The sequence below is a fragment of the Pseudophryne corroboree genome, assembly GCF_028390025.1.
Source record: "Pseudophryne corroboree isolate aPseCor3 chromosome 3 unlocalized genomic scaffold, aPseCor3.hap2 SUPER_3_unloc_71, whole genome shotgun sequence".
NCBI classification, from domain to species: domain Eukaryota; kingdom Metazoa; phylum Chordata; class Amphibia; order Anura; family Myobatrachidae; genus Pseudophryne; species Pseudophryne corroboree.
Genome location: NW_026967565.1, coordinates 454,124 through 598,302, shown reverse-complemented (window position 1 = coordinate 598,302; position 144,179 = coordinate 454,124). Strand labels below are relative to the sequence as shown.

The following is a 144,179-nucleotide window of genomic DNA, read 5'->3' as shown; positions in this document are numbered from 1 at the left end:
TGCTTTTTATGCTCACCCGGCTTCTGTCTTCCGGCTCTGTGAGGGGGACGGCGGCGCGGCTCCGGGATCGGACGACGAGGGTGAGATTCTGTGTACGATCCCTCTGGAGCTAATGGTGTCCAGTAGCCTAAGAAGCAGGACCTAGCTTCAGAGAGTAGGGCTGCTTCTCTCCCCTCAGTCCCACGATGCAGGGAGTCTGTTGCCAGCAGAGCTTCCTGAAAATAAAAAACCTAACAAAATACTTTCTTACAGCAAGCTCAGGAGAACTCACTAAACAGCACCCAGCTCCTCCGGGCACAGATTCAAACTGAGGTCTGGAGGAGGGACATAGAAGGAGGAGCCAGAGCACACCATAATCCAAATTCTTTTTTAAAGTGCCCATGTCTCCTGCGGAGCCCGTCTATTCCCCATGGTCCTTACGGAGTCCCCAGCATCCACTAGGACGTCAGAGAAAATATCAATAATGGGCATTCTGGATTCTCTTACAAATGCTGAGCTTTATGATTATGCCACGGTCCTCTTTTCAGAAACTTCCACCGAAGGCTTCTGCCGTGGACCTTCTTATTGACAGGATCCATAGACTCCCAAAGTCCAACCAGGCCCCTATCCAAGCATCGAGGGACACTCTGCTCAGGGTCCACTTTTTCACCTTAAAGAAGGCATTCTACGAGCCACTGTCTTCCTCATCCACAGCTGAGTGCCTGGATATTCTGCGCTATTTCCAGAAATTTCTCCTGCGCCGCTGGCCAAAAGGCATCTATTCCACCCAAGGAAATGTGGAATACAAATACAAATGGGGCTTTCCTACTAAGCTTATTGTAAAGCGAAACGGTGCCATCATAATGATACCTTCACCCGAGGATGGCCCTGCTATTCTGAATAAGTGGGACATTCCTGTTGACAGTCCTTCATGACACTTTACCTAAACCAATCCCGGAGGAGTTGTCTTCCGTCTACAAGTAATATGATAAAGGAGTAAGACTGTTAGAGACACTCAGAGTTTGTTTCCTACTGTAACATGTGCCAACTGGGACTAAGTTACTGGGCATGGATCTACATTTGGGCCAGATTTCTTTGTTCTTTTTATGGGTTTAAAACGTGTCCGTTTCTATTTCCTGTGCTATTTAATTGCTATATGGTATATGGTCTGATATTCTTTCTACTCTTACGTTTCGTTATACCTTTCTAGAATGTTTGGGTGTTCAGGTAAAGCATGACTGATTCATGTAACACCCTGTTGCCCTTATAACTGTGTTGGTAGAACCTACATTGGATATCAGGCCAGGCTCTTGGACTTTACCTCCTTTTGATATATTGGTTACATTGAGATTTGATATTTCTTTGTACAATTGTTACTATGATGACTAGATTTTGCCCTCTCGTATGGCTACTTGGGGTAGTCTGTGGGTTTTCCTTTTAGGTCCGACCGCCACCTTTTTCTACTTTTCTGTCACGGTTCCCTAGTGATGGAATCTCTAGCTCCTTTATGGACGCTATTTCTGTTTGTCTCCCATTTTTGTTCCCTATTTTATTTTTTCTGTTATGATAGTTTGAAGTATGCACACGTCCTACAGACTCTACTGGACTTTACACAGATGATCCTAGATGTTTCATACCATGATCTAATCTCCATCATGGTGACATTTTTAAGTCTTAATGTAAAAGGTCTTAATTCTCCTCATAAGAGACGTCTTGCAATAAAATATTTTGCTGACCAGAAGGCGGCGGTGGTAGCCATTCAGGAATCACATGTTCCGTTGCACTCTCCCCCTCAGTTTACCAATAACTACCCAACATGCTATATCTCCTGTGGTGTAGACATCTTTTCTAATAGATCCTGCCCTTTTCACCTGGACAGCAAGTGGGTGGATTACAATGGTAGATATTGGATTCTAGTTGGGAAAATTCATTATAAATATGTCCCCCTCAATTCTCTCTATGCCCCTAATGCCAGACAGCCCAAATTTCTTAAATATTTCTTTGCAAAAGCTACAAGAACTTGCACTTCTCCTTATGGGATATTTTATTCTTGCTCCAGACCCTCATCTTGATAGATCCTCCACTACTGATGAACAGACCAGTAATGCCGCCCGTTCCTTAGCTTCCTCATGCTCCCTTTATTAGATGAATTTGTCCTTTGACCTAGTGTGGACATAGTGAGTGGGAAGAATATACACAGATTTTAGGCTGGCTGATTATAATAGATATATGATCCTATTATCAGTTTTTTAGATGGAAACTGTCTAGTAAGATTTTGGGGTATAGTATTCATAAGTAGGTGAAAGGGGACAGTTGTCCAGGATAAGATAAAATAAGAATTTACTTACCGATAATTCTATTTCTCGTAGTCCGTAGTGGATGCTGGGAACTCCGTAAGGACCATAGGGGAATAGTGGCTCCGCAGGAGACTGGGCACAAAAGTAAAAGCTTTATGACTAGCTGGTGTGCACTGGCTCCTCCCCCTATGACCCTCCTCCAAGCCTCAGTTAGGATACTGTGCCCGGACGAGCGTACATAATAAGGAAGGATTTTGAATCCCGGGTAAGACTCATACCAGCCACACCAATCACACCGTACAACTTGTGATCTGAACCCAGTTAACAGTATGATAACGAAGGAGCCTCTGAAAAGATGGCTCACAACAATAATAACCCGAGTTTTGTAACAATAACTATATACAAGTATTGCAGACAATCCGCACTTGGGATGGGCGCCCAGCATCCACTACGGACTACGAGAAATAGAATTATCGGTAAGTAAATTCTTATTTTCTCTGACGTCCTAGTCGATGCTGGGAACTCCGTAAGGACCATGGTGATTATACCAAAGCTCCCAAACGGGCGGGAGAGTGCGGATGACTCTGCAGCACCGAATGAGAGAACTCCAGGTGCTCCTCAGCCAGGGTATCGAATTTGTAAAATTTTGCAAACGTGTTTGCCCCTGACCAAGTAGCTGCTCGGCAAAGTTGTAAAGCCGAGACCCCTCGGGCAGCCGCCCAAGATTAGCCCACCTTCCTTGTGGAATGGGCATTTACAGATTTTGGCTGTGGCAGGCCTGCCACAGAATGTGCAAGGTGAATTGTACTACAAATCCAACGAGCAATAGTCTGCTTAGAAGCAGGAGCACCCAGCTTGTTGGGTGCATACAGAATAAACAGCGAGTCAGATTTTCTGACTCCAGCCGTCCTGGAAACATATATTTTCAGGGCCCTGACTACGTCCAGCAACTTGGAGTCCTCCAAGTCCCTAGTAGCTGCAGGTACCACAATAGGCTGGTTCAGGTGAAACGCTGAAACCACCTTAGGGAGAAATTGAGGACGAGTCCTCAATTCTGCCCTGTCCGTATGAAAAATTAGGTAAGGGCTTTTATATGATAAAGCCGCCAATTCCGAGACACGCCTGGCTGAAGCCAGGGCTAACAGCATTGTCACTTTCCATGTGAGATATTTTAAGTCCACAGTAGTGAGTGGTTCAAACCAATGTGACTTTAGGAACCTCTCTTGCATGGAATCTTCCGAATGGAATCGCTTCGTAAGAAGCCACCATTTTTCCCAGGACTCTCGTGCACTGATGCACTGACACTTGGCCTGGTTTTAGGAGGTTCCTGACTAGCTCGGATAACTCCCTGGCCTTCTCCTCCGGGAGAAACACCTTTTTCTGGACTGTGTCCAGAATCATCCCTAGGAACAGTAGACGTGTTGTTGGAATCAGCTGCGATTTTGGAATATTTAGAATCCACCCGTGCTGACGTAGCACTACCTGAGATAGTGCAACTCCGACCTCTAACTGTTCCCTGGACCTTGCCCTTATCAGGAGATCGTCCAAGTAAGGGATAATTAAAACGCCTTTTCTTCGAAGAAGAATCATTTCGGCCATTACCTTGGTAAAGACCCGGGGTGCCGTAGACAATCCAAACGGCAGCGTCTGAAACTGATAATGACAGTTTTGTACCACAAACCTGAGGTACCCCTGGTGAGAAGGGTAGATTGGGACATGGAGATAAGCATCTTTTATGTCCAGAGACACCATATAGTCCCCTTCTTCCAGGTTCGCTATCACTGCCCTGAGTGACTCCATCTTGAATTTGAACCTTTTTATGTAAGTGTTCAATGATTTCAGATTTAAAATCGGTCTCACCGAGCCGTCCGGCTTTGGAACCACAAACAGCGTGGAATAATACCCCTTTCCTTGTTGTAGGAGGGGTACCTTGATTATCACCTGCTGGACATACAGCTTGTGAATAGCTTCCAATACTGCCTCCCTGTCGGAGGGAGACGTTGGTAGAGCAGACTTCAGGAAACGGCGAGGGGGAGACGTCTCGAATTCCAATTTGTACCCCTGTGATACTACCTGCAGTATCCAGGGATCCACTTGCGAGTGAGCCCACTGCGCTTTGAAATTTTTGAGACGGGCCCCCACCGTGCCTGAGTCCGCCTGTAAGGCCACAGCGTCATGCTGAAGACTTGGCAGAAGCGGGGGAGGGCATCTGCTCCTGGGAAGAGGCTGCCTGGTGCAGTCTTTTTCCCCTTCCTCTGCCCCGGGGCAGAAACGAGTGGCCCTTTGCCCGCTTGTTCTTATGGGAACGAAAGGACTGAGTTTGAAAAGACGGTGTCTTTTTCTGTTGAGAGGTGACCTGGGGTAAAAAGGTGGATTTTCCAGCTGTTGCCGTGGCCACCAGGTCCGATAGACCGACCCCAAATAACTCCTCCCCTTTATACGGCAATTCCAGGGTATCTATATTTTCAGTCAGGGAATCCGACCAAGCCACTCCAGCGCTGCACATCCAGGCTGAGGCGATTGCTGGTCGCAGTATAACACCAGTATGTGTGTATATACCTTTTAGGATATTTTCCAGCCTTCTATCAGCTGGTTCCTTGAGGGCGGCCGTCTCAGGAGACGGTAACGCCACTTGTTTTGATAAGCGTGTGAGCGCTTTATCTACCCTAGGGGGTGTTTCCCAACGGGCCCTAACCTCTGGCGGGAAAGGGTATAATGCCAATAATTTGTTAGAAATCAGCAGTTTTTTATCGGGGGAAACCCACGCATCATCACACACTTCATTTAATTCATCTGATTCAGGAAAAACTACGGGTAGTTTTTTCACACCCCACATAATACCCTTTTTTGTGGTACTTGTAGTATCAGAAATGTTCAACGCCTCCTTCATTGCCGTAATCATGTAACGTGTGGCCCTACTGGACATTACGTTTGTCTCCTCACCGTCGACACTGGAGTCAGTATCCGTGTCTGGGTCTGTGTCGAACATCTGAGGTAACGGGCGCTTTAGAGCCCCTGATGGTGTTTGAGACGCCTGGACAGGCACTAACTGATTTGCCGGCTGTCTCATGTCGTCAACAGTTTTTTGCAAAGTGCTGACATTGTCACGTAACTCCTTAAATACGACCATCCAGTCAGGTGTCGACTCCCTAGGGGGTGACATCACTAAAACAGGCAATTGCTCCGCCTCCACATCATTTTCCTCCTCATACATGTCGACACAATCGTACCGACACACAGCACACACACAGGGAATGCTCTGCTAGAGAACAGGACCCCACTAGCCCTTTGGGGAGACAGAGGGAGAGTTTGCCAGCACACACCAGAGCGCTATATATAAACAGGGATAACCTTATATAAGTGTTTCTCCCTTCTATAGCTGCTGTAATTGTATTATCTGACAAATAGTGCCCCCCCTCTCTTGTTGTACCCTGTTTCTGTAGTGCAGGACTGCAGGGGAGAGTCAGGGAGCCGTCCTTCCAGCGGAGCTGTGAGGGAAAATGGCGCTTGTGTGCTGAGGAGATAGGCTCCGCCCCCTTCACGGCGGCCTTTTCTCCCGCTTTTTTCAGTAAAACTGGCAGGGGTTAAATGCATCCATATAGCCCAGGAGCTATATGTGATGCATCTATTTAGCCATATAAGGTTTTCTCAGTGTTTTATTGCGTCTCAGGGCGCTCCCCCCCAGCGCCCTGCACCCTCAGTGACCAGAGTGTGAAGTGTGCTGAGAGCAATGGCGCACAGCTGCAGTGCTGTGCGCTACCTTATTTGAAGACAGGAACGTCTTCTGCCGCCGCTTTCTCCGGACCTCTTCGCTCTTCTGGCTCTGTAAGGGGGCCGGCGGCGCGGCTCCGGGACCCATCCAGGCTGTACCAGTGATCGTCCCTCTGGAGCTAATGTCCAGTAGCCAAGAAGCCCAATCCACTCTGCACGCAGGTGAGTTCGCTTCTTCTCCCCTTAGTCCCACGATGCAGTGAGCCTGTTGCCAGCAGCACTCACTGAAAATAAAAAATCCTATTTAAACTTTTACTCTAAGCAGCTCAGGAGAGCCACCTAGCATGCACCCTTCTCGTTCGGGCACAAAAATCTAACTGAGGCTTGGAGGAGGGTCATAGGGGGAGGAGCCAGTGCACACCAGCTAGTCATAAAGCTTTTACTTTTGTGCCCAGTCTCCTGCGGAGCCGCTATTCCCCTATGGTCCTTACGGAGTTCCCAGCATCCACTAGGACGTCAGAGAAATGATGTTATACTGAATGACTACTGCACCCAGCATCACAGACCCCGAATGTAATATCTGGTAAGACAATGTTAGCGTATCCTTGCAGGGTATAAAGCCTAGAGACTTACACATAGCAGGTCAGTTCCGATCTAAGCTAGGTCTGTCTGCAGCGGATATAGACTTCTATAAACCCACCTCAGTTTAATAAATTCAGACAGAGTTATTAAAGAGGGACCCTGAGGGCGACTGAACTATATTGTTTAAAATACATAATCGATGACCATCATCTGGGACAGATCATGAAACATCTGAGAGAAGAGCGGAGTATTCTAATTTGTTCTTCCTATTACTGTAACTGAGTATAACTTGTTATTTGCAGGTTCTCATTGTTGTAACTTAGAGAAATAAATGATTATCCTTTATAATATGTCCTGTGTCAGTCTCCATATTTATCACAGTGTATCCCAGAACCTGGTCACTTGAATTTTTCTACAGACAGCAATTTCATGGTCTGATCACACCCCTCTGATAGGGTCCTGGTCGCCTTTTCCCGCTACTCCTCCTTTACCACCTTGGAGATTGCAGGATTATATATTAATGGATGCTGAAGGCACTAGAATTTTGCAAGAGGCCCTGTCCTCCTCCTTAGACGTGAACGCTCCTGAAGATACTTCCATTAGGAACCATTGGTGTGCCCTTAAGGCCATGGATCAGAAGGCAGTCATCCAAGTGCCAGGGGACAGGTAATCAGCAGGGAATGTGCAGGATTCTGAATGCTGGTTCCCATACACAATCTCAATAAATGTATTATATACCTAAGGCGACGGTAGCAGTGATCGCAAAATACGCGCTATAGCGCATTTTTACGCGGTACAGGCAGTGAGGGACTCCGTTTTTAAAACTGAGCGGGTCCCGCAGGACGCGCTGTCTCTAACCGACATGTGCGTCTTGCCATCCAATCGCTGCCTCTCAGTGTCTCCTCTTCCAATAGCGGCCAACAGCGTCTCTCAGTCACCTTGAAATCTGCCCTGGAACACCATGCACGACTTGGTGAGTGTTTCCTGTTGTTTTTTTTTGTCTTGCGCGCAAAGCCTGTGATGCGGGCTCCATGCTGTAACCCCTTCTCTGCCGCATCAGGGACATGTGTTCCTCAGCAGCCAGCCGTATACTTTCCCTTGCACTGCGTGCTGGCTAGCCCGTCAGACCTTAGAAGTGGCCACTGGCTGCTGGTAATAATAGCTGTGCAGGGACAGGTCACACCTGCGGTGGGGTCATTGCTGCACGGTCGGAGAGGAACCTCCGGGATCTCTTGCTGCTGCCCTAGAGAGGATGTGTGTAGCAGGGCTGACATGGTGGGAGCAGCGGGATTTACCATCTACGTCTATGCACACACAGGGGATCTTTGCAGTGACAGGAGCAACTAGTTGCGCGCCCTGCACAAGTAAGTTTCAGACCTCTTTACTTTAAAAAACGATCACACTTTGGACCTGCTGATAATCTGTGCTCATTTCAAGGTGAACCTCTATTCCCCCCCATTGTGCCAAGACTTGGGCTGAGAAAGTGTTTCTTACTGCCTGCATTATAGCTGTGTGACCTGTGTATAAGGACCACATTATCCCCTTATCACTAAACTATGTTTGGACTTTAATAATCATAGTAATAGGCAAATTCACTGTCCAGCATATGCACACCTCCATACCCACACCATGCCTATAACGCAATCCACACCCACACAGTGCCCAGCATACACACACTCCCATACCCACACAGTGCCCATCATACACCGTGCCCAACATACATACACTCCCATACCCACACAGTGCCCATCATACACCGTGCCCAACATACATACACTCCCATGCCCACAGTGCCCAGCATACACCGTGCCCAACATACATACACTCCCATACCCACACAGTGCCCAGCATACACCGTGCCCAACATACATACACTCCCATACCCACACAGTGCCCAGCATACACCGTGCCCAACATACATACACTCCCATACCCACACAGTGCCCAGCATACACTGTGCCCAACATACATACACTCCCATACCCACACAGTGCCCAGCATACACTGTGCCCAACATACATACACTCCCATACCCACACAGTGCCCAGCATACACACACATCTCAGGGATCTCGCTGTAATGGGAGGGCATCAACAAGGACAAAAAGGAGCCGATCTTAAAAGATAATGGGGGTGAAGCACTGAATCCTGGGTACTGATGCCTCCATACCCCTAACACTGCGTACGGCACTACCTGCCCCTAACCCCCTCCTTGTCCCCAGCACTGTCCCAACTGCTATCTACTTTACCCCCATCACTGCCCCCAGTATTGCCTTCCCCCAACCCCTTTCTTTCCCCCAGTATTGCCCAAACTTCTATCTACCCTTAGCCCCAGCAGTGCCCCCCTGCCCCTAACACCCTCCATGCCTGCCATCACCCCTTAGAATATGTGGTGGGACCCGAAATTGTGGAGTAGGACCCCAATCTTTTAAAGACAGGGGTACCTGGGACCCACATTTTCTTTTGCTCTGCGCGATCACTGGGTAGCAAGACTCAGATGCTGCCAACTCAGTAACAGGAGCCGCTCATTAGCCAATTCCCTGAGGCCGGCTGTTACAGGAGCATGTGGATACATGACAGGGGCTGCGCCAGATATTTCCAAAGCATTGTATCATGTGGCATGAGGAACCCTGAGCCGGTGCCCCAACAAGCAGCCGCACCATGCCGGAAATAATAAGAATTTACTTACCGATAATTCTATTTCTCATAGTCCGTAGTGGATGCTGGGGACTCCGTCAGGACCATGGGGATTAGCGGCTCCGCAGGAGACAGGGCACAAAAATAAAAGCTTTAGGACTAGGTGGTGTGCACTGGCTCCTCCCCCTATGACCCTCCTCCAAGCCTCAGTTAGGATACTGTGCCCGGACGAGCGTACACAATAAGGAAGGATTTTGAATCCCGGGTAAGACTCATACCAGCCACACCAATCACACTGTATAACTTGTGATCTGAACCCAGTTAACAGCATGATAACAGAGGAGCCTCTGAGAAGATGGCTCACAACAATAACAACCCGATTTTTGTAACAATAACTATGTACAAGTATTGCAGACAATCCGCACTTGGGATGGGCGCCCAGCATCCACTACGGACTACGAGAAATAGAATTATCGGTAAGTAAATTCTTATTTTCTCTGACGTCCTAGTGGATGCTGGGGACTCCGTCAGGACCATGGGGATTATACCAAAGCTCCCAAACGGGCGGGAGAGTGCGGATGACTCTGCAGCACCGAATGAGAGAACTCCAGGTCCTCCTCCGCCAGGGTATCAAATTTGTAGAATTTTTCAAACGTGTTTGCCCCTGACCAAGTAGCAGCTCGGCAAAGTTGTAAAGCCGAGACCCCCTCGGGCATCCGCCCAAGATGAGCCCACCTTCCTTGTGGAATGGGCATTTACAGATTTTGGCTGTGGCATGCCTGCCACAGAATGTGCAAGCTGAATTGTACTACAAATCCAACGCGCAATCGTCTGCTTAGAAGCAGGAGCACCCAGCTTGTTGGGTGCGTACAGGATAAACAGCGATAAACAGCGAGTCAGTTTTCCTGACTCCAGCCGTCCTGGAAACATATACTTTCAGGGCCCTGACAACGTCCAGCAACTTGGAGTCCTTCAAGTCCCTAGTAGCCGCAGGCACCACAATAGGTTGGTTCAGGTGAAATGCTGACACCACCTTAGGGAGAAACTGGGGACGAGTCCGCAGTTCTGCCCTGTCCGAATGGAAAATCAGATATGGGCTTTTGTGAGACAAAGCCGCCAATTCTGACACTCGCCTGGCCGAGGCCAGGGCCAACAGCATGGTCACTTTCCATGTGAGATATTTCAAATCCACAGATTTGAGCGGTTCAAACCAATGTGATTTGAGGAATCCCAGAACTACGTTGAGATACCACGGTGCCACTGGAGGCACAAAAGGGGGTTGTATACGCAGTACACCCTTCACGAATGTCTGGACTTCAGGAACTGAAGCCAATTCTTTCTGGAAGAAAATCGACAGGGCCGAAATTTGAACCTTAATGGACCCCAATTTGAGGCCCATAGACACACCTGTTTGCAGGAAATGCAGGAATCGACCCAGTTGAAATTCCTCCGTGGGGGCCTTCCTGGCCTCACACCACGCCACATATTTTCGCCAAATGCGGTGATAATGTTGTGCGGTCACCTCCTTCCTGGCTTTGACCAGGGTAGGTATGACCTCTTCCGGAATGCCTTTTTCCCTTAGGATCCGGCGTTCAACCGCCATGCCGTCAAACGCAGCCGCAGTAAGTCTTGGAACAGACAGGGTCCTTGCTGAAGCAAGTCCCTTCTTAGCGGCAGAGGCCATGGGTCCTCTTTGAGCATCTCTTGAAGTTCCGGGTACCAAGTCCTCCTTGGCCAATCCGGAGCCACGAGTATAGTTCTTACTCCTCTCCGTCTTATAATTCTCAGTACTTTGGGTATGAGAGGAAGAGGAGGGAACACATACACTGACTGGTATACCCACGGTGTTACCAGAGCATCCACAGCTATAGCCTGAGGGTCCCTTGACCTGGCGCAATACCTGTCCAGTTTTTTGTTGAGGCGGGACGCCATCATGTCCACCTTTGGTCTTTCCCAACGGTTCACAATCATGTGGAAGACTTCTGGGTGAAGTCCCCACTCTCCCGGGTGGAGATCGTGCCTGCTGAGGAAGTCTGCTTCCCAGTTGTCCACTCCCGGAATGAACACTGCTGACAGTGCTATCACATGATTTTCCGCCCAGCGGAGAATCCTTGCAGCTTCTGCCATTGCCCTCCTGCTTCTTGTGCCGCCCTGTCTGTTTACGTGGGCGGCTGCCGTGATGTTGTCCGACTGGATCAGCACTGGCTGACCTTGAAGCAGAGGTCTTGCTAGGCATAGAGCATTGTAAATTGCCCTTAGCTCCAGTATATTTATGTGGAGAAAAGTCTCTAGACTTGACCATGTTCCCTGGAAATTTCTTCCCTGTGTGATTGCTCCCCAGCCTCTCAGGCTGGCATCCGTGGTCACCAGGATCCAATCCTGAATGCCCTCTAGTAGATGAGCACTCTGCAGCCACCACAGAAGAGACACCCTTGTCCTCGGAGACAGGGTTATCCGCTGATGCATCTGAAGATGCGATCCGGACCATTTGTCCAGCAGATCCCACTGAAAAGTTCTTGCGTGAAATCTGCCGAATGGAATCGCTTCGTAAGAAGCCACCATTTTTCCCAGGACCCTTGTGCAATGATGCACTGACACTTTTCCTGGTTTTAGGAGGTTCCTGACTAGCTCGGATAACTCCCTGGCTTTCTCCTCCGGGAGAAACACCTTTTTCTGGACTGTGTCCAGAATCATCCCTAGGAACAGCAGACGTGTCGTCGGGATCAGCTGCGATTTTGGAATATTTAGAATCCACCCGTGCTGTTGTAGCAGTACCCGAGATAATGCTACTCCGACCTCCAACTGTTCCCTGGACTTTGCCCTTATCAGGAGATCGTCCAAGTAAGGGATAATTAAGACGCCTTTTCTTCGAAGAAGAATCATCATTTCGGCCATTACCTTGGTAAAGACCCGGGGTGCCGTGGACAATCCAAATGGCAGCGTCTAAAACTGATAATGACAGTTCTGTACTACGAACCTGAGGTACCCTTGGTGAGAAGGGCAAATTGGGACATGAAGGTAAGCATCCTTGATGTCCAGGGACACCATATAGTCCCCTTCTTCCAGGTTCGCTATCACTGCTCTGAGTGACTCCATCTTGAATTTGAACCTTTGTATGTAAGTGTTCAAAGATTTCAGATTTAGAATAGGTCTCACCGAGCCGTCTGGCTTCGGTACCACAAATAGTGTGGAATAATACCCCTTTCCCTGTTGTAGGAGGGGTACTTTGATTATCACCTGCTGGGAATACAGCTTGTGAATTGCTTCCAATACTGCCTCCCTGTCGGAGGGAGACGTTGGTAAAGCAGACTTCAGGAACCTGCGAGGGGGAAACATCTCGAATTCCAATCTGTACCCCTGGGATACTACCTGTAGGATCCAGGGGTCCACTTGCGAGTGAGCCCACTGCGCGCAGAAACTCTTGAGACGACCCCCCACCGCACCTGAGTCCGCTTGTAAGGCCCCAGCGTCATGCTGAGGACTTGGCAGAAGCGGTAGAGGCCTTCTGTTCCTGGGAAGAGGCTGTCTGCTGCAGTCTTTTTCCCTTTCCTCTCCCCCGGGGCAGATAGGACTGGCCTTTTGCCCGCTTGCCCTTATGGGGACGAAAGGACTGAGGCTGAAAAGACAGTGTCTTTTTCTGCTGAGAGGTGAGTTGGGGTAAAAACGTGGATTTTCCAGCTGTTGCTGTGGCCACCAGGTACGAAAGACCGACCCCAAATAACTCCTCCCCTTTAAACGGCAATACTTCCATGTGCCGTTTGGAATCCGCATAACCTGACCACCAGGGCTTAAAGTGGTCCTGGAGAGGTGGGGGAACTCATCCCCTTTATCACCTGCGCGCCGTAGGTGCGCGCCGCAGAAGGGGGTGTGGTCTCACCAAGAAGGGGCGTGGCCACACAATAGTACCCCCAATTAAAAATCCGCTCCATTTACACCTAATTACATCACTGTTACTTTAACGTTAATGAAAAAACTGAGCCAGCCTAAAACTACACCTGCAACCTGGGAAGCATGTAACCCAATGCACAGCCAAGATGGGGGTAGGGGACCCCAGCTGGATACATACAGAGCAGTATCACTATATATACACAGGGAGGGGGTCTCACCCCCGGTACTCACAGAAAGATCCCTCTGAATCGTCCCTCTGGAGCTAATGTCCAGTAGCCAAGAAGCCCAATCCACTCTGCACGCAGGTGAGTTCGCTTCTTCTCCCCTTAGTCCCTCGATGCAGTGAGCCTGTTGCCAGCAGGTCTCACTGAAAATAAAAAAACCTAAGTCTAACTTTTACTCTAAGCAGCTCAGGAGAGCCACCTAGATTGCACCCTTCTCGTTCGGGCACAGAAATCTTAACTGAGGCTTGGAGGAGGGTCATAGGGGGAGGAGCCAGTGCACACCAGCTAGTCATAAAGCTTTTATTTTTGTGCCCTGTCTCCTGCGGAGCCGCTAATCCCCATAGTCCTGACGGAGTCCCCAGCATCCACTTAGGACGTCAGAGAAAAGTGGATTATACATAGACTGGCGTGTGCTAACAGGGACACTCCCAGGGCATGTAATACCATAGGTGGAGGTACTGCTAGCACACAGTATGGCTTCTGGTGACACACAGTGACATGATGTGAGGGGAGAGCAGGAGTATAATAGGGGCTGATGGCTCCTGATGTATGAGATATACCAGAGAGTGTGGGGAGGAGACTGGTCAGATCTCTGGGCTGGTGACACACAGTGACATGATGTGAGGGGGAGAGCAGGAGTATAATAGGGGCTGATGGCTCCTGATGTATGAGATACACCAGAGAGTGTGGGGGGAGACTGGTCAGATCTCTGGGCTGGTAACACACAGTGACATGATGTGAGGGGAGAGCAGGAGTATAATAGGTGCTGATGTCTCCTCATGTATGAGATACACCAGAGAGTGTGGGGAGGAGACTGGTCAGATCTCTGGGCTGGTAACACACAGTGACATGATGTGAGGGGGAGAGCAGGAGTATAATAGGGGCTGATGGCTCCTGATGTATGAAATACACCAGAGAGTGTGGGGAGGAGACTGGTCAGATCTCTGGGCTGGTGACACACAGTGACATGATGTGAGGGGAGAGCAGGAGTATAATAGGTGCTGATGTCTCCTCATGTATGAGATACACCAGAGAGTGTGGGGAGGAGACTGGTCAGATCTCTGGGCTGGTAACACACAGTGACATGTTGTGAGGGGAGAGCAGGAGTATATTAGGGGCTGATGGCTACTGATGTATGAGATACACCAGAGAGTGTGGGGAGGAGACTGGTCAGATCTCTGGGCTGGTAACACACAGTGTCATGATGTGAGGGGGAGAGCAGGAGTATAATAGGGGCTGATGGCTCCTGATGTATGAGATACACCAGAGAGTGTGGGGGGAGACTGGTCAGATCTCTGGGCTGGTAACACACAGTGACATGATGTGAGGGGGAGAGCAGGAGTATAATAGGTGCTGATGTCTCCTCATGTATGAGATACACCAGAGAGTGTGGGGAGGAGACTGGTCAGATCTCTGGGCTGGTAACACACAGTGACATGATGTGAGGGGAGAGCAGGAGTATAATAGGGGCCGATGGCTGCTGATGTATGAGATACACCAGAGAGTGTGGGGAGAAGACTGGTCAGATCTCTGGGCTGGTAACACACAGTGACATGATGTGAGGGGAGAGCAGGAGTATAATAGGGGCTGATGTCTCCTGATGTATGATATACACCAGAGTGTGGGGAGGAGACTGGTCAGATCTCTGGGCTGGTAACACACAGTGACATGATGTGAGGGGGAGAGCAGGAGTATAATAGAGGCTGATGGCTCCTGATGTATGAGATACACCAGAGTGTGTGGGGAGGAGACTGGTCAGATCTCTGGGCTGGTAACACACAGTGACATGATGTGAGGGGAGAGCAGGAGTATAATAGAGGCGATGGCTCCAGACTCCCCCACTAGGAAAAAACTAATTCCTCATTAGTTTGTACTGACAGAGGAGGGTGTAGTATAAGAGATTGCTGTAGTGACTGAGAAAGGAGAATATGTGACTCTTTACTGTAATAAGTGTTTATTACTCACCTGTGCTGATATCTGTAGGGATCTCCTCCTCCTTACACTGCTGATCTCCCCTCACATACGTCTCTTCTTCTCCCTCCATATCTTCTGCCTTTATATCAGTCACATACGTCTCTTCTTCTCCCTCTATATCTTCTGCCTTCATATCAGTCACATACGTCTCTTCTTCTCCCTCTATATCTTCTGCCTTCATATCAGTCACATACGTCTCTTCTTCTCCCTCTATATCTTCTGCCTTTATATCAGTCACATACGTCTCTTCTCCCTCTATATCTTCTGCCTTTATATCAGTCACATACGTCTCTTCATCTCCCGCTATATCTTCTGCCTTTATATCAGTCACATACGTCTCTTCTTCTCCCTCTGTATCTTTGACTTTGATATTATTTAATTGGGCTTCACCCTATGTAAACCATCAATAAAAGATTGTAAAATTGATGATTTCCGTAATAGATTAAACAATCCAAATATAATGGCACACACAGCTGCTCTACACATTATATAGTGACAGTCAATTTGGGTGAGACCCTAAATCCCACCTACCTGATCCTCCTGTGGGATCCTGTGATTCTCCTCTGTACAATCCTGGGAATACAGAGGACGGGGACATCTCTCTGGGGTATCTCTGATACTGGGCCCATCTGTAGGAGACACACAGTGACTGAGTACACTGTATATATGTGATTATCAGGTGATGTGTGTATATAGGAGCCCCCATACCTGCTCTCCCCTGTACAATACATGACAGTCTCCTCTTACCCAGTGATGTGAGGGGCCGGTGATTCTCCATCATCACGTCCTTGTACAGACCGCTGTGTTCCTCTATATACTCCCCCTTCTGCATGGAGATATAGACAGTGACATCTTGACACCTTATAGGAACCTGACACAAACAGTGATACAGTCATCACCACACACATCCCCTGGTGTTACTGTATAATGCTCCATTCCCAGCAGTCACCTCTCCAGTCATCAACCAGACACATCCCCTGGTGTTACTGTATAATGTCCCATTCCCAGCAGTCACCTCTCCAGTCATCACCCAGACACGTCCCCTGGTGTTACTGTATAATGTCCCATTCCCAGCAGTCACCTCTCCAGACATCACCCAGACACATCCCCTGGTGTTACTGTATAATGTCCCATTCCCAGCAGTCACCTCTCCAGTCATCACCCAGACACATCCCCTGGTGTTACTGTATAATGTCCCATTCCCAGCAGTCACCTCTCCAGTCATCACCCAGACACGTCCCCTGGTGTTACTGTATAATGTCCCATTCCCAGCAGTCACCTCTCCAGTCATCATCCAAACACGTCCCCTGGTGTTACTGTATAATGTCCCATTCCCAGCAGTCACCTCTCCAGTCATCACCCAGACACGTCCCCCGGTGTTACTGTATAATGTCCCATTCCCAGCAATCACCTCTCCAGTCATCACCCAGACACGTCCCCCGGTGTTACTGTATAATGTCCCATTCCCAGCAGTCACCTCTCCAGTCATCACCCAGACACGTCCCCCGGTGTTACTGTATAATATCCCATTCCCAGCAGTCACCTCTCCAGTCATCACCCAGACACGTCCCCCGGTGTTACTGTATAATGTCCCATTCCCAGCAGTTACCTCTCCAGTCATCACCCAGACACGTCCCCCGGTGTTACTGTATAATGTCCCATTCCCAGCAGTCACCTCTCCAGTCATCATCCAGACACGTCCCCTGGTGTTACTGTATAATGTCCCCTTCCCAGCAGTCACCTCTCCAGTCATCACCCAGACGGGATCCGGACTGAAAGTCGACAGTAACTAGGTCGACAATGTCTAGGTCGACCACTATTGGTCGACAGTAACTAGGTCGACAGGGTCAAAAGGTCGACAGGGTCAAAAGGTCGACAGGGTCTAGGTCGACAGGTCAAAAGGTCGACATGAGTTTTTCACAATTTTTTTCTTTTTTTGAACCTTTTCATACTTAACGATCCACGTGGACTACGATTGGAACGGTAATCTGTGCCGAGCGAAGCGGTAGCGGAGTGAAGGCACCATGCCCGAAGCATGGCGAGCGAAGCGAGCCATGCGAGGGGACGCGGTGCACTAATTGGGGTTCCCGGTCACTCTACGAAGAAAACGACACCAAAATAACATTAAAAACTCATGTCGACCTTTTGACCTGTCGACCTAGAACATGTCGACCTTTTGACCCTGTCGACCTAGTTACTGTCGACCAATAGTGGTCGACCTAGACATTGTCGACCTAGTTACTGTCGACTTTCCATACCACACCCACCCAGACACGTCCCCCGGTGTTACTGTATAATGTCCCCTTCCCAGCAGTCACCTCTCCAGTCATCACCCAGACACGTCCCCCGGTGTTACTGTATAATGTCCCATTCCCAGCAGTCACCTCTCCAGTCATCACCCAGACACGTCCCCCGGTGTTACTGTATAATGTCCCATTCCCAGCAGTCACCTCTCCAGTCATCACCCAGACACGTCCCCCGGTGTTACTGTATAATGTCCCATTCCCAGCAGTCACCTCTCCAGTCATCACCCAAACACGTCCCCCGGTGTTACTGTATAATGTCCCATTCCCAGCAGTCACCTCTCCAGTCATCATCCAAACCCGCCCCCCGGTGTTACTGTATAATGTCCCATTCCCAGCAGTCACCTCTCCAGTCATCACCCAGACACGTCCCCCGGTGTTACTGTATAATGTCCCATTCCCAGCAATCACCTCTCCAGTCATCACCCAGACACGTCCCCCGGTGTTACTGTATAATGTCCCATTCCCAGCAGTCACCTCTCCAGTCATCACCCAGACACGTCCCCCGGTGTTACTGTATAATGTCCCCTTCCCAGCAGTCACCTCTCCAGTCATCACCCAGACACGTCCCCCGGTGTTACTGTATAATGTCCCCTTCCCAGCAGTCACCTCTCCAGTCATCACCCAGACACGTCCCCCGGTGTTAGTGTATAATGTCCCATTCCCAGCAGTCACCTCTCCAGTCATCACCCAGACACGTCCCCCGGTGTTACTGTATAATGTCTCATTCCCAGCAGTCACCTCTCCAGTCATCACCCAGACACGTCCCCCGGTGTTACTGTATAATGTCCCATTCCCAGCAGTCACCTCTCCAGTCATCACCCAGACACGTCCCCCGGTGTTACTGTATAATGTCCCATTCCCAGCAGTCACTTCTCCAGTCATCACCCAGACACGTCCCCCGGTGTTACTGTATAATGTCCCATTCCCAGCAGTCACCTCTCCAGTCATCACCCAGACACGTCCCCCGGTGTTACTGTATAATGTCCCATTCCCAGCAGTCACCTCTCCAGTCATCACCCAAACACGTCCCCCGGTGTTACTGTATAATGTCCCATTCCCAGCAGTCACCTCTCCAGTCATCACCCAGACACAGCCCCCGGTGTTACTGTATAATGTCCCATTCCCAGCAGTCACCTCTCCAGTCGTCCCCCGGTGTTACTGTATAATGACCCATTCCCAGCAGTCACCTCTCCAGTCATCACCCAGACACGTCCCCTGGTGTTACTGTATAATGTCCCATTCCCAGCAGTCACCTCTCCAGTCATCACCCAGACACATCCCCTGGTGTTACTGTATAATGCCCCATTCCCGGCAGTCACATCTCCAGTCATCACTCAGACACATCCCCTGGTGTTACTGTATAATGTCCCATTCCCAGCAGTCACCTCTCCAGTCATCACCCAGACACACCCCCTGGTGTTACTGTATAATGTCCCAATCCCAGCAGTCACCTCTCCAGTCATCACCCAGACACATCCCCTGGTGTTACTGTATAATGCCCCATTCCCAGCAGTCACCTCTCCAGTCATCACCCAGACACATCCCCTGGTGTTACTGTATAATGCCCCATTCCCAGCAGTCACCTCTCCAGTCATCACCCAGACACATCCCCTGGTGTTACTGTATAATGTCCCATTACCAGCAGTCACCTCTCCAGTTATCACCCAGACACATCCCCTGGTGTTACTGAATAATGCCCCATTCCCTGCAGTCACCTCTCCAGTCATCACCCACACACGTCCCCTGGTGTTACTGTATAATGTCCCATTCCCAGCAGTCACCTCTCCAGTCATCACGCAGACACATCCCCATGTGTTACTGTATAATTCCCCATTCCCAGCAGTCACCTCTCCAGTCATCACCCAGACACGTCCCCTGGTGTTACTGTATAATGCCCCATTCCCAGCAGTCACCTCTCCAGTCATCACCCAGACACATCCCCTGGTGTTACTATATAATGTCCCATTCCCAGCAGTCATGTCTCCAGTCATCACCCAGACACGTCCCCTGGTGTTACTGTATAATGCCCCATTCCCAGCAGTCACCTCTCCAGTCATCACCCAGACACGTCCCCTGGTGTTACTGTATAATGTCCCATTCCCAGCAGTCACCTCTCCAGTCATCACCCAGACACGTCCCCTGGTGTTACTGTATAATGTCCCAGTCCCAGCAGTCACCTCTCCAGTCATCACCCAGACACATCCCCTGGTGTTACTATATAATGTCCCATTCCCAGCAGTCATGTCTCCAGTCATCACCCAGACACGTCCCCTGGTGTTAATGTATAATGCCCCATTCCCAGCAGTCACCTCTCAAATCATCACCCAGACACGTCCCCTGGTGTTACTGTATAATGTCCCATTCCCAGCAGTCACCTCTCCAGTCATCACCCAGACACGTCCCCTGGTGTTACTGTATAATGTCCCATTCCCAGCAGTCACCTCTCCAGTCATCACCCAGACACATCCCCTGGTGTTACTGTATAATGCCCCATTCCCAGCAGTCACCTCTCCAGTCATCACCCAGACACATCCCCTGGTGTTACTGTATAATGTCCCATTCCAAGCAGTCACCTCTTCAGTCAGCAGCTGAATGATCTTGTTGGTGAGTTCAAGGATCTTCTCGTCACTATGTCTCTCATGTGTCAGTGAGTGAGGTGGAGGCACCGTGATTGGGCTCCGGGTCCTTCTCAGTCCTCCTGACACAAGAGGATGGCTGCTGGGTGTCTCACGCTCACAGGATGTCTTCTTCACAACTGTTTAATACTGCGAAATGGGGGAGACACTATCACTGTAAATACTACCACATCCCCTCAGCTCCCAGTCATGTCCCTGTCCTATTACTATAAATATAAGTGATTTCACTGTGACACTCCCAGATCATCTCACCTCCTCAGTCATGTTCCTGTATTAATATTATAGATATAAGTGATGTCACTGTGATGCTCTCAGATCCCCTCACCTCCCCAGTCATTTCCCTATATTATTACTATAGATATAACTCATGTAACTGTGACGCTCCCAGAGCCCCTCTCCTCCCCAGACATGTCCCTGTATTATTACTATAGATATAAGTGATGTCACTGTGACATTCCCAGATCCCCTCACCTCCCCAGACATGTCCCTGTATTATTACTATAGATATAAGTTGTTACTGTGACACTCCCAGATCCCCTCACCTCCCCAGTCATGTCCCTGTATTATTACTATAGATATAAGTGATGTCACTGTGATGCTCCCAGATTCCCTCTCCTCCCCAGACATGTCCCTGTATTTTTACTATAGATATAAGTGATGTCACTGTGACATTCCCAGATCCTCTCACCTCCCCAGACATGTCCCTGTATTATTACTATAGATATAAGTGATGTCACTGTGACATTCCCAGATCCCGTCACCTCCCCAGTCATGTCCCTGTATTATTACTATTCAGTGGTGGAAATGGGGCGGTATACGGCGGTATGGTATACCCCGCCACTTCTTCCACTGACCCGGAAATGGGCCCATGAAAGTGCCACAGGAGGCGAGGGAAGTGGCCATCCTGCTGCACATGGTGCTCCCCGTCCCTGCGTGGCAGCCGGCGGCTGTGTAGAGCACTGTAGTAGCTTACAGCCGCTCACCGACGCCAGCCGCCCACCACCAGCCTCCTGGTGCCAGCCACTAGCCGCCCGACGTCGCCAGCAGCCCACCGCTCACTGCTGCCCGCAACAAATAAAGGTAATGTTCCCCTGCTGTCACCTCTCTCCCAGCTGTCACTGTCGTCACTCTCCCTGTCGTCACTGTCCCTGTCATCACTGTCGTCACTCTCCCTGTCGTCACTCTCCCTGTCATCACTGTCTCTCTCCCTGTCGTCACTCTGGCTGTCCCTGCTGTCACTCTGGCTATCCCTGCTGTCACAATTTCGGCTCATTCAGTGTGCTACAATGTGAATGTCGGCTCATTCAGTGTACTACAATGTGAATGTCAGCTCATTCAGTGTGCTACAATGTGAATTTCTGCTCATTCAGTGTGCTATAAGGTGAAAGGGGCACCAGTACTAGATAGTATAAGGCAGAGAATGCTAAAGCTGTATCAGGGCATGCTGGGATGTGTAGTTTCTCAACAGCTGGAGGGCCGCAGTTTGGACATGCTATGAAAACACAGGCTGCTCCCCCTGCATACTGTGTCAACACAGGCAGCTCCCCCTGTATATTATGTCAACACAGGCCGCTCCTCCTGTATACTATGACAACACAGGCTGTTCTCCCTGTATACTATGTCAACACAGGCCGCTCTCCCTTTATACTATGACAGCACAGGATGCTACCCCTGTATATTATGACAACACAGGCCACTCCTCCTGTCTATTATGACAATAAATGCTACTCCCCCTGTATATTATGTCAACACAGGCCGCTCCTCCTGTATACTATGACAACACAGGCTGTTCCCCCTGTATACTATGTCAACACAGGCCGCTACCCCTGTATACTATGACAGCACAGGATGCTACCCCTGTATATTATGACAACACAGGCAGCTCCCCCTGCATATTATGACAACCCCTGTATATTATGACAACACAGGCTGTTCCTCCTGTATACTATGTCAACACAGGCCGCTCCTCCTGTGTACTATGACATCACAGGATGCTACCCCTGTATATTATGACAACACAGGCAGCTCCCCCTGCATATTATGACAACACAGGTCACTGCCCCTGTATACTATGACAGCACAGGATGCTACCCCTGTATATTATGACAACACAGGCCGCTACTCCTGTATACTATGACAGCACAGGATGCTACCCCTTTATATTATGACAACACAGGCCACTCCTTCTGTATAGAAAGACAATACATGCCGCTCACCCTATATAATAATAGTAACAAGACACCACAGGCACCTCCCCCTGTTTAAAAGGGCAACATAGCTCGCTCCCCTTGTAGAGTAGGACAACACATAGCGCTCCCCTGTATAGTATAATGCCATTATATGTATAGAATAGCGGTAACGGCGGGGTCTGCGCCACCTGTATTATGGTAACACCGTGGTCTGCGCCTCCTGTATTACGGTAACGGCGGGGTCTGCACCCCCTGTATTACGGTAACGGCGGGGTCTGCGCCACCTGTATTACGGTAAAGGCGGGGTCTGCGCCACATGTATTACGGTAACGGCGGGGTCTGCGCCACCTGTATTACAGTAATAGGCCACTAGAGTGTCAGCCACCTGTACAGGGATAATGCAGCACCAGAGGCTGCTCCAGCTGCACTATAACAAGGCACCAGAGGCTGCTCCCCCTGTAGTACAGAACCTGACACCAGAGCTGCTCAGCCTATAGAATAATAATAATAATATCATTACCTGCTGCCAGACACAGCAATGGCTGCTCTCTGCTCCTGCTGCCTTGTGGGAATGATAGAAGGAAGGCGGAGCTCAGACCAGGGGAAAATGGCCGCCGCTCCTGACGTCACCTACTCGGTAGATGCTAGAATCAAGTGGGCTAAGGGACCTTTTCCGTAAGGGGGAGGAGTTACGACGCAAGGGGGAGGAGCTAGGCCAGCGGGATAGTTCCTCTACTGTCCACGCCACCAACTATTACCTTTAGTAATTAGGTGGTGAGCGAAGCGGAGCGGAGCGAGCCACCGTGCCCGAAGCGTGGCGAGCGAAGCGAGCCCGCTAGGGTACTTTTCGGGTACCCTGTTCGCCCGTAGCTCCTCCCCCTGGTGACGTAGCTCCTCCCCTCAATACGTCACAAGGTCCCTTCAGCCCCTCCGATATAGAACCAACCATAGACACAACCAGCACACCCTGGACGGAGCGGACCGTGTACCGGAAGTAGGCGGAGCGGAATATCCGAGTCATCGTCAGCAGAGCGCATGGGATTATGGGTAGTGACTATAACGGGAACTCAGCAACCACGAACAGCCCCGCCCACTCACTGCCCATAGGCCGCAACGTCTCGTCACTAAGAAACCCTACCTGCCCCGCCCACTATTGCGTCCATAACCTATCACACCCAGTCCCGCCCTCTCTCCTTCTCATAGGCCGCAGATACCATTCACTCTGCAACATTCCCTGCCCGGCCAATCTCCCGCCCATTGGCCGCCGTATCCTATCACTCTCCCGTTAATAGGCTGCAGCCCAGAAATCGTCACTGAAGGGGCATACACAGCGCTCCCTGGCATAGAATCCTCCCTCTGAATAGATGCTGTGTGCATGGGAGGTGGGTGGGGGGGGGATTTTAGTGACAGAGGCCCATGGGGGGGAACGTTGTGATAATTAATTTCATATATGTCCTCGGTGCAGGAGGCAGGCGGCCATTTTCTTGTAGACCAGTCCGGCAGCAGCAATAGGTTCCCTGGCCGAGTAGTGACGGTTGGTTCTATATCGGAGGGGCTGAAGGGACCTTGTGACGTATTGAGGGGAGGAGCTACGTCACCAGGGGGAGGAGCTACGGGCGAACAGGGTACCCGAAAAGTACCCTAGCGGGCTCGCTTCGCTCGCCACGCTTCGGGCACGGTGGCTCGCTCCGCTCCGCTTCGCTCACCACCTAATTACTCCTCCCCCTTACGGAAAAGGTCCCTTAGCCCACTTGATTCTAGCATCTACCTTGTGGGTGTCTATGTTGCCTTCGTGCAAAGGATCCGGACGTGACCTCGTGCCGCCTCATCCTCCAGGTGATGTCCTCTCATCCCACCTGTCTCCTGCCCCAACCTCTCCTAATACCCCCTCTCCTGCCCCATCCTCTCCTAATACCCTCTCTCCTGCCCCCACCTCTCCTAATACCCCCTCTCCTGCCCCCATCCTCTCCTAATACCCCCACTCCTGCCCCATCCTCTCCTAATACCCCCTCTCCTGCCCCCACCTCTCCTAATACCCCCTCTCCTGCCCCCACCTCTCCTAATACCCCCTCTCCTGCCCCCATCCTCTCCTAATACCCCCTCTCCTGCCCCCATCCTCTCCTAATACACCCTCTCTCCTGCCCCCATCCTCTCCTAATACCCCCTCTCCTGCCCCCATCCTCTCCTAATACCCCCTCTCCTGCCCCATCCTCTCCTAATACCCCCTCTCCTGCCCCCAACCTCTCCTAATACCCCCTCTCCTGCCCCCATCCTCTCCTAATACCCCCTCTCCTGCCCCCATCCTCTCCTGATACCCCCTCTCCTGCCCCCAACCTCTCCTGATACCCCCTCTCCTGCCCCCATCCTCTCCTAATACCCCCTCTCCTGCCCCATCCTCTCCTAATACCCCCTCTCCTGCCCCCAACCTCTCCTAATACCCCCTCTCCTGCCCCCATCCTCTCCTAATACCCCCTCTCCTGCCCCCAACCTCTCCTGATACCCCCTCTCCTGCCCCCAACCTCTCCTGATACCCCCAACCTCTCCTGATACCCCCAACCTCTCCTGATACCCCCTCTCCTGCCCCCAACCTCTCCTGATACCCCCTCTCCTGCCCCCAACCTCTCCTGATACCTCCTCTCCTGTTCCCATCCTGTCCTAATTCCCCCTCTCCTGCCCCATCCTCTCCTAATACCCCCTCTCCTGCCCCCATCCTCTCCTAATACCCCCTCTCCTGCCCCCATCCTGTCCTAATACCCCCTCTCCTGCCCCCATCCTGTCCTAATACCCCCTCTCCTGCCCCCATCCTGTCCTAATACCCCCTCTCCTGCCCCCATCCTGTCCTAATACCCCCTCTCCTGCCCCCATCCTGTCCTAATACCCCCTCTCCTGCCCCCATCCTGTCCTAATACCCCCTCTCCTGCCTTCATCCTCTCCTAATACGGTTGATTCTATTTCGGAGTTGGAGAAGGGACCTTCTGATGTATCTAGGGGAGGAGACACGTCACCAGGGGGAGGAGCTACAGGCAAACAGGGTACCCGAAAAGTACCCTCGGTGATTACTAAAGGTAATAGTTGGTGGCGTGGATAGTAAAGGAACTATCCCACTGGCCTTGCTCCTCCCCCTTGTGTTGTGACTCCTCCCCCAGACGGAAAAGGTCCCTTAGCCCACTTGATTCTAGCATCTACCATCCTAATACCCCCTCTCCTGCCCCAACCTCTCCTAATACCCCCTCACCTGCCCTCAACCTCTCCTAATACCCCCTCACCTGCCCCCAACCTCTCCTAATACCCCCTCACCTGCCCCAACCTCTCCTAATACCCCCACACCTGCCCCCAACCTCTCCTAATACCCCCTCACCTGCCCCCAACCTCTCCTACTACCCCCTCACCTGCCCCCAACCTCTCCTAATACCCCCTCACCTGCCCCCAACCTCTCCTAATATTCCCTCTCCTGCCCCAATCTCTCCTAATATTCCCTCTCCTGCCCCCAACCTCTCCTAATATTCCCTCTCCTGCCCCCAACCTCTCCTAATATTCCCTCTCCTGCCCCCAACCTCTCCTAATATTCCCTCTCCTGCCCCCAACCTCCCCTAATATTCCCTCTCCTGCCCCCAACCTCTCCTAATATTCCCTCTCCTGCCCCCAACCTCTCCTAATATTCCCTCTCCTGCCCCCAACCTCCCCTAATATTCCCTCTCCTGCCCCCAACCTCTCCTAATATTCCCTCTCCTGCCCCCAACCTCTCCTAATATTCCCTCTCCTGCCCCCAACCTCTCCTAATACCCCTTCAACTGTTACTCTTGACATTCTAATGCCCTTATATTCTCCTAATACCCCCCGCCTGCCTCTATATTCTCCTAATACCCCCTCACCAGCTCCGATATTCTCCTAATGCCCTCTCACCTGCTGCCACCTACTTGTACCTTACCAACCACTCTCTCACCCGCCTCTCCTGCCACCCCCTGCCTCTACCCTGCCACCCTTTGCCTGTCACCCACCTCTCATGCCATCCCCTGCATGTCACCTGCCGCCCCCCCCCCCTTCCCTGGCAGTCACCTGCCGCCGCCGCCCCCCCATCACACCCGGCAGTCACCTGCCCCCCCTTCACTCCCGGCAGTCACCTGCCCCCCCTTCACTCCCGGCAGTCACCTGCCCCCCCTTCACTCCCTACAGTCACCTGCCCCCCCTTCACTCCCGGCAGTCACCTGCCGCCGCTGCCCCCCCCCCCTTCTCTGGCAGTCACCTGCCGCACCTTCCCCCCCGGCCGCCACCTGCCCCCCTGCCTCTCCCTGCTTCTCCTACCACCGTCTGTCCATAACCTGACATCTCCTTACTCTCCTACCACCCCCTGCATGGCTCCCGACTGGGGAGGGGTGCGTGACTCGTGGCTGCATGGGGTTGGGGTAGGTGACCAGTAAGCACATCAGTGAGGGTAGGATGTGTGACATCACAGTTAGGTTGTGGTAGGATGTGTGCACAGCGGAAGTGAGGGTAGTACACTCCGCGCACACACACACACGAGGTTGGGTGTACCAGTACAGTGACATTGGAGAAGTGAGAGTAGTACACTCCACGCACACACACACAAGGTTGGGTGTACCAGTACAGTGACATTGGAGAAGTGAGAGTAGTACACTCCACGCACACACACACGAGGTTGGGTGTACCAGTACAGTGACATTGGAGAAGTGAGAGTAGTACACTCCACGCACACACACACGAGGTTGGGTGTACCAGTACAGTGACATTGGAGAAGTGAGAGTAGTACACTCCACGCACACACACACACACGAGGTTGGGTGTACCAGTACAGTGACATTGGAGAAGTGAGAGTAGTACACTCCGCACATACACACACGAGGTTGGGTGTACCAGTACAGTGACGTGTGGAGAAGTGAGGGTAGTACACTCCGCACACACACACGAGGTTGGGTGTACCAGTACAGTGACGTGTGGAGAAGTGAGGGTGGTACACTCCGCACATACACACACGAGGTTGGGTGTACCAGTACAGTGACGTGTGGAGAAGTGAGGGTGGTACACTCCGCGCACACACGAGGTCGGGTGTACCAGTACAGTGACGTGTGGAGAAGTGAGGGTAGTACACTCCACACACACACACACGAGGTTGGGTGTACCAGTACAGTGACGTGTGGAGAAGTGAGGGTAGTACACTCCACACACACACACACGAGGTTGGGTGTACCAGTACAGTGACGTGTGGAGAAGTGAGGGTAGTACACTCCGCACACACACACGAGGTTGGGTGTACCAGTACAGTGACGTGTGGAGAAGTGAGGGTAGTACACTCCACACACACACACACGAGGTTGGGTGTACCAGTACAGTGACGTGTGGAGAAGTGAGGGTAGTACACTCCGCACACACACACGAGGTTGGGTGTACCAGTACAGTGACGTGTGGAGAAGTGAGGGTAGTACACTCCGCACACACACGAGGTTGGGTGTACCAGTACAGTGACGTGTGGAGAAGTGAGGGTGGTACACTCCGCACATACACACACGAGGTTGGGTGTACCAGTACAGTGACGTGTGGAGAAGTGAGGGTAGTACACTCCGCACACACACGAGGTTGGGTGTACCAGTACAGTGACGTGTGGAGAAGTGAGGGTAGTACACTCCGCACACACACACGAGGTTGGGTGTACCAGTACAGTGACGTGTGGAGAAGTGAGAGTAGTACACTCCGCACATACACACACGAGGTTGGGTGTACCAGTACAGTGACGTGTGGAGAAGTGAGGGTAGTACACACACACACACACACACACACACACACACACACACACACACACACGAGGTTGGGTGTACCAGTACAGTGACATGTGGAGAAGTGAGGGTAGTACACTCCGCACACACACACACGAGGTTGGGTGTACCAGTACAGTGACGTGTGGAGAAGTGAGGGTAGTACACTCCGCACATACACACACGAGGTTGGGTGTACCAGTACAGTGACGTGTGGAGAAGTGAGGGTGGTACACTCCGCACATACACACACGAGGTTGGGTGTACCAGTACAGTGACGTGTGGAGAAGTGAGGGTGGTACACTCCGCACATACACACACGAGGTTGGGTGTACCAGTACAGTGACGTGTGGAGAAGTGAGGGTAGTACACTCCGCACACACACGAGGTTGGGTGTACCAGTACAGTGACGTGTGGAGAAGTGAGGGTAGTACACTCCGCACACACACACGAGGTTGGGTGTACCAGTACAGTGACGTGTGGAGAAGTGAGGGTAGTACACTCCGCACACACACACACGAGGTTGGGTGTACCAGTACAGTGACGTGTGGAGAAGTGAGGGTGGTACACTCCGCACACACACACACACGAGGTTGGGTGTACCAGTACAGTGACATTGGAGAAGTGAGAGTAGTACACTCCGCACATACACACATGAGGTTGGGTGTACCAGTACAGTGACGTGCGGAGAAGTGAGGGTAGTACACTCCGCGCACACACACACACGAGGTTGGGTGTACCAGTACAGTGACGTGTGGAGAAGTGAGGGTAGTACACTCCGCTCTCACACACACACACACACACACACACACACACGGTTGGGTGTACCAGTACAGTGACGTGTGGAGAAGTGAGGGTAGTACACTCCGCACACACACGAGGTTGGGTGTACCAGTACAGTGACGTGTGGAGAAGTGAGGGTAGTACACTCCTCACACACACACGAGGACATGTGGGGAGACGGAGCTTAAATAAAACGAACAAATATAATATAATAATAATATAATTTCTCTGACGTCCTAAGTGGATGCTGGGACTCCGTAAGGACCATGGGGAATAGCGGCTCCGCAGGAGACTGGGCACAACTAAAGAAAGCTTTAGGACTACCTGGTGTACACTTGCTCCTCCCACTATGACCCTCCTCCAGACCTCTGTTAGAATCTGTGCCCGGCCAGAGCTGGTTGCACACTAGGGGCTCTCCTGCGCTCCTAGAAAAAGAGAGTTTATTTTAGGTTTTTTATTTTCAGTGAGATCTGCTACTCACTGCTACGAAGGACCTAGGGGAGAGAAGCGAACCTACCTGCTTGCAGCTAGCTTGGGCTTCTAGGTTACTGGACACCATTAGCTCCAGAGGGATCGAACACAGGGCCCGACCTCGATAGTCCGGTCCCGCAGCCGCACCGCCGTCCCCCTTACAGAGCCAGAAGCAAGAAGACGTTACTGGAAATCGGCGGCTGAAGACTTTGGTCTTCATCAAGGTAGCGCACAGCACTGCAGCTGTGCGCCATTGCTCCTCATGCACACCTCACACTCCGGTCACTGATGGGTGCAGGGCGCTGGGGGGGGCGCCCTGGGCTACAATATTGAGTACCTTTGCTGGCAAATAACACATATAGTCTCTATGACTATATTATATGTGTGTAAAATACCCCTGCCAGATATACATAGAAAAAAGCGTGAGAAGTCCGCCAAAAAGGGACGGGGCTATCTCCCTCAGCACACTGGCGCCATTTTCCCTCACAGCTCCACTGGAAGGATCGCTCCCAGGCTCTCACCTGCAGTTTCCAGACTACATAGGGTAAAAAAGGGTGGGCACTAAATTTAGGCGCAATATTGTGTATACAAGCAGCTATAGGGGAAAAATCACTCAGTTACAGTGGTAATCCCCACATTATATAGCGCTCTGGTGTGTGCTGGCATACTCTCTCTCACTGTCTCCCCAAAGCACTTTGTGGGGTCCTGTCGTCAGTCAGAGCATTCCATGTGTGTGTAGGGTGTGTCGGTACGGCTGTGTCGACATGTTTGATGAGGAGGCTTATGTGGAGGCGGAGCAGGTGCCGATAAATGTGATGTCGCCCCCTGCGGGGCCGACACCTGAGTGGATGGACTTGTGGAAGGAATTACGTGATAGTGTCGACTCCTTACATAAGAGGTTTGAAGACATAGCAGATGTGGGACAGTCGGCTTCTCAGCTCGTGCCTGCCCAGGCGTCTCAAAAGCCATCAGGGGTTCTAAAATGCCCGCTACCTCAGATGGCAGACACGGACATCGACACGGATACTGACTCCAGTGTCGACGACGATGAGACTAGTGTAACTTCCAATAGGGCCACACGTTACATGATTAAGGCAATGAAAAATGTATTTCTCTATCGTCCTAGTGGATGCTGGGGTTCCTGAAAGGACCATGGGGAATAGCGGCTCCGCAGGAGACAGGGCACAAAAAGTAAAGCTTTTAACCATGTGGTGTGTACTGGCTCCTCCCCCTATGACCCTCCTCCAAACCTCAGTTAGGTTTTTGTGCCCGGCCGAGAAGGGTGCAATCTAGGTGGCTCTCCTAAAGAGCTGCTTAGAAAAAGTTTAGCTAGGTTTTTTTATTTTACAGTGAGTCCTGCTGGCAACAGGATCACTGCAGCGAGGGACTTAGGGGAGAAGGAGTCAACTCACCTGCGTGCAGGATGGATTGGCTTCTTGGCTACTGGACATCAAGCTCCAGAGGGACGATCACAGGTACAGCCTGGATGGGTCACCGGAGCCGCGCCGCCGGCCCCCTTGCAGATGCTGAAGACAGAAGATGGTCCAGAATCGGCGGCAGAAGACTCCTCAGTCTTCTTAAGGTAGCGCACAGCACTGCAGCTGTGCGCCATTGCTCTCAGCACACTTCACACGGCAGTCACTGAGGGTGCAGGGCGCTGGGGGGGGGGGCGCCCTGGGCAGCAATGAGAAACCTTTTTTAGGCATAAAATACCTCACATATAGCCTCCGGGGGCTATATGGAGATATTTAACCCCTGCCTGAATCCATTGAAGAGCGGGAGACGAGCCCGCCGAAAAAGGGGCGGGGCCTATCTCCTCAGCACACGGTGCCATTTTCCTCTCACAGCTCCGCTGGTCAGGAAGGCTCCCAGTCTCTCCCCTGCACTGCACTACAGAAACAGGGTAAAACAAGAGAGGGGGGGCAAAATTGTGGCATTATATATATATATATATATTTAAAGCAGCTATATAGGGAGCACTTATTATAAGGCTATCCCTGTCATATATAGCGCTTTTGGTGTGTGCTGGCAAACTCTCCCTCTGTCTCCCCAAAGGGCTAGTGGGGTCCTGTCTTCGTTTAGAGCATTCCCTGTGTGTCTGCTGTGTGTCGGTACGTGTGTGTCGACATGTATGAGGACGATATTGGTGTGGAGGCGGAGCAATTGCCAAATATGGGGATGTCACCCCCTAGGGAGTCGACACCAGAATGGATGGCTTTATTTATGGAATTACGTGATAGTGTCAACACGCTGAAGCAGTCGTTTGACGACATGAGACGACCGGACAACCAATTAGTACCTGTCCAGGCGCCTCAAACATCGTCAGGGGCTGTAAAACGCCCGTTACCTCAGTCGGTCGACACAGACCCAGACACAGGCACTGATTCCAGTGGCGACGGTGACGAATCAACCGTATTTTCCAGTAGGGCCACACGGTATATGATTTTGGCAATGAAGGAGGCGTTACATATTTCTGATACTACAAGTACCACAAAACAGGGTATTATGTGGGGTGTGAAAAAACTACCTATAGTTTTTCCTGAATCAGATGAATTAAATGAGGTGTGTGATGAAGCGTGGGTTGCCCCCGATAAAAAACTGATAATTTCAAAGAAGTTATTGGCTTTATACCCTTTCCCGCCAGAGGTTAGGGCGCGCTGGGAAACACCCCCTAGGGTGGACAAGGCGCTCACACGCTTATCAAAACAAGTGGCGTTACCCTCTCCTGAGACGGCCGCACTTAAAGATCCAGCAGATAGGAGGATGGAAAATATCCAAAAAAGTATATACACACATACAGGTGTTATACTACGACCAGCTATAGCGACAGCCTGGATGTGCAGTGCTGGGGTAGCTTGGTCAGAGTCCCTGATTGAAAATATTGATACCCTGGATAGGGACAATGTTTTACTGTCTTTAGAGCAGATAAAGGATGCATTCCTTTATATGCGTGATGCACAGAGGGATATTTGCACACTGGCATGACGGGTAAGTGCTATGTCCATTTCGGCCAGAAGAAGTTTATGGACGCGACAGTGGTCAGGTGATGCGGACTCAAAACGCCATATGGAAGTTTTGCCGTATAAAGGGGAGGAGTTATTTGGTGTCGGTCTATCGGATCTGGTGGCCACGGCTACAGCCGGGAAATCCACCTTTTTACCTCAAGTCACTCCCCAACAGAAAAAGACACCGACTTTTCAGCCGCAGCCCTTTCGTTCCTTTAAGAACAAGAGAGCAAAGGGATATTCATATCTGCCACGAGGCAGAGGAAGGGGGAAGAGACTGCAACAGGCAGCTCCTTCCCAGGAACAGAAGCCCTCCCCCGCTTCTACAAAAGCCTCAGCATGACGCTGGGGTTGCTCAAGCGGACTCGGGGGCGGTGGGGGGTCGTCTCAAGTACTTCAGCGCGCAGTGGGCTCACTCGCAAGTGGATCCCTGGATCCTGCAGATAATATCTCAGGGTTACAGGTTGGAACTAGAGACGTCTCCACCTCACCGTTTCCTGAAGTCTGCTTTACCAACGTCCCCCTCCGACAGGGTGACGGTCTTGGAAGCCATTCACAAGCTGTACTCTCAGCAGGTGATAGTCAAAGTACCCCTTTTACAACAGGGAAAGGGGTATTATTCCACTCTATTTGTGGTTCCGAAGCCGGACGGCTCGGTAAGACCTATTCTAAATCTGAAATCCCTGAACCTGTACATAAAAAAGTTCAAGTTCAAGATGGAGTCACTCAGAGCGGTGATAGCGAACCTGGAAGAAGGGGACTTTATGGTATCCTTGGACATCAAGGATGCGTATCTCCACGTCCCAATTTACCCCTCACACCAGGGGTACCTCAGGTTCGTCGTACAAAACTGTCACTATCAGTTTCAGACGCTGCCGTTTGGATTATCCACGGCACCTCGGGTCTTTACCAAAGTAATGGCCGAGATGATGATTCTTCTTCGAAGAAAAGGCGTGTTAATTATCCCATACTTGGACGATCTCCTAATAAGGGCAAGGTCAAGAGAACAGCTAGAGATGGGAGTAGCACTGTCTCAAGAAGTGCTAAAACAGCACGGGTGGATTTTGAATATTCCAAAATCCCAGTTAATTCCGACAACACGTCTGCTGTTCCTAGGGATGATTCTGGACACGGTTCAGAAAAAGGTATTTTTCCTGGAGGAAAAAGCCAAGGAGTTATCCAAACTTGTCAGGAACCTCCTAAAGCCAGGAAAGGTGTCTGTACATCAATGCACAAGAGTCCTGGGAAAAATGGTGGCTTCTTACGAAGCAATTCCATTCGGCAGATTCCACGCAAGAATTTTCCAGAGGGATCTGCTCGACAAATGGTCAGGGTCGCATCTTCAGATGCACCGGCGGATAACCATGTCTCCAAGGACAAGGGTATCTCTTCTGTGGTGGTTGCAGAGCGCTCATCTATTGGAGGGCCGCAGATTCGGCATACAGGATTGGATCCTGGTGACCACAGACGCCAGCCTGAGAGGCTGGGGAGCAGTCACACAAGGAAGGAACTTCCAGGGCGTGTGGTCGAGCCTGGAGATGTCTCTTCACATAAACATTCTGGAACTAAGAGCAATCTACAATGCTCTAAGTCAGGCAGAACCTCTGCTTCAAGGAAAACCGGTGTTGATCCAGTCGGACAACATCACGGCAGTCGCCCATGTAAACAGACAGGGCGGTACAAGAAGCAGGAGTGCAATGGCAGAAGCTGCGAGGATTCTTCGCTGGGCGGAGAATCATGTGATGGCACTGTCAGCAGTGTTCATCCCGGGAGTGGACAACTGGGAAGCAGACTTCCTCAGCAGACACGACCTTCACCCGGGAGAGTGGGGACTTCATCCAGAAGTTTTCCACATGCTTGTAACCCGTTGGGAAAGACCAATGGTGGACATGATGGCGTCTCGCCTCAACAAAAAACTGGACAGGTATTGCGCCAGGTCAAGAGACCCGCAGGCAATAGCTGTGGACGCGCTGGTAACGCCTTGGGTGTACCAGTCGGTGTATGTGTTTCCTCCTCTGCCTCTCATACCAAAGGTATTGAGAATTATACGGAAAAGAGGAGTAAGAACGATACTAGTGGCTCCGGATTGGCCAAGAAGGACTTGGTACCCGGAACTTCAAGAGATGATCACGGACGATCCGTGGCCTCTACCTCTGAGAAGGGACCTGCTTCAGCAAGGTCCCTGTCTGTTTCAAGACTTACCGCGGCTGCGTTTGACGGCATGGCGGTTGAACGCCGGATCCTAAAGGGAAAAGGCATTCCGGAAGAAGTCATTCCTACTTTGATTAAAGCAAGGAAGGAAGTAACCGCGAAACATTATCACCGCATTTGGCGAAAATATGTTGCGTGGTGCGAGGATCGGAGTGCTCCGACGGAGGAATTTCAACTGGGTCGATTCCTACATTTCCTGCAATCAGGATTGTCTATGGGTCTCAAGTTGGGATCTATTAAGGTTCAAATTTCGGCCCTGTCAATATTCTTCCAAAAAGAATTGGCCTCAGTTCCTGAAGTCCAGACTTTTGTTAAGGGAGTACTGCATATACAGCCCCCTGTGGTGCCTCCGGTGGCACCGTGGGATCTAAACGTAGTTTTAGATTTCCTCAAATCCCATTGGTTTGAACCACTAAAAAAGGTGGATTTGAAATATCTCACATGGAAAGTGTCCATGCTACTAGCCCTGGCTTCAGCCAGGAGAGTGTCAGAACTGGCGGCTTTATCTTACAAAAGCCCATATCTAATTTTCCATTCGGATAGGGCAGAACTGCGGACGCGTCCGCATTTTCTCCCTAAGGTGGTATCAGCGTTTCACCTGAACCAGCCTATTGTAGTTCCTGCGGCTACAAGCGACTTGGAGGACTCCAAGTTGTTGGACGTTGTTAGAGCTTTAAAAATATACATTTCAAGGACGGCTGGAGTCAGAAAATCTGACTCGCTGTTTATACTGTATGCACCCAACAAGCTGGGTGCTCCTGCTTCTAAGCAGTCGATTGCTCGTTGGATTTGTAGCACAATTCAACTTGCACATACTGTGGCAGGCCTGCCACAGCCTAAATCTGTTAAGGCCCATTCCACAAGGAAGGTGGGCTCATCTTGGGCGGCTGCCCGAGGGGTCTCGGCATTACAACTCTGCCGAGCAGCTACGTGGTCGGGGGAGAACACGTTTGTAAAATTCTACAAATTTGATACCCTGGCAAAAGAGGACCTGGAGTTCTCTCATTCGGTGTTGCAGAGTCATCCGCACTCTCCCGCCCGTTTGGGAGCTTTGGTATAATCCCCATGGTCCTTTCAGGAACCCCAGCATCCACTAGGACGATAGAGAAAATAAGAATTTACTTACCGATAATTCTATTTCTCGGAGTCCGTAGTGGATGCTGGGCGCCCATCCCAAGTGCGGATTATCTGCAATAATTGTACATAGTTATTGTTGCCTTAATCGGGTTATTGTTGTAGGAAGCCATCTTTCAGAGGCTCCTCTGTTATCATACTGTTAACTGGGTTTTAGATCACAAGTTGTACGGTGTGATTGGTGTGGCTGGTATGAGTCTTACCCGGGATTCAAGATCCTTCCTTATTGTGTACGCTCGTCCGGGCACAGTACCTAACTGAGGCTTGGAGGAGGGTCATAGGGGGAGGAGCCAGTACACACCACATGGTTAAAAGCTTTACTTTTTGTGCCCTGTCTCCTGCGGAGCCGCTATTCCCCATGGTCCTTTCAGGAACCCCAGCATCCACTACGGACTCCGAGAAATAGAATTATCGGTAAGTAAATTCTTATTTTCACATTTCTGATATTACCCCAGGTACCACAAAAAAGGGTATTATGTTTGGTGAGAAAAAACTACCTGTAGTTTTTCCTGCATCTGAGGAATTAAATGAGGTGTGTGAAGAAGCGTGGGCTTCCCCCGAAAAGAAATTAGTAATTTCTAAACGGTTATTAGCAACGTACCCTTTCCTGCCAGAGGATAGGTCACGTTGGGAAACACCCCCTAGTGTAGATAAAGCGCTTACACTTTTGTCAAAGAAGGTGACACTACTGTCTCCGGATACGGCCGCCCTAAAGGAACCTGCTGATAGGAAGCAGGAGGCTACCCTTAAAGCTATATATACACACACGGGCATTATACTGCGACCAGCTATTGCCTCAGCATGGATGTGCAGTGCTGCAGCTGCGTGGTCAGATTCCCTGTCGGATAATATTGATTCCCTGGATAGGGACAATATTTTGCTGACGATAGAGCATATAAAAGACGCTGTCTTATACATGCATGATGCACAGAGGGATATTTGCCGGCTGGCATAAAAAATAAGCGCAATGTCCATTGCTGCCAGGAGAGGGTTATGGACTCGGCAGTGGTCAGGCGATGCCGATTCAAAAGGCACATGGAAGTTTTGCCTTATAAAGGGGTGGAGCTGTTTGGGGATGGTCTTTCAGACCTTGTTTCTAAGGGCAATGGCTGGGAAATCAACATTTCTCTGACGTCCTAGTGGATGCTGGGAACTCCGTAAGGACCATAGGGAATAGCGGGCTCCGAAGGAGGCTGGGCACTCTAGAAAGATCTTAGACTACCTGGTGTGCACTGGCTCCTCCCACTATGACCCTCCTCCAAGCCTCCAGTTAGATTTCGTGCCCGGCCGAGGTTGGATGCACACTAGGGGCTCTCCTGAGCTCTTAGAAAGTAATAGTCTTAGATTTTTTTATTTTCAGTGAGACCTGCTGGCAACAGGCTCACTGCAGCGAGGGACTAAGGGGAGAAGAAGCGAACTCGCCTGCTTGCAGCCGGATTGGGCTTCTTAGGCTACTGGACACCATTAGCTCCAGAGGGATCGACCGCATGCCCAGCCTTGATGTTCGGTCCCGGAGCCGCGCCGCCGTCCCCCTTACAGAGCCAGAAGCAAGAAGATGGTCCGGAAAATCGGCGGCATGAAGACTCAGTCTTCACCAAGGTAGCGCACAGCACTGCAGCTGTGCGCCATTGCTCCTCTCACACACTTCACACTCCGGTCACTGAGGGTGCAGGGCGCTGGGGGGGGGCACCCTGAGCAGCAATAAAAACACCTTGGCTGGCTAAAATACCTCAATATATAGCCCCAGGGGCTATATATGAGGTAAATACCCCTGCCAGAAGTCCATAAAAAGCGGGAGAATAGGCCGCGAAAAAGGGGCGGAGCCTATCTCCTCAGCACACTGGCGCCATTTTTCCCTCACAGCTCGGCTGGAAGGAAGCTCCCTGGCTCTTCCCTGCAATCTACAGTACCAGTAAGAGGGAAAAGAGGGGGGGGGCATTACATTTGGCAGTATATATAATATATTTTATTGAAAAGCAGCTATTACGGACATAACTCAGTTAGTCCCTGTGTGTGTGTGTGTGTGTGTATATATATATATATATATATATATATGTGTGTGTGTGTGTGTGTATATGTGTGTATATATATATATATATATATATATGTATGTATGTATGTGTGTGTGTGTGTATATATATATATATATATATATATATATATGTATGTATGTATGTATATGTATGTATGTGTGTATATATATATATATATATATATATATATATATATATATATATATATATAATTTCTCTGACGTCCTAGTGGATGCTGGGACTCCGTAAGGACCATGGGGATATAGCGGCTCCGCAGGAGACAGGGCACAATAATAAAAGCTTTAGGATCAGGTGGTGTGCACTGGCTCCTCCCCCTATGACCCTCCTCCAAGCCTCAGTTAGATTTTTGTGCCCGACGAGAAGGGTGCAATCTAGGTGGCTCTCCTGAGCTGCTTAGAATAAAAGTTTAAGTTAGGTTTTTTATTTTCAGTGAGTCCTGCTGGCAACAGGCTCACTGCTACGAGGGACTTAGGGGAGAGAAGTAAACTCACCTGCGTGCAGGATGGATTTGCTTCTTAGGCTACTGGACACCATTAGCTCCAGAGGGATCGAACACAGGCCCAGCCATGGAGTCCGGTCCCGGAGCCGTGCCGCCGACCCCACTTGCAGATGCCGAAGTTGAAGAGGTCCAGAAACAGGCGGCAGAAGACTTTCAGTCTTCATAAGGTAGCGCACAGCACTGCAGCTGTGCGCCATTGTTGTCAGCACACTTCACCAACTGTCACTGAGGGTGCAGGGCGCTGGGGGGGGGGGGCGCCCTGGGCAGCAATGTATAATACCTTTTTATGGCTAAAATACATCACATATAGCCCTTGAAGCTATATGGATGTATTTAACCCCTGCCAGATCTCACAAACTCCGGGAGAAGAGCCAGCCGAAAAGGAGGTGGGGCCTATTCTCCTCAGCACACGGCGCCATTTTCCTGCTCAGCTCTGCTGTGAGGAAGGCTCCCAGGCTCTCCCCTGCACTGCACTACAGAAACAGGGTTAAAACAGAGAGGGGGGGCACTTATTTGGCGATATGATTACATATATAAAAATGCTATAAGGGAAAACACTTGTATAAGGGGTTGTCCCTGTATAATTATAGCGTTTTTGGTGTGTGCTGGCAAACTCTCCCTCTGTCTCCCCAAAGGGCTAGTGGGGTCCTGTCCTCTATCAGAGCATTCCCTGTGTGTGTGCTGTGTGTCGGTACGTGTGTCGACATGTAGGAGGACGATGTTGGTGAGGAGGCGGAGCAAATTGCCTGTATTGGTGATGTCACTCTCTAGGGAGTCGACACTGGAATGGATGGCTTATTTAGGATTACGTGATAATGTCAACACGCTGCAAGGTCGGTTGACGACATGAGAGGGCCGGCAAACAAATTAGTACCTGTCCAGGCGTCTCAGACACCGTAAGGGGCTTGTAAAAACGCCCATTTACCTCAGTCGGTCGACACAGACACGGACACTGACTCCAGTGTCGACGGTGAAGAAACAAACGTATTTTCCTTTAGGGCCACACGTTACATGTTAAGGGCAATGAAGGAGGTGTTACATATTTCTGATACTACAAGTACCACAAATAAGGGTATTATGTAGGGTGTGAATAAACTACTTGTAGTTTTTCCTGAATCAGATAAATTAAATGAAGTGTGTGATGATACGTGGGTTTCCTCCGATAGAAAATTATTGGCGGTATACCTTTTCCCGCCAGAAGTTAGGGCGAGTTGGGAAACACACCTTAGGGTGGATAAGGCGCTCACACGCTTATAAAAACAAGTGGCGTTACCGTCTCCAGATACGGCAGCCCTCAAGGAGCCAGCTGATAGGAAGCTGAAAAATAGCCTAAGAAGTATATACACACATACTGGTGTTATACTACGACCAGCAATCGCCTCAGCCTGGATGTGCAGCGCTGAGGGGGCTTGGTCGGATTTCCTGACTGAAAATATTGATACCCTTGACAGGGACAAGATTTTATTGACTATAGAGCATTTTAAGGATGCATTTCTATATATGCGAGATGCGCAGAGGGATATTTGCATTCTGGTATCAAGAGTAAATGTGATGTCCATATCTGCCAGACGAAGACACGACAGTGGTCAGGTGATGCAGATTCCAGACGGCACATGGAAGTATTGCCGTATAAAGGGGCGGTCCATCGGACCTGGTGGCCATGGCAACAGCTGAAAAATCCACCTTTTGTTACCCCAAGTCACATCTCAGCAGAAAAGGACACAGTCTTTTCAGTCTCAGTCCTTTCGTCCCCATAAGGGCAGGCGGGCAAAAGGGACAGTCATATCTGCCCAGGGGTAGAGGAAAGGGAAGAAGACTGCAGCAGGCAGCCCATTCCCAGGAACAGAAGCCCTCCACAGCTTCTGCCAAGTCCGCAGCATGACGCTGGGGCCGTACAAGCGGACTCAGGTGCGGTAGGGGGTCATCCCAAGAGTTTCAGCACGCAGTGGGCTCACTCACAAGTGGACTCCTGGATCCTACACGTAGTATCCCAGGTGTACATTGGAAATTCGAGACGTCTCCCCCTCACAAGTTCCTGAAGTCTGCTTTACCAACGTCTCCCTCCGACAGGCAGGCAGTATTGGGAACAATTCACAGGCTGTATTCCCAGCAGGTGATAATCAAAGTACCCCTTCTACAACAAGGGAAGGGGTATTATTCCACACTATATTGTGGTACTGAAGCCAGATGGCTCGGTGAGATCTGAAATATTTGAACACTTACATACAAGCGTTCAAATCAAGATGGAGTCACTCAGAGCAGTGATAGCGAACCAGGAAGAAGGGGACGATATGGTGTCACTGGATATCAGGGATGCTTACCTACATGTCCAAATTTGCCCTTCTCACCAAGGGTACCTCAGGTTCGTGGTACAGAACTGTCACTATCAGTTCAGACGCTGCCGTTTGGATTGTCCACGGCACCCCGGGTCTTTACCAAGGTAATGGCCGAAATGATGATTCTTCTTAAAAGAAATATGGACGCTTTCCTGATGAGGGCAAGGTCCAGAGAACAGTTGGAGGTCGGAGTAGCACTATCTTAAGTAGTTCTACGACAGCACGAGTGGATTCTAAATATTCCAAAATCGCAGTTTTTTCCGACGACACGTCTACTGTTCCTAGGGATGATTCTGGACACAGTCCAGAAAAGGATGTTTTCTCCCGGAGAAGAAAGCCAGGGAGTTATCCGAGCTAGTCAGGAACCTCCTAAAACCAGGAAAAGTATCAGTGCATCATTGCACAAGGATCCTGTGAAAAATGGTGGTTTCTTACAAAGCGATCCCATTCGGTAGATTTCACGCAAGAACCTTTCCGTGGGATCTGCTGGAAAAATGGTCCGGATCGCATCTTCAGATGCATCAGCGAATAACCCTGTCTCCAAGGACAAGGGTGTTTCTTCTGCGGTGGTTGCAGAGTGCTCATCTATGAAAGGGCCGCAGATTCGGCATTCAGGACTGGGTCCTGGTGACCACGGATGCCAGCCTGAGTGGCTGGGGAGCAGTCACACAAGGAAAAAATTTCCAGAGAGTGTGATCAAGTCTGGAGACTTCTCTCCACATAAATATACTGGAGCTAAGGGCAATTTACAATGCTCTAAGCTTAGCAAGACCTCTGCTTCAAGGTCAGCCGGTATTGATCCAGTGGGACAACATCACGGCAGTCGCCCACGTAAACAGACAGGGCGGCACAAGAAGCAGGAGGGAAATGGCAGAAACTGCAAGGATTCTTCGCTGGGCGAAAAATCATGTGATAACACTCTCAGCAGTGTTCATTCCGGGAGTGGAAAACTGGTAAGCAGACTTCCTCAGCAGGCATGACCTCCACCCGGGAGAGTGGGGACTTCATCGGGAAGTCTTCCACATGATTGTAAACCGTTGGGAAAAACCAAAGGTGGACATGATGGCGTCCCGCCTGAACAAAAAACTAGACAGATATTGTGCCAGGTCAAGGGACCCTCAGGCAATAGCGGTGGACGCTCTGGTAACACTGTGGGTGTACCAGTCAGAGTATGTGTTCCCTCCTATGCCTCTCATACCAAAAGTACTGAGAATCATAAGAAGGAGATGAGTAAGAACGATACTCGTGGTTCCGGATTGGCCAAGAAGGACTTGGTACCCGAAACTTCAAGAGATGTTCACGGAAGACCCGTGGCCTCTACCTTTAAGAAAGGACCTGCTCCAGCAGGGGCCTTGTCTGTTCCAAGACTTACCGCGGCCGCGTTTGACGGCATGGCGGTTGAACGCCGGATCCTGAAAGGGCATTCCAGATGAAGTCATCCCTACCCTGGTCGAAGACAGGAAGGATGTAACCGCAAAACATTTTCACCGCATTTGGCGAAGATATGTTGCGTGGTGTGAGGCCAAGAAGGCCCCTACAGAGGAATTCTGGGTCGTTTCCTACATTTCCTGAAAACAGGACTGTCTATGGGCCTAAAATTAGGGTCCATTAAGGTTCAAATTTCGGCCCTGTCGAATTTCTTCCAGAAAGAACTGGCTTTAGTGCCTGACGTTCAGATGTTTGTAAAAGGGGTACTGCATATACAGCCTCCTTTTGTGCCCCAGTGGCACCTTGGGATCTCAATGTTGTTTTGAGTTTCCTAAAGTCACATTGGTTTGAACCACTCACCACTGTGGACTTAGCATCGTCACCTTCCATGTGAGATATTTTATTAGCCCTGGCTTCAGCCAGGCGTGTGTCAGATTTGGCGGCTTTATCATATATAAAGCCCTTACTTAATTTTTCATTCTGACAGGGCAGAATTGAGGACTCGTCCTCAATTTCTCCTTAAGGTGTTTTCTGTTTTTCACATGAACCAACCTATTGTGGTACCTGCGGGTACTAGGGACTTGGAGGACTCCAAGTTACTTGACGTTGTCAGGGCCCTGAAAAATATGTTTCCAGGACGGCTGGAGTCAGAAAATCTGACTCGCTGTTTAGCCTGTATGCACCCAACAAGATGGGTGCTCCTGCTTCTAAGCAGACGATTGCTCGCTGGATTTGTAATACAATTCAGTTTACACATTCTGTGGCAGGCCTGCCACAGCCAAAAATCTGTAAAAGCCCATTCCAAAAGGAAGGGGGCTCATCTTGGGCGACTGCCCGAGGGGTCTCGGCTTTACAACTTTGCAGAGCAGTTACTTGGTCAGGGGCAAACACGTTTGCTAAATTCTACAAATTTGATACCCTGGCTGAGGAGGACATGGAGTTCTCTCATTCGGTGCTGCAGGGTCATCCGCACTCTCCCGCCCGTTTGGGAGCTTTGGTATAATCCCCATGGTCCTTACGGAGTCCCAGCATCCACTAGGACGTCAGAGAAAATAAGATTTTCCTTACCGATAAATCTATTTCTCGTAGTCCGTAGTGGATGCTGGGCGCCCATCCCAAGTGCGGATTGTCTGCAATACTTGTACATAGTTATTGTTACAAAAATCGGTTTATTCTTGTTGTGAGCCGTCTTTTCAGAGGCTCCTTCGTTGTTATCATACTGTTAACTGGGTTCAGATCACAGGTTGTACGGTGTGATTGGTGTGGCTGGTATGAGTCTTACCCGGGATTCAATATCCTTCCTTATTATGCACGCTCGTCCGGGCACAGTATCCTAACTGAGGCTTGGAGGAGGGTCATAGGGGGAGGAGCCAGTGCACACCACCTGATCCTAAAGCTTTTATTATTGTGCCCTGTCTCCTGCGGAGCCGCTATATCCCCATGGTCCTTACGGAGTCCCAGCATCCACTACGGACTACGAGAAATAGATTTATCGGTAAGTAAAATCTTATTATATATATATATATATATATATATATATATATATATATATATATATATGTATATATATATATGTATATATATGTGTGTGTGTGTGTGTATATGTATATATATATATATATATATATATATATATGTGTGTGTGTGTTCACTCTAGGAGTGAACTGGGGCAGGGCGCCGGACTCAGTGGGGGCTTCGCCGCGCCCGCCCGCAATGGGGGCGTGGCCACGCAAATTAGGGGGCGTGGTCACGCCTCCGTCATTTTAGGGGGCGGTGCAGCCCACAGACGCTACTGTAGAGAGCGTCTGTGGCCGGCGACGTCACTGTTGGGGGCGTGCCCAGCACCTCCGTCGGTGCTGGGCTTCCCCCAGCCCTCTCCCAGTGCGTAAATGGATGCCGCGCGCATGCGCACGGCATCTATACACGCCGGGAGGGCAGGGAGCGGGCGGCTGTTTTAGCAGGGCGCCGCAAAAGGGCAGGGCGGGTTTTGCCTGTTAAAAAACGGGCAGGGCGCGGCGCCCTGCTAAAACAGCCTAGAGTGAACACTATATATAGAGAGAGAGAGATATATAGAGAGATATAGATATAGAGATATATATATATATATATAGAGAGAGAGAGAGATAGATATATATATATATAGAGATATATATATATATATATATATATATATATAGATATATATATATATATATATATATATATAGATATGTTAATTTTTCAATGTGCAGATGTATTTTATCTATTTGTGCTGCTCAAGATCAATTATACTGCTGTGCTATAAATTGTATGGGACACCGTTGTTAGCCACACCCCCTGACGAAGTCTTGTGACAAAACGCGTTGGGCGTGGCCAGCAGGACGAGGTACTTGGATCCAGCGTTTGAATTGTCGGCGCGTGTGGTCCGTGAATTGAGTCCGTGCGGCTAGAAGGATTTAGCGGCTGTTGGTATCCGGAGAGCGACGGGGTTTCATCGGTGTGGGTATCCGGAGTCTACACTGATGGTCGACTTCGAGCTGGTTATTTTTATACTTTGAATGTACGTGAGTGATTATGATGCCAGTAAACTACTTGTAATTTTATACTCTCCATTGCGCTCTCCATTATTCTCTTTTCCGCATGTGCTGAGGAGTACGGGTTTACTCCTAAAGGAGGATTGCTGCAGTAATACATATGGACTGACATATACTTCATAGACTTTTTTTGTTGGATTGCGCGACTTTCTGTTTAAATATATATATATATATATATATATATATATATATATATAATAAAACATACCAAAAGAGACGTGTATACTGGGTCCTAGAGTCAAAGCTATGTCGATTTCTACTTGACGTGTCCTGTAGAATATGCAATGGACAGAGGATGCCGACATAAGAGGCATATAGAATGCTGAGGATTGTGTGGAGAAGGGTTCTCGGACCTGGTCTCCACCGCTATAGCTGGTAATTCTGATGTTTTGCCTTATATTCCTGCACAGCCTAGGAAAGCAAGTCATTATCAAATGCAGCCTTCCGAACAAAGAAACAAGAAAGTCCGAGGTGCATCCTTTCTTGCCAGAAGCGGGGGCAGAGGAAAGAAGCTGCACAACACAGCTAGGTCCCAGGAACAGAAGTCCTCCCCGGCCTCTACAAAAATCCACCGCATGTCGCTGGAGCTCCACAGGCGGAGCTAGGCCCGGTGGGGGCACACTTTCGTAAGTTCAGCCACAAGTGGGTTCACTCCCTATTAGATCCCTGGGCAATAGATATTGTGTCTCCGGGATACAAGCTGGACATTGAGAAGATGTCCCCTCACTGACGGCCCTGCCGGCTTCCCCCTGCGAGAGGGAAACAGGGTTAACTGCAATTCACAAGTAGTATCTTCAACAGGTGGTGGTCAAGGTTCCCTTCCTTCAACAAGGAGGGTGTTATTATTCGACCATGTTGTAGTCACGAAACCGGAAGGTTCGGTCAGACCCATATTGAATTTAAAATCCCTGAACATATACCTGGAAAGGTTCAAGTTCAAGATGGAATCACTCAGAGCGGTCATCGCAAGCCCGGAAGGGGGGGATTTTATGGTGTCTCTGGACATAAAGGATGCATACCTTCGTGTCCCCATTTATCCACCTCATCAGGCGTACCTCAATTGCGGTACGGAATTGTCATTACCAATTTCTGACGTGGCCGGTTGGTCTCTCCAAGGCCCCGAGAATTTTCACCAAGGTAATGACGGAAATGATGGTGCTCTTGCGGACGCAAGGTGTCACTATTATCACGTTCTTGGTCGATCTCCTCATAAGAGCGAGATCAAGAGAGCAGTTGCTGAACAGCGTATCACTTTCTCTGGAAGTGTAACGGCAACACGCTGGATTCTATATATTCCAGAGTCGCAGTTGGTTCCTACAGCTCATCTGCCTCTTCTAGGCATGATCTTAGACACAGACCAGAAAAGGGTTTATCTCCCGATTATAGAGAGCTCAGGAGCTCGTGACACTGGTCAGGAATCTATTGAAACCAAAACTGGTGTCAGTGCATCACTGCACTCGAGTCCTGGGAAGGATGGTGGCATCATACGAGGCCATTCCCTTAGGCAGGTTCCATGCGAGGACCTTCCAATGGGACTTACTGGACGAGTGGTCTGGATCACATCTTCAGATGCATCGGTTAATTACCCTATCCCCCAGTGCCAGGGTGTCTCTCCTGTGGTGGCTGCAGAGTGCCCATCTTCTCGAAGGTCGCAGATTCGGCATTCAGGACTGGGTCCGGGTGACCACGGATGCAAGCCTCTGAGGGTGGGGGGCAGTCACACAAGGAAAACAATTTCCAAGGGCGGAGGTCAAGTCAGGAAACTTGCCTTCACGTAAATATCCTGGAATTAAGGGCCATATGCAATGCCCTAAGTCAAGCGGAGAACTTGCTTCGCGAAAAAACTGTGCTGATTCTGTCAGACAACATCACAGCAGTGGCTCATGTAAACCGCCAAGGTGGCACAGGGAGCATAGTGGTGATGGCGGAGGCCACTAGAATTCTTCGCTGGGCGGAGAATCACGTAAGAGCACTGTCAGCAGTGTTCATTCCGGGAGTGGACGACTGGGAAGCAGACTTCCTCAGCTGGCACGACCTCCACCCGGGAGAGTGGGGACTTCATCAAGAAGTCTTCACGCAGATTGCAAGGCAGTGGGAACTGCCACAGGTGGGCATGATGGCATCCCGCCACAACAAAACGCTACAGAGATATTGTGCCAGGTCAAGAGACTCTCAGGCGATAGCTGTAGACGCACTAGTGACACCGTGGGTGTTCCAGTCGGTTTATGTGTTTCCTCCACTTCCTCTCATACCCAAGGTGCAGAGAATCGTAAGGAAAAGAGGAGTGAGAACAATACTTATTGCTCTGGATTGGCCAAGAAGGATTTGGTATCCGGAACTGCAAGAAATGCTCACAGAGGACCCATGGCCTCTGCCTCTCAGACAGGATCTGTTGCAACAGGGGCCCTGTCTGTTCCAGGACTTACCGCGGCTGCGTTTGACGGCATGGCGGTTGAACGCCGGATCCTAGCAGAAAAAAGGCATTCCGGATGAGGTTATTCCTACGCTAATAAAGGTTAGGAAGGACGTGACGGCTAAACATTATCACCGTATAGGGCGAAAATATGTTGCTTGGTGTGAGGCCAGGAATGCTTCTACAGAGGAATTCCAGCTGGGCCGTTTCCTTCACTTTCTACAGTTGTGAGTGACTTTGGGCCTCAAATTGGAGTCCATAAAGGTCCAGATTTCGGCCCTATCTATTTTCTTTTAGAAAGAACTGGCTTCTCTTCCTGAAGTTCAGACTTTAGTAAAGGGAGTGCTGCATATTGCCTCCAGTGGCACCTTGGGATCTTAATGTGGTGTTGAGTTTCCTGAAATCACACTGGTTTGAGCCACTTAAAACCGTGGAGTTAAAATTTCTCACGTGGAAGGTGGTTATGCTGTTAGCCTTGGCTTCAGCTAGGCGTGTGTCAGAATTGGCGGCTTTATCACATAAAAGCCCCTATCTGGTTTTCCATATGGACAGGGCAGAATTGCGGACTCGTCCGAAATTGCTGCCAAAAGTAGTGTCATGTTTCATATGAACCAACCTATTGTGGTGCCTGTGACTACTCGTGACTTGAAGGATTCTGAGTTATTAGATGTAGTCAGGGCTTTGAAGGTTTATGTAGCCAGAACGGCCAGAGTCAGGAAAACTGTGTCGCTGTTTATCCTGTATGCATCCAACAAGCTGGGTGCTCCTGCTTCAAAGCAAACTATTGCTCGCTGGATCGGTAACACGATTCAGCAGGCTCATTCTGCGGCTGGATTGCCGCATCCAAAATCAGTAAAGGCCCATTCCACAAGGAAGGTGGGCTCTTCTTGGGCGGCTGCCCGAGGGGTCTCGGCATTACAGCTTTGCCGAGCAGCTACTAGGTCAGGTTCAAACACTTTTGCAAAGTTCTACAAGTTTGTTACCCTGGCTGAGGAGGACCTTGTGTTGCTCATTCGGTGCTGCAGAGTCATCCGCACTCTCCTGCCTGTTTGGTAGCTTTGGTATAATCCCCATGGTCCTTACGGAGTCCCCAGCATCCACTAAGACGTTAGGGAAAATAAGATTTTACTTACCGGTAAATCTATTTCTCGTAGTCCGTAGTGGATGCTGGGTGCCCGTCCCAAGTGCGGACTTCTTCTGCAATACTTGTATATAGTTATTGTTTATATAAGGGTTATTTTATGGTTGCATCAAGTTTATCTGATGCTCTGTTTGTTCATTCTGTTAACTGGGTAAGCTTAGCACGAGTTATACGGTGTGATTGGTGTGGCTGGTATGATTCTTATCCTGGATTCCAAAATCCTTTCCTTGTAATGTCAGCTCTTCTGGGCACAGTTTCCTTAACTGAGGTTTGGAGGAGGGGCATAGAGGGAGGAGCCAGTGCACACCAGTAGTCCTAATTCTTTCTTAGAGTGCCCAGTCTCCTGCGGAGCCCGTCTATTCCCCATGGTCCTTACGGAGTCCCCAGCATCCACTACGGACTACGAGAAATAGATTTACCGGTATGTAAAATCTTATTTTTAGATGTTGTTTGCAAACTCTAATCTGGTCTTTCTGTTTTTGTGGCTCACCAATGGTTTACATCTTGTGGTGAACCCTCTATATTCACTCTTGTGAAGTCTTCTCTTGATTGTTGACTTTGACACATAAAGGCCCTCATTCCGAGTTGTTCGCTCGCAAGCTGCTTTTAGCAGCATTGCACACACTAAGCCGCCGCCTACTGGGAGTGAATCTTAGCTTCTTAAAATTGCGAACGAAAGATTCGCAATATTGCAAAAAGACTTCTCTGTGCAGTTTCTGAGTAGCTCGAGACTTACTCTGCCAGTGCGATCAGTTCAGTGCTTGTCGTTCCTGGTTTGATGTCACAAACACACCCAGTGTTCGCCCAGACACTCCTCCGTTTCTCCAGCCACTCCCGCGTTTTTCCCAGAAACTGTAGCGTTTTTTCACACACACCCATAAAACGGCCAGTTTCCGCCCAGAAACACCCACTTCCTGTCAATCACATTACGATCACCAGAACGAAGAAATAACCTTGTAATGCCGTGAGTAAAATACCTAACTGCATAGCAAATTTACTTGGCGCAGTCGCAGTGTGAACATTGCGCATGCGCAATAAGCGGAAAATCGCTGCAATGCGAAAAAAATTACCGAGCGAACAACTCGGAATGACCACCATAGACCTATCTTCTGGAGAGTGCTCTTGATCTGGGCAACTGTTGTGATGCGGTTTTTCTTCACCAGGGAAATAATTCTGTCATCCACCACAGTTGTTTTCCGTGGTCTTCCGGGTCCCTTTGGTGTTGCTGACCTCTCCGGTGTGTTCTTTCTTGAGAATGTTCCAAACAGTTGATTTGGCCACACCTAATGTTTTTGCTATCTCTCTGATGTGTTTGTTTTGATTGTTTAGCCTAATGATGGCTTGCTTTACTGATAGTGGCAGCTCTTTGGATCAGATTAGAAATGCAAATGTCACAGCTGGAATCTACTCCTGACCTTTTACCTGCTTAATTGATGATGAAATAATGAGGGAATAGCCCACTCCTGTCCTTGAAATAGCTTTTGAGTCGATTGTCCCATTACTTTTGGTCCCTTAAAAAGTGGGAGGCACACATAGAAACCGTTGTAATTCCTACACTGTTCACCTGATTTGGATGTAAATACCCTCAAATTAAAGCGAAAAGTCTGCAGTTAAAGCACATCTTGTTTGTTTAATTTCAAATCCATTGTGATGGTGTATAGAGCCCAAAATATGAGAATTGTGTTGATGTCCCAATATTTATGGACCTGACTGTACATTCTACCACTGGGTGATATAATCAGACATCATGGCCTGGTCTACCACTGCTATGCAGATGACCTGCTTTTTACTCCATGTACTGAGAACCTAATACCAATCCTAAATTGTCTAGCTGAGCGCCAGGGGTGGATGATGCCAGTTGGCTGTGACTCAGTCTTTGTGAAACATAATAGAAGCTCACCAACAAAGGACAAGACTACAGCTTTACCAACCATCTGGATTTATGCTTTGGTGTTCAGAATTGAAAATACTGAATATGTGATGAATCTCTGTGTTGTCCTGGTATGTGGCTGACACTGACATCAGGTATCTGCCACATACAAATCCTCATTCTTCCATCTGTGGACCATAGCCAGAATCAAGCACTTGATTCCCTCAGAAGTTCATAGACTACTGCAATGCCATCTACCTGGGTCACCCAGCAACAGAATTACAGAGCTTGCAGCTAGTACAGAATACAGCAGCCAAGCTGTTACCTAACCAGCCCGTTCCTGCCGCTAACGCCCATTCTTTACTCCCTTCACCGGCTGCCTGTAAAATGACAAATCTATTTCATAATTGGCTAACTGACCTTCCCAGCCCAACATTACATGGTCCAAGGTACTAGAAGCAGCTTCTGCCTCCTTACTGCCCTGCTTGCTTGCTTCTACAGATGAAGGACTGTTACCAGCAGTACCAAGAATCTCCTGTCATTCATAAGGGTCAAACTTTTAGTTTTGCAGCCCTGACCATGGAACTCACTGCCTTGCACAGTCCAAGAGGCCTCCACTCTAGAGACCTTCACAAGCAGACTGATGACTGTTACGCTTTTCATTAATGTACTTACAGATGGGTCCTCCGTTATCTTGACTATTTCTGCACCTAGACGGAGGTTTAGTCACACCTAGGCGATAGCTTAGGTTCCTGAGTTTAATCACAGACAGGCGCGTTGAGGCATGACTGGATACTCAGCATGCAATACACATCTCCACCACTGGGTGGCTAATGCTTCACTAATCCGGTACTTTAGTTTGAATAGCAGCGGATTGATCTACAGTACAAGCTCTGGCAAATGGTCAGTGACGACTGTAATGTTAATATACAGTCCTGTACTGCATAGTGTACACACAGATGGTGACCAATGGTCAGACGGACAGAATAATAAAGAAAAATAGTTTATTCAGATGCAAACGAACATGTTAAAACACTTGTGTAAGCAGACGCAACTAATGAGAGAGCACTTGTGTATGCAGACGCACCTAATGTGTGAAAGGAATAATGTAGCAAATTGACTACAGTAAAATGCACAAAATAAGCATCCGAGTCCCCTAATGGCATAAACAAACACCAATAGGAAGGAATCGCTCTTTGCAGTACTTTTACACATGAACTTGAGAATCTTCCATGCAGTGTTGTGGGCTAGCGATGAAGGCTCCCGTCTGCCGCACTGAGAGTCCCAGGTTCGATTCCCAAAATGTCAGGTTTTTTGTGTTCCTGTGATATTCACTTTATTATTATTTTTTTCTGTGTAATCCATTGTAAAACATTCAAAGGAAGGGTGCACACAGGTTTAAATCTGCAGGAGTGACTCATTTGCTATTTAAAATACACAGCGGTAATGAGCATGTATAGACATACCAGTAAATATAAATTAGTGTATTCTGACGCAATTAACTGTTCGAGCAACACAGTACTGTACATTGTCGGCGTTAAAGAATCTGTGTTGTGAGAATCTGTGTTGTACATTATAAGCTGTTCGTGCTTATTAGTACTCTAAGAGAAAAAACTGTACAGAGATACTAAGGACAGTGATTTGGCATCCAGGAACTTAGGGAGGAGCTTTTATTTCTCTCCATTATACTTAATACTACGGGATTTGGATGCTCACATATCCCAAACATCAACAGACCATACTGTATCTGTAACTTGTTCGTTTGCATCTGTATATGCTGTACTATTTGCGTCTGTACTGTATATACTGTTATAGACTGTATGACATAATGTAGCGTAATGAGACGCACCAGTAAAGTAGTTCTTACGCTGTAGTTCAGTATTGTATTTTAATGGAGACCACACGCTTGCGAATTGGTGATTTTAAAAAGCGACATCTGGTGGATGATCTTTGGTATTACACTCAACGGTAACGCCAAACGCTTAGTGCGCCTCCCTTTACTAGGTGCGCCTCCTTGCGCCCAGGTACGCTGCATATGCCTGATCGCGACTAACGCCTCAGTCAGCCAAGATAACGGAGGACCCGTCTGTATATTTACTTCCTAAATAATACATCCCAAATGCTTAGGTCTTTTTTCTGCTGTTTATTTTGTATCTTGTGCTTTGTATAAATGTGAATGTCTAATACCATTTTCCACAATCTGTATTGCTGCACGACAATATGGCGGCCATTGGAACGTGTTTTCACTTCTAGTTTGCCTAACTTGTTGCAGACACTCATCTTGATAAGGAGTGCTGAGTGTTTTCTGATACAAGATCCTATCCATATATACCCTGTACATTACCATGTGCATTAGAGTCACCCGGGTTTCATCTGCAGTGGTTTGTTGTATATTACATCTATATGGTGCGGATACTCCTCTGTATGATCTCATAATAAAAGCTTTTGTCTGCATCTAATTATTATATTAAAGCTTTTATTTTTTATTCTGTTTTATATTCCCGTCTGAGTAATTATGCCATAATGTCTAATCTCGGAGTGGACCCCAGAAGATGTAAAGAAACCGTGTAAGTGTTCCATCATTCTGTTTCGTGTAAGCATACAGGTAAGTGATGGCACGGTGGTCACTGTCCGTCACATTCCGGTGGTATAATGGAAGTGGACTGTCTGGGCTTATTCTAGTCTACTGCAGAAATAAAAAAACTCAGCCTTTATCCTGCTTATAAAAATTACAAAGCACATAAATCAAGCTTGGTCGGACAAGAAAGAAGCCACATTAATGGTGGCACATCATATAGGCTGAGGACCCATGCTTATGGTATATATGGCATAACTCACTCTTCACCCACAAAAACCTTCCCTTCACCATTCACAATGTCCACCATTGCCCCTTCAGAAGGGACACAACTTTCCTTTGCTTGTTCCACCTCCACAGAGCCCAGGACCATCTCCATGACCATTTCATCTTTATCTGGAGGCCTGTCATCTGGGAGGTTTGTGGCCTGAGATGACCATAGAACCACCAGGTAGTGGGCAAGAAGAATCCACAGACTCCCCAGGAACTGGAGAGTCCAAAGATCCACCCCACATGAGGCAGAGAAGGGTCAACCACAGGGACTGGCTCATCTATTTCCTTCCTAAAAGCTGCTCTTTACCCAGTTTGGTACCTGTAGGATCCCACTCCAATTTCCCTTGAGAGTCCTTACCCTCATTAATCCCTTCTGAACCTACCAGATCCTTCCCCTTCCAACCACTCCTCCTTTTTAAGTTTTTCACCACCTGCTGTGTGAGTCCCATCCAACAACTCCATTCCTTGACTCATTGGTGTAGCATCCCCCCTTCTCCCCTCCACCCCCACTACACTGCAGTTAAGCTGTGAGACTTGCTGCTAGCAGTACTCACTACTCAGCACACACACTCACATTATGATGCAACAGCTGTGCCAGAGATACTGTCTGACAACCAGGACGAGACACTCCCAGAAAGGCATGTATGTATGAGTACGGAGAGAGTGGGCGCAGTGGGGCTGCATGACTGACAGCTGAGCCTGTCACGTCAGTGAGGTGGATGGGCATCCCATTCCGAGCTGGAGCAGCACACTATTTGTAAGAGCCGCAGAAGTCTGTAAATGATGGGAAATAAACATCTGGCCCATGGCTACTGTGAGGAAATGAGAGGTCTGTGACAATATAGCTATGCCTCATTTCTCATGTCAAATATGTACTTTTTATCCCCATATCCCTATACATTCAATTCATCTGCTCATTCTCCTTAACATGTCCATTACTGCTCACCCAATATTGTGTATAAATCAACCTTAATATTGTTAATATATGCAATTGTGTTACGTTATCTGTTACCCTTTGGATAATGTATTCATGTTAGACCTAGTTTTCTATTGTTTACTACCACCACAGTGGACACTCAAAGGGTGAGTCATATAAGGTACCATTGTCCCTTTTTGTTTACTCCCTATTGTCCAACAGTGAGCTGACCAGACATGGTTGCTCTCTGGCTGATGTAATCACCTTGATTAGAATATGTATTGTATTCCAATGCTGTAAGATCCTTAGAGAAGTCACTCACACCCCATGTAATATGAAGCTTCTGGGGGTATAAATAGAGCTAACCAGAGAGCTGAAAGAGATTCTATGCTCCTTGACTAAGAAGTGATGTTCTGTCAGGAGTTTGTGGTGGGCATTGTCATGTGGAATTGGATTACAGAGGTGTGTTGAGCTGTTTCTAACCCATTCTGTTCAATAAACCACTGTTGGTTTTTCATCTACCACTGTGCCTGAGTGATTTGGAACCCAGTATCTTCACAGCTACTATCGATGGCGGGTAACTACCTGGCTGTCTGCCTTTGATGGTAAAACTATATATCGGGTATAGACCATCAATGATTCCTGATCATCAATGGATGATGGCCAATCCTAGAACACCCTGAGAGACCACAGCCACCACCAGATCCACAAAGTGTACCTAGAAGCTGCCACATCTGGCACTTTGTTACCCGTCCTCAGAACTACCTTCTCCTACAGAGTCACCTCTCCACATCTAAGCTGGAACTCTGCAGGTTTCCTTCACCACCAGCTTTGATCTCCATTGCATCAGCATCCTGGCCAACCTCACACAGGTCCATGGAATCAGCATTATGATAACTTTTGACTCTTTATTTGCTGCAGCTGCTGTATAAATTCTGTGATTTCCTCCAGCTTATTAACCAGCTGCACCAGCTCCTCATTTCACGTAACTCCCAGCTGCTGCAACAGTTGTTTCTCCTGCAGGGTCCACAGGTTATCCACAGGATAACATTGGAATATGATGATGCGACAGCAGATTTGCACCAAATGGTCAAAGCTTTTGGCCTCCCAGCATGCAGTGGGCCCATCCATATATCCCCACCTCCTGGCTCAGGCAAATCAGTTTTTTGTTTGGTGTGGCAGGAGCGAGACCATGGTCAAGAGGGCTGCTGGTTTTTAGCAGCCATAAGCATTCTTATTTTATTTTTATAGTCTTTTTCTTGAGTGATCTTTCTAAAAAGCATCTTACACGCACCTTAGAAAGAGTCGCTCCAACAATTTCCCGCCGAGTTGTGACGATGCTTACCCACGTGTACAGTGCCTTTTTGGCGGGAGTCTATGTCGGATATACTAGCAAGTCCAGCAGAAGTTACCCGGCTGTGGCCGGAGCATGGGGAGAAGGTAAGGCATCGGTTCTGCTTAGAGGGGGAACATGGACACAGCTGCACTGTTTTGGAGGTGACTACCAGTCACTGATGTGGCTGCCACCTAGGGTGGTAGCTAGGCTTTCGGGATCATAGGCTAGGCCTATGATCATAGTACTAGGCCTTCGGGATCATAGGCTCCAGAGGTAGTATGAGGCCACGATCCCTGGGATTGATGTCAGCAGTGGAGAGTCAGACTCTCCCCTGGTTGCCCCTCCCCTGGTTCATGACCAGTTTCCTCCGAGTCTCCCGCCATGAACGTTTTTCTGGCTTCCGTCTGAGATGCTGTGTATCTAAAAGGACCCAGTCGCAGCATAGGCGGCTGTGTAACTGGTGCGGCAGTGTTCTCTTGGGCGTCTGTGTTCACTGTAGGTTCACGGGGCGAGTGTGTACACTATTAGCATCTGGATCCACTCAGCGTTTGCTAACGTATTGATCAGTCCTGGAAGCGGGGTGAGTCTCCCTGTATCACACTCTACTGAGCCGGGTAATACAGCACTAAGTCTCTATCTACCTTTTGAGTATGAATAGTTGAATAAGTGCCGGATGCATATGAGTCTAATAATTATTACTGTTGTTTCTTTTGCTATGCGTCTGAATACGGTTAAACTCCTATATAAGGTAATAGTTACATAATTAGTGAGGTTGAAAAGAGGCAAAATGCCCATCGGGTTCAACCTGTATTCTGTGATCAGCTGATCATATTATAATGTACCTGCTGATGTAATGCTTAGTACCAATTGACAACAATGATTCTTACCACTCCCAGTTTAATGTCACTGTGGTAAATGTTATAACCCTGGATACTCTTTCCAGTTAGAAATTTGTCTAATTGGTTTTTAAATGCATTTACAGAGTCTGCCATTACTATCTTCTCCGGCAGGAAGTACCACATTTTTATTGCCCTTACCGTGAATAACCCTTTCCTACGTTGTATATGGAATTTCTTTTTCATCCACTAGAGGTCACTGGAGTACTCTTGGGATATGGACGGCTTCCACCGGAAGAAGGCACTGAATAAATTAATTTTTGAGACTACACCTCCCCTCCATATCCTCGGGCACTTCAGTGTTTTTTCTGTGCTCGACACAGGTAGAAGGCATAGTGGAGCTATCCACGAAGTATTGGAATTTTTTTCTAAGTTTTTTTTTCTCAAGATTTCCACGTCCTTTCCCCCCTTCTAACAGGGTGGGTCATGGACAGTGGAGGCGGCTGAGAACAGCCGTGAGTGTCGGACCTCTCTGTAAAGAGCTCCCTCACTCCACCTGCAGGGCTGCCTGCAAAAAGCTGGACGGAGCTTGGATGAGAAGCCCCGTCATAGCCTTTGGTCACGGTCCAGGTATGTTAGGGGCGGTCAGCTCTTGCTGCCGCTCCAGTGTTGGGGATTGTATTGGGTACTCACCGCTGCCCGGAGCGCGTGTGCATGGGCCGCTTCACGGCTCCATGCGGCGCACTCTTACTCTCCGCTCTACCAGACCGCTGCTCCCCGGCGCCGCAGCAGCGCTGCCTGGCTACACAGACACTCTGGTGTGTGGTGGGCGGAAGCGCGTGTGCATAGGCCGCTCCAAGTCTCTATGCAGCACGCTCGCTGCTTCCGCTATCCGCCCGCAGCAGCGAGGAATTACCGTTGTCTGGGCTACAGGTACAGGCCGCTCACACGGCCCTATGCAGACTTCCACAGGCCCCGACCCGGTGCTGTACACGGAGGTCGTGGGAGTGGGGGGAGACTTTAACAGTATTTGGCAGTGATAAGCTTTAAGAAAGACTTGGTGCTTAATATGTTAATGTTCTCCTGTCTGTTCCAGGTTTTCCTATATTACATCTCGACTAAGAGTGGTACTAGGGGAATTTTGGGGTCAGTTTCTTATTGCTGACAGGCACTGCATTTGCCTGATATATACCAGGAACTTTGGTGTTATTACTGAGTCGTGCAGTCTGTCTGTGTGGAGTTTGTATTGTCTGTCTTTATAATGAGTAAGACACCAGCAAAATCTAAGAAACATTTGTCATGTCATGTCTGTAAGAGTGTGTTGCCTGATGGATCCACCACATGTACAGCATGTGTTGTTAATACAGCCATAAATACGATTTCAGAAGTAAAGCCACCATCTCAGGACCCTCCATGGGCTTTACTTGCAGATGTATTAATTGGTTTACAATCAGAGCTGGCCGCCTCTCGTGAAGAAAGAGAGGCGGCAAGAGCTGAGTTTAAAATGAGACCATTTGAGTTACCAGAGTCTCAATCTGGTCAGAGGCCCACCTTGAGTGGAAAAGATAAATTTCCTTTTCCTAATAATTCTCCAGTCCCTGGGATACTAGACCTCACTGAACAGGAGTATGAGGAGGGTGAAATAGGGCAACAGTCAGATAGTGACGATTTTGACAGCCCAGGTATTGACAATCTCATCAGAGCAGTACGTCAGTCGCTGGAGTTTACGGAAACTGAGGAGCCCCTGACGAATGATGAGGTAGTTTTTACTAAAAGACAGAGATCTCCGATGTGTTTCCCTATTTCGGAATCTCTTAATAAAATGTTACTGGAATCACGGAAAAATCCGGATAAACGGTTTTCTATTCCTCGTAGATTTAAATCGAGTTACCCGTTTCCAGAGTCCATGACAGCTACTTGGGAGAACCCACCATTGGTGGATTCATCCGTATCTAAACTTACAAGGAAGTTAACCATACCAGTACCAACGGCTACTACGCTTAAAGACCCTGCAGATCGTAAAATAGAGGCTATGCTAAGGTCCATGTATACAGCAGCTGGAGTGCTGCTGAGACCTGGGTTGGTTGGCATTTGGGTTACTAAAGCTTTAATGGTATGGATAAAGGAGCTCAGGTCGGCTCTGCAAGATGACCATCTTATGCTACTCGCGGATCAAATCTGGGAAGCTGCTGAATATCTATGTACAGCTTCTACTGACGTCTGTCAGCTTACTTTTCGCCTGTCCTCATCGCTAGTCATAGTACGACGAGCACTCTGGCTGCGTTCTTGGCAGGCGGAGACGGAGGTTAAAAAAGGTATAGAGGCATTGCCTTATGAGGGCGAGAAGCTTTTCGGTCCTGAATTGGACAAATGGATTTCTGAGGCTACTGGAGGAAAATCTGTGTTTCTTCCATCGCCTACAACTATACCTAAACGGAAATATTCTGGTCCGGCGTTCAAATCCTTTAGAACTCAGTCCTTTCGTGGGCAGGGCACAGGAGCAGTCACGCCTGGTAGAAGAGGTCGGGGACGTAGTGCCCGACAATCCAATGCACGTCGTCAAGACACTAAGACCACTAACAAACCAGTGGCATGACGGGCTCCCAGCCCATCTCGGATCTCCAATTGTGGGAGCACGCCTTCAGAGCTTTCAGGGGGCGTGGCTGCAGACGTCCACAGATGGGTGGATCCGCAAGTTAGTATTAGAGGGTTACAAAATAGAGTTCGATTATCTTCCGACAGGAAGATTTTTCACGACAGGACTGCCGGTGTCGGACGACAAGAAAGCAGTTCTGCAGGTTGCCATTCAGTCTCTGCTGAATGCTGCAGTTGTAATTCCGGTCCCCGTGCAGGAACAGGGGCAGGGTTATTACTCCAGTCTGTTTCTGGTACCAAAACCAGATGGCTCAGTCAGGCCAATATTGAACCTAAAAGGTCTCAATCATTACGTCACTTACCACAGATTCAAGATGGAATCTCTCAGGTCAGTAATTGCAGGGTTAGAGCCACAGGAATTCATGATTGCACTGGATCTCAAGGATGCGTACTTACACATTCCGATTTGGCCACCTCACCAGAGTTTCTTAAGGTTTGCGATAAGGCGAGACCATTACCAGTTTCAGGCTTTCCCGTTTGGCCTCTCATCAGCGCCTCGGGTATTCACCAAGGTAATGTCCGTGATGACAGCTCATCTCAGGTCCCTAGGGGTAATAATTGTTCCGTATTTGGACGATCTACTCATAAAGGCTCCGTCTCAACAATTGCTTCTCCAGCATGCTTTGCTAACGTACAATGTACTAGTTCAGCACGGTTGGATAGTCAGTTTAAAGAAATCACATCTAATTCCGTGTCAACGACTTCAATTCCTAGGGATGATTCTCGATACAGTAAAACAAAAGGTTTACCTGCCACAACAGAAAGTACAGGTCATTCGTCATCTGGTGCAATTAGTGCTCAAGCCACGCACAGTCTCAGTACATTTGTGCATTCGCCTTTTAGGCACAATGGTGGCGGCTTTCGAAGCACTTCAGTTCGGAAGATTTCACTCACGTCCGTTTCAACTGGAGGTGTTAGCGCAATGGTCGGGATCACATCTGCAGCTGCACCACAGGGTGAGGTTGTCACCACAAGTCAGGGTGTCTCTTCTCTGGTGGTTAAAAATACACAATCTATCTGCAGGGAGACGATTCGGCGTCGTGAATTGGATAATTCTAACAACAGACGCAAGTCTCAGAGGTTGGGGTGCTGTAGTTCAGAGTCATCGGCTCCAGGGCCTCTGGGCAGATCACGAGAGGTTGCTATCTATAAATGTCCTGGAACTCCGGGCGATTTACAATGCGCTAAGACAAGCAGTATACATGTTTCGGTTTCAGACTGTTCAGGTGCAGTCAGACAATGCGACGGCAGTCGCATACATAAACAAACAAGGAGGAACGAAAAGCCGCATGGCAATGCGGGAAGTAGCTCGGATCCTCAGATGGGCCGAATATCACCAGGTGATATTGTCGGCAGTGTTCATTCTGGGAGTGGACAACTGGGAGGCAGATTTTCTCAGTCGTCGGGATTTTCATCCAGGAGAGTGGGCATTAAATCCAGAAGTATTTCAGACGTTGATCCAGAAGTGGGGGTACCCTCAGGTGGATCTGATGGCATCCCGCCACAATCATCAGGTGTCACGATATGTGTCCAGAACAAGAGATCCAAGGGCAGTGGCGGTGGATGCTCTCACGGCCGCGTGGCCTTACAGCCTTGTGTATCTGTTTCCACCGTTTCCGCTGCTCCCGCTGTTGCTAAAACGGATCAAGAGAGGGTCCGTCACAGTCATACTAATAGCGCCTCATTGGCCTCGGAGGGCTTGGTTCTCGGATCTTCTCGGTTTACTCGCAGACGATCCGTGGCCACTCCCACTACGTCCGGACCTGTTACAACAGGGTCCGTTCCTTTACCCCGATTTAGCGCGGCTGCGTTTGACGGGGTGGCTGTTGAAAAGGCCATCTTAAGGAGAGAGGGCATTCCTGAGTCTGTTATACCAACTATGGTACGAGCTAGGAAGCCGGTTACGGCAGCTCATTATTACAGAGTCTGGCGTACTTATATAAGTTGGTGTGAAGCTCGGAAATTTCCGACATCATCTTTTAATTTATCCCGTCTTTTGTCATTTTTACAGATGGGGTTAGATGGAGGACTACGTCTTTCCACACTAAAGGGGCAGGTATCTGCGTTGTCAATTTACTTTCAAAGGAAATTGGCCTCGTTGTCGTTAATACATACGTTCCTACAGGGTGTAAAGAGGATACAGCCTCCTTTCATTCCACCTACAGCACCATGGGACTTGAATCTGGTTTTAGATTTCTTACAGTCCGATTACTTTGAACCCTTACAACAAGTGGATATTAAATTTCTCACTTGGAAAACGATTTTTCTTTTAGCCTTAGCTTCGGCTAGGCGTGTTTCAGATCTGGGTGCCTTGTCGTGCAAGTCACCGTATTTAGTTTTTCATGATGACAGAGCGGAACTTCGGACGAATCCCGCTTTTCTACCAAAGGTAGTGTCGTCTTTTCACATCAATCAACCAATAGTAGTTCCTGTGTTAACAGGAGATTCTGGAACGTTGGATGTGGTTCGCGCGTTGCGCATCTATGTATCCCGAACGTCTACTGTGCGTAAGACGGATACATTGTTTGTTCTCTCTGATGCGGCTAAGAGGGGTTGGCCAGCCTCTAAGCAGACCTTATCAAGATGGATCAAACTGACCATACGTCAGGCTTACCTTTATGCTAGGTTACAGCCACCTACTTCGGTAACAGCTCATTCCACACGTTCTGTGGGAACATCATGGGCAGCGAGTCGTGGGGCTTCTACGACACAGCTTTGCCGTGCGGCTACTTGGTCTTCAGTGCACACGTTTGTGCGCTTTTACAAGTTTGATACGTTCGCGGCATCAGCATCTAGCTTTGGCCGTTTAGTATTACAGGTGCCAAACAGCTCTCCCGCCACGGAGGAAACTTTGGTACATCCCAAGAGTACTCCAGTGACCCCTAGTGGATGAAAAAGAAAATAGGATTTTGGTACTTACCAGGTAAATCCTTTTCTTTGAATCCATAGGGGGCACTGGACGCCCACCCAGAGCAGTTTACCTGTTTTAGGAAGTTCAGTGGTTCTTATGGTAACACACTTTCACGACTGGTTTAAATTTAACAATGGTGTCAACTGTTTTGTTGTCTGTTACGTTTGTGTCAACTTTATTGTTGTCCGTGAGACTATACGTAATTCTCCTTTTGTCAATCTCTCTATCGTTCCTGTTCGGCTCAGTAAAAAACACTGAAGTGCCCGAGGATATGGAGGGGAGGTGTAGTCTCAAAAATTAATTTATTCAGTGCCTTCTTCCGGTGGAAGCCGTCCATATCCCAAGAGTACTCCAGTGCCCCCTATGGATTCAAAGAAAAGGATTTACCTGGTAAGTACCAAAATCCTATTTTTCTTTCCTCTAGCCTCAGCGAGAGCCCACGTGTCCTATACAGAGTTCTTTTAATAAACAAATCCGCTGTTAGCTCCTTGTGCTGACCCTTTACATATTTGAAGATATTAATGTCACCTCTTAGTCGCTGCGTACTCCAGAGACTCTAACCCTTTAATCAATTTAGTAGCCCGCCTTTGAACCCTTTCTAGTTCTCTTATCTTTTTTATAATATGGTGCCCAAAATTGAACACAATATTGTGTTTTTTGTCCCAAAATGCATAATTTAGCATTTTTCTATATTGAACCTCATTCCCCATTTAGACGCCCAGGCTTCAAGTTTAAATAAGTCATTTTGTAGAGACTCCACATCGCTATATGAATTAATTACCTTACACAGCTTAGAATCATCCACAAAGATTGACACTGTGCTTTCCAGGACTATTTCTAGATTGTTGATAAATATATTGAACAGTAGCGGGCCAAGTACGGACCCTTGTGGTATTCTGCTGACTACTAGTGCCCAGCTGGAGAACATCCTGATGACCGCTACTCATTGTGCTATGTTATCCAGCCAATTACCTATCCATGTACAAATAGTATATCCTAGACCAAGTTCCCTTAATTTGATGATCAGTCTCCTGTGAGGCACTGTTTCAAAGGCCTTTTCAAAATCTAAATACACGACATCCACTGCTTTTCCCTGATCTAGATTCTCGCTCACTTCCTCGTAGAAGCTAATTAAGTTAGTTTGACATGATCTGTCCCTTACAAACCCAGGCTGACTTTTGCTAATAATCTTATTAACCTGCAGATAATCCTCTATGCTATCCCTCAAGATACCTTCCAATAATTTGCCCACTATAGAGGTTAAGATAACTGGTCTATAATTACCAGGATTATTTTTAGCTCCCTTTTTAAATAAAGGCACTACCTCCGCTATGCGCCAATCCTTAGGTACCTTGCCTGATCTGATTGAACTGTGGAAAATCAAGTATAGGGGTTTTGTGTTATGCACACCAGTGCCAACAGGAATGTACTGGTGTCTGAATGGAGAGGGATGCAAAACAAATGAACTCACAGACAGACTGGGGAATATGACATTACATACACAGAAGGTGATAGAGTAAAAAAATAAACACAAAGTGAACAGAGAAGCCCAAAGGCTAAGAAACTGGGTGTCTCCCTAGTATTAGGAATGCTCAGATGGAAAGAAGCGAGATGTTGTGATTTAATATGTAGAGAACCCGAAATGCTGTTGCTAAGGGCAACAGCAAAACCCTAAAGGGTTACCAATGGGTGTGGCAGTAAACTCCTTGGTCAGAGATGGAATAATAGACACAAGGAGAGTCTCCACAATCCTAGTCCTCACTTGCAGTGCACTGGTTTAGCTTACTGCCACTAAACTGACACCTGAACACCTTGCACAGTGAGAAAGGATTTTGGCAGGCAAGTCTGAGAATACAGCCGCAAACCTGCTAGGTTCACAGAGTAGCAAAAGAACCCCAGCAGGTTAAACGACTGACTCCAGTCTTACTGCTAGGTCTGGATTGGCAGAGTGTAATACCAAATCCCAAGGCCTATTTGCAGTAAGCAACAAACAAATACAAAGTTACACAGTACTAGCTAACTTTCAGGAACTGACTAACCAACAAAGATTCAGCAGCATCTGCCTAACCTGAGAAGAGGGTTTATATAGCAGGTGCTGTCCACGCCCCACTCAGACCTCACAGACTGTAAGCACAAAAACCAGCACCGGATCCCCTGCCGTGCACAGAGCCTGTAACCACTGCACAGCAAAAGACCCGGACCGGAGTATCAGCTGTGCTCAGGTTACTCCGCTAGCACTTGTCTCCCAGTTGCCATGACGACGTGGCAGCACAGGGCAGGAGACCCTAACATCTCCAAAAGGAGAGAGTAGGAGAAATAGTCGGGTGGGGTTGCGGAAGCTTGGGTAAGGTCGGGAGCCAAGGGAAAATTTCAGGGTATAGATGAACATATAGGCCTTCCAAGGGGATCCGGTCTGACGATCAACAGTATCTAGGTCGACAATGTTTAGGTCGACAGTCACTAGGTCGACATGGATGGAAGGTCAATAGGGTTTCTAGGTCGACATGTGCTAGGTCGACAGGTCTAAAGGTCGACATGAGTTTTTCACAATTTTATTTCTTTTTTTTTAATTTTTTCATACTTAACGATCCACGTGGACTACGATTGGAACGGTAATCTGTGCCGAGCGAAGCGGTAGCAGAGCGAAGGCACCATGCCCGAAGCATGGCGAGCGAAGCAAGCCATGTGAGGGGACGTGGTGCACTGATTTGGGATCCCGGTCACTCTACGAAGAAAACGACACCCAAAAAAAATCCTCATGTCGACCTTTAGACCTGTCGACCTAGAAACCCTGCCGACCTTCCATCCATGTCGGCCTAATGACTGTCGACCTAGAGTGGTCGACCTAAACTTTGTCGACCTAGATACTGTCGATTTGATGAACCACACCCCTTCCAAGACCACCCATTGTTTAACCTCCCGACTCCTGGTCCAGTCCAAGACCCTATTTAAGAGGATTGCATGGTAATAGTTTTTAATATCTGGGAGTTGAAATCCACCTTTTTTAGGCGGGCGAGTCAGGACTGATCTACCAATTTTGGACCTCTTACGGAGCCAAATAAATTGTTGGATCAAGGATCTTACGGTCTGGAACCAGGAATCCGGGATTCGGATTGGTAAGGTCTGGAGGAGATAGAGCAATTTGGGTAATGTGGTCATCTTTACAACATTAATTCTGCCTAGCCATGAAAGATTATGGTGTTGCCATCTGCAGTAGTCATTTCTAATGGTTTGGAGAATAGGGTAGAAGTTCAGGGACAGCAGACGTGATAAATCGCTGGGAAGCTGAACTCCTAGGTACGTGATGTGACAAATGATGATACAAAGAACAAAAATCAGGGGGGACAAGGGACAGCCTTGTCTCGTTCCATTACTTAGAGTAAAGTTGTCAGAAAGAATCCCATTAACCCGCACTTGAGCCAATGACCGTGTATAGAGGGATAATATCCTGTGGAGGGCTTGTGGACCCAACCCAATGTGCTCCAGTACCGCCCTCATAAAGTCCCAATTGACTCTGTCAAAGGCCTTTTTCGGTGTCTGTAGACAGCAACACAGTAGGTGTCCTGCTATTAGAGGCCTGATGTATAAGGTTGAGGATCTTTGTCGTATTATCTTTCGCTTCATGGCCCGGGACAAAGCCCACCTGATCACTGTGAATAAGTGAGAAACTTGTTCAATCTAAGAGCCATCAATTTCGCTAAAAGTTTGATATCCACATTAAGCAAAGAAATGGGCCTGTAACTGGAACACACTGAGGGGTCCGTCCCTTGTTTAGGAATCACAGTAATTTGAGCCTCCAGGGACTGACGTGAGAAATGTGTATCAGCTGAGATGGAGTTAAAGGCCTGTAATAATCTGGGGGCGAGAGTCTCTTTAAACGTCTTATAATAAATGGCGGTAAAACCGCCCAGGCCCGGACTTTTACGTAAGGGCGTGGAGGAGATAACTTGTTCAACCTCAGTTAAGGTAAAGGGTGCTTCCAGGGAGTCACAGTCAGAGAGTGACAACTGAGGGAGCGCCACTTTAGCTAAGTATTTCCTGGATCTCAACATATTAGAAAGGGGATCGTGGGTCGGAGAGGGATCACCTAGATTATATAAGGTGTTTCAGTGCTGGTCCGGGTAAATGCAGTTTGTTTTTTTGCCAAGTACGTGGATTACAAAAATGAAGAGGACAGATGCTACACTGGATTTTGGTGAGTATAATTTTATTTTCAGGTACACCATGGATTCTACTTGGAGAAGTGGACCGAGTCTCGTGTGAACATAGGTAAGTATGTGTGTGTCGGCATGTATGTAATAAAGTTTTACTTTCACGGTGTGCCTGTACTGTTTTTATTTGGGTATTTTTTTGTAGTAGAACTACAGGTACCAGCGGGCCCGTTTCCCCCCGCATGCTGGTACTTGTGGTTCTCCAAGTACCAGCTTGCGGGGGAGGCTTGCTGGGACTTGTAGTTCTGCTACAAAAAACAATATTCTTTCTTTGTGTCAGTTGGCTATCAGCCTCCCATCCACAGCCCATGGATGGGGGGGGGGGGGGGACAGCCTCGGGCTTCACCCCTGGCCCTTGGGTGGCTGGAGGGGGGACCCCTTTATTTAAGGGGTCCCCACTCCTTCAGGGTACCCCGGCCAGGGGTGACTAGTTGGGGATTTAATGCCACGGCCGCAGGGACCTATATAAAAGTGTCCCCTGGCTGTGGCATTATCTCTCCAGCTAGTGGAGCCCGGTGCTGGTGTTAAAAATACGGGGGACCCCTACATCTTTTGTCCCCCGTATTTTTTGCACCAGGACCGGACGCAGAGCCCGGTGCTGTTTCTAAAAATATGGGGGATCCCCTGTCAATTTCCCCCCCGTATTTTTACAACCAGGACCGGTTCAAAGAGCCCGAAGCTGGTTATGCTTAGGAGGGGGGACCCCATGCATTTTTTTCTTGATTTTAACCCATTCCCACCTCTTCTCACTGAAAACCATGCTCTCTCTATTTTAGTCAGTTAAAAAAAAATATTCTTTTAAAAAATATATAAATAATACTTGTGGCTCCTAATAGACAAAGCAGGTACATAATCCCTTCTAATATAAATAGATATGCTATTAGCAATAAAAAAACACAAAAAAAAAACATGTTTTTAAATTTTTTATTAGATTCCGCCAGCAAAGTGAGGCGGAATGAAATTGACGAAATTACTGTCGAACAGCACTGTTGTCGAATCGACATTCTTCAATTGAATTTTGTCGATAAGCCGCATTTTTACCACTGCAGACATGTCGAATTTAACAACTGTCGAATTTCAAAAAGTCGAATCTGAAACGTCCGTTTTTTTGTCGAAAAGTACTGTATTGCATTGTCGAATTTAAAATACCACGTTTTTCGACATTTGCGTCAATTTGACCACAATTACATATACCTCATCATTACAGTACTGCCAGCAGGAGAACTGTAACAAATGTGTTACACCGCAGCCTGCTCTCCCTGTGTGAAGGGAAGGATTTAAGATGTATCAGCTACAATCAATGTCAGAGTATGTAGCAATTGGATAAGCACCAATGTATAAATAAATCTGCTACAGTGAGGTTCTTTTCAATCCACCTTTCAATAACAGGCTTTCTCTAACGTCCTAAGTGGATGCTGGGACTCCGTAAGGACCATGGGGAATAGCGGCTCCGCAGGAGACAGGGCACAAAATAAAAGCTTGAGATATCAGGTGGTGTGCACTGGCTCCTCCCCCTATGACTCTCCTCCAAGCCAGTTAGATTTTTGTGCCCGGCCGAGAAGGGTGCAAACTAGGTGGCTCTCCAGAGCTGCTTAGAATAAAAGTTTAGTTAGGTTTTTTTATTTTCAGTGAGTCCTGCTGGCAACAGGCTCACTGCATCGTGGGACTAAGGGGAGAAGAAGCGAACTCACCTGCGTGCAGAGTGGATTGGGCTTCTTGGCTACTGGACATTAGCTCCAGAGGGACGATCACAGGTTCAGCCTGGATGGGTCACCGGAGCCGCGCCGCTGGCCCCCTTACAGAGCCAGAAGAGACGAAGGTCCGGTGAAAGCGGCGGCAGAAGACATCCTGTCTTCAAGACTAAGGTAGCGCACAGCACCGCAGCTGTGCGCCATTGCTCTCAGCACACTTCACACTCCGGTCACTGAGGGTGCAGGGCGCTGGGGGGGAGCGCCCTGAGACGCAATATAACACATATACCTTAGCTGGCTAAAGGAATACATCACATATAGCTCCAGGGCTATATGGATGTATTTTTTCCCCTGCCATTTTACACAAAAAAGCGGGAGTTAAGGACGTCGTGAAGGGGCGGGGCCTATCTCCTCAGCACACTGGCGCCATTTTTCCCTCACAGCTCCGCTGGAAGGACGGCTCCCTGATTCTCCCCTGCAGTACTGCATCTGATTCAGGGTAAAAAAGAGAAGGGGGGGCATTTTGGCAGCAAATAACTAGATTAACAGCAGCTATAAGGGATTAACACTTATATAAGGTTATCCCTGTATATATATAGCGCTGGGTGTGTGCTGGCAGACTCTCCCTCTGTCTCTCCAAAGGGCTAAGTGGGGTCCTGTCCTCTTTCAGAGCATTCCCGGTGTGTGTGCTGTGTGTCGGTACGCGTGTGTCGACATGTATGAGGAGGAAAATGAGGTTGAGGCAGAGCAGTTGCCTGTGTTAGTGATGTCACCCCCTAGGGAGTCGACACCTGACTGGATGATTGTGTTTAAACAATTAAGTGATAATGTCAGCAATTTGCAAAAAACTGTTGACGACATGAGAAAGCCGGCAAATCAATTAGTGCCTGTTCAGGCGTCTCAGACACCCGCAGGGGCCCTAAAACGGCCGCTACCTCAGTGGGTCGACACGGATACTGATACTGAGTCTAGTGTCGACGGTGACGAGACAAACGTAATGTCCAGTAGGGCCACACGTTACATGATCACGGCAATGAATTGAACCTTTCTGACACTACAAGTACCACAAAGGCGGGTATTATGTGGGGTGTGAAAAAACTGCCAATAGTTTTTCCAGAGTCAGACGAAATAAATGAGGTGTGTGATAAAGCGTGGGTTTCCCCCGATAAAAAACAGCTAATTTCTAATAAATTATTAGCACTATACCCTTTCCCGCCAGAGGTTAGGGCGCGGTGGGAAACACCCCCTAGGGTAGATAAGGCGCTTACACGTTTATCTAAACAAGTAGCGTTACCGTCCCCTGATACGGCCACCCTCAAAGAACCAGCTGATAGGAGGCTAGAAAATATCCTAAAAAGTATATACACACATACTGGTGTTATACTGCGACCGGCAATCGCATCAGCCTGGATGTGCAGTGCGGGAGTCGCATGGGCGGATTCCCTGACTGAGAATATTGATACCCTGGATAGGGACAATATTTTGTTAACTATAGAACATTTAAAGGACGCATTGCTATATATGCGTGATGCGCAGAGGGATATTTGTACCCTGGCATCAAGAGTAAGCGCAATGTCCATCTCTGCCAGAAGAGCATTATGGACCCGACAGTGGTCAGGGGACGCAGATTCCAAACGGCACATGGAAGTATTGCCGTACAAGGGGGAGGAGTTATTTGGGGCTGGTCTAACAGACCTGGTGGCCACGGCAACGGCTGGAAAATCCACCTTTTTACCCCAGGTTACTTCACATCAGCAGAAAAAGACACAGTCTTTTCAAACTCAGTCCTTTCGTTCCCATAAGTATAAGCGAGCAAAAGGCCACTCTTTTCTGCCCAAGGGCAGAGGAAGAGGAAAGCGGCAGCATCACGCAGCCGCTTCCCAGGAGCAGAAGCCCTCCCCTGCTTCTGCCAAGTCTTCAGCATGACGCTGGGGTTTTACAAGTAGACTTAGACACGGTGGGGGCCCGTCTCAAGAATTTCAACGCGCAGTGGGCTCACTCGCAAGTGGATCCCTGGATTCTACAGGTAGTATCACAGGGGTACAAACTGGAATTCGAGGCGTTTCCTCCTCATCGTTTCCTCAAGTCTGCTTTACCAAAGTCTCCCTCCGACAGGGAGGCAGTTCTGGAAGCCATTCACAAGCTGTACTCCCAGCAGGTGATAATCAAGGTACCCCTCTTACAACAAGGGAAGGGGTATTATTCCACACTATTTGTGGTACCGAAGCCGGACGGCTCGGTGAGACCAATCTTAAATCTAAAATCTTTGAACACTTACATAAAGAAGTTCAAATTCAAGATGGAGTCACTCAGAGCGGTGATAGCAAACCTGGAAGAGGGGGACTATATGGTGTCGCTGGACATCAAAGATGCTTATCTCCACGTCCCAATATACCCTTCTCACCAAGGGTACCTCAGGTTTGTAGTACAAAACTGTCATTATCAGTTTCAGACGCTGCCGTTTGGATTGTCCACGGCGCCTCGGGTCTTTACCAAGGTAATGGCCGAAATGATGATTCTTCTACGAAGAAAAGGCATCTTAATTATCCCTTACTTGGACGATCTCCTGATAAGGGCAAGAACCAAGGAACAGTTAGAAGTCGGAGTGGCACTAACTCAGGTAGTGCTAAGACAGCACGGATGGATTCTAAATATCCCAAAATCGCAGCTGATTCCAACGACACGTCTACTGTTCTTAGGAATGATTCTGGACACAGTCCAGAAGAAGGTGTTTCTCCCGGAGGAGAAGGCCAGGGAGTTATCCGAGCTAGTCAGGAACCTCCTAAAACCAGGACAGGTCTCAGTGCATCAGTGCACGAGGGTCCTGGGAAAAATGGTGGCTTCTTACGAAGCGATTCCATTCGGAAGATTCCATGCAAGAACTTTTCAGTGGGATCTACTGGGAAAATGGTCCGGATCGCATCTTCAGATGCATCAATGGATAACCCTGTTGCCAAGGACAAGGGTGTCTCTCCTGTGGTGGCTTCAGAGGGCTCATCTACTAGAGGGCCGCAGATTTGGCATTCAGGATTGGATCCTGGTAACCACGGATGCCAGCCTGAGAGGCTGGGGAGCAGTCACACAGGGAAGGAATTTCCAGGGCTTGTGGTCAAGCATGGAAACATCTCTTCATATAAACATTCTAGAACTAAGGGCCATTTACAATGCCTTAATTCAAGCAAAACCTCTGCTTCAGGGTCAGGCGGTGTTGATCCAGTCGGACAACATCACGTCAGTCGCCCACATAAACAGACAGGGCGGCACGAGAAGCAGGGGGGCAATGGCAGAAACTGCAAGGATTCTTCGCTGGGCGGAAAATCATGTGATAGCACTGTCAGCAGTGTTCATTCCGGGAGTGGACAACTGGGAAGCAGACTTCCTCAGCAGACACGACCTTCACCCGGGAGAGTGGGGACTTCACCCAGAAGTCTTCCACCAAATTGTAAACCGTTGGGAAAAACCAAAGGTGGACATGATGGCGTCACGTCTAAACAAAAAACTGCCCCTCATACCGAAAGTATTGAGAATCATAAGAAGGAGAGGAGTAAGAACTATACTCGTGGTTCCGGATTGGCCAAGAAGGTCTTGGTACCCGGAACTTCAAGAGATGCTCACGGACGAACCGTGGCCTCTACCTCTAAGACAGGACCTGCTACTGCAGGGGCCTTGTCTGTTCCAAGACTTACCGCGGCTGCGTTTGACGGCATGGCGGTTGAACGCCGGATCCTGAAGGACAAGGGCATTCCAGAAGAAGTCATCCCTACTCTGGTAAAAGCCAGAAAGGAAGTAACCGCAAAACATTATCACCGCATTTTGCGTAAATATGTTGCGTGGTGTGAGGCCAAGAAGGCCCCTACAGAGGAATTTCAACTGGGTCGTTTCTTGCATTTCCTGCAAACAGGACTGTCTATGGGCCTAAAATTAGGGTCCATTAAGGTTCAAATTTCGGCCTTGTCGATATTCTTCCAGAAAGAACTGGCTTCAGTACCTGAAGTTCAGACATTTGTGAAAGGGGTGCTGTACATACAGCCTCCTTTTGTGCCTCCAGTGGCACCTTGGGATCTCAATGTTGTGTTGAGATTTCTAAAATCACACTGGTTTGAACCATTGTCTACGGTAGATTTAAAATATCTCACGTGGAAGGTGTCGATGCTGTTGGCCTTGGCTTCAGCTAGGCGTGTGTCAGAATTGGCGGCTTTATCATGTAAAAGCCCTTACCTAAATTTTCATTCTGACAGGGCGGAATTGAGGACTCGCCCTCAATTTCTACCTAAGGTGGTTTCTGCATTTCACATGAACCAACCTATTGTGGTACCTGCGGCTACTAGGGACTTAGAGGACTCTAAGTTACTGGACGTTGTCAGGGCCTTGAAAATATATGTTTCCAGGACGGCTGGAGTCAGGAAAACTGACTCGCTGTTTATCCTGTATGCACCCAACAAGCTGGGTGCTCCTGCTTCAAAGCAGACGATTGCTCGTTGGATTTGTAGTACAATTCAGCTTGCACATTCCGTGGCAGGATTGCCACAGCCAAAGTCAGTAAAAGCCCATTCCACAAGGAAGGTGGGCTCATCTTGGGCGGCTGCCCGAGGGGTCTCGGCTTTACAACTTTGCCGAGCAGCTACTTGGTCAGGGGCAAACACGTTTGCTAAATTCTACAAATTTGATACCCTGGCTGAGGAGGACCTGGAGTTCTCTCATTCGGTGCTGCAGAGTCATCCGCACTCTCCCGCCCGTTTGGGAGCTTTGGTATAATCCCCATGGTCCTTACGGAGTCCCAGCATCCACTTAGGACGTTAGAGAAAATAAGATTTTACTTACCGATAAATCTATTTCTCGTAGTCCGTAGTGGATGCTGGGCGCCCATCCCTAGTGCGGATTGTCTGCAATACTTGTATATAGTTATTGTTACAAAAAATTCGGGTTATTATTGTTGAGCCATCTTTTCAGAGGCTCCTTTAAATTTATCATACTGTTAACTGGGTTCAGATCACGAGTTGTACGGTGTGATTGGTGTGGCTGGTATGAGTCTTACCCGGGATTCAATATCCTTCCTTATTATGTACGCTCGTCCGGGCACAGTATCCTAACTGGCTTGGAGGAGGGTCATAGGGGGAGGAGCCAGTGCACACCACCTGATATCTCAAGCTTTTATTTTGTGCCCTGTCTCCTGCGGAGCCGCTATTCCCCATGGTCCTTACGGAGTCCCAGCATCCACTACGGACTACGAGAAATAGATTTATCGGTAAGTAAAATCTTATTTTTACATGATACGTGCTTCTACTACTTCATTTATGTTTAAACTATCTCACGATTTGAGTCATCCACAAATGAAATGATATGTTAAGAATGACTAATGAGCTGTTTATTTAAACAGTTCAGACAACCAATTAGGCTGAGAACCCCATAATGAGAAATGGTAATATACCCCAATATTAGGTGACTATAGATAACTCCTTGGCTGGATTATTCACTCAATACTGTAAAACACCATACATGAATGTGACTGTCACCCCTTGGTATATATAAAAAAAATGACCACAGGTATACCACAAGGGACTAATGATATATTATAATCCAATCCTAAGGGAAGAGATAGAACAGTAAATGTAATATTGTGACACATCCCACAATATTCTATTGAACATAGAACTGCATAGGTGGTTCTACTTGTGTCAATTCATATATTAAGTGTGGGATTGTGGGATCATTACTCAAGGGGTTTGGACTTACAGTACATTAATGCGACTAGAGGTTATATAACAATGATTACAGACATACTGTAAGGGATTTAGGACATATTGTGGGATCCGAATAACTTGTGTTGGACCTAGAATTGTATAGGTGGTATTACCTGAGATAGTTGATATACTACGATTGGGGATGATTAACATTAAAAGTTATATTTTATACAAATTAATAATTTTCTCTCTCTCTTAGTGCGCCAACACAGAGACAATCTTCTCTTTCTTACCTTTCCCTACACCATGAGCCATAATGGTTTAAGGAAAATAACATAAACATATAGTATGTTCCCCACACTGACCATGGCATATGAAGATATAATGACACTAGGAATATGTACAAAATGATGTTTTGATAAGATACTGATGAATATGTACTTGAGCAGAAGAAGAAATATATCACTTATCAATGGAGACATGCTTACCAAAAGTATCTATTTATATCTCGTGGTTATAGAGCTAAAATACTATGATTTACAATTAATTTACTATAAAAAATACCCTTACTGATATGCCTTTTGGCTTACTATATAGACTTGTGATAGACCTAGGAAGTTTTACTTTTATGGACCAGCTAAAAATATAAAGGCTACAAGCACGATTATAGGATTCATTAATGAAGAACTGAGAGACATTAGAGAAGGTGTGATTCAATATCGAGTAGCCATCGATTAGTTACTGCTCAGAGAAGGTAGCGGATGGGAACAATTTAAGGAATGTGTTTTAATATCTCTGATAATTACAATCCCATTGAACAGAAGCTTAAATTACTACAAGATTTACAGGAACACATGAACCAATCGGCTGATTGGGATCTTTTTGGATGGATGGGAGCTAGTATTTCTAAGTGGCTATATCAAGTGTTACATTATGTCATGATGATAATTTTTATAATTCTCATACTCTGTCACGATCCGGGTATCTGGATGCCATTACTTACCCTTCAGATGCCTCCTAAGGCTGGCTCAGCGTTCCAGGACCGGATCCCGCTGTTCCTGAGTTTCCACATGCAGAATGTCAGAGTGGTGATTTCATCAGCCGCGGCCTCCGCTGTGCCCGCGTGGTTAAATGTGCGCTTGTCAGTCTGGCGTCTCCTGTCTCCTGTGGCCGGCATCACCATTACTGTTTCAATTCTCACATGGATTACAAACCAAACTTCCCTCCAAGTGTCTGCATGGGCGCAGCCATCTTGGATTTTGTCATCTGAGCATTTCCACCAATCTGCTGTCTGTATTGTTGATTTGCATAATTGCCTAGCCAACCCCTACCTTGCTGCAGGTATAAGTAAGCTGTGCCTGAGCAAGGAAGGCGTCAGTGCTTTGGTTGTCTAACCTAGTTCCAGTTTGTCTCTCTCCTGTGGTTGTCTTCCAGGTTCCAGCTCCTGTCTCCAGACTTCTGCTATAGAGACCCGCACCAGCATTCCATCTGCGGTGTAGCCTGACTCTCTGATCCATTCTGGACTCACCTGTTTCCAGTTACAACAATCACCTGCTTCCAGCCCAGCTTCCAGCAGTGTACAGCTTCTCTTAAAGGGCCGGTGTCCTTTCTGCAGTTTACCACTCTCCACCGGTATTATTATTTCACCGCTCTCAAACTCCAAACTTCATTATTATTTCATCGCTCTCAAGTTCGTTTATTATTTAACTGGTTCCAGCCAGTATCCACTCCGTACCAACACAGTCTGGTTCCAGCCAGTATCCACAGCAGCCGTTTTATCTTCAGCAGCCCAGCCTTTCCTGGAACACCAGCTGGTACGATCCTGGGTTCTCTCCATTGCTACAGTCAGGCCTGGTAAGGACTTTCCAACTAGAAGATTATAAGAACTGTCTCACACTACCAGTGCCTGTGGCCCTTGCCACCCTGTAGTACCCAGGAATTGTATTTATCCTCTGTTGACTTTTATGTTTCCTTTACTGCTGCTGTGTTGCGGAGTTTGTCATAATAAACATCATTGACTTTTATCCTGGTTGTCGTGGTCACGCCTTCGGGCAGTTATTCTACATGTTACTTACATGTCTAGGGGTCTGATACAACCTCCCAGGTTCCGTTACATCTCAGCCCCTACAACTGAGGCTGCCTCCAGTCAGCTCAGGCCAGGGGCGGATTGGGATGGAAAACCAGCCCGGGAAATTTCTGGAAGCAGCCCTAATGGAGGCGGGGTCTGTTGAAGGGGTGGGGTATGTTGAAAGGGGTGGGATACTTTTCATAGAGCCTGACACAGCCGTCCTTGCATCTTTTGCTGTAGTTGGGCCTCTGACATTTATGCTAATTCTACTACATAACCCTTCCATGGTGGCATTTATCTATTCTCACTAGGGCCCTCATTCCGAGTTGTTCGCTCGCAAGCTGCTTTTAGCAGCATTGCACACGCTAAGCCGCCGCCTACTGGGAGTGAATCTTAGCTTATCAAAATTGCGAACGAACGATTCTCAATATTGCGAATAGATACTTCTTAGCAGTTTCTGAGTAGCTCCACACTTACTCGGCATCTGCGATCAGTTCAGTCCGTTTAGTTCCTGGTTTGATGTCACAAACACACCCAGCGTTCGCCCAGACACTCTTCCGTTTCTCCAGCCACTCCCGCGTTTTTCCCGGAAACTGTAGCGTTTTTTCGCACACTCCCATAGAACGGCCTGTTTCCGCCCAGAAACACCCACTTCCTGTCAATCACATTACGATCACCAGAACGAAGAAAAAAACGTGAGTAAAATACCTAACTGCATAGCAAATTTACTTGGCGCAGTCGCAGTGCGCATTAGTGGCTAATCGCTCCGTTGCGAGAAAAAAATAACGAGCAAACAACTCGGAATGACCCCATATATACAGTACTTTACTGTCCTAATCAGTGGTCATTGCTTAGTCTGGCTCAAGTTCAGAACATGGGAACCCTGGTCTATTAGTTTCACTATTCACGTGGACATCTAATGGGAACAGTAACCTGTGGCAAGCAAAGTGGAGCGAGCCGCCCCCGCCCCGAAGTATGGCAAGCGACGCAAGCCCACGGTGGTACATTTATTGTTTTGACCAGTGTAGTTATACTAATCCAAGGGATCCCATATTCTGAACTTGAATCCTTAGTTCTGCTATATTCCTTATGCTCCTACACTATATTTTTGTTACATTCTGTGGTATGCAGTTAACTCGTCGATATCCCGACTGTCACAATACCGATGCCGGGATCCCGACGGCGGGGGGCACCATACTGCCGCCAGTATACCAGTGAAGTAGATCATTCCCCTTCTATGGGTCTCCACAACACCCATAGAGGGAGAATAGAACCTGATGTGATTGAAGCTTTCCCCCGAGCCTGCAAGGGGCTTCGTTTTGCTCGACCCCCTGCCGGCATTCTACCGCTCAGGATGCCGATGTCGGGATACAGATGGTAAATCATACCGAACCGCACTGTCTCATCTGTACCTTTTATCCTCTTTCTTCTTTGTACATTCTGTCATGCCCTACACTTTACTCTTGTTCCACTTCACTTATTATATAGTCTCTCCTTTATTTTATCATAGTAATATTATTCTCATTATCTTTACTCTTCGTCCTTTACTTTCTCCAAATTTCTCTTTTTAGTTTCCTTAATTTTTTATCTGTCCACACTCTCATACTACATACTCATACTATATTATACCGCACACAGATCCCTTTCCCTCTATACTACAACACACACAAGTCCCTGTCCCTCTGTGTTAGAAAACACACAAATCCTTATCCCTTTATATTACCAAACCCAAGTACATGTCCCTATATATTACAACACACGCAAGTACCTGTCCCTCTATAGTACAACAGTCCATGTCCCTCTACATTACAACTCACGCAAGTCCCTGTCCCGCTATATTACAAGACACAAGTCCCTGTCCCTCTGTATTACAGCACACGCAAGTACTTGTCCCGCTATATTAAAACACGCAAGTCCCTGTCCTTCTATATTACAACACACGCAAGTCCCTGTCCCGCTATATTAGAACACACAAGTCCCTGTCCCTCTATATTACAACATACACATGTCCCTATCCCTCTATATTACAACTCACAAGTGCCTGTCTCTCTATATTACAACATGCAAGTCCCTGTCCCTTTATATTACAAGACACAAGTCCCTGTCCCTCTGTATTACAGCACACGCAAGTACTTGTCCCGCTATATTAAAACACGCAAGTCCCTGTCCTTCTATATTACAACACACGCAAGTCCCTGTCCCGCTATATTAGAACACACAAGTCCCTGTCCCTCTATATTACAACATACATATGTCCCTATCCCTCTATATTACAACTCACAAGTGCCTGTCTCTCTATATTACAACATGCAAGTCCCTGTCCCTTTATATTACAACACACAAGTCCCTGTCACTCTGTATTACAACTCACACAAGTACTTGTCCCTCTATATTACAACATGCAAGTCCCTGTCCCTCTATATTACAACACGCAAGTGCCTGTCTCTCTATATTACAACACGCAAGTCCCTGTTCCTCTATATTGCAACACACAAGTACCTGTCTCTCTATATTACAACACGCAAGTACCTGTCTCTCTATATTACAACACGCAAGTACCTGTCTCTCTATATTACAACACGCAAGTCCCTGTTCCTCTATATTGCAACACACAAGTACCTGTCCCTCTATATTACAACACGCAAGTACCTGTCTCTCTATATTACAACATGCAAGTACCTGTCTCTCTATATTACAACATGCAAATACTTGTCCCTCTATATTGCAACACACAAGTCCCTGTCACTTTATATTACAACCGCAAGTAAGTCCCTGTCCCTCTATATTACAACAGGCAAGTACCTGTTCCCTTTTCTTGACTCTTTACACTCTTTGAAGCCTCTTTAGTCTTTATACTTTAGTCTCATTTATTTTGTCTTCCTTTTTCTCCATAATAGTTTACTGACATATTTTTCTTCTAATCCCTGACATAGAGCCGCTGCCTCTTACTTGCCTTATTCTCTCTCTCTCTCTCTATTACATACTTTTCTTTGCCACCTCAATTTATTTTCTTTCACTCCACTTTTATTTTCATTAGTAATCCATATACCTCTCTGTCCTCTCCCTCATCACTTCTTCTACTACATCTTACTGTACTTTACCGTGCACTGAGCTACTGAACCTCTTCTGCCCCTGCAGTCGTCTGTTCAGTCAGTTCTCTGCAGCAGAGCAGTGCCGAGTGCTAGCCACGCCCCCTACATGACGTCATGCACAGTCCGGAGCTTGCTGTATGAGGAAGTGCTGCACGGACTGCAGCATCACTGGCAGTTGCTGTGCACTGTGTGCAGGGGCCCTTTCCAAGCTCTGCCTGATCGGAGCTGAGCTCCGATCGCGGCCGGAGGCCAGGTGGAGGGGTGAGTCAGCCTGCTATAGGGACAATGGGACCGGCCAACCAGGAACTGGCCCGGTGTCCCGGCGTCCCAATCCGCCCCTGGCTCAGGCCCTCAGTTGTGACAGTAAGCACTGACCTAATGAATCCAGCCGGAGACCAGGATCAAGCGACCAGGCCGATGCAAGAACTGGCAGCCCGACTTGAACATCAGGAGGCTGCACAGGGCCACATCATCCGCTGTCTCCAGGATCTCTCTACACAGCTGGGTGGGATTCAAACGACCCTCCGTGGACCTAGCACGTCCGGTGCGTCCACTACAGTGACACCAGCTGTAACCCCACCAACCTTACCCATTTCCAGTCCACATCTTCATCTTCCAACGCCAGCAAAATTTGATGGATCTCCAAGGTTCTGCAGGGGATTTCTCAATCAATGTGAAATCCACTTTGAGCTTCTACCTGGCAATTTCTTCAGTGACCGTACCAAAATTGCCTATGTCATCTCCCTTCTCAGTGGCTCAGCCCTTGACTGGGCATCACCTTTATGGGAGAAGTCTGATCCCCTGCTATCCTCCTATACTGACTTTGTAGCTACATTCAGGCGCATCTTCGACGAGCCAGGCCGGATAACATCTGCTTCATCTGAGATTCTCCGTTTACGCCAGGGAACACGTACTGTGGGACAGTATCTTATACAGTTTAAAATCCTGGCATCCGAACTGGCATGGAACGACGAGGCCCTGTATGCTGCATTCTGGCATGGCTTATCAGAACGCATCAAGGATGAGTTAGCTACCAGAGACTTGCCCTCTAAGTTGGATGAGCTAATTTCTCTTTGCACGAAGGTTGATCTACGTTTCAGAGAGAGAGCAACCGAGCGAGGAAGATCATCTACTCCTAAATCTTCTGCTCCTCCTCCTCGTCAACCATCTCCATCCAAGGATGAGCCTATGCAAATTAGTCGTTCCCGTCTATCTCCCGCTGAGCGCCGAAGACGTCTCTCTGAGTCTCTCTGTCTCTACTGTGCAGCTCCGTCGCACACTATCAATGCCTGTCCCAAACGTCCAGGAAACTCCAGATCCTAGCTCGCCAAGGAAAGGGCCGGCTAGGAGTAATGATCTCCTCTCCATCTCCTCATGACTGTAACCTCCCAGTGTCGCTCCAAATTGCTCAACGTTACAGGAACGTCATTGCCCTCCTTGATTCCAGAGCAGCTGGGAATTTCATAACCGAAGCTTATGTTAAACGGTGGTCCCTACCCACCGAGAGACTGTCCTCGTCCATCTCTTTGACTGCCGTGGATGGCAGCAAGATTTTTGACGCAGTCATTTCCTTAAGGACTCTTCCAGTTCGTCTGAGAGTGGGAGTTCTTCATTCTGAGTATATTTCTTTTTTAGTGATTCCAAGAGCCACACATCCAGTGGTTTTAGGCCTTCCATGGCTCCGTCTCCACAACCCATCAATTGACTGGACGACTACGCAAATACTGGCATGGGGTCCCTCCTGTGCTGAGACTTGTTTAGCCAAAGTTCTTCCTGTTTGTTCTTCCTTCCCCAGGTCATCTGATGTTCCGCCTCCTCCATATCAAGACTTCACGGACGTGTTCAGTAAAGCCTCTGCTGATATCCTTCCTCCTCATAGAGAATGGGACTGCCCAATCGACCTCATTCCAGGGAAGGTTCCACCGCGAGGCCGAACTTATCCGTTGTCTCTGCCTGAGACACACTCCATGGAAGAGTACATCAAAGAGAACCTGGCGAAGGGTTTCATCCGACCATCTTCTTCTCCAGCCGGCGCAGGCTTCTTCTTCGTTAAGAAGAAAGACGGTGGTCTGCGTCCGTGCATCGATTACAGAGGTCTGAACGACATTACCGTCAAGAACCGATACCCTTTACCCCTGATTACCGAGCTCTTTGATAGAGTTAGTGGTGCAACCATTTTCACAAAGCTGGACTTGAGGGGTGCCTACAATCTCATCCGAATCCGTGAGGGTGACGAGTGGAAGACCGCCTTTAACACCCGTGACGGACATTATGAGTACCTCGTCATGCCCTTCGGATTGAGCAACGCTCCAGCAGTCTTCCAGCACTTCGTGAATGAGATTTTCAGGGACATCTTGTACCGCCATGTCGTGGTTTATCTAGACGACATCCTCATCTTTGCTAATAATCTCGAAAATCATCGTTTCTGGGTAAAAGAGGTTCTTTCCCGTCTCCGTGTCAATCACCTCTATTGTAAATTGGAGAAGTGTGTGTTTGAAGTTAAAACCATTCCGTTTCTAGGTTACATTGTGTCCGGTTCCGGACTAGAGATGGATCCTGAGAAACTCCAAGCAATCCAGAATTGGCCTATACCCTTAAGCCTCAAAGGGGTCCAGAGGTTCTTAGGGTTCGCCAATTATTATAGAAAATTTATACGAGACTTTTCCACCATTGTGGCGCCTATCACTGCATTAACCAAGAAAGGTGCTAATCCGTCCAAGTGGTCCGAGGAAGCTACACAGGCCTTTCACCTTCTGAAGCAACGGTTCATCTCTGCACCAGTTCTGAAACAGCCCGACACCGACTCTCCTTTTATCTTAGAGGTAGATGCCTCCTCCGTTGGAGTAGGAGCAGTGTTATCCCAGAGGGCCAAAGATGGACATCTACATCCTTGCAGTTTCTTCTCCCGGAAGTTCTCCCCAGCTGAGCGCAACTATGCCATTGGCGATCAGGAGTTGCTAGCCATCAAGCTCGCTCTGGAGGAGTGGAGATACCTGTTAGAGGGAGCTTCCCACTCAATCACCATACTTACCGACCACAAAAATCTTTTATATCTCAAAGGCGCACAATGTCTGAATCCTCGTCAGGCCAGATGGGCACTTTTCTTCTCTAGGTTTGACTTTAAACTCCAGTTCTGTCCGGGTTCTCAGAATCGTAAGGCCGATGCCCTTTCCCGCTCATGGGAGCAAGAAAATGAGTCCGAGTCTGCAGACAAGCATCCTATTATTAATCCGTTGGCATTCTCCACGGTAGGGATGGACTCTACGCCTCCACCAGGGAAAAGTTTTGTTAAGCCAGTTCTAAGGAAGAAGCTCATGCATTGGGCCCATGCTTCCCGTTTTGCTGGACATACAGGCATTCAGAAAACCCTTGAATTTATTTCTAGGTCCTACTGGTGGCCAACTCTGAAGAAGGACGTTATGGAATTTATTGCCTCCTGCCCAAAGTGTGCCCAACACAAAGTCTCCCGCCAGTCGCCTGCGGGGCAACTGGTTCCATTATCTGTTCCCCGTCGACCTTGGACCCATTTGTCGATGGACTTTGTTTCCGATCTACCTATCTGCAACAAGTTTAATACCATCTGGGTGGTAGTTGACCGGTTCACCAAGATGGCACATTTCATCCCTCTCACCGGTCTTCCGCCAGCTTCCAAGTTGGCTCAAGTGTTTATACAAGAGATCTTCCGACTTCACGGTCTTCCTGAAGAGATCATCTCGGATCGTGGAGTACAATTTGTAGCCAAATTTTGGCGAAGTTTGTGTCAAGCCCTCCAAGTCAAGATAAAATTTTCCACGGCTTACCATCCTCAGACCAATGGTCAAACCGAGAGGGTGAATCAGGACTTGGAGGCCTTCCTCCGTATATATGTGTCTTCCTCTCAAGATGACTGGGTTCAACTCCTTCCTTGGGCCGAGTTCAGCCACAACAATCAATACCTGTCAGATTGTGTTTGGTCTGTGTCCCCGGAGGGGGCGCTAGTGGGTCAGTGGAGGTAGGAGGAAAGAAACGAGGAGGTTGTATCACGTTCTTGCGCATGAGCGCAATGGTATTTATTCAGCAGATAAGTATTAACAGAAATGCAGCAGAAATAATAATAATAATAGCAGATGGAAAAGTCAAACACTTGGAATGATAACAACAGTCTATGGCAATGGGTGATAGGTGAGTTGAGAAATCATATCCGGAATTATAACAACAGAATGAATGTCAATGAAAAGATACTGGTTTAGAAACCAGAGCCGGGTTTTTAAAACAGAGAACTAAGGCAGTGATGGAAATGGCAAACCTTTGCATAAGCAGGAGACCAACTCACAGTGCAGGTGATGAGGCACTGGCAGCAGCAAGCTGTGTCACAGGTGGAGGAAATGAACACACCTGGAGTTTAGTCTTCAACTGCAGGCTGAAGCACACAAGGTGGTGATGAGTGTGAAGCCCAATGCAGGTTGCTGGTATTGCTGAGCCTTGAAGTTCCACGGGAGCAATGCAGAATCACCAGGAGTATAAGTTCTTTAGCAGGAAACCAGGAACTCAGGAGAGACAGGAGCTGATCCTTTCATGCAGGTTGTCAGAATGACACAAAGTCCAGGATGCCTGTGAGGTGAAACTGTAGCCTCCTATATACCCCATGGTGTGCAGGGATTGGATGGAGGAAAGGAAAGTGGGTGCGGCCACGCACCGGATTGGCCGCAGCATACTAGCTTGTTTGGAGACTGTCATGGCGGCGCCCACGCCGCGGCCTAGCGGGGACGCGGCGCGCACACGCCTGCTGGCTCAGGAGTACCCCCAGGATCCAGATGATGACCCATGGCAGGGGCATAGGTGACAGGTGACCGCAGGGAGCCAGGACGGAGTCCGCAGCGGCGGACGGATGCCAGCCTGGTAAGTCGATTCCTGACAGTACCCCCTCCTTTAGGGGTGGACACCGAACACCCACGTGGTTTGGAGGGATGAGTGCTGTGGAAGACACGGACCAACCTAGGAGCATGGACATCAGATGAATACACCCAGCTTCTCTCCTCTGGGCCATAACCGAACCAATCGACCAGGTACTGGAGACGTCCATACCGGCAACGAGAGTCCAGAATCTTGTTGATCTCAAATTCCACGCCCCGCTGAGTTCGAACCTTGGGACCTGCTGGAAGAGTATTCTGAAAGCGGTTTAGGACTAGAGGTCTGAGGAGAGAAATGTGAAAGGCATTAGGAATACGAAGTGAAGGTGGTAATTTCAACTTGTAAGCCACTGGGTTGATGACACTCTCAATAGGGTAAGGACCAATAAAGCGTGGTGCGAACTTCATGGAAGGAACCCTGAGACGAAGGTTGCGGGTTGATAACCAAACCCTGTCCCCCGGTTTCAAATGGGGAACCGCACGTCTCTTACGGTCGGCATAGATCTTGTATCGACTGGAGGCTTTTTTGAGGGAAACGTGAATTCTTTTCCAAATGGAGGAAAACTGGGTCAGAGCAGTAGTGGCAGCAGGAACATCCATGTGAGGGAGTTCTTGGAATTCAGGTACTCGGGGATGTTGCCCATAGACTGCAAAGAATGGTGTCGTATCTGTAGCAGTATGGTAACGAAAGTTATGGGCAAACTCGGCCCATGGGAGCAGATTAAACCAATCATCCTGGGAGGATGTCACATATAGCCGTAGGAAAGTCTCAAGTTCTTGATTGACTCTCTCTGTCTGCCCATTCGTCTGAGGATGGTATGAAGACGAGAATTTCAATTTTATCTGCATGGCAGAACAGAGGGCCCTCCAAAACCTTGCTACAAACTGTACCCCCCGATCAGATATTATTTCGGAGGGTAACCCGTGTAAACGGAAGATCTCCTGTAGGAAGATCTGGGCAAGTTTCGGGGCAGAAGGGAGACCCTGGAGAGGAACGAAATGAGCCATCTTGGAAAATCTGTCCACTACAACCCAAATAGTGTTATGTCCCTGAGAAGGTGGAAGATCAGTGATAAAGTCCATTGATAGATGAGACCAAGGACGACTAGGGACTGATAAGGGTTGCAACTGACCTGCTGGAGACTGACGAGGAGTCTTGTGCTGCACACATTTAGGACAGGATGCCACGAAATCCTGGATGTCCACTTTCATCTTCGGCCACCAATATGACGCAGAAAGGAACTTGAATGTCTTCAGGACACCAGGATGACCAGTAAACTTGGATTGGTGAGCCCAAGCTAGCAACTTGGGACGGAGTTCTGGGGAAACAAAAGTCTTACCCGGAGGTGGAGCTGGAGAGACTTGAGAAGTAGCGAAAACCACGGGACTCAGGATGGAATGTGGCACAGAGTCAGATGTTCCCTCTTCTGATTCCATGGACCGGGATAATGCGTCGGCTTTCACATTCTGTGAACCTGGGCGGAAATGAAGCCTAAAATTAAAACGAGAGAAAAACATAGCCCACCTGGACTGGCGAGGGTTAAGGCACTGAGCTGCTTTTAGGTATAGCAGGTTCTTATGATCCGTGAAGATGTTAAACGGATGTTTGGCCCCTTCTAGGAGATATCTCCATTCCTCGAGAGCCAGTTTGATTGCCAATAACTCTTGATCTCCCACGGAGTAGTTAGCTTCTGCAGGAAGAAACTTGCGAGAGTAGAATCCACAAGGGTGGACTTTCCCATCAGATCCCTTCTGGGAGAGAACAGCTCCAACCCCAACATTAGAGGCATCTACCTCCAACTCGAACGGCCTGTTGACATCTGGCTGTTTTGAAAAAAAGGGAGTTTTTGGGAACCGCACAAGTCCTCAAATAGATTAGTAGTATAATTAGTAGCCTCTGAAAAACTGAATTATCTCGAATTGCTTCTAGATATAGCAACAAGGGGTATGGATAGTCAATCTTGGCCCCACCTGGTTGTTGCTTTCAGTGGTGCTCCACAGAGTCAATGTAAGGCAGTACAAAAAAAAGTGTTTAGAAAGTAGACTCTTTTTTGGGAGCACTCTAATTCAGAGGGTAGAAATATAATTAATTAATTGATACTGGTAAAACCATTTTTATTAGATTATACATTAAAAAATATTTTTAGGAGTATTTGCGTGAAAAATTAGAAGCTTTGCGAAAATATAAAACACATTATAATTGGTACGTGATATCCGTATCACAGTGTATCGGTTGCCGGAAATTAATGACTGTGGTTACAGAGTTCATACATCATTGCACATTAAGATTTATGTAATGTATGACCATCATTTATTCAGCAAGTATCCATTGTGGATTACAGTAGATGCTGAGAATTAAATCATAGGTCATATGAAAGTCAGGTGCCCCGTAGTATGTATATATGTAAATATATATGGGTGACACTTTCTAGGGGAGTCAATTTATTGCAGTACCAGGGTGTTCAGAGGTGGTCTCCCATCCTAGTACTAACCCGGCCTTTCACTGCTTAGCTTCCAAGGTCAGAAGAGATTGGGCATCTCCAGTGATGTATGACCGCAAATATTGTACTCTCCCTCTAAGATCACCAAAAAATGTGCAGCCACTTTGTTATAGGAGTTCCAAAGTGCCCAATGTTTTGGGTGTGGATGGCAATATAGGGGAGTAAAATTGTTGCAGTACCTGGGTGTTCAAAGGTGGTCACCCATCCTTTTACTGACCCGGCCTTTCACTGCTTAGCTTCCAAGATCGGAAGAGATTGGGCATTTCCAGTGAGGTATGACCGCAAATATTATACTCACCCTCCTCAATCATAAAAAATTATATTATAATTGTCAAAAAGTAGCAAGTTATATATACATAAGGTGCAATAAAAAATTGGGATAATATGTAGCCACCTGGCTTATTCACCCTGTAACAATCAGCCACAGGTAACAATATACACATGAGTGAAGGTCTATTGTGTGGGTATAATTTCTAAACACCACATAATGTCCACAATTAGGACTGGCCCATCACTCCATATATACATAAGGTGCAATAAAAAATTGGGATAATATGTAGCCACCTGGCTTATTCACCCTGTAACAATCAGCCACAGGTAACAGTATACACATGAGTGAAGGTCTATTGTGTGGGTATAATTTCTAAACACCACACAATGTCCACAATTAGGACTGGCCCATCACTCCAGAAAAAGCCCTAAGAACGCCATAAACGGTCGGACCACAAATAATTTTATAGGTGCAGGATATAATTATGCTGCACAGAGATGGGTTAATTTGTGGTATACCCTATTCGCACTTGACCAAGCAATAGATTAGAGGTGCCTGATGCATAGAGCCTCTAATGAATACCTGCATGTATTGTGGAAAAGCAGGCTAGAAATAGGTGCTTATTATTCGTTTGCACATGTGTTGATGTGCTTAAGCATAATATGTTCAAAGTTCTGAGCATTTGCTGCAATTAGCCATTCTTATATTTCAAAAGGAAAAGAAAACAGTCAGTGATAATTGTAGAATTGATATCAGCTTGCTATTGATGTCTATAGCTAATGAGGAATTTCCCAATTGAAGGCCTTGATACTGGAGGTATACAATCCATATGGTATTGCTAATTGGGACAATTGATCCTATGTTGTTCTTTAGCATAGTATGATGATAAGACTGATAACTAAATTGTCACTTGTGGTAGCTGCTGTTAATTCACAGAAAGGAAGGAAGAAAGAAAAGAGAAGAGTGAAAAGAGAAACTTTTTTTGTTTGCTGACAGGCTCTTGTCAGTGCAGATTGCAGTGAAAAAAGTGCAGGGTATACGATACCAGCTCCGGACTGGGTAGTGTCCCTGTTGGACCCGACTCCTGCCGTGCCCGTGCTCCTAAGGTTTCAGGGGCTGCAATGGCGTGTGGTCGAGGTCTCCTCGTTCAGAGGACGGAGCTTGCGGCCGTTTCCATGGTGATCGTTCTCGGGATTCCGGCTAGTGCGATCACGTGTGCGCATCACGTGATCGCTGTACTTCCTCCTGATGTACGTTTCGCATTCAGTGCTTGATCACATCCTGTGATCAAGCACTGAATGCGAAACGTACATCAGGAGGAAGTACAGCGATCACGTGATGCGCACACGTGATCGCACTAGCCGGAATCCCGAGAACGATCACCATGGAAACGGCCGCAAGCTCCGTCCTCTGAACGAGGAGACCTCGACCACACGCCATTGCAGCCCCTGAAACCTTAGGAGCACGGGCACGGCAGGAGTCGGGTCCAACAGGGACACTACCCAGTCCGGAGCTGGTATCGTATACCCTGCACTTTTTTCACTGCAATCTGCACTGACAAGAGCCTGTCAGCAAACAAAAAAAGTTTCTCTTTTCACTCTTCTCTTTTCTTTCTTCCTTCCTTTCTGTGAATTAACAGCAGCTACCACAAGTGACAATTTAGTTATCAGTCTTATCATCATACTATGCTAAAGAACAACATAGGATCAATTGTCCCAATTAGCAATACCATATGGATTGTATACCTCCAGTATCAAGGCCTTCAATTGGGAAATTCCTCATTAGCTATAGACATCAATAGCAAGCTGATATCAATTCTACAATTATCACTGACTGTTTTCTTTTCCTTTTGAAATATAAGAATGGCTAATTGCAGCAAATGCTCAGAACTTTGAACATATTATGCTTAAGCACATCAACACATGTGCAAACGAATAATAAGCACCTATTTCTAGCCTGCTTTTCCACAATACATGCAGGTATTCATTAGAGGCTCTATGCATCAGGCACCTCTAATCTATTGCTTGGTCAAGTGCGAATAGGGTATACCACAAATTAACCCATCTCTGTGCAGCATAATTATATCCTGCACCTATAAAATTATTTGTGGTCCGACCGTTTATGGCGTTCTTAGGGCTTTTTCTGGAGTGATGGGCCAGTCCTAATTGTGGACATTGTGTGGTGTTTAGAAATTATACCCACACAATAGACCTTCACTCATGTGTATACTGTTACCTGTGGCTGATTGTTACAGGGTGAATAAGCCAGGTGGCTACATATTATCCCAATTTTTTATTGCACCTTATGTATATATGGAGTGATGGGCCAGTCCTAATTGTGGACATTATGTGGTGTTTAGAAATTATACCCACACAATAGACCTTCACTCATGTGTATATTGTTACCTGTGGCTGATTGTTACAGGGTGAATAAGCCAGGTGGCTACATATTATCCCAATTTTTTATTGCACCTTATGTATATATAACTTGCTACTTTTTGACAATTATAATATAATTTTTTATGATTGAGGAGGGTGAGTATAATATTTGCGGTCATACCTCACTGGAAATGCCCAATCTCTTCCGATCTTGGAAGCTAAGCAGTGAAAGGCCGGGTCAGTAAAAGGATGGGTGACCACCTTTGAACACCCAGGTACTGCAACAATTTTACTCCCCTATATTGCCATCCACACCCAAAACATTGGGCACTTTGGAACTCCTATAACAAAGTGGCTGCACATTTTTTGGTGATCTTAGAGGGAGAGTACAATATTTGCGGTCATACATCACTGGAGATGCCCAATCTCTTCTGACCTTGGAAGCTAAGCAGTGAAAGGCCGGGTTAGTACTAGGATGGGAGACCACCTCTGAACACCCTGGTACTGCAATAAATTGACTCCCCTAGAAAGTGTCACCCATATATATTTACATATATACATACTACGGGGCACCTGACTTTCATATGACCTATGATTTAATTCTCAGCATCTACTGTAATCCACAATGGATACTTGCTGAATAAATGATGGTCATACATTACATAAATCTTAATGTGCAATGATGTATGAACTCTGTAACCACAGTCATTAATTTCCGGCAACCGATACACTGTGATACGGATATCACGTACCAATTATAATGTGTTTTATATTTTCGCAAAGCTTCTAATTTTTCACGCAAATACTCCTAAAAATATTTTTTAATGTATAATCTAATAAAAATGGTTTTACCAGTATCAATTAATTAATTATATTTCTACCCTCTGAATTAGAGTGCTCCCAAAAAAGAGTCTACTTTCTAAACACTTTTTTTTTGTACTGACATCTGGCTGTGACAGCACTGGAGCAGACATAAAGGCTAACTTGATCTTCCGGAAGGCTGCCAAGGCTTCTTCTGACCAGTTGGAATGATCTGCCCCTTTCCGAGTCAGGTTGGTAATAGGAGCGATGAGAGTGGAGAATCCTCGAATAAATTTTCTATAATAGTTGGCAAAACCCAGGAATCGCTGGATAGACTTGAGGGAGTTTGGAATGGACCAATTGGCAATGGCTTCCAATTTTGCCGGGTCCATCTGAAGATCCGATCCGGAAATTATATACCCCAGGAAGGGTATAGAGGGAACTTCGAAGGTGCATTTGGATAACTTCCCGTAGAGACGGTTCTCACGAAGACGTCGGAGAACTTCACAGACTTGTAGGCGATGAGATGGAAGGTCTTGAGAAAAGATAAGAATATCATCTAAGTAAACAACGAGGTACTTATACAGGACATCACGAAAAATTTCGTTCACGAAGTGTTGGAATACCGCTGGAGCATTACTCAACCCAAATGGCATTACCAGGTATTCATAATGGCCGTCACGAGTGTTGAAGGCTGTCTTCCACTCGTCACCACTCCGGATTCTGATGAGATTATAGGCACCGCGGAGATCTAACTTGGTGAAGATGCGAGCCCCCTTAACTCTATCAAACAGTTCGGTAATGAGTGGTAAAGGATAACTATTCTTGACGGTAATGTCGTTGAGACCCCGATAGTCAATGCATGGACGCAGTCCTCCATCCTTCTTTTTGACAAAGAAGAAACCTGCGCCAGCGGGTGATGATGACGGACGGATGAATCCTTTCTGAAGATTCTCTCTAATGTAGTTACTCATAGCCTCTGTTTCAGGAACAGACAAAGGATAGGTGCGCCCCCTGGGTGGCTTCTTGCCAGGAAGGAGATCAATGGGACAATCCCATTCCCTATGGGGCGGCAGGATATCAGCAGCTTTTTCGCAGAAGACGTCTGCGAAGTCTTGATAAACTGCTGGGAGACTTAGCTGTGACTTCACTTCGGTAGACTTAATGGGACACACTTGGGCTAAGCAGGAATGATGACAGTGGGAACCCCATGAGGTAAGCTGCAACGTTGTCCAGTCGAACTGTGGGTTATGTAGCTGGAGCCAAGGCATGCCCAAGACAATCTCCTGGGTGGCTTGAGGAATGACCAGGAACTTGATAATTTCTGAATGGAGAAATCCAACTCCCAGAACCACTGGGGTAGTTTGATGTGAAATGTTCCCTTTGGAGATTCTACTACCATCCACAGCAGTGATGTATACAGGACAAGAAAGTTCACAGGTAGACAGGCAAAATTTGTTTACCGCAGCTTGGGTGATAAAATTTCCTGCAGCACCGCAGTCCACTAATGCTGACGCAGACTGGAGCCCAACGGAAGTTTCTAGCGTCACTGGAATAATGAGATCTTGTTGAGAAGGAGCTTGACTGAATGATCCTAACTTGACTCCTCCCTTACAAGTCAGGATCTGGCGTTTCCCGAACGCATCGTGCAGGAGTTAATTTGATGACCCGCAGCAGCACAGTATAGGCAGAGCCTCTCTCGTATTCTTCTTGCCCGTTCCTCATGGGTTAGGCGGGACCTATTTACCTGCATAGGCTCGTCAGAAGGAGAAGGAGGCTGGAACTGTACAGGGGGTATGAACCTTACTCTGCGAGGCTCACTCCGAGCGCGTTCATTATTGCGTTCGCGGATGCGAGAGTCCAGCTTTATACACAGGGAGATCAAGTCAGACAGTTGAACAGGAATGTCACGGGTTGCCAGTTCGTCCTTGATCCGATCCGAAAGTCCGTGCCAGAAGGTTGCTACCAGAGCTTGGTTGTTCCATTGGACCTCTGCAGCCAATGTCTGGAACTGGATGACATACTGTCCCATGCTTCGGTTACCTTGACGAATTTGGATCAGGTCTGCCGAAGCTGATGTTGCACGACCAGGCTCGTCAAAGATCCGTCTAAAGGTTGACACGAAGTCAGAGTAGTTATTGATCAGGGGGTCAGCACGTTCCCACAGAGGAGACACCCAATTCAAAGCAGATCCAGAGAGTAAGGAAATGATGTAGGCAACCTTGGACCTTGGTGTAGGAAAGTTATGTGGCAATAACTCAAACTGTATTTCGCACTGGTTAAGGAACCCGCGACATAATTTAGGACTGCCATCATATTTGCTCGGCACGGGCAGGTGCAGACGTGACACTGGAGCTGATGCAGCCGACACAGAAGAACTTACAGCACTGGCAGGTGCTGGGGTAACAGTAGGTGAGAGTACACTTGGCAGGGACTGCTGCAGTGTATCCAATCGGGAGGACATCCCTTGTAGAAAGTGAAGCATCTGCTGCTGCGCAACCTCTTGACCATCCAGACGGGAGACCAGATTTTGCAAGGCCTCTGACCCCACACTCCGTCCACCATCCGAGTCCATCGATCCTGGACTTACTGTCAGATTGTGTTTGGTCTGTGTCCCCGGAGGGGGCGCTAGTGGGTCAGTGGAGGTAGGAGGAAAGAAACGGTGGAGGTTGTATCACGTTCTTGCGCATGAGCGCAATGGTATTTATTCAGCAGATAAGTATTAACAGAAATGCAGCAGAAATAATAATAATAATAGCAGATGGAAAAGTCAAACACTTGGAATGATAACAACAGTCTATGGCAATGGGTGATAGGTGAGTTGAGAAATCATATCCGGAATTATAACAACAGAATGAATGTCAATGAAAAGATACTGGTTTAGAAACCAGAGCCGGGTTTTTAAAACAGAGAACTAAGGCAGTGATGGAAATGGCAAACCTTTGCATAAGCAGGAGACCAACTCACAGTGCAGGTGATGAGGCACTGGCAGCAGCAAGCTGTGTCACAGGTGGAGGAAATGAACACACCTGGAGTTTAGTCTTCAACTGCAGGCTGAAGCACACAAGGTGGTGATGAGTGTGAAGCCCAATGCAGGTTGCTGGTATTGCTGAGCCTTGAAGTTCCACGGGAGCAATGCAGAATCACCAGGAGTATAAGTTCTTTAGCAGGAAACCAGGAACTCAGGAGAGACAGGAGCTGATCCTTTCATGCAGGTTGTCAGAATGACACAAAGTCCAGGATGCCTGTGAGGTGAAACTGTAGCCTCCTATATACCCCATGGTGTGCAGGGATTGGATGGAGGAAAGGAAAGTGGGTGCGGCCACGCACCGGATTGGCCGCAGCATACTAGCTTGTTTGGAGACTGTCATGGCGGCGCCCACGCCGCGGCCTAGCGGGGACGCGGCGCGCACACGCCTGCTGGCTCAGGAGTACCCCCAGGATCCAGATGATGACCCATGGCAGGGGCATAGGTGACAGGTGACCGCAGGGAGCCAGGACGGAGTCCGCAGCGGCGGACGGATGCCAGCCTGGTAAGTCGATTCCTGACAATACCATTCCTCATCTTCTTCTACACCATTCTTCATTAATTATGGATTCCACCCTAAAGTCCGAGAATTCCAACCGCTTCCCGCAACTTCTGTTCCAGCAGTGGATGTCACCTTACGTCAGTTTTCAAATAACTGGAGGAACGTCCGCGCAGCCCTGCTCAAAGCCTCATTCAGGTATAAGAAGTTTGCCGATAGGAAGCGTAGAGCGGTTCCTGCTCTCAAGGTGGGTGATCGTGTGTGGCTGTCCACGAAGAATTTGAGGTTGAGAGTTCCCAGCATGAAATTTGCACCTCGCTACATCGGACCCTTCAAGATTGAACAAGTCATCAATCCTGTTGCCTACAGGTTACAGTTACCATCCTTCTTGAAAATACCCAGGACATTTCATGTTTCTTTGTTGAAACCGCTGATCCTGAATCGGTTTCATTCCGCACTTCCTCCCGCTCCCAAAGTTCAGACTCAACGGGGAGTCGAGTACGAGGTGGCCAAGATTTTGGACTCACGTTTCCGTTACGGTCAGTTACAATACCTCATTGACTGGAAGGGCTATGGTCCTGAAGAACGCTCTTGGACCAATGCCTCAGACGTCCATGCTCCTGCCTTGGTCCGAAATTTCCACGCAAAGTTTCCTTTAAAGCCTAAGAAGTGTCCTGGGGCCACTCCTAAAGTCACGATCCGGGTATCTGGATGCCATTACTTACCCTTCAGATGCCTCCTAAGGCTGGCTCAGCGTTCCAGGACCGGATCCCGCTGTTCCTGAGTTTCCACATGCAGAATGTCAGAGTGGTGATTTCATCAGCCGCGGCCTCCGCTGTGCCCGCGTGGTTAAATGTGCGCTTGTCAGTCTGGCGTCTCCTGTCTCCTGTGGCCGGCGTCGCCATTACTGTTTCAATTCTCACATGGATTACAAACCAAACTTCCCTCCAAGTGTCTGCATGGGCGCAGCCATCTTGGATTTTGTCATCTGAGCATTTCCACCAATCTGCTGTCTGTATTGTTGATTTGCATAATTGCCTAGCCAACCCCTTCCTTGCTGCAGGTATAAGTAAGCTGTGCCTGAGCAAGGAAGGCGTCAGTGCTTTGGTTGTCTAACCTAGTTCCAGTTTGTCTCTCTCCTGTGGTTGTCTTCCAGGTTCCAGCTCCTGTCTCCAGACTACTGCTATAGAGACCCGCACCAGCATTCCATCTGCGGTGTAGCCTGACTCTCCGATCCATTCTGGACTCACCTGTTTCCAGTTACAACAATCACCTGCTTCCAGCCCAGCTTCCAGCAGTGTACAGTTTCTCTTAAAGGGCCGGTGTCCTTTCTGAAGTTTACCACTCTCCACCGGTATTATTATTTCACCGCTCTCAAACTCCAAACTTCATTATCAATCACCTGCTTCCAGCCCAGCTTCCAGCAGTGTACAGCTTCTCTTAAAGGGCCGGTGTCCTTTCTGCAGTTTACCACTCTCCACCGGTATTATTATTTCACCGCTCTCAAACTCCAAACTTCATTATTATTTCATCGCTCTCAAGTTCGTTTATTATTTAACTGGTTCCAGCCAGTATCCACTCCGTACCAACAACAGTCTGGTTCCAGCCAGTATCCACAGCAGCCGTTTTATCTTCAGCAGCCCAGCCTTTCCTGGAACACCAGCTGGTACGATCCTGGGTTCTCTCCATTGCTACAGTCAGGCCTGGTAAGGACTTTCCAACTAGAAGATTATAAGAACTGTCTCACACTACCAGTGCCTGTGGCCCTTGCCACCCTGTAGTACCCAGGAATTGTATTTATCCTCTGTTGACTTTTATGTTTCCTTTACTGCTGCTGTGTTGCGGAGTTTGTCATAATAAACATCATTGACTTTTATCCTGGTTGTCGTGGTCACGCCTTCGGGCAGTTATTCTACATGTTACTTACATGTCTAGGGGTCTGATACAACCTCCCAGGTTCCGTTACATCTCAGCCCCTACAACTGAGGCTGCCTCCCGTCAGCTCAGGCCCTCAGTTGTGACATACTCTATGTAAGCATCAAATGTCTGCCGGCCCTTGGTCGTCAGTGTGGCAAAATACTAACAACCCAAAGAAAGCCAAAAACTAATCTTATGGTGATGACCCCGGTTACCTACACTGCGGTAGCCCACACATGATCACACTAACAGAAATAGTAGGTGCTTACATGCTTTTGCTTCATACACACACACATAGGAAGAAGAACCTCAACCTATAGCCAGGGTAAAGAAACAACATGTTCTGTCGCGACCTCTTCCATTTCTCTTATCTATACAAGTTTTCGGGAGGGTTGAGGCTTTTCGCATCGATACTCAGTGGACTAGTGCCAGCGATTGTATCCAGAGAACGGGTTTTCCTTATTCTATCTCACATATCACACTACTCCACTCATCACCAGACAAATCATTTACACATGGTATTTGATTTATTATATGATAGTTGTTTAGAGATTAAACAAAACTGTGGAATGTTGAAGTTATATCAAATATCCTGTATTGTCTCATTAATTGTGCTCTGATTCTTGATATTCTAATGTTCCCTTAAACAGTGTCCTCTTTTAGTATAGAGTTACTATGCACAGAGTAATATTCTCCCACAACCCTTGAGCATCATTTGATTACGTGTTTATGTGGCTAGTAGCAAGGCCTTTGTGTAGATAACGAGAGCTCAATGATATTGTATGAGACTTTGTGGCAGAACAAGGACATATCATGGAATATCTGATGGACCTTCACTTCAGACAACACGTTATTATGATCAAGAATGACCTTTATGACAACGAAGCCTATCAGAGAACCTAATTGTTATATATAGGAGATTCAAGATTCATGGACAAGTCTGCCATCTTATGGATAAAACCACTCTCTTTAATTAGCTTATCTGACCATATTTGGCATTTCCCCTAATTGTTCATCAACCAATGTATCTCCATTATTCAATCTATATGTACGCCTTGTGTGTAAATAAGCTATGAATAATTGTATAATGTTATGGTGTAAATAATGTAAAGTCAGTGTTCTAAAGACACAGGCTCATTGATGAATTCTGTCTTGGTCCATGCTCCTCTGCACAGAACATTGGGAGCGGTTCCCTCTTTGATAATAAATTCTAGATGCTGAATATCATCACACCGGAGAACTCTCATTTATTATTATTATAATTCGGCTTTAATACCAGACTTGTTGTATTGGGACTGTTTGCCATCTCCTTTTCCTTTTGTTTTCCCTTGAGACGGAAAGGGCTGAAAAGCTGGAATTTTAGGCTTGAATTTGTTTGTGGAAGGAAACTTCACTTTTTTGGAGTCTGCTTCTGACTCCAAAATACTGATTAATTCTTTACCAAAAAGAATATCTCCTGTAAAAGGTAAAGACTCCAAAACCTTTTTGGATTCTGAATCAGCTTTCCATGTACGTAGCCAAACCACTCTGCGAGCGGCTACTGCTGAAGCTGATGCCTGAGAGGCAATAGTACCCATATCCAAGGCAGCTTCTTCCAAGAACATTGCAGCCTGTTTGATATGTGCTACATGAGATTTCTGCTCTCTAGATGCAATTGAAAGATCCCCTTCCAATGCATCAGTCCAGGCAGCCACTGCTTTTGCCAGCCAGGCTGAAGCCATGACTGGTCTTATGATTGCCCCAGATAGGGAAAAAATGTTTTGTTTTTTTTAAAAACCATCAACTCTCCTATCCGTGACATAATTTAATGATGTTGAAGGCAGAGGTAATGTAGATATTCCCAGTAACCGAATGACATGCATATCTACTTTGGGGGCCACCTCCCTGTTTAAACAGTCCCCAGCTGGAAGAGGATACTTGGAATTCCATTTCCTTGGAATTCTAAATTTCTTACTGAGAGTAGCCCAAGCCTCTACAATAATTTCCTCCAGCTGTTCTGACCCAGGAAACTCAGTCCTGACTGTTTTGGGACGTTTAAACTTGGATTTTAACACAGGCTCTGCTGATTATTCTAAGGATAGAATGTCTTTCATTGCATTAATTAACTCAGATATGTCCACTGAACTGAGACCTCCTTCCTCATCTTCGTATGCAGAACTGGAGTGTAATGAGTCTTCATTCTCCAATGAATCCTCATCTGAAACACGTGTAGACTGTGAAGATGTTGTTTCATGTCTATGTGCTTTACTTACCACTGGCCTTTCAGCCTCTTTTTGTTGAGAGGCTGCTGCTTCCCCTGCTGCTAAAAACCAGCAGCCCTCTTGACCATGATCTGACTCCTGCCACACCAAACAAAAAACTGATTTGCCTGAGCCAGGAGGTGGGGATATATGGACGGGCCCAGTGCATGCTGGGAGGCCAAAAGCTTTGACTGTTTGGTGCAAATCTGCTGTCGTGTCATCATATCCCAATGTTATCGTGTGGATAACCTGTGGACCCTGCAGGAGAAAAATCTGTTGCAGCAGCTGGGAGAGTTACATGAAATGAGGAGCTGGTGCAGCTGGTTAATAAGCTGGAGGAAATCACAGGAACTATACAGCAGCTGCAGCAAATAAAGAGTCAAAAGTTATCATAATGCTGCTTCCATGGACCTGTGTGAGGCTGGCCGGGATGCTAATGCAAAGGAGATCAAAGCTGGTGGTGAAGGAAACCTGCAGAGTTCCAGCTTAGATGTGGAAAGGTGGCTGTCTAGGGGAAGGTAGATCTGATGGCAGGTAACAAAGTGCCAGATGTGGCAGCTTCTAGGTACACATTGTGGATCTGGTGGTGGCTGTGGTCACTCAGGGTCTGGTCTAGGATTGGCCATCAACCATTGATGATCAGGAATCTTTGATGGTCTATACCTGATGATAACTAGATTTACCATCAAAGGAAGAGAGCCAGGTAGTTACCCGCCATCGATAGTAGCTGTGAAGATACTGGGTTCCAAATTACTCAGGCACAGTGGTAGATGAAAAACCAACAGTGGTTATTGAACAGAATGTGTTATAAACAGCTCAGCACACCTCTGTAATCCAATTCCACATGACAATTCCCACCACAAACTCCTGACAGAACATCACTTTTTAGTCAAGGAGCATAGAATCTCTTTCAGCAATCTGGTTAGCTCTACTTATACCCCCAGAAGCTTCATATTACATGGGATAAGGGTGACTTCTTTGTCTAAGGATCTTACAGCATTGGAATACAATACATATTCTAATCAAGGTGATTACATCAGCGAGAGAGCAACCATGTCTGGTCAGATCACTGTTGGACAATAGGGAGTAAACAAAAAGGTACAATGGTACCTTATATGACTCACCCTTTGAGTGTCCACTGTGGTGGTAGTAAACAATAGAAAACTAGGTCTAACATGAATACATTATCCAGATGATAGGCTGTCAGCCAGTAGCCCTGCACCGCTCCGGCTCTTACAAATAGTGTGCTGTTCCGGCTGGGAATGGGATGCCCCATCTATCTCTCTGACTATCATAATTTTTATCATATAGAACTAAAGAATACTTCGATATAGTGGGCAATATAAACTGCCAGACAACATTTGTGGTTTATGTAATCTCCTGCATTTGTGGTTGCCAATATGTCTGTAGAACAATATGCTGTCTAGGGTTTTAGAACATAGAAGATTAATTCTTAAAAAGTCAACTAAACACAGTGTACCTGGACATGTTTCCATCACTCCATGGAGGTGATTGTGGGGTTCTGTCCATACAGGGAGTTGAACATATAAAACAGACATTCCCAGGTGGGGATAGATATAACCTCCTCTGTAAGAGGGAAGCATACTGGATTTGTATGATAGATACTTTGTTCCCTCTAGGGCTCAACGAAAACATTGAGCTGAATAATATATGAATCAATATCTGTATGTTATTCTATTTTATCCTATCGCTTCCTTTTTTTTCCCTTCTTTTCTCCCCCCTTTTTTTCCCTGGCTGTTATCTTATCCTTCTATTAAGAAACCTAGTCTATACATACATATATATCCTTTGAGATATCTATGGAGTATATGATACACATGGTACTTTGTATCTATCTCTGGATTATTCTTTATCTAGTGTGATATGAGCAACAATAGACTCATATATATATATATATATATATATATATATATATATTTACCAATTTACACTGAATATGACGATGCACATGGCTAACTCAGATAGTCTCTGTCACGACTGATGATTCAGAAAAGATTTTTCTGTTTAATTATTATTATCTGTATATCTTAGGAACATCTATTTGAATATTTTCTCTCCTACTATTTTTGGTTTGGTCCGATATGCTTTCGGTGGGTTATTACTTGTTTCTTGGAGCTTTCTAATTAAATTAATGGTTATACTCCTCAGAGATTCCTTTTTATATTGAATATATGTTTTCAGAAAGTGGTGGGAATAACTTGAAACACGAAACCCCTTCAAAGGAATAGAGAGGAGAATAAATATTCAAACTATATATAAAAATAATCTCTATAAAGCAAGACGTATTTAATGTCAAATTAATAAAGCTACATATTAGGTATCTGTATGTCCATTAGAAATTCTATCTGTGTATACATATATATGGGGATTAGTGTGTTCTTTGTTTTCCCACCACTATCTACTATAAGTACTAATTTTATTGTTTAAGCTTGATATTATCTTTATAGTTCCTTTTTTTTTTTTTTTAACAAAAGAGCATCTGTATTAATTACATCATGTGGATCAACTCTATACAAATTAATCAACACCGAGCATTCACTCAGGTGTGCATATCACCACTCAAAAGCCAATTGGATACAAACGGTTTAAATACCCATTTACTTCTTCATTGGGTATTCATATCTCCTGAGAAAACTGCCGTTTGCCTGTGGCGGAGAAACGCGTTGAGTGTTGTAGCTATTGTCGGTCCATTGAAGGAGATTCATCCACTTCGTTTAACCCTGCTATAAACAATTTCATTGATCCTCACTGCTGTCACACGGGACGGAACGCTACTGCCCTCCGCTGTGCCGGGGCCCCCTGTCTGCAGACTGATTATCGGAGCTCGCTGCATCTCCCACTGGTCCATCTGTGAGGGATACCTGCAGCCGTTTGTAGCTCACACTGCACTTTGCTATTGACGGGAACCAGCGGAGATTACCAACATTGGATGAGAACACTGACCTATAAGTGAGGATATTGAACTACTTAAATTATCCACTTTCATACCGTGGGATCCCTCTGGTATATACATAAATTGTAGTACTCCTACACTCTAATATGTTAATTAATGGACCGCAGTACTGCACATATCAGCTGATTCTGCTGCATTTAAATACAATCGATCTAATGTGAGTGATTACAGCTGAATCTGTATACAGTTTATATACAATCAGAAATATTGTGGCTACATTTTATCTGGTTATTATTGGCATAACTGTTTTTATTGTGTTGAACTCTAATAAATATTAGAAATATTTTTATTTATATACCATCAGCGCTCATTTATGTCTCTATTGAAACTTAATCTATATCGTCTAAGGCATCCAGTTGCCGCATAGGAGCTGCTATCTAATCAATATATTTGGTGCTCATTTAATACATGTAACATTGCATTAGCGCCTGATTTAGCTAGGTAATTATATCTTGCATTTTGTCACCTCACTGACGTGACAGGCTCAGCTGTCAGTCATGCAGCCCCACTGCGCCCACTCTCTCCATACTCATACATACATGCCTTTCTGGGAGTGTCTCGTCCTGGGTGTCAGTGAGACAGTGTCTGTGGCACAGCTGTGTAATCATGATGTGAGTGTGTGTGCTGAGTAGTGAGTACTGCTAGCAGCAAGTCTCACCGCTTAACTGCAGTGTAGCAGTGTGGTGGGGGTGGGGAGAAGGGGGTTGCTACACCAATGAGTCAAGGAGAGGAGGAGTTGGATGGGACTCGCACAGCAGGTGGTGAAAAGCTTAAAAAGGAGGAGTGGTTGGAAGGGGAAGGAACTGGTAGGTTCAGAAGGGATTAGTGAGGGTAAGGACTCTCAAGGGAAATTGGAGTGGGATCCCACAGGTACCAAACTGGGTAAAGAGCAGCTTTTAGGAAGGAAATTGGTGAGCCAGTCCCTGTGGTTGACCCTTCTCTGCCTCATGCGGGGTGGATCCTTGGACTCTCCAGTTCCTCAGGAGGCTGTGGATTTTTCTTGCCCACTACCTGGTGGTTCTGTGGCCATCTCAGGCCATGAACCTCCCAGATGCCTGGCCTCCAGATAAACATGAAATGGTCATGGAGGTGGTCCTGGGCTCTGTGAAGGTGGAAAAAGCAAAGGAAAGTTGTGTCCCTTCTGAAGGGGCAATGGTGGACATTGTGAATGGTGAAGGGAAGGTTTTTGTGGGTAAAGGAGTTATTCCATATATAGCAGAAGCATGGGTCCTCAGCCTATATGATGTGCCAACATTAATGTGGCTTCTGTCTTGTCCGGCCAAGCTTGATTTATGGGCTTTGTAATTTTTTTAAGCAGGATAAAGGCTGAGTTTTTTTTATTTCTGCAGTAGACTAGAATAAGCCCAGACAGTCCCACTTCCATTACACCACCGGAATGTGACGGTCAGTGACCACCGTGCCATCACTTACCTGTATGCTTACACGAAACAGAATGATGGAACACTTACACGGTTTCTTTACATCTTCTGGTGTCCACTCCAAGATTAGACATTATGGCGTAATTACTCAGACGGGAATATAAAACAGAATAAAAAATAAAAGCTTTAATGTAATAATTAGATGCAAACAAAAGCTTTTATTATGAAATCATACAGGGGAGTATCCGCACCATATAGATGTAACATACAACAAACCACCGCAGATGGAACCCGGGTGACTCTAATGCACATGATAATGTACAGGGTATATATGGATAGGATCTTGTATCAGAAAACACTCAGCACTCCTTATGAGTGTCTGCAACAAGTTAGGCAAACTAGAAGTGAAAACACGTTCCAAAGGCCGCCATATTGTCGTGCAGCAATACAGATTGTACAAACTGGTATTAGACATTCACATTTACACAAAGCACAAGATACTAAATAAACAGCAGAAAAAAGACCTAAGCATTTGGGATGTATTATTTAGGAAGTAAATAGAGGTACATTAATGAAAAGCGTGAGTAACAGTCATTAGTCTGTTTGTGAAGGTCTCTAGAGTGGTGGTCTCTTGGACTGTGCAAGGCAGTGAGTTCCATGGTCAGGGCTGCAAAGCTAAACGTTCAACCCTTAAATGAATTACTGAATTACAGGAGATTCTTGGTACTGCTGGTAACAGTCTTTCATCTGTAGAAGCAAGCAGGGCAGTAAGGAGGCAGAAGCTGCTTCTAGTACCTTGGACCATGTAATGCTGGGCTGGCATCATCCACCGCTGGCGCTCAGCTAGACAACTATTTAGGATTGGTATTAGGTTCTCAGTACATGGAGCAAAAAGCAGGTCATCTGCATAGCAGTGGCAGACCAGGCCATGACGTCTGATTACATCACCCAGAGGTAGCATTTATATTTTATAAAGCATAGGAGATAGGATTCACTCTTAACGAACATTGCATGACAGTGATAATTATACTCCAGAAGATTTAAATGGTTCCGTGCTTGGGTAATGTCTAATATGTTCAACAAGAGCAGATTTATTTCTCTCACCACAGGAAAATGGCTTCTCATCTGTGTGACTCCTCTGATGTGTAACAAGATTTGATTTATATGCAAAACATTTCCCACACTCAAAACAGGAATACGGCTTCTCACCTGTATGACTTCTCTGATGTGGAACAAGATCTGATTTCCGTGCAAAACATTTCTTACACTCAGAACAGGAATACGGCTTCTCACCTGTGTGATTTCTCTGATGTGTAACAAGAGCTGATTTCCGTACAAAACATTTCCCACACTCAGAACAGGAAAATGGCCTCTCACCTGTGTGACTTCTCTGATGTGTAACAAGAGCTGATTTCTGTGCGAAACATTTCCCACACACAGAACAGGAAAATGGCTTCTCACCTGTGTGAGCATGCTGATGAATAACAAAATGTGATTTGTGTGCAAAACATTTCCCACACTCAGAACAGGAATACGGCTTCTCACCTGTGTGACTTCTCTGATGTATAACAAGAGATGATTTCCGTGCAAAACATTTCCTACACTCAGAACAGGAATATGGCTTCTCACCTATGTGACTTCTCTGATGTCTAATAAGATTTGATTTCGATGAAAACAATTTCCCACACTCAGAACATGGAAGTGGCTTCTCACCTGTGTGACTACTCTGATGTATAACAAGAAGTGATTTCTGTGGAAAACATTTCCTACACTCAGAACAGGAATATGGCTTCTCACCTGTGTGACTTCTCTGATGTGTAGCAAGAACTGATTTATGTGCGAAACATTTCCCACACTCAGAACAGGAAAATGGCCTCTCACCTGTGTGAGCATACTGATGAATAACAAAATGTGATCTCTGTGCAAAACATTTCCCACACTCAGAACAGGAATACGGCTTCTCACCTGTGTGACTTCTCTGGTGTATAACAAGAAATGATTTAGTTGCAAAACATTTCCTACACTCAGAACAGGAATATGGCTTCTCACCTGTGTGACTTCTCTCATGTCCAATAAGAGCTGATTTCTGTGCAAAACATTTCCCACACTCAGAACATGGAAATGGCTTCTCACCTGTGTGAGTTCTCTGATGTGCAACAAGACGTGATTTCCGTACAAAACATTTTCTACACTCAGAACAGGAATATGGCTTTTCACCTGTGTGACTTCTCTCATGTCCAATAAGAGCTGTTTTCTGTGTAAAACATTTCCCACACTCAGAACAGGAATATGGCTTCTCACCTGTGTGACTTCTCTCATGTCTAACAAGATTTGATTTATATGTAAAATATTTGCCACACTCAGAACATGGAAATGACCGCTCACCTGTGTGACTTCTCTGATGTGTAACAAGAGCCGATTTATATGTAAAACATTTCCCACACACAGAACATGGAAATGGCTTTTCACCTGCCTTAACTGGCTGATTGGTAATACGCTTTGTGTTCTGTGCAAAACATCTGGCATCTATAGAACAGGGAAACACTGTATCTACTCTCAGAGCTGTATCAGATGCACCAATATCAGAGTGATCAGGAGAACATTTCCCAGGATCAGAGGGATCAGCTGATAGAGCTGGATGTATAATTGGGGTAATGGGGTTAGCAGCTGGAGAATTCTGTCTACTGTCATTATCTTTTATTTCACAATCCGGGGATAACATTAGATGTCCTTCTGAGATATTCCTGCTTGTATGTCCATCTGCTGGAAATAAAATACATTAATATATAAAAGGAGTAGACAAGACCCAGGGTGTTACAGGATACAATATATAATTCTATAACTGAAATTTTTTACCTGTAATCATTGCTTTTATGATTATTAAAAAACAAAAAACGGCTAGGATGCTTAAACTGGAGCTTGATCAATACTGAACGCTCATGTGGGATTACTAGAGGTGACATGGACGCTCATGTGGGATTACTAGAGGATACACGGATGCTCATGTGGGATTACTAGAAGTGAAATGGACGCTCGTGTGGGATTATTAGAGGTGACATGGATGCTCATGTGGGATTACTAGAGGTGACATGGATGCTCGTGTGAGATTACTAGAGGTGACACGGATGCTCGTGTGGGATTACTAGAGGTGACACGGACGCTCGTGTGGGATTACTAGAGGTGATATGGACACTCGTGTGAGATTACTAGAGCTGACATGGACACTCGTGTGGGATTACTAGAGGTGATATAGATGCTTGTGTGAAATTACTAGGGGTGACACAGACGCTCATGTGGGATTACTAGAGGTGACATGGACACTCATGTGGGATTACTAGAGGTGACATGGACACTCATGTGGGATTACTAGAGGTGACATGGATGCTCATGTGGGATTACTAGAGGTGACATGGACGCTCAGGTGGGATTACTAGAGGTGACATGGGCTTTGCAATAATAAAACAGCAAAGAAGAGAAAGTGCTGTCCTGTTTGTTTATTAAGTGAAGTATGTAAGATAAATCAGTGATATATAAAACACAAAGGTTATTGTATAAAGGTGAATAAAGTAATAAAAAAACAAGTGGTTTTTGTAGTTAAACATCGGCATGTATATTATATTGGGGGATAATTGATTCAGTGCTGGTAATCCTGGTCAGTAAGAATATATTAATATATTACACCCATACGAGGATGGGATAAATTCCACATTTAATAATATTGTGGCAGAGTTTCGTCCAGCGGTAATCTCAATGTAACATCACACTGTATGTATAAACACTTTATGGGGGGGGGGGATTCAGTTCATCGCAAAAAATCTCTATCCAATTAGCCGCAAAAAGTTATTGGTGATAATTCTCCATAGGTTTTTTTAATTTGCGCACAAATGTCTGCGCACTGAGCAGTTGTGCGGTGTTAGGAGGAACTCATTTATAAAGGCTTTTTAGATGTTTCCTACTGTATTGTCTTACTGACCTATAGTTTCTTACTGTATTGTCTTACTGACCTATAGTTTCCTACTGTATTGTCTTACTGACCTATAGTTTCCTACTGTATTGTCTTTCTGACCTATAGTTTCCTACTGTATTGTTTTACTGACCTATAGTTTCCTACTGTATTGTGTTACTGGCCTATAGTTTCTTACTGTATTGTCTTACTGACCTATAGTTTCCTACTGTATTATCTTACTGATCTATAGTTTCCTACTGTATTGTCTTAATAACCTATAGTTTCTTCTGTATTGTCTTACTGACCTATAGTTTATTTCTGTATTGTCTTACTGACCTTGTTTCCTACTGAATTGTCTTACTGACCTATAGTTTCCTACTGTATTATCTTACTGATCTATAGTTTCCTACTGTATTGTCTTAATAACCTATAGTTTCTTCTGTATTGTCTTACTGACCTATAGTTTATTTCTGTATTGTCTTACTGACCTTGTTTCCTACTGAATTGTCTTACTGACCTATAGTTTTATTTTCTATTACATAGTAACATAGTATCTAAGGTTGAAAAAACAAGATTTGAATTACCTACCGGTAAATCCTTTTCTCGTAGTCCGTATAGAATGCTGGGGTCCATATTAGTACCATGGGGTATAGACGGGTCCACCAGGAGCCATTGGCACTTTAAGAGTTTAATAGTGTGGGCTGGCTCCTCCCTCTATACCCCTCCTACCAGACTCAGTCTAGAAACTGTGCCCGAGGAGACGACATACTTCGAGAGAAGGAAATACACAGATAATGGTGAGATTCATACCAGCTCACAGAACAGGCAAATCCGGCCAACATGCCGGAAAACTCAGCAACAACTGAAACAGTAAATAACGCAGAACTTACCTAGGAACCAGGCAGTACTGAACTAGAAAACCAAAGCAGGAAAACAAAGCGCTGGGCGGGCGCCCAGCATCCTCTACGGATTACGAGAAAAGGATTTACCGGTAGGTAATTAAAATCCTATTTTCTCTTACGTCCTAGAGGATGCTGGGGTCCATATTAGTACCATGGGGATGTACCAAAGCTCCCAGATCGGGAGGGAGAGCATGGAGGGTCATGCAAAACTGCTTGACCAAACTTGAGGTCATCATAGGCCAAGGTATCGAATTGTAAAACTTAGCAAACGTGTTTGACCCAGACCAAGTAGCTGCTCGGCAAAGCTGTATAGCCGAGACACCCCGGGCAGCCGTCCAGGAAGAGCCCACCTTACGAGTAGAGTGGACCTTTATATTTTGGACACTGCAATCCTGCCGTAGAATATGCATGCTGGATGGTGAACCTGATACAGCGTGAAATCGACTGCTTAGAAGTAGGACACCCAATTTTCTTGGGATCATAGAGGACAGAGAGTCAGTTTTCCTATGACTAGCCATCCTCCTCACATAAATCTTCAAAGCCCTCACAACATCCAAGGCCTTTGAAGCAATTGAGGTGTCAGTAGCCACTGTCACCACAATAGGTTGGTTGATATGAAAAGCTGATACAACCTTAGGCAGGAACTGCGGACGAGTCTTGAGTTCCGCCCTATCTTAATGGAAGATCAGATAGAGACTTTTACAGGACAAAGCCCCCAATTTCGACAAGCATCAAGCAGAAGCTACGGCCAACAAAGTGACCGCCTTCCATGTGAGAAACTTGATTTCAGCCTCCTGTAGAGGCTCAAACCAATCAGATTGCAGGAACTGTAATACCACATCAAGATCCCAGGGTGCCATTGGCGCCACAAAGGGAGGCTGGATGTGCAGAACCCCTTTCAAAAAGGTCTGAACCTCAGGGAGGACAGCCAATTGCTTTTGAAAGAAAATGGATAAAGCCGAGATATGAACCTTGATGGAGCCCAATCTCAGGCCCATATCTACACCTGCTTGCAGGAAAAGGAGCAAACGTCCTAGTTAAAACTCCACCACAGGAAATTTCTTGGATTCACACAAAGACACATTTTTTCCAAATTCGATGGTAATGTTTAGATGTTACCCCTTCCTAGCATGTATCATAGTAGGAATCACCTCACTCGGGATACCCTTCCCAGCTAAGATCTGGCGCTCAACCGCCATGCCGTCAAACGTAGTAAGTCTTGATAAGCGAACGGCACCTGCAGCAGCAGATCCTCCCGAAGAGGTAAGGGCCGTGGATCTTCCAGCAGAAGCTCCAGCAGATCCGCGTACCAAGCCCTCCTTGGCCAGTCCGGAGCAATGAGGATTGCCAGAACCTTTGTTCTTCTTACAAGTTGAAGAACTCTTGGAATCAGAGGAAGTGGAGGGAACACATACACTGACGTGAACACCCACGGTGTTACCAGTGCGTCCACCGCCACTGCCTGCGGGTCTCTCGACCTGGAACAGTACCTCTGCAGCTTCTTGTTGAGGCGGGAGGCCATTATGTCTATGTGAGGAACCACCCACCAACTGGTTACCTCCTCGAACACCTCCGGGTGGAGGCCCCACTCTCCTGGATGGAGATTGTGTCTGCTAAGGAAGTCTGCTTCCCAGTTGTCTACTCCCGGAATGAAGATTGCTGACATCACCACTGCATGCCTTTCTGCCCAGAGGAGGATTCTTGACACCTCTGACATTGCAGCCCTGCTCTTCGTTCTGCCTTTTCAGTTTATGTAGACCACTGTGGTCACGTTGTCCGACTGAACCTGAACAACTCGAGCCTGTAGGTGTGCTGCTTGAAGAAGGCCATTGTACGCAGCCCTTAGCTCCAGGATGTTTATTGGGAGAAGGAATTCTTGATACGACCACCTTCCTTGGAAGGTTTCTCCCTGAGCGAATGCTCCCCAACCTCTTAGACTTGTATCCGTGGTTAGAAGGATCCAGTCCTGAACCCTGAACCTTCAGCCTTCCAGAAGGTGTGGTAGTTGTAGCCACCACAGGAGCAAAATCCTGGCTCTTGGTGACAGACGTATCCTCTGGTGCATATGTAGGTGAGATCCCGACCACTGGTCCAAGAGATCCAGCTGAAAGGATCGAGCATGAAACCTTCCGTACTGCAGAGCCTCGTAGGAGGCAACCATCTTCCCCAGAAGGTGGATGCACTGATGAACCGATACCCGGGAAGGCTCCAAGACATCCTGGACTATTGTTTGAATCACCAATGCTTTCTCCACCGGTAGAAACCCCCTCTGCACCTCCGTGTCGAGGATCATTCCCAGGAAAGCCTCCTTGTTGGCTCCAGATGAGACTTTAGAAGGTTCAGGATCCAACCGTGCTCCTTGATTAGTTGTGTCGTGAGAGCAATGGATCTTAACAACTTCTCCCTGGATGACGCCTTGATCAGGAGATCGTCCAGATACGGAATTATGTTCACCCCCTACTTGCGGAGCAGAACCATCATCTCTGCCATCACCTTGGTGAAGACCCTCGGTTGAAACTGATAGTGATCGTCTAACAGTCCAAACCTGAGATAAGCCTGATGCGGCGCCCAAATGGGAATGTGGAGGTACGCATCCTTGATGTTCAGGGACACCAGGAATTCCCCCTTCGTCATTCCTGAGATGACAGCTCTCAGAGACTCCATCTTGAACTTGAACTCCCTGAGATAAGCGTCCAAAGACTTTAAGTTCAGAATTTGCGGTACAGAACCATCCGGCTTCGGTACAACAAAAAGGTTCAAATAGTAACCCTTGTACCACTGATGAGGCGGAACTGGAACAATGACCTTGGACACTAGCAGTTTTCAGATAGTTTCCAGAAGAATTGCTCTGTATGCCGGCAAAGCCGGTAAGCCTGCTTTGAAGAAACGGTGAGGTGGGAAAGTTTGAAACTCCAGTCTGTACCCCCTGGACACTATATCCTGTATGCAAGGGTCCAGACCAGACAACACCCAGATGTGGCTGAAATGCCAGAGTCTTGCTCCCACCTGACCTTACTCCAGGCTGTGCGGTCCACCGTCATGCGGAGGACTTGGGGGTACCAGATGCAGGCTTCTGGTCTTGGGAACCTGCGGGAGCAGGCTTTTTTCCTTTAGAACAACCACCTCTGAAGAAGGTGTGAGAAGGCTTGTTCTTTCTAGGCCTCGCGGGCCAAAAGGACTGTGACATGGCTGGTGTAAAAGGTTTCTCTGTAGCCGGTGCAGCTGAGGGGAGAAAAGGAGACTTACCCGCCGTAGCCGTGGCAATCCATGCATCCAGCGCCTCCCCAAATAAAGCCTGACCTGTGTAGGGTAGGCCCTCCACGCATTTCCTGGATTCCGCGTCTGCAGACCATTGGCGTAGCCAGAGACCCCTGCGAGTCGAGACGGACATGGAAGAGATCCCCGCAACCATGGAACCCAGGTCTTTCATGGAATCTACCAGGAACCCTGCAGAATCCTTAATGTTACGTAAGAATAAATCAACGTCACCTTTATCCATCGTAGTCAAGTCCTCCTGCAGAGTGATTGACCACCTGGCTATAGCTTTAGAAATCCATGCACAGGCAATAATAGGCTGCAGTATAGCCCCTGAAGCCGTATATATGGATTTGAGCGTAGCATCCACCTTGCGATCAGCCGGGTCCTTCAATGTGGTAGATCCCGGGACTGGTAAAACTACTTATTTTGACAGCCTGGAAACAGAGGCGTCCACTATAGGTGGAGACTCCAATTTCTTTCTATCATCCTCTGGGAATGGAAAAGCAACCAAGACCCTTCTTAGGGATATGGAATTTCTTCTCCGGATTTTCCCAGGCCTTTTCAAATATAGCATTTAATTCCTTAGATGCTGGAAAAGTGAGAGGGGCCTTCTTACTGTCCGTGAAAAAGGCCTCCTCTACCTGCTCAGGAGGAGTGTCCGAAATACGCAACACATCCCGTACGGCCTCAATCTTCAACTGCACCCCCTTAGCAAGTGATGCCGTCCCCCACAACACATCCCCGTCACCGTCTGCAGTGTCAGAATCGGTGCCCGTGTCATCCTGCATAATCTTGGCAAGCGCACGTTTGTGAGAATGTTCCGCAGGGGACCCCGAGGGAGCAGTATCAGACCATACAACCATAGAGGATTGCAATACCTGGGTGACATGCTCAGTTCTTGTAACCCTCTCAGAAATTTGAGAAATAGTCCCGCTAAGAGAGGCTAACCACTCTGGTTCTCTAGCTGGGATCTGCGCTACAACAGTGCAATCCTGATTACATGGGATGGGATCTTCCTGAGAAGATAAATCCTCTGCAGCATATGAAACAGAGTCTCTAGACATGTCTGCTAATACACCCCACACACACACACACACACAGGGTACTGGGCAGACAGAATTCCCCCCCAAGAATGGCAGAGAGACAAAGAGATTGGAGCCAACCCACACACAGCGCATCACAGGTATAGGGAGACCCTAAACCAGCGCTGACTGTGTCCCTTAATAGGGGACACAGTCTTACACAGCCTCCCCTCCCTTCTACAACCCCCCGGTACCGTACAGATAGCTGGAGTTGCACTGGAGGGACTGATCTTCCACTTGCAGGCAGGAAAATGGCGCTGAAACGCTGCTGGGTCTGCTCTGAGAAGCTCCGCCCCTTAATGGGGTGGTCTTCCCGCTCTTCATAGATTATACTGGCCTGAGGTTTGTGTGCTGGCTGAGATCCGCAGATGCCGAAAGGCTGGAATGGTCAGTGTAGAGTTAGGCGCTGGCTCAGGGCGCCCCTCACAGTGCCGAACATAGTTACCGCTGAGCTGTCCGGGAGCGCAGTACCTACCCTGTAGCCGCCATCTTCACACCGACCCACCGTTTGTTAGGGGGGATGGTAACTCACTTGCCACACTTCAGCTCTGCAAGGGGGCGGCGGCATGCTGCTGGGGTGATCGTTCCCCTGTGGCGGGGAGCGATCTATCCCCTCTGGAGCTCAGTGTCCTGTCAGCGGAGACAGTGGCTTAGACCCCGCAGGGTGGACACTACTTCCCCCCTCAGTCACTCCATGCAGGGAGGCTGTTGCCAGAAGCCTCCTGGTAAAATAAAAACTCTAAGAAAAACGTTTACTAAAAAAACTTTGTAGAGCTCCTCCGGGCACATTTTCTAAATGACGTCTGGTAGGAGGGGCATAAGGGGAGGAGCCAGCCCACACTATTAAACTCTTAAAGTGCCAATGGCTCCTGGTGGACCAGTCCACGGTATTATGGACCCCAGCATCCTCTAGAACGTAAGAAAAAAGAATTTGTCCATCGAGTTCAACCTATTTGTGGTTTCCTGTGCAGTATTATTTTTGGCCTAAGTTTTGTCTGATGCTGATGTCAGCCGTTGTGTTTATTCCTTTTTTTTAATACCTGTAGTGCGTGACTATCTATGCACCCTAACCCTGGATATCCTTATCCATTGGGAATTTATCCAACCCATACTTAAAGGTGTTGACTGTGTCCGCCATTATAACTCTAAGGCTGGGAATTCCAAACACGTATTGTCCTTACTATGAAAAAAACATTTCCCGGCTTTGTGCGGAATCTCCTCTCCTCTAACCTAAGCAAGTGTCCATGTGTCCTCTGTGCTGATCTTACCAAACACAGGTCCCACGCAAGCTCCGTGTATTGTCCCCTTATATATTTGCAAATGTTGATCATGTCCCCTCTTAGTCTCCTCTTTTCCAGTATAAACATGCCTAGCCTAGCAAGCCTTTCCTCGTACTCCAGAGTCTCCATGCCCGCCTCTGAACCTTTTCTAGCTCCAGAATATCCTTTTTGTAGTATGGTGCCCAAAATTCTACACAGTATTCAAGATGTGGCCTCACTGGTGATTTATATAATGGGAGCATAATACTCTCGTCCCTTGCATCAATTCCCCGTTTTATGCATGCTAATATCTTTTTAGCTTTCTTTGCTGCAGTCCTACTTTGGGTACTTCTGCTTAGTTTGCTATCTATGAGGACACCTAAGTCTTTTTCCAGTACAGAATCCCCCAAAATTGCCTTATTTAGTATGTAGGTGTTACTTTTGTTCTTGTTACCACAGTGCATTACCTTACACTTGTCTGTGTTGAAGCTCATTCTCGATTTGGCTGCCCATGCTTCTAGTTTAACCAAGTCGTTCTGAAGGCTCAGCACCCCCCTCCGTTATTTAAAACCTTACACAATTTGTTATCGTCTGCAAAAATTGACACCATGCTCCCTAGACCTTCTGTTAGGTTGTTAATGAAAATGTTGAACAATAGCGGTCCTAGTACAGACCCTTGTGGCACACCACTTAGCACTTCAGTCCAATTTGAAAATAATCTATTAACCACAAAGCGCTGCTACCAAATATCTAACCAATTTCTGACCCAAGTGCATATTGTGCTCCCTTGCCCTATTCCTTGTAGCTTATAGATAAGTCGCATGTGTGGTACTGTGTCGAAAGCTTTGGCAAAGTCTAAAAAGATTACATCCACCTCCTTACCCTGATCAAAGTTCGCACTTACGGTTTCATAAAAGCCAAGTTGGTTTGACATGATCTGTCCTTCACAAATCCATGTTGATTCCTTTTAATGACCTTATTGAACTTCTGAATACTATCCCTTAGAATACCTTCTAATACTTTCCCCACTATAGATGTAAGACCTGAACCCTCTGGCACTTTCTCTTCATTTGATCCCACAAGTAAAGATGAAGTATCAACACTCTTTTCATCCTCCTACTCCACTACCTCTCCTCTTGATCCTATACCCTCACAGGTCAGTAAAACTTTGTCTCCTGTGCTTATCCCAACCTTAACTTAAATCTGTAATTTCTCTCTCTCTACTGGTATCTTTTGCGCTCTGTTTAAACATGCAGTGATTACTCCCATTCTAAAAAAAATAGAACTCTGACCCAAACACACTCTCTAACTACCGTCCCATTTCTTAGCTACCTGGTCCCTCCAAGCTACTTAAGAGACTTGCCTACACTCGCCTTATACACTTTCTTAACTCCCACAACTTATTGGACTGACTTCAGTCAGGCTTTCGTGTCCAACTCTCCACAGAGACGGCACTGACCAAAGTAGTGAATGATCTAATCACTGCTAGATCAAAAGGCCATTACACACTACTCATTCTTCTAGATCTCTCTGCTGCTTTTGACACTGTTGACCACTCTTCTCATACAAATACTACAATCCCTAGGTCTTCAGGACACAGCCCTTACTTGGTTCTCATCCTACCTATCTAATCGCTCTTTCAGTGTTCACTTCTCTGATTCTACCTCCTCTTCTCTACCTCTATCAGTTGGAGTACCGCATGGCTCAGTCTTAGGTCCTCTGCTTTTCTCAACCTATACCTCCTCTTTTGGTAAACTAATCAGCTCCTTTGGATTTCAGTATCATTTGTACGCTGATGACACTCAAATCTACCTATCCTCCCCAGATTTGTCACCATCTGTATTGGCTCGTGTCACTGGATGCCTGTCTGCCATTTCATCTTTGATGTCATCTCGCCACCTCAAACTCAACATTTCCAAAACACAATTAATTATTTTCTCACCAGCTAAAAGTAGTTACCAACCTGATATCTCCATAACTGTTGACAATGCAACTATCCACCCTACCCCACAAGCTCGTTTCCTAGGTGTCACCCTTGACTCTGAACTGTCCTTTATTCCACACATTCAATCTGTCTCTAAATCATGTTACATGCACCTAAAAAACATATCCAAAACATGCCCTTATCTTACACAAGACACAGAGAAAAACTCTAATCCATGCTCTCATCATCTCCCACATTGATTATTGTAATAGTCTCCTTACTGGTCTTCCCAAACATAGGCTCTCACCACTACAATCCATTTTAAATGCAGCTGCAAGGCTAATCTTCCTTGCCAGACGTTCTTCATCTGCTGATCCACTCTGTCAGTCCCTCCATTGGTTACCGGTATTCTACCGTGTCAAATATAAAATACCTTTACTGACATACAAGGCTATTAACCAAACTGCACAATCATACATCTCCTCACTCATCTCAAAATATCTCCCTACCAGACCTCTCTCCGCTCTGCACAAGTTCTGCATCTCTCAACCATATATATTACCTGTTTCCACACAAAATTACAGGACTTTACCCGGGCTTCACCCACTCTGTGAAATGCACTCCCACGCACAATAAGACTCTCCTCTAGTCTCCAAACCTTTAAACATTCCCTGAAAACTCATCTCTTCAGACAAGCCTACCAAATTTCAGACCCACACACATAACCTTCAATGCTTCCCTATCCAGTTACATCCCCTCTGTACAGTCCACATAACCTCACATTATGTCTTCCAACATTGCTGGGTGATCATATCATACAACTCATTAAGAACCTAGCAATCTGGTGGACCATTATGCAACAGGTAGCATCTATCCTTGTGTATCAATGCCTATTTCCCCATAGATTGTAAGCTTGCGAGCAGGGCCTTCCTACCTCTATGTCTGTCTGTTTTTGCCCAGTTTTGTTCTATAACTGTTGTTCTAATTGTAAAGCGCAACAGAATATGCTGCACTATATAAGAAACTGCTAATAAATAAATAAGACTAACTGGTCTATGTGCACCAGGATTCTCTGCTCATGCAGGTAAGAGAGCAATGACATGTTTTACTTGCTTGAGGAAGAATATTGGAAAGACAATACCAACAGAGCCATCCCATATTCCTCCTACAGACAGACCTTTTCAGGTAATACAAATCGACTTCATACAGTTACCACCCTGTGGAAATTTGAAATATGTGTTAGTATGTATCGATGTATTTTCCAAGTGGGTAGAAGCGTTCCCTGCTGCCACAAATACTGCTACGTTCCAGAAAATTGTGCAGGAATTTGTGTGTAGATATGGTATTCCTAGAATGATTGAAAGCGATAGGGGTACCCATTTTACAGGTGAAGTCTTTCAGGTCATGTGCAAACTGATGGGAATTAATAGCAAGCTACATACTCCGTACCGACCACAGGCGAGTGCGAAGGTAGAGAGAGTGAACAGCACTATTAAGAACAAGCTGAGCAAAGTGATGGCTGAAACTGGATTGCTGTGGCCAGAAGCTTTGCCACTAGTGTTATACAGCATCAGAACCACTCCCAGGTCATCGCTTAACTTATCACCCCTTGAAATTCTTTTTGGTCGACAACCGCATGTAATGATAGACCCCCAGGATGATTTGAAATGCAATAATGATATGACTGTGAAATATTTGGTTAGGATGAGCCAGCAACTGAGAAACCAGCAAAGAAATCTAAAGCTGGTGATTCCTGACCTACCGAACAGTAATTGTCATGACACTGAGCCTGGGGATTATATGATACAAAATTTTCTACGCTCAGGTTGCCTCATTGACAGGTGGGAAGGACCGTACCAAGTCTTGTTAACCAGCACTACAGCATTAAAGGTCCCCAAAAGAGAGACTTGGGTCCACTCGTCCCACTGCAAGAAGGTCGCTGACCCGGAGAAGACTCGTAACAAAGAGCAGAGTGTAGAGAACCTCGTATCACTGGAGTTTTTGTTCCAGGAAAGTTGAGAGGCAGGACTGTTGAAAGGCACCTGAGCACGGAGAGCAACAAGATCAAGGACGGTTGTCGCACCATTTTCTTTTTTCACCTCCCCCCTGCATTTTCTTTTCTTTTCTCCTTCTTATTTTCCTTCTTTCCCCTAACGAAATGGATCTATCACAAGAGACTGCGTTTCGGGTTATGCTAGTAATTCTGTATTTGATCAGGACACTTTGTTTTGGTGAGGGTCCCAGAGAGGTCAAGCAGGGATCTAGAATGCGTTCTGATGGCGAGTACGAATTTGTAGGATCTCAGGAGCAGCACATCACTCGAGTAAAGGTTGGTATCAGTAAGTGCTCTGGTAGTCAGGGAGCTCGGAGACACTGTGAAGGGTTATTGTCTGATGAATATTGTATTTGTAGGAATTGTGAGAACATAGTCGAAGTCGGGTGCATCCAGAGATGTCAGTCCAACATTAATATCGATATGGACCGACATCTGTTGAGTGATTACCACTCATTAGTGTCAGGAACTGGTGCAGAATCCGGAATTCAGGATCAGGTACCAAGTGGTTGACGTTACCCAGAACAGAGGCGCGGAGTCTAACACCCCGGGAGGTTTTCACCAGGGAACCCCGCAAGGGGATATGGGCTTCGCGGCTTCCGACGTGCAGGTCGCGGGCCCCTGTCTGGGTCAATTGATACCTGAACTGGACTAGAGTTATGGTAGAGGTGTTGTATATGACAAACTGTAGGGATACACAGGAACAAACAGGAACTGGAGAAGGTGGCAGGGTGCAGACGGCCAGATGGTACACTAGGGCCGTGGAGATGGAACAGCAGCAGGTACTCTAGGGGTGACACAGGAGGTAGCGGCACAAAGACAGACTGGGGTGCAGACACTTGGAGACGGGGCAACGGCAGTCGGCAGACTAAAGTCGTCAGCAAGATGTTGAAGCTGGAATTCAATACTGGAACAAGGCAATACCCACTGTACAGATGAACTGAGACCAGAGAGGAACTAGAGAGCAGAAAACCACATGGAGTAGCTATAACTGGCAAAGCCTCTTGGGATTGAGAGGCTTAAAAGAACAGGCTGGACCAATCAGTTGTGAGCACCAGACAGGCCCCCAGTAATTGAAATAACATGCAGCTGCAGTGCAGACTGAGCAGGCTGACAAGCTGAATAGTAGTTTTCAGGTAACGAGCTGTAATTACAGAACCCAGACACCTGTGAAGTCAGTTGCTGAGTGCAGGAGCTAAGGCACTGGGAGACAACTATGCAGGAGCGGTGACCTGTAGTTCCACAAACTGAAGCAAAGGTAATTTATAACAATAACAAAACATGAGTGCTCAGGATTGTAACAGTATCCCCCCCCCCCTTGAAGAGGGGTTAGGAACCCCTAGAACCAGGCTTATCCGGAAATTCACAGAAGAAAGACCTCTTAAGTCTGGGTGCACGAAGAAACCGCTCTGGTACCCAGGTTCTCTCTTTCGGACCGTAACCCTTCCAATGCACGAGGAAATTAACTTGACCCCTCCTGAACTTGGAATCCAGAATCTTTTCCACAACAAACTCCTTGTGACCTTGGACTAACACAGCGGCAGGCCTTCTGGAAGGAGATCTTCTAAATCTCTGGGACACAAATGCTTGTTTCAACAAGGAACAGTGGAAAGTGTTATTGATCTTAAGTGATTTTGGTAAAAGGAGTCGAAAGGCTACTGGATTATTCTGTCTAATAATCCGGAATGGACCAATGAACCTAGGCCCAAATTTTTGAGAGGGCTGGCGTAACTTGATATTTCGAGTGGACAGCCACACCATGTCACCCACTTTAAAAGTACAAGGTCTTTGTCGTCTGTCAGCAAATTGTTTGGAACGAACAGAGACTTGGTTGAGTGCCAGACGTACTCTCCTCCAAATTTTCCTCAGACAAGCTACAGGATCAAGGGAAGAAGTCTGTTGCTGCAGGATGTCAAAAGCGTTAGACCTAGGATGGAACCCAGAGAGACAAAAGAAGGGTGACATGGATGAAGAAGAGTGACTGGAATTATTATATGCAAATTCCGCAAATGCCAGATGGTCCACCCAATCGTTATGGTACTTGGAAACATAACGGCGATACTGTTCAAGAGACTAGTTAACTCGCTCAGTCTGTCCATTGGATTGTGGATGATAACCAGAGGATAGACTAAGATTAATATCCAAGGCTGAACATAAAGCTCGCCAGAATTGAGCAATAAACTGAGTTCCTCTGTCGGAGATGATGTCCTGTGGTAATCCATGTAATTTAAAGATATGTTGGATAAACAAGGTTGCCAATTCCCTGGCACTGGGGAGCTTGCGAAGAGGAACAAAGTGAGCCATCTTACTGAACCTGTCTGCCACAACCCAAATGATATTGTACCCCGATGACTTAGGAAGATCAACCACAAAGTCCATAGAAATATGGGTCCAAGGTCTTGAGGGAACCGTAAGAGGCGTAAGATGTCCCATGGGAGCTTTACGAGAAGTTTTATGTTGAGCACAGATCTCACAAGCAAGAATGAACTCTCTAACATCTTGATAAATAGAAGGCCACCAAACTGAGTGAGACAATAAATCCAGAGTCTTAGAAATCCCTGGATGCCCAGAGACTCTTTTTACATGAAATTCAGATAAAACTGCTTTCCTGTACTCTTTAGGGACAAAGAGGAGTCTTGAGGGAGTCCCCATGGGTGCAAGAGACTGTTTGGCTTGAATCTGGGAGACTAAATCTTGAGCAAGACCAGCATGGATATTGGAAACAGGAATAATTGGTTCAGAAGAGCAGGATGAATTTTGAATTGGAAGGAAGCTTCGTGACAAGGGATCTGCTTTAAGATTCTTCGATCCTTGCCGATAGGAGATCACATAGTTGAATCTAGTGAAGAATAATGCCCATCGTGCCTGTCTTGGATTCAGTCTCTTGGCTGATTCAATATAGGATAGGTTTTTATGGTCAGTGAGGATTGTAATCACGTGTCTCGCCCCTTCCAACCAATGCCTCCATTCTTCTAGAGCCCACTTGATAGCAAGCAGTTCACGATTTCCAACATCATAGTTGGCTTCGGCAAGAGAGAACTTTCGGGACAGAAAAGAGCACGGGTGAAGTTTAGAATCCACTGGATCTTTCTGCGATAGGACTGCTCCCACTCCCACTTCAGAAGCATCCACTTCCATAACAAAAGGCAGGTCAGGATTTGGATGACTAAGAACAGGTGCAGATATAAAGGCTTTTTTAACTTGAGAAAAGCTTGTAGAGCTGAAGGTGACCAATGTGACGGATCCGCACCTTTCTTGGTCAAAGCAACAATAGGTGAAACAATGTCTAAAAATTAACGAATAAATCTCCTGTAATAATTAGCGAACCCAAGAAAGCGTTGTATAGCTTTAAGGTTAGTAGGTTGTGCCAAATCTTGAATTGCTTGAAGCTTACTGGGATCCATGGAGAACCCCTTTGGAGAGATGATGTAGCCTAAGAAAGCGACTTCCTTCACTTCGAATTCACATTTTTCTAACTTGGCGTATAGATGGTGCTCACGGAGTTTTTGCAACACCATCTGGACATGGACTCAATGCTGCTCAAGTCACCGTGAATATATCAGGATGTCATCCAAGTAGACCACAACACATTTTCCCAGGAATTCTCGGAGCACATCATTGATAAAATCTTGGAAGACGGCAGGAGCATTTGACAATCCAAATGGCATAACAAGGTATTAATAATGCCCAGAATGAGTGTTGAAGGACGTCTTCCACTCGTCACCGGCCTTAATTCGTATGAGGTTATATGCCCCCCGAAGATCAATTTTAGAGAAGATTTTCGCTATCCGGAGTTGATCAAACAACACGGAAATCAAAGGCAAAGGATAAGAATTCTTAACAGTGATTTTGTTGAGTCCTCTATAATCAATGCATGGACGTAAGGAGCCGTCCTTTTTTGCCACAAAGAAGAATCCTGCTCCTACTGGTGATTTTGAGGGACGAATAAACCCTTTGCGTAGGTTCTCCTGAATATAGTCCTCCATGGCTTTAGTTTCTGGCAAAGAAAGAGCATATAACCTACCCTTAGGTAATTTATCTTCGGATACCAGACTGATGGCACAGTCGTAAGGTCGATGGGGGGGAAGAGTATCCACCTCTTTCTTGGAGAAGACATCCGCAAATGAATGATATGGAGTCGGTATCCCCTCTGGTATAACTTGAGAGCATCACACTGGCAAGGACAGACATCTTCCTGTACATTCTGTTCCCCACTGTAAGAGTTCTCCTGTCTTCCAGCAGATGGATGGATTATGGGATTTCAACCATGGAAGCCCTAGGACTATGGAGGCCAGGGGGCAATTGACAAGGAGGAAACTAATCTTCTCCGAATGCAGAAGACCAGTAGTTAAATGAACAGGAGGAGTTTGCTGAGACACTTGCCCACTGAGGAGGGGGTTACCGTCAAGGCCACATATAGTCACAGAAGGCTTCATCTTTAGTATAGGAATGTTCCAGGACCAGGCGAAAGAGATATCCATAAAGTTGGCAGCTGTACCACAATCAACAAAAGCCTTGACTGCAACTTGCTGAGTAGATAGACTAATTTGAACTGGAAGCAAGACTGAATTTTTTGGAGAGATTCCAGCCAGACCCAGGAGTAACTCCCCTTTTACCCCTGGGTCTTGTCTTTTCCCGACTTCAGGGTGCAAATATTAGCAAAATTACCCTTTGCTCCACAATATAAGGCCCATCGATCGCCTACGAGATTTTTCCTGAGCAGAAAGACGAAAGGCCCCAATCTGCATGGGTTCACTGGAATCTTCGGCTTCTTCCAAGGCTACTGCTGAGGGAGATGGTGACCCTCCACCTTTCTCCATCCTCCGTTCCCTGATCCGACGATCTACTCGAATTGCTGACTGCATGAGATTGTCAGGGGTTTCAGGAGTAGGATACTGGACAAGGTAGTCTTTAATTTGCTCAGTGAGGCCTAAGCGGAACTGACTTCGGAGGGCTGCCCATCTGCGAAACTCAGTGCAGTATACCTCGGCCGTGTTTTTCCCTTGTCTCAGGGCTCGTAAGTGAGCCTCTGCAGAAGCTGCTCGGTCCGGGTCATCATAAAGAATTCCTAGGGTGCTAAAAAAGGCATCCACTGTGTGCAAGGTGGGATTCTCCGTTTTTAATCCGAACGCCCAGGACTGGGGTTCCCACTGCAGGAGGGAGATGATGATACCTACTCGCTGAGCCTCAGAACCAGACAATAATGTAATCGGAGTCTGAAATAAAGCTTGCAGCTATTATGGAAATTCTGGAACTGTTTCCGGGCACCTGTAAACCGACCTGGAAGAGGCAGCTTTGGTTCAGGCCCAGGAGCTCTGGTTACAACCAATGACCTGCTAGTTTCTTCCTGGGTGGAAACTCGGAGCTTTAGATCTTGCAGTTGCTGAGTAAAATTTTGTATTTGACCAGCCAAGATTTGAGCCGGATTTTGCTGTGACGGGTCCATGCCCAGGAAGTGGTGGCCAGTTATAATGTCAGGAACTGGTGCAGAATCCGGAATTCGGGATCAGGTACCAAGTGGTTGACGTTACCCAGAACAGAGGCGCGGAGTCTAACACGCCGGGAGGTTTTCACCAGGGGATATGGGCTTCACGGCTTCCGACGTGCAGGTCGCGGCCCCCTTTCTGGGTCACTTGATACCTGAACTGGACTAGAGTTATGGTAGAGGTGTTGTATATGACCAACCGCAGGGATACACAGGAACAAACAGGAACTGGAGAAGGTGGCAGGGTGCACACGGCCAGATAGTACGCTGGGGCCATGGAGATGGAACAGCACAGGAGGTAGCGGCACACGGACAGACTGGGGTGCAGACACTTGGAGACAGGGTAACGGCAGTCGGCAGACTAAAGTCGTCAGCAAGATGTTGAAGCTGGAATTCAATTCTGGAACAAGGCAATACCCACTGGACAGATGAACTGAGACCAGAGAGGAACCAGAGAGCAGAACACCACATGGAGTAGCTATAACTGGCAAAGCCTCTTGGGATTGAGAGGCTTAAAAGAACAGGCTGGACCAATCAGTTGTGAGCACCAGACAGGCCCCCAGTAATAGCTATAACATGCAGCTGCAGTGCAGACTGAGCAGGCTGACAAGCTGAATAGTAGTTTTCAGGTAACGAGCTGTAATTACAGAATCCAGACACCTGTGAAGTCAGTTGCTGAGTGCAGGAGCAAAGGCACTGGGAGACAACAATGCAGGAGCTAGCTGTGACCTGTAGTTCCACAAACTGAAGCAAAGGTAATTTATAACAATAACAAAACATGAGTGCTCAGGATTGTAACAATTAGTGGGTAAGGTCTTAAACCAGACAGAATGTTGGGTGTGCTCACAAGTACCTCAAGGGCAGAGTAAGTCAGGATAAGTGCCGTACCCTTTAGCAATAGATGAGGTACTCGAATTACGGGGTAGGAGACCGGTGGACAAGAAATTCAATATATCTAGGCCCCCTAGCTTGAAGCTCCACCAGTACAACGTAGATAGATCCCTGTTGTGTTTTAATATTTCCAATTACTGAAAACCAGGAAATTGGGAAGTGACGTGGAATAACCAGACAATGACCTTTTCACACAGAGCTGATAGGATTCCTATCGACTCTGAACTTGTACGCAAGATAGCCAACAGTGGGAGGTATTTTCGGTATAGGTATACCAGTGGAAGCAAGTCCATGTGGGTTGGAAAAATATTGCAGGGGTATTGCGCCCATAATCATCCAGCCCGATACTTGTACTGAGCAAATGAGAGAACTAGGGATTGGTTTCTTTACATGGAAAGTTTGCAATATGGTGATGTTGTATTTTGTCCCCTATGTTCTCCCAGAGGATGCCTATTTCATATGTGGGAGGAAGGCGTACAAGTGGCTTACTCCGAGGGATTGTGTTATATTGGGAGAGTACTACCAGAGGTCATGACCATAACCCATGATAAGATGAAAGACGTTCACCGAGGTGCTCAGACTCCTTATACTCATACCCACTATGAACACATCATCAAGAGACACCTCCTAGATAGGGCAGAGCAAGCAGCCTCTGATTTGATCCATGAATCCACCGGGATTCAGTTCCTTCTCGCATTAGATATCACCCGTACTGCTAGAGGAACTATTTAGATACATCCATGTGCTAGCGAACTTGATAGACAATATCACAGAGATGTATGATGACACCTTTAGGTACACGGGAAGGGAGTTACAAGCCTACAAGAAGGAACTGATCCAGCACAGGATGGTCCTTAATTATGTTACAGCCGTGACAGGTGGGTACTGTGTTACCCTGGCAACTCAATATGGCGTGAAGTGTTGCACGAATAGCACTGACCACCCCACGGAGATCATCGATCTGAAGATGGACGAGATCTTACAATTGAAGTGGGAGTTCAGGAGGAAGCACAACCTTACCTTAGCGACTGTGGGTAATGAACTGACCGGCTGGGTCTCATGGTTGAACCCACTCAAATGGTTCTCAGGGTTAGGAGAGTGGGCTCAGAATGTCATTATGAGTGTGGGGAAGTTTCTCCTTTGTATCCTGGGAGTCATCATAATTATTGGTCTGATATTCAGGTGTGTTCGAATTCTGACGCAGCGCAAGCGCAGCACAAATTTGATGAGTCTAAGGAGCGAGAGCGGTTACAGCAGCAGATTTAATTTATGACCCTGCAATAGAAACTGTGATATGATAAAAATTGTAAAAATGAATTTCATGGCCTGTTTCTTTCACCCGTTTTTCTCCGTCTCCCCCTCTGCCCAGATACATCCAACCGGAAAAGACGTCAACCCTACCCAAAATGTTTATGTGAATGTGTGTGTATAATATATATATATTAGTGATGAGCGGGTTCGGTTTCTCGGAAACTGAACCCCCCTGAATTTCACCCTTTTTACACGGGTCCGAGGCAGGTTCGAACCTTCCCGCCTTGCTCGGCTAACCCGAGCGCGCCCGAACGTCATCATCCCACTGTCGGATTCTTGCGAGATTCGGATTCTATATAAGCAGCCGCGCGTCGCCGCCATTTTCACTCGTGCATTGGAGATGATAGGGAGAGGACGTGGCTGGCGTCCTCTCCGTTTATTGTTGAACTTGACTGCTTTATTGCTTAACTGTGGGGAGGACTGGGGAGCAGCTTTATATTAATATAGGAGGAGTACAGTGCAGAGTTTTGCTGATCAGTGACCACCAGTTTTATCCATTCTCTGCCTGAAAAAAAACGCTCCATATCTGTGCTCAGTGTGCTGCATAATATATCTGTGCTCACACTGCTTAATTGTGGGAACTGGGGAGCAGCTTATATAGCAGGAGTACAGTGCAGAGTTTTGCTGACAGTGACCACCAGTATACGTTGTCTGCCTGAAAAACACTCCATATCTGTGCTCAGTGTGCTGCTTTATTGTGGGGACTGGGGACCACCAGCATAATTAATATTATATAGCAGGAGTACAGTGCAGAGTTTTGCTGACCAGTGACCACCAGTATACTATATATAGCAGTACGATACGGAAGGCCACTGCTGTGCCTACCTCTGTGTCGTCATTAAGTATACTATCCATCTACATTCTATACCTGTGGTGCATTTTAGTTTTGCAGTTTGCTGACACAGTGACCACTAGTATACTATATAATATAGCAGTACGATACGGAAGGCCACTGCTGTGCCTACCTCTGTGTCGTCATTAAGTATACTATCCATCTACATTCTATACCTGTGGTGCATTTTAGTTTTGCAGTTTGCTGACACAGTGACCACCAGTATACTATATAATATAGCAGTACGATATGGAAGGCCACTGCTGTGCCTACCTTTGTGTCGTCATTAAGTATACTATCCATCTACATTCTATACCTGTGGTGCATTTTAGTTTTGCAGTTTGCTGACACAGTGACCACTAGTATACTATATAATATAGCAGTACGATACGGAAGGCCACTGCTGTGCCTACCTCTGTGTCGTCATTAAGTATACTATCCATCTACATTCTATACCTGTGGTGCATTTTAGTTTTGCAGTTTGCTGACACGGTGACCACCAGTATACTATATAATATAGCAGTACGATACGGAAGGCCACTGCTGTGCCTACCTTTGTGTCGTCATTAAGTATACTATCCATCTACATTCTATACCTGTGGTGCATTTTAGTTTTGCAGTTTGCTGACACAGTGACCACCAGTATACTATATAATATAGCAGTACGATACGGAAGGCCACTGCTGTGCCTACCTCTGTGTCGTCATTAAGTATACTATCCATCTACATTCTATACCTGTGGTGCATTTTAGTTTTGCAGTTTGCTGACACAGTGACCACCAGTATACTATATAATATAGAAGTACGATACGGAAGGCCACTGCTGTGCCTACCTCTGTGTCGTCATTAAGTATACTATCCATCTACATTCTATACCTGTGGTGCATTTTAGTTTTGCAGTTTGCTGATACAGTGACCACCAGTATACTATATAATATAGCAGTACGATACGGAAGGCCACTGCTGTGCCTACCTCTGTGTCGTCATTAAGTATACTATCCATTTACATTCTATACCTGTGGTGCCTTTTAGTTGTGCGCAGTATATATAGTAGTAGGCCATTGCTATTGATACTGGCATATAATTCCACACATTAAAAAATGGAGAACAAAAATGTGGAGGGTAAAATAGGGAAAGATCAAGATCCACTTCCACCTCATGCTGAAGCCTCTGCCACTAGTCATGGCCGAGACGATAAAATCCCATCAACGTCGTCTGCCAAGGCCGATGCCCAATGTCATAGTAGAGAGCATGTAAAATCCAAAAAACAAAAGTTCAGTAAAATTACCCAAAAATCTAAATTGAAAGCGTCTGATGAGAAGCGTAAACTTGCCAATATGCCATTTACGACACGGAGTGGCAAGGAACGGCTGAGGCCCTGGCCTATGTTCATGGCTAGTGGTTCAGATTCACATGAGGATGGAAGCACTCATCCTCTCGCTAGAAAACTGCAGTGCCACTCCTAGATGGGCCAGGTGTTTGTGTCGGCCACTTGTGTTGCTTAGCTTAGTCACACAGCGACCTTGGTGCGCCTCTTTTTTTCTTTGCATCATGTGCTGTTTGGGGACAATTTTTTTGAAGTGCCATCCTGCCTGACACTGCAGTGCCACTCCTAGATGGGCCAGGTGTTTGTGTCGGCCACTTGTGTCGCTTAGCTTAGTCACACAGCGACCTTGGTGCGCCTCTTTTTTTCTTTGCATCATGTGCTGTTTGGGGACAATTTTTTTGAAGTGCCATCCTGCCTGACACTGCAGTGCCACTGCTAGATGGGCCAGGTGTTTGTGTCGGCCACTTGTGTCGCTTAGCTTAGTCACACAGCGACCTTGGTGCGCCTCTTTTTTTCTTTGCATCATGTGCTGTTTGGGGACAATTTTTTTCAAGTGCCATCCTGCCTGACACTGCAGTGCCACTCCTAGATGGGCCAGGTGTTTGTGTCGGCCACTTGTGTCGCTTAGCTTAGCCATCCAGCGACCTCGGTGCAAATTGAAGGACTAAAAATAATATTGTGAGGTGTGAGGTGTGAAGAATAGACTGGAAATGAGTGGAAATTATGGTAATTGAGGTTAATAATAGTATGGGATCAAAATGACCCCCAAATTCTATGATTTAAGCTGTTTTTTAGGGTTTTTTGAAAAACACCCGAATCCAAAACACACCCGAATCCGACAAAAAATTTTCGGTGAGGTTTTGCCAAAACGCGTCCGAATCCAAAACACGGCCGCGGAACCGAGCCCAAAACCAAAACAAAAAACCCGAAAAATGTCCGGTGGACATCTCTAATATATATATATCTCCTATCTTCATCTCTGCAACCTCCAGGTAATGGCACACATAGTCGACAGGTGTTATCCATATATAGTAGCATTCACATATGTTCCCCCTCCATGTATCATCAACTAAATGTGCACCCCATTTGTTGGAATAAGAAGCCAAAAAGAGCTCGGTAGTGTTTGTTTGCCCATTTACAGACCCTTAATACGGGATGAGAAGGATTTAATGTATACTTCGCAATACCTCGAAGCTTATTTAGAACATATACGGCACGATGATACATGCCCCTCAGACATTGATTCATACATACATGCTTTTTACTATCCTGCTATTTTATACATTTCTCACCTACAACTCTCCCACGATCATCCAAACTTGCATATATTGTGTAGTTAATATTTTCTGTTTAGTAGTAAAGTGTGGCAGTTATTGATGACTGCCAAAGGGTGGACTGTCGAAGTCAAAAATATTTCAGTACATACATCACGTACAAACTACACACAGATGGCCTCCGTGCACATACTTGTTCTGCCGTGCGTGCACATATTCACAATTTGCATATGATCGCTCCCACTGTCCTGCATATTAGCGCGTGGTATGAGTAATTACAGTAGTGTTTGTAATCGCATGGAAAAGCCATAAAAACACATTACATATTTAATCCAAACAGTGCACAATGTGGACATAGCCCACATGCACCGCACCAGCGATTTATACTTGTTTAAATGTTACAGCAACAAAGGGATTCACCTTTACAGGATAGGAGGGGACAGAACTAGGTTATAAGGTGGTGTTTGGTATCCAGCTGTAGGGTATTTTAAGAGCAATATTTCAGTGTTGGTTTGAAGAAGATCGCACGCTCCTGCGAATAGTTATGCCCAGGAGCAGAATATTAATATTAACTGTATTTACTGTACTCTTGATATGCAGCGGGAACCCAGAGGAGAATATCTGCAAGTGCACCTGGACCAGACATCGCCCACCTATTCAAACCGACCTATGACCTCTCCTGTACTGTAAATGACCATCCTTGTGTCTAATGGACAAAGAGATTACAGTTTCCATTGTGTTAGGTTTTGGACAAATGTATAAAAAGCCAGCTTCATGCCAGGTCACTCTCTCAATCTCTGAAGGTCATCTATCTTGATGACTGAGGACCGGACCGGGAAGCGCAGGCAAAACCAAACGTATGTACCATTGATGTAGCCTCTTTTCTTTTATTGTAATTGTATCTTTGTTGTAACCTCCTTTTATCAATGATATGTTGGTGGGTAGGATCCCAACTTCCTAAATACAATTGGTGTCATGTCTCTTTCTCTGCTAGATTTGTGAGTGTATTACAGACACACGTGAAACTGCATAGTGCTCACGGCGTGTCGTTGTGTGTGCATGCACAGCATGTACTTTGTACGCAAAGTGCGTACACGGTACGGAACTTTGTACACAAACTGAGTAATAAGTACGTAGGTTAAGGATTGCATACAGCGGCTGCAGTGGCTCGATTTTAAAGTGTATTAAGTGTGGTTTTAAGTATTGCTTTTAGTCCTGTAAGTAAATCAGCATTTACAGAGGATTCAGAGAAATGGATTTAATCGGTAAGTACCAAAATCCTCTTTTCTCTTTCATCCACTAGAGGATACTGGAGTCCTACACAGTAGAGGACATCCCAAAGTTATCCCCAAGGGAGGGAGTGCTGTCGGTGGCCTGCAATACTAAACGTCCAAACTTAAGAGTGTCCGGACGCAAAGGCATCAAACTTGTAAAATTTTGCGAATATGTGGGCTGAGGACCACGTCGCCGCTCTGCAAAGTTGAGTAGTGGAAACACCTCTGGCAGCCGCCTATGAGGCACCCACTGATCTGGTGTATGAGCACCCATCTGAACCGGAACCTGTTTGCCACAGGAAATATAAGCTTGCCAAATGGCAAGTCGAATCCATCTAGACAAAGGCTGCTTAGATGCTGGCCAAACCTTCGTTGGCCCATCATAAAGAACAAACAATGGTCTGACTTTCTGAAGGACGACGTAAATTGTACATATACCCGTAAAGCTCGAACAACATCCAAGGACACTTCCCCATCTCCGAGACCCTGAAAAGATGGGACCACAATTGGCTGGTTTACGTGAAACCCCGAAACCAACCTTAGGAAGGAAATCTGCTCTTGTACAGAGTTCTGCCCTATCCTCATGAAACATTCAAAGGACTCTTACACGATAAGGCTCCCAGCTCAGATTCCCGCCTGTCCGAAACCAAGGCAAGCAATAATGTGACCTTCCAAAAGAGATATTTCAGGTCTGTTCTTGCTAACGGCTCAAAAGTTGGAGATCTCAAAAATTTCAACACCAAATTTAAGTCCCATAGCGCAGTGGTAGGATGAAAAGGGGGTTGTATCCTCAGAACCCCCTGTAAAAAGGTTTGAACCTCTGGCAAGAATGCTAACTGCTTGTTGAAATAGGATGGAGAGCGCCGAAATTTGAACCTTCAGAGAGCCCAGCCTCAGTCCTACATCTAGACCGGCTTGAAGGAAAAGTAGAAGTCTGGATAAGTGGAAGTTCATCGAATTCCACCCACGTTCTTAACACCAGTCCATATACCTCCTGAAAAATCCTGTAGTAGTGCATGGCTGTGACCGGCTTCCTAGCGGCAAATATCGTAGGAATGGCCGCTCTTGGTATGCCTCTGTTTCTTAAGATCCGGGTTTCAATAGCCACGCCGTTAAATGTAGCCTGTGCAGGTCTGGGTGTTGGAACAGTCCCTGAGATAGCAGGTCATCCCTCTGAGGTAACCGCCAAGGATCTTCCACTAGTAACCCTCGCAGGTCTGAGTACCAACTCTTGCGGGGCTAATCTAGTGCGATTAGAAATGCCCACACTCGTTCTCGTTTCAACTGTTTCAGAGTGGGAAAGGTGGAAAATTGTAAACCCTCCTGTAACACTAAGGGGGTGGTAGTTATGTGACCGCCGGTAGTTATGTGACTGACCGACAGTCACATGACCTCCTCCGTGAGCCCAACGGCTCACTATCCCGACGGTCGGCATGCCGACCAACAGGGACTATTTCCACTTGTGAGTGTCCACGACACCCATAGAGTGGGAATAGAACCCGTGGCGACCGCAAGGGGCTTGCTGCACTTGCCTCTCCCTGCCAGGATCCCGGCGTCGGTATTCTGCCAGGATCCCGGCGTCAGTAAGGTGACCGGTGGTCAGGAGACCGCCGGTCACCAGTACTACACCCCACCAAGGAAGTGTTAAAGCGTCCACTCCTTCTGCTGCTGGATCTTTTGTCCTGGACACATATCGCAGCAGCTGATGGTTTCGCCGAGACGCCATTAGGTCGACTTGAGGTAGACCCCATCTCCTCACCACTATGTCGAAAATCCGTGGATGTAGGTACCACTCTCCCGGATGCATGTCCTGGCGGCTGAGATAATCTGCTTCCCAGTTTTCCACACCTGGAATGAACACTGCCGAGAGGATGATGTTTCGCCTTTCTGCACACAACAAAATCTTTGTGGCTTCCTTTAACGCCATCCTGCTCTTTATTCCTCCTTGATGGTTTATGTAAGCCATCGTCGTGACATTGTCCGACTGTATCTTTAAGTGTTGACCCATGACTAGGTCTGCGGCTAAGAGAAGTGCATTGTAAACTGCTCTCAGTTGGAGAATGTTTATGGGTAGGCTGCTCTCCTGTAACGTCCATCCTTTTTGTCCATGGATACCATGACCCCTCCATGTTCTAAACCCACAATAACTGACTGGATTTATTCCATCTTGAATCTGCAAACCGTTAGGAATTTGTTCCACTAGGAAGGCACCCCAACCTCTGAGACTGGCGTCCGTTGTCAGGATCCTCCAATGCCAAATGCAGAATCTCTTGCCTGCTGCGAGATTCTTGTGCAATGACCACCAAATCAAGTAGGTTCGTATGCGTGGTGGAAGCTGGATTATTCAATGTAGAAGCCAGTGCGAAGCTGCTCCCTGAGCAATGAGTTTCATCTGGAATGGTCAGGAATGTAGTCCTCCATACCGGAGGGCTGCGAAAGACGCCACCCTCTTCTTGAGAAGTAGCACAGAGGTGTAGGTGGATCCTGGATCTAGTTCTCTGGTAGGAATACTCTTAATTGTATTGTGTCCAAGATGAGATCGAGGAAATTAATCCGTTGAGTTGGCATGAGGTTGGATTTCTGGAAGTTCACAATCCACCCATGTTGAATGAGAAATTGATGAGATGTCGGAGCATCCTTTATCAGCTGTTTCTGAGATGAGGCCTTGATCAGTAGATCGTCTAGATAAGGTATGATCGTGACCCCTGTCTCAATCCTGTCACCACTATTGCTATGATCTTTATAAAGATTCTTGGAGCTGATGATAGACGGAATGGCAGGGCCCTGATTCGGTAGTGATCCCACACCGGTGCAAATCTTAAGTAAGCTTGGTGAGGGGTCCAAATCGGGATATGAAGGTATTTTGCACTACCAAAAGTTTTGAATAAAATCCCGTTCCTCATTGAGGTTCTGGGACTGGTGACTTAACCCTTTGTATGCAGGAGTATTTGAAGTTGCCTCCTGTAACGCTCCTGCTCGCAATGGGCACCTAGGCCCTCATGCTGCAAATAAATGGACTGTGTGGACGCTCTTTTCTGGTGTCGACTATGAACGACCTCTACCTCTGGTTCCACGAGTCTGTTGCTCCAAAACCTCTTCTGGCTCGGTACGACAGCGATCCAATGAATTTAAACACTGGTCCCGAGCAACCTTCTGTAACGTGTGACGTGGTGCTCGAGTAAGAAGTAGGTAGAAAGGTAGATGTTACTGCAGTTGCCTGCGAAATCCACTTGTCTAACTCAGCAAACATCATCTAATCCCCAAATGGAATAGCCTCTACTCTCTATAAAAGGGAAGCGGCGGAGGAGCTGTGCTGCTAGCCTACCAGGGCTTAAGTTATAAGGCAGCAGCGTATGAGAAGCCGCTGCTGCTCGTTCCCCCGTCATCTTTTCCAGCCCTCCGCGCCCTCGTATTAGCACCGACGGCGGGAGGAAGTGTGCGGGGGATATAGCCCGGGTCCCGGCGAGTGCAGGGGAAGCTGCGGCTGCAGCCATGAGAGATATGTCGTTTCAGCGGGCGGCGGGAGGTGATGCTCTTTTCAAGCGCCCCGCTGTGTGTTTAAGAGGCGGCGGTATACGCTGCCGCTGACATCCGCGCTGCGTCTCCCTCAGCCCTCTGTCTGTAGAGGAAGGAGGGGCGGGCGGGGGAGCAGACATGAAGCGGGAGTATATAGCTGGCCAGGGAGTGTTTTAGACCGTTTGTTCTGTCACAGCGCCAGCGGAAGGAGGGGAAGCTGCGCTGCTGAGTCCCAGGGCTTAGAGACAGAAGGTAGCAGCAATGTGTGCGGTCCGCGGGAGGATGTCTGTCAAACTGCCTCCTGGATCCATGAAGAAGCTATGGTTACCGTAAGTGTAACTGTAACTAGGGCCCCTTTACAACCAGTACTCACTGCTGACTCTGCGCTCCGGATTGTCTGAGGAGAGATGCAGATCCCCTTTAGTAGGGATCATTGTCTCTCTATTCTTAAGACTTTCGTCCCCCTTTACATTAGGGTAACTCAGTCTCAGTACTGAAATGGAGGAGGAGCTCCCTTCTTGTGTTTGTACCTCCTTGGCACAATTTTTCAAACTGAGGGATGTGAAGGGGGAGGAGCCGGCTGTGGAGAAAATGCTAATTTTTAGATTGTGCCACACCTCCGGTTGCAAGCTTCACACCCCTACTGTATAAGACTCCAGTGTCCCCTAGTGGATGAAAGAGAAAGGAGGTTTACTTCTTTCTTTCCCGACCGCTCTTCTATGCAGAAGGGAAATATCTGCTGTTTATTGAGAGGTGCTCCCTGTAAGGAATATAGAAATTTGCCACTTGTAGCTGAACTTGCAAAATACCCCTCCCAATTTGCATCAGTTAAACTAAAAGTCTCCCATGATTATGACTTCTCCATTTAAAGCCATTTTAGTGATGTCCAACAATAGATTCCTGTCCAAATCCTGCCCCTGGCCAGGTGGTCTAGAGATCACCCCAATGCGAATAATGGGGGTAATTCCAAGTTGATCGCAGCAGGAAATATTTTAGCAGTTGGGCAAAACCATGTGCACTGCAGGGGGGGGCGCAGACATAACATTTGCAGAGAGAGTTAGATTTTAGTGGGTTATTTTGTTTCTGTGCAGGGTAAATAATGGCTGCTTTATTTTTACACTGCAATTTAGATTGCAGATTGAACGCACCACACCCAAATCTAACTCTCTCTGCACATGTTATATATCTGCCTCCCCTGCAGTGCACATGGTTTTGCCAAACTGCTAAAAAAAATTCCTGCTGCGATCAACTTGGAATTACCCCCAATGTCCTTCTCCCCGGTTTCTGTGGTGACCCAAAGGGCCTCAGATTTGTCTTCAATGTTTTGTATTAATTGAAGTAGCATTTATGCTTTTTCCCCACATACATGGTTACCCTTCCTCCTATACTGACCATTCTATCCTTCCTAAATAAATTGTATCCTGCTATAGCTATGTCCCAGTCATGATTCTCATTGCACCATGACTCTGTAATTGCCACAATATCCAGGTTATCCCTGGTCATTATCACAATTAGCTCTGGAATTTTGTCTCCTAAGCTCCTAGCATTTGCACACATAGCTTTAAGAATTATGTCTGTGCATATGTTAGTAGCAGCCATGTCCAGACAGTACAAAATAAATGACAAGTTTAAAGTTGAAATTACCTGTTTGGTGATGTTGCTCTGTATTTGGTATTTGTTTTTTTAACTAATCAGGAATCACACTCTGTCCTTTACACCACGATTACACCTCGCTAAATGTAATGATATAAACCTGACCACAAATGGCCAAATAGGTCTACTATATACAAGGAGTTATTTAATACCTGCATCATCTAACAAAATGAAGGTTATTTAATAAAAGGTTGCTAAACTGAGAAATTTAGATCCCATACAAATTAGACGCTCCACAAAAAACACACTACTACTTATATATGATCCCTAAAAATAAACTTCTGCTTGTTACTTTTAATAACAGTATAGTGATGTGTGTAATAACTCTCTTCATCTGATGTTTGTCATGGATAACCTTGTGTTATAAACACCCAACTGAGAACAGGGCTGGTGGCGGAGGAGGGTGTAGAATAAAAGATTGCTGTAGTGACTGAGCAATGAGAATATGTGACTTCTGTAATAAGTGTTTATTACTCACCTGTGCTGATATCTGTAGGGATCTCCTCCTCCTTACACTGCTGGTCACCCCTCACATACATCTCTTCTTCTCCATCTATATCTTCTGCCTTTATATCAGTCACATACGTCTCTTCTTCCTTCTGTATATCTTCTGCCTTCATATCAGTCACACACGTCTCTTCTTCTCCCTCTATATCTTCTGCCTTTATATCAGTCACATACGTCTCTTCTTCCTTCTGTATATCTTCTGCCTTCATATCAGTCACACACGTCTCTTCTTCTCCCTCTATATCTTCTGCCTTTATATCAGTCACATACGTCTCTTCTTCTTCCTCTGTATCTTCTACCTTCATATCAATCACATACGTCTCTTCTTCTCCCTCTATATCTTCTGCCTTTATATCAGTCATATACGTCTCTTCTACTCCCTCTATATCTTCTGCCTTTATATCAGTCACATACATCTCTTCTTCTCCCTCTGTATCTTCTGCCTTTATATCAGTCACATACGTCTCTTCTTCTCCCTCTGTATCTTCTGCCTTTATATCAGTCACATACATCTCTTCTTCTCCCTCTATATCTTCTGCCTTTATATCAGTCACATACGTCTCTTCTACTCCCTCTATATCTTCTGCCTTTATATCAGTCACATACGTCTCTTCTTCTCCCTCTATATCTTCTGCCTTTATATCAGTCACATACGTCTCTTCTTCTCTCCTTATATCTTCTGCCTTTATACGAGAAAGACGTTCTACCTAAATAACCCAAAAAATACAATGGCATTTGCATACTGTTTGATTAAATTGAGGTGAAACAGTATAATATCAGTGTATAAGACACACAGCTTCTCTAAACATCATATAGTGACAGTCACTTTGGTGTATTGGATGATACCCTAAATCCCACCCACCTGATCCTCCTGTGGGGTCCTGTGATTATTCTCTGTACAATCCTGGGAATACAGAGGACGGGGACATCTCTCTGGGGTATCTCTGTTACTGGGTCCATCTATAGGAGACACACAATGACTGAGTACAGTGTGTATATGTGATTATCAGGTGATGTGTGTATATAGGGGCCCCCATACCTGCTCTCCCCTGTACAATACATGACAGTCTCCTCTTACCCAGTGATGTGAGGGGCCGGTGATTCTCCATCATCACGTCCTTGTACAGACCCCTGTGTTCCTCTATATACTCCCCCTCCTGCATGGAGACATAGACAGTGACATCCTGATACCTTATAGACACCAGATACACACAGTGATAGAGTCATCACCCATACACATCCCCTGGTGTTACTGTATAATGTCCCATTCCTAGCAGTCACCTCTCCAGTCATCACCCAGACACTTCCTCTGGTGTTACTGTATAATGCCCCATTCCCAGCAGTCACCTCTCCAGTCATCACCAAGACACTTCCTCTGGTGTTACTGTATAATGCTGCATTCCCAGCAGTCACCTCTCCAGTCATCACCCAGACACATCCCCTGGTGTTACTGTATAATGCCCCATTCCCAGCAGTCACCTCTCCAGTCATCACCCAGACACGTCCCCCGGTGTTACTGTATAATGCTCCATTCCCAGCAGTCACCTCTCCAGTCATCACCCAGACACATCCCCTGGTGTTACTGTATAATGTCCCATTCCCAGCAGTCACCTCTCCAGTCATCACCCAGACACATCCCCTGGTGTTACTGTATAATGCCCCATTCCCAGCAGTCACCTCTCCAGTCATCACCCAGACACGTCCCCCGGTGTTACTGTATAATGCTCCATTCCCAGCAGTCACCTCTCCAGTCATCACCCAGACACGTCCTCTGGTGTTACTGTATAATGTCCCATTCCCAGCAGTCACCTCTCCAGTCATCACCAAGACACTTCCTCTGGTGTTACTGTATAATGCTCCATTCCCAGCAGTCACCTCTCCAGTCATCACCCAGACACATCCCCTGGTGTTACTGTATAATGCCCCATTCCCAGCAGTCACCTCTCCAGTCATCACCCAGACACATCCCCTGGTGTTACTGTATAATGTCCCATTCCCAGCAGTCACCTCTCCAGTCATCACCCAGACACATCCCCTGGTGTTACTGTATAATGCCCCATTCCCAGCAGTCACCTCTCTAGTCATCACACAGACACATCCCCCGGTGTTACTGTATAATGTCCCATTCCCAGCAGTCACCTCTCCAGTCCTCACCCAGACACATACCCGGTGCTACTGTACTCCCAAGTCTCCTCAGACCCCAGTCATGTCCCTGTATTATTACTATAGATATAAGTGACGTTATTGTGACGCACCCAGATCCCCTCACCTCCCCAGTCATGTCCCTGTATTATTACTATAGATATAAGTGATGTCACTGTGACACTCCCGGTCCCCTCACCTCTCCAGTCATGTCCCTGTATTATTACTATAGATAGAAGTGACGTTATTGTGACGCTTCCAGATCCCCTCACCTCCCCAGTTATGTCCCTGCATTATTACTATAGTTAGAAGTGACGTTATTGTGATGCTCCCGATCCCCTCACCTCCCCAGTCATGTCCCTGTATTATTACTGTAGTACTCTAGTGATTTAAATGCCTTGGGACACTATGAGGGGCAAATCAATTAATGAATGTGTAGATCTATAAGGTAATAGAGATGCTGCCAACTGATGTATACCATATATGTGATAATAACTTGGATCTTTCTAGTGATCCAATAATGTATAGTGTTTATGCATGTTATTATTCTGTGCCTGCTGAAGGTGAGGGGACTCTGGTAAGCGTGCAGTGCGCGGGGGAGATCGTGGAGAAGCTTCCAGGGGTCCCGTGTGCTGAGAGAGGTGGCTGGGCGCGTGAAGCGGCGGTTTTGTTGGTGGGCTGACTAAGGGGAGAGAAAAAGGCTGGCGGCTGAGACAAGGGAGCTTACAGGAAGGTGGTTCCCTGCGAGTGAGAGAGCCCCTGTGGGGGAAAGGAATTGGATGTCTCCCGCTGCGGGTGAGAAGCGATGTGTTAATTTCCCCTGGTGGACGCCGAGTAGGGACGACCCGGTGGCTGGATGTCACGGAGAGTGCTGGGAGGTAGAGCGCTGGCGGGGCAGGCTAGTACATGGGAGGAGACCGCAGTGCGGGCAGCAGATACCAGGAGTCCAGCAGTAGCAGACAGTTTCCCCCCCCAAGCAGAGCTGTGTCCCTCATCCCATCCAACCCGCGGGAAGAGCCCGGTTGTTGGTGGAGGTGGAGTCTGGGGGGAGGTCCAGACCGGGCACACTATCATTGTAAGTGCAGGATGCCCCCATATAAATCCTGCTAATCTGCATACTCCCCTATCATCCTGTAACTATTAAAGTACCAGCCCCCAGCACAGTAGCACAGGGACCAGCAGCATCGGTGGATCTGAGGAGTATAAATATCACCTCTAGAGACTCCATATCCATTAGATAATGACCAGCAGGGTAGCAGTCATAGGTGCGGGGTGTATAATGATGAAAGCAGCTCGGAGAGGGAGCAGGGTCACCTAAACTTGGAAATTATACACTAGGGAGACTAAGCACCCCTCACCTATCAGAGACAGGTGCCAATAACAGGGACTTCTGGACTTCCGGTTCCGGCTTCATGGAGTGGCTTCATACAAGCAATCAAAACCCTTTACTCTAACCCCACCTCATATGTATCGTGCAATGGGTTTCTATCTGAACCCTTCCCCATTGGAAGGGGCACGAGACAGGGCTGCCCTCTCTCTCCCCTCCTCTTCGCCATTGCACTAGAACCCCTAGCCTTGGCCCTCAGACAGTCAAAAATTTATAAAGGCATTCAGATTGGCGACATTGAACTTAAGGTCGGTCTCTTCGCAGACGACATGTTACTATTCATCTCTAAGCCGCTCTCCTCTGTTCCTGAAATTATGCACTTGATTTCGGATTTCGGGAGGACGTCGGGCTACAGAATCAATGTCACTAAATCTGAAATGCTACCAATTAATATCCCCGTTCCAGACCTCACCTCCCTCACACTTACCTCCCCTTTCAAGATCACTCAATCACATTTTAAATACTTAGGTGTTAATATACCCTGTGATATATCTAAGATCTATGATCTAAATTTTTCCCCAGTCATTAAAGATACACTTACCAGATTAGAGGGATGGCTTAATTTACCCCTCTCACTGCTGGGAAGAGTAGCAGTCCTTAAATCTGTTATTTTCCCGAAAATATTCTATATCATCCAATCCCTCCCGATATGCCTTCGGGAATTGGATGGACATAGATTGCGAAAGGCAATGGGGTATATGCAATAGCGGGCGAATTCGCGGCAATTATCGCCGTTTTTCAATTCGACCAAATTCGCCAGGTGAATTCCGGAAGGTGGCTTCCGGAATTCACCATATTCAATGAAAAACGGATTCGCCAGAGTCGCGGGCGAAAATCGGCCGATTTGGTGGATTTTGCCGCGATTTTAAAAAACGGGAAAAAACGGGAAAAAACCCGAAAAAAAAATGGCGTGGGGTCCCCCCTCCAAAGCATAACCAGCCTCGGGCTCATCGAGCTGGTCCTGGTTCTAAAAATGCAGGGGAAAAATCGGCCAGGGATCCCCCGTATTTTTAAAACCAGCACCGGGCTCTGCGCCTGATGCTGGTGCCAAAAATACGGGGGACAAAAAGAGTAGGGGTCCCCCGTATTTTTAACACCAGCATCGGGCTCCACTAGCTGGACAGATAATGCCACAGCCGGGGGTCACTTTTATGCCGTGCCCTGCGGCCGTGGCATTAAATATCCAACTAGTCACCCCTGGCCGGGGTACCCTGGGGGAGTGGGGACCCCTTCAATCAAGGGGTCGTCCCCCCCCAGCCACCCAAGGGCCAGGGGTGAAGCCCGAGGCTGCCCCCCCCCCCATCCAATGGGCTGCGGATGGGGAGGCTGATAGCCTTTGTGATAAAAAAAAGATATTGTTTTTTCCATTAGTACTACAAGTCCCAGCAAGCCTCCCCCGCAAGCTGGTACTTGGAGAACCACAAGTACCAGCATGCGGGAGAAAAACGGGCCCGCTGGTACCTGTAGTACTACTGGGAAAAAAATACCCAAATAAAAACAGGAGACACACACCTTGATAGTAAAACTTTATTTCATACACCGACACACACATACTTACCTGTGTTGACACGCCGACTGCAACGATCTCCGACGATCCGAGGGTACCTGTCAAAAAATTATACTCACCTTCCAGCGTCCAGAGGTCCAGGTCCAGAGGTAAATCCACGTACTTTGTAAAAAAAAAAAACGAACACCGAGCCATACCGGACTGAAAGGGGTCCAATGTTTTCACATCAGACCCCTTCCCCCGAATGCCGGGACATCACGTGACTCCTGTCACTGATGTCCCTTCAGCCAATCAGGAAGCGCTACTGCCGTGGCGCTCACCTGATTGGCTGTGCGCCGTCTGTACTCTGACAGCGCCTCGCAAAGCCGCTCCATTACTTTCAATGGTGGGAACTTTGCGGGTAGCGGTGGGGTCACCCGCCGGTCAGCCGCTGACCGGCGGGTGACCTCACCGCTAGCCGCTAAGTTCCCACCATTGAATATAATGGAGGGAGCTGTGCGATGCGCTGTCTGAGTTCAGACAGCGATCAGCCAATCAGGTAAGCGCAACTTGCTTCCTGATTGGCTTAGAGACCTGTCAGTGACAGCTGTCACTGACAGGTCTCATTCGTGGAAAGGTGTCCCATGTGTCAGCATGGGACACCTTTCAGTCCGTTATGGAGCGGGTAAATGCGTTTTATTTTTTTGCCAAGTACGTGGATTTATCTCTGGACCCTGGTTAAGGTGAGTATATTGAACTTTGCTTTTCAGGTATCCGTGGATTCTACATGGAGAAGAGGACCGATGTCGGCGTGTGAACATAGGTAAGTATGTGTGTGTCGGTAGTGTGAAATAAAGTTTTACTGTCGACGGTGTGTGTGTCCTGTTTTTATTTGGGTATTTTTTTTCCAGTAGTACTACAGGTACCAGCGGGCCCGTTTTTCTCCCGCATGCTGGTACTTGTGGTTCTCCAAGTACCAGCTTGCGGGGGAGGCTTGCTGGGACTTGTAGTACTAATGGAAAAAACAATATCTTTTTTTTATCACAAAGGCTATCAGCCCCCCCATACGCAGCCCATTGGATGGGGGGGGACAGCCTCGGGCTTCACCCCTGGCCCTTGGGTGGCTGGGGGGGGGGGACCCCTTGATTGAAGGGGTCCCCACTCCCCCAGGGTACCCCGGCCAGGGGTGACTAGTTGGATATTTGATGCCACGGCCGCAGGGCACGGCATAAAAGTGACCCCCGGCTGTGGCATTATCTGTCCAGCTAGTGGAGCCCGATGCTGGTGTTAAAAATACGGGGGACCCCTACTCTTTTTGTCCCCCGTATTTTTGGCACCAGCACCAGGCGCAGAGCCCGGTGCTGGTTTTAAAAATACGGGGGATCCCCTGTCAATTTTTTCCCCGCATTTTTAGAACCAGGACCAGCTCAATGAGCCCGAGGCTGGTTATGCTTTGGAGGGGGGACCCCACGCCATTTTTTTTTCTGATTTTACCGTTCCAGCAATAAAAAAAAATAAAAAAATAATAATAATATTTTAAAAAATATATAAATAATATTTGTGCCTCCCCCAAAAAAAAAAAAGTACCTAATCCCTTCTAATATAAATAGATCTGCTATTCCCCAAAAAAAAAAACACCAAAAAAAACATGTTTAAAATTTTTTTATTTGTTTTCACCCTCCAAAGTGTGGCGGATTGAAAATGACGAATTTGCTGTCTAAAAGCACTGCTGTCGAATTTCCAAACTTGAATTGAATATGCTTTGGTCGAATTGCAGCACTTGTATCATTGCAGAAAAGTCGAATTTGCAAAAAGTCGAATTTCAAAAAGTCGAATTTTGAAAGTCCGTTTTTTGGTCGGAAAGCACTGCATTGCATAGGCGAATTTTTTTTTTTGGTCGAAAATGACCCGAAATTCGACAATTTCGGGAATTCGACCGCAATTGCATATACCCCAATGACTCACTTTCTGTGGCAAGGGAAAAAACCTAAGATTGCTTTCCTCAAACTTGTGATGGATCGAACTAGGGGTGGAGCGGGCGTCCCCGACCTCCTCTCTTACTCCTTAGTGGTTTTTCTCCGATATGCTGCTGACTGGTTATTTGGACGAAGCACATATACTGATTTAGCCCTAGACTCGGCCATCTGCCACCCCTTCTCCCCTTGTGCCCTACTACACTCTAAAAGACCTTGTATCCCACCCTCCATAATGGACCACCCTCTCTTCAAAAGACACATACCTCAGCTGGGTGAAACTTCACAAGAAACTGCGCAGCGACCATACAGCCTCTTCATATGTAACCCTATGGGGAAACCCTTCATTCTCCCCTTCCCTTCACAACTCTCAGTTCAACCATTGGAGGGAAAGAGGACTATGCACAGCCTCTCAGGTGTTTGACCCTGGGGGACACATTTCACAGTTTACCACTCTGAGAGACAGGTACTCCCTCCCCTCCTCACACTTCTTCATGTTCCTACAATCTAGACATTACATCTCCTCCTTGTCTCTCGAGCCATATATCCCTATCCCCACTTCCCCATAAGCAAAAGCCCTCAGATACTGGGAATCTCCCCCCTATAAACTGAAAAACATATACTCCCTTATAGTAAACGACCCCGCCACACCTTCCATACAAAAACTGATTACCTCCTGGACGACAAATATTCCTGAAATGCCTCCATATGAAATTGTCACCCAACACTTTCTATCTACCATGTCAACCCTGGGATCAGCCTACCTGCAAGAGGTTCATCTCAAATCCATACACAGAGCTTACCTCCCTCCATGTACCCAATCTTACATCGACCCATCTGTCTCCGACAGATGCCCAAAATGCAAGGGAGCTAGAGCAGACTTCTTTCACTGCCTCTGGAATTGTACCATGATTAGGCGCTTCTGGAATAAGCTTTTTGGGTTTATCAATAGCCACTTCTCGCTTACCCTGAGACCAGACCCACTGGCATGTCTCTGCATAAACTTTACAACATGGCATGAAATTAAGGGCCTCAAACCCCTACTCCCCATGTTCACTATGCTCTTTACGGTCGCAAAAAAGACTATTCTGAAACATTGGATTGTTAGCTCAGCCCCTTCAATACGTGAAGTTTTTAAAATTATGCTACAAAACCTCTACCTAGACCGCAGGACCGTACAGCTCCCAGATCACCCAGGCCTTGAGAGATACCATAGAAAATGGGACCCCTATATATCCACCTTAGATCCCCAGACTTATTCCACATTTATCCAGTCCTTTGAAAATACTTCATGGACCATGACCGGATAGTTTCAGAGCCTCGACCCCCTCTCATGTTTCTCCTCAGTAACCCATATCTCCCCTCCATACTCCTCACCTACTTTGTGGTTTTAGACCGACTCCCGCAATACAATTGCTTGCATAGATTTCCTGCCTTCAATATGTTTTATTACCGCACATGTGGCTATCTTCACTAAAATATTACTCACCGCGGACACACACTCTGGTAGCGCCCCCCATCCCCCCCCCCCTCCCCTTTTCCTCCCATACCCCCTCTTTATAGTTAAGTAGTTTGTTTGTCTTTGCCAAGACAGCTCCAGTTGTACACTATTGTTATTGGCCAGCTGTGGCCCTTTATTACTGAATATTCGATTATATCTGTTATGATCTTCCTTATATTATGTCAATATTATCATTGTGTATAAATACTCATGCAACCTGACAAAAACTACAATAAAACAGTTATTGAAAAAAAAAAAAAAAACAGGGACTTCTGTATGTTCTGGAGCCACCCCCACGGATCTACAGTGGGGCACTGCTTATACTGGGACAGGTAACACAGATCATCACCCCACTATATGTAACGAGTAGACCACGGGTGTCAGGGATTCCAGGGTGGAGAGCTCCGCGTACTACCTTCCTGTTTCAGGTTGTCTAGGAGCGCTACAATTAGATCTTCAATGGAAACCATGCTATTCATTGCCGTAAAGTAGGGATTGCTCAACAATCGTGAGGACAATTGCTCCAAGTGGATAATCATATAACCCAGAGTACTTCTTATACACAGACACGAAAGGGCCCCAACCGTGCACGATTATAGTAAGAGAACCCGGGTGGTTTATCAAACGCAGCCCCACAACTTTCTTGTGGAATCGTATTTTTTGTATTGCATGCATTACCTTATGTATAGGTGGGGTATATTATTATGTATAGGTGGGGTATATTATTATGTATAGGTGGGGTATATTATTATGTATAGATGGGGTATGTTATTATGTATAGGTGGGTTATATTATTAGAACGGTTCATGGTTTGAGTATTATATGATATAACTGTATAGGGTGGCCTATAACTTCTTACATATAAAACTAGTATACCTACCGGTGGAACTGTCTCCGTATCTGTGGAAGAGCCTGAAATCACAAAGGAAAGGTACGATAGGTAAATGTGCATAGTCCTATCTGCTTACATCACATACTAATGTTATAGGCGACCACTACAGGGGTAGGATATTTCTTAAGCAATTAGAGTATTGGGCTCTAAATAGCTTTGGTGGAGGCACGTTGCACATATACACTGTACCCCCAGGTAAAAGAGGGGTTACATTACTATAGATATGTGATGTCATTGTGACACTCCCAGTTCCCCTCACCTCCCCAGTCATGTTCCTGTATTATTACTATAGATATGTGATGTCACTGTGACACTGCCAGTTCCCCTCACCTCACCAGTCATGTCCCTGTATTATTACTATAGACATAAGTGATGTCACTGTGACACTCCCAGTTCCCCTCACCTCACCAGTCATGTCCCTGTATTATTACTATAGAAATAAGTGATGTCACTGTGACACTCCCAGTTCCCCTCACCTCACCAGTCATGTCCCTGTATTATTACTATAGATATGTGATGTCACTGTGACATTCCCAGTTCCCCTCACCTCACCAGTCATGTCCCTGTATTATTACTATAGATATAAGTGACGTCACTGTGACACTCCCAGTTCCCCTCACCTCCCCAGTCATGCCCCTGTATTATTACTATAGATATAAGTGATGTCACTGTGACGCTCCCAGTTCCCCTCACCTCACCAGTCATGTCCCTGTATTATTACTATAGATATAAGTGATGTCAATGTGACACTCCCAGTTCCCTCACCTCCCCAGTCATGTCCCTGTATTATTACTATAGATATAAGTGATGTCACTGTGACGCTCCCAGTTCCCCTCACCTCACCAGTCATGTCCCTGTATTATTACTATAGATATAAGTGATGTCACAGTGACACTCCCAGGAGTCTGATATACATTTGCTTCATACTGAGCAATATTTTCAATCCTCACAATTACATATAATAAAATTAATAATAATAATAATAATAATAATAATAATAATGACACTAAAGGCTGCACCCCAGTATAAAAATAATAACAGATGTCTTTAAAAGCAGGACACCTCAGGCCATTC

General features: G+C 47.0%; 1 protein-coding gene and 4 pseudogenes across 1 annotated transcript; 2 read left to right on the top strand and 3 right to left on the bottom strand.

Moving 5' to 3' along the window:
- Nucleotides 1–85,684: 85,684 nt before the first annotated feature.
- Nucleotides 85,685–85,804, bottom strand: LOC134984675 (5S ribosomal RNA; annotated as a pseudogene).
- A 106-nt stretch (nt 85,805–85,910) lies between these two features.
- LOC134984673 (5S ribosomal RNA) lies at nt 85,911–86,030 on the bottom strand (annotated as a pseudogene).
- Nucleotides 86,031–88,559: 2,529 nt separating this feature from the next.
- Nucleotides 88,560–88,679, top strand: LOC134984672 (5S ribosomal RNA; annotated as a pseudogene).
- A 106-nt stretch (nt 88,680–88,785) lies between these two features.
- LOC134984674 (5S ribosomal RNA) lies at nt 88,786–88,905 on the top strand (annotated as a pseudogene).
- A 12,523-nt stretch (nt 88,906–101,428) lies between these two features.
- On the bottom strand, nt 101,429–141,549 carry LOC134984669 (zinc finger protein ZFP2-like). The gene is made up of 4 exons (XM_063950196.1): nt 141,516–141,549; nt 134,587–134,684; nt 133,696–134,431; nt 101,429–103,993 (listed from the first exon to the last, which is right to left on the bottom strand). Exons 1-4 carry the CDS (start codon nt 141,547–141,549, stop codon nt 102,255–102,257), a joined length of 2,607 nt encoding a protein of 868 aa, XP_063806266.1. The 3' UTR covers nt 101,429–102,254.
- Nucleotides 141,550–144,179: the final 2,630 nt, after the last annotated feature.

Excerpts from the sequence above, each read along its gene's own strand:
- LOC134984669 (XM_063950196.1), bottom strand. The coding sequence starts at position 141,549 with ATGGGTCGATGTAAGATTGGGTACATGGAGGGAG. Across the intron at positions 134,685-141,515 it reads GATTGGGTACATGGAGGGAG|ATGGACCCAGTAACAGAGAT; the intron begins GTAAGCTCTGTG and ends TGTCTCCTATAG. Across the intron at positions 103,994-133,695 it reads CCCTACAGATATCAGCACAG|CAGATGGACATACAAGCAGG; the intron begins GTGAGTAATAAA and ends TTTTATTTCCAG.